The following is a 144,179-nucleotide window of genomic DNA, read 5'->3' on the forward strand; positions in this document are numbered from 1 at the left end:
GGAATGCCCAACTGCAAATGAGGAGGTGTGAGTGCTGCAGGGAGTACCTTTTTAATTATACCTGTTACAGGTAGTGCAGAGTTGCATGTTAATATCCTGTCAAATGTCACAGCAGTGCTCAGGGTAAGTATGGCTTTTCCACAGAGTTGCCACATTATCAAGCACCCAGAAAAGAGCTTTATTTTTGTATATGTACCATTTTCCAGCAGTGTCATAGACTGTACATAAATTGTTACCATACAAGCAAGTTATGTTGTACATTGCCAGTTGTTTAGGATCTATCCTATAATGATGTTTGCTATGTTAATATGCTAATAACCTACTGCAAGTACAACAGGTATGTTGGGAATTATTTGCTGGCCTACAACTTCAGGCCATTTAAGCTTTGACCTGTTATATGGAAGAATACAACTGCCCATATACTGCTGAGTATAAAGGGAGATAGGTATTAGACCTTAATGTATACAGCGTTAACAATTAGGTTGCATGTTTAATATTCTATGGGAGCACTATAGGGTTGACTACATTTATGTCCGTGGTTGCATACTTACTTGGACTTACACGTCACTCACCATGTTACAGTGCTGATGTAGTAATATTATGCTACTTGTGGGTTTGGTTCCTTCCTTGGTACACATTTCATTCTGCAAGTGTGGGACACATACCATTGATGTGTGCTTTATACTGCAAACTTTTCCTACACTGCTGATGTGGCTATGCATACAAATGCATTGCTTTCTTACAGGTGTTAAAGGCTGCGAGTTGCATATTGGAACGTGACTGACCAATTATATCGGAGCTGCAGTGTCCATGGCATTGCTGCATTTTTCACACATGTACTGTGTTAAAGAGCCTGGACTAATGACATTAATGCATTTTAAATGCAATCATCTGAAGGATTCCAAAGGTAGCTCAGCAGCTCCACACTTCCACTTATGTACTGGGTATGCTGATGGGCTCAGGTTCTATTCCCAACCTTTGCTCATTTCTCCAGCTATTGCAACCTAAACCCAATGGCTGTTTATGTGTCCTTTGCACTACAGTTGCTACAACACCATGTTGTACATATGAGAGTCAGCTGCATGTAGTCTCTTTCATTCTGTAAGTGTGTGACCTAAGCACCATGAGTGTATGTTTTCTTGACAGATTTTCCTGTTCTGCTGATATAACTCAGCATGACTTGCATGTATTGAAGGCTGTGGGTTTAAGTTCCCTTCTTGTTTGCATATTGGCATATTATTCTCAAATTAGGATAATGTACATGTAAAATTGTCAGGCTCAGGTTATGTTTTAACTTTGTTATTTCAGTCCCCCATTCACCAGTGTACTTTTCTCTCCCCCACTCATTTTCTCATTGTCCTTTCCATTATGTATATTTATTTTTAAAATTTTGTTTCTCTACAATCATTTTACATGTATATGCAGCAGTGTCCAGACCAGATCAGCCATCCAGAACTGCCTCCCCACCACCGGTGGCTACAAGCCCACTGCTACCAAAATCATAGCCATCAGAGTTCCCAGCTGCCTGTGTAACCTCCACACCCCTGTCAGCACCTGTAGCAAGAGCCCTACTGAAAGAATGTGGTGCTCTAGCACATGCAGGGTGCACTGAGAGTGAATATGATACGTATATCACCTGTCCGCAGCTGGAAAAAATGCTGGGAGATATTATTGATAGGCAGCTGGATGCTTAAATCAGCTGGCTAGAGAACCTATTCTGATGACTCAAGTATTTGTATCTATGCCTCACAAAGGCACCAACAACAGAGCCAGGGCTCAATGCTGAGGGAGCCAAGACTGGGGAATAAGGTCTCACTAGGTTGCTACTTGCATTGAGTGCAATTGCAAACCTCATCCTGCCTCCTATCCCAGTGTTCCCCTCCTTTTGCATTTACATCTGCCACTGTTTGTCATCCAGTCCTCACCATCACCACTGTCTTTCCCATGTGTGTCTGATGTGTCTTTCTCCATTATTTCCTCATCCCTGACAGTGTCAGTACCTCCCCTACCAGTTTTGATGGACTTCTGTGTTTGTCTGTGTGCCCCTGCTACCTACCCTAACCCTCTTTCCTTCTTCTTACTTCACTTACTACTGTCATCAACTTACCTTCTCTTCATCTATTTAACATGGGTACCTGATCCCCCATAAAAAACATCTCCAGCTCCTTCCTGCTCATTCATTCACAGCTCACCTTATGTTCTACCTACTACCTGCTTTACCCTTTTCACCACTTTCCCATCTTCCCATTCCCGACATTGGATTCATGGTCTTTTAATTTGCCACATAATTTCTCCTTCTTGCCCCTTCTGCGTGCACAGAACCTCACAGATCATCATGGTAGTGTGAGCACAACTAATGAGCACTGCTCCTGCATTAATTTCCCTGCAGCCACACTGTACTTCTACATCCTCTTCCCACAGTCCCTGCTGCAGTCCTTAAAGGGATAATTAATGAGCTGTTGCCTTTCCTCCATGTATTCATTCTTAATGAGCATCAGGACTCAGTACACACACACAGTAAAGTGTGGAGGGTTTGCTATGATGGTGCTTCCACCCTTTCTAAATCCCAGGGAATGTCTGGTAGTCTTTTTGAGCAGAGCCTATTTTTTATGGAGGCAAAGGAGATAAGCTTCACTTTACAAGACTTATTACAGTTAAAGCATTATAATTTTATCCAATAATGGAATACAAATAAATGATCAGAATAAAATAAATATGCAATCAATAAGGGAAAGGAAAAGCATTCGGTATATGTTCTTAATGTACTTATCAAATATTAATACAAGTAAGACATTAGAATAACGTAGATAAGACATCCAGTAATTAGAATAAAACTAATGAGTATTCCCCGATCCAATAAGCATGCAGTGACAAAATCAGAAAGATATTTTAATCAGTCTATTCATCTGTCTATGGGTTCATGGTAACTGACATGCAGAAGCAACAGCTCACTCCCAAGCATTGTCTGCATACTGAAAATCACAGTTACTGAAAATCAAGCACACCTCAAAACAAAAATTTCACAAAAGGAAAAAAACTTTCCCTTTATGATCTTATAAGAAAATCACCTTCATAACATTCAGATAAAATTTCTGTATAGTGATAGAATTATGGAAAGTTTTTCCTAAAGTAAAGTGCAGTGTTAGGGTTAAGGTTAACACCTACTCCTAACCCTAGCCTTGTACCTCACCTTAGAAAAACTCTGTAACACTACCACTTCATAAAGACAAGCTTAGGCATACACTGTTCCCACTGGCAGATTAGCACAACACTAACTTGGCGATTTGATAAACTCCATGTAGGCTTTGCACTAAGCCTACACTGAATTTATGTGTTTATGCAGTGAACAGCAGCGCTAATTGTATATGCACGCCACACACCAAGTTTAAACATAAACAAGCATGGTTGCATGACTGGCAAAACCATGTAAAGCAACACAAATACCTGCAGACATGTGCACCTCTTTACCTATGTGCAAACTTGGTCTGCAGGATTGTGCAGAAAGTCACAATGACTACCATAGTTATTAATACAGGAATATATGTAACTCCAACACATTACATGAAAGTGTATACAATGCAGAGTATTGTGGAAACCTGTTTTAGGCATACTGAATAAATGTTTTGTGCAAATGATTATTAAGGGTGCATAGACTGCATTATTAATAAATAGCCAGGGGAAGAGTGTGTATTGAAAAGGGACACACATATGAATTGTAGGAATGAATGCAAGGGAAGGGGACAAGTGAAACATGCTAACGTACAGTGGATGAGGGCATGTCAGTGAAGACACATGAACACTAATCACATATCAACATGATACAGTACAGACTGCACAGTCATTGTATATTGTGTGACCATTACACAAGGTGACATATCAGTGGAAAAGTTTCTTTGTGATACAAGCATCCTGACATGAACAATGGACAGGACATATATCAGGGATGGTGTATACAATAGGGGTTAGGTGCATATTGTGAAATTGTGGAAAATGAGTTCCCTGAATATAAATGTAATGTCAGCATAGGTCTCAACCAAGTGGGATACATAGTAACAGGCTCATGGACAACAGTTGACAGAAGCACGTACAATTATGGATAATATCAGAATAATGCCACCAGTAATCCTGTGTCTTTGACATAACATATGTGATTGTGAGTGATCATTGATGGTTCTGCAAAAAATCACTTCTACAACTATTATGATTTGTCAGCAATCTCTGAGGGGAATCAAGCACACATTCCTCCAAATTTAACATCTGCCGGAGGTGTTAGGAGGGACACTGTTACACCTGTGTTTGAAATCATGAGCAATCCTTGCTAGCTGACAGGTGTGCATGCCATATATATGTCACAATCCACATTTTCACGAATGTAACCCATGCCATCAATGTTGTCTATCATTTATGTATTTACTGTGTGCATCACAGCAGCATGTATCACACATACATCTTGTATAACACCTTGAAGGGATTTCTGTACAAAAAAGATTACTTAGGTATGGCCAAAATGATGTGTGGAGCTAACTCTGACAAAAGCGGTACACTTGAGTAACTTATCCCTGGAAGATGTGTTGGGAGGTACATGCAAAATGGTACATTGTACTCAATTATTGGTGCAATGAGGGCTTAGAACAATGGAATTATAATGGCCTTTGATGTGGATGTCCCACACGTAGTCAGGAGTTGTGCTGCATACGAGGGAGTAGTCACTACTGTGGGCACATGTTGGTGGATGTTCTGCATACTATCTACCTGAGTAGACAGTCACATACCGCTTGGTGTGTTCATATGTGTGATGTAAGTATGTGACAGTTGTACGACTGTGTGAATAGCAATAATATGTGGAATGTGACAAATGACTAAAGTATTTGGATGCCTTGCCCACATCAATTATTTTAATATCAATACAATGTTGTTAAGTTAATACTATCTAAGTGCGGATGCCACCAGATGAGATGCCACCAGACCAGAGACAAGCTTCTAGCTGTCTAGATTGTAATTATCTGGTTTATTTGCTTTCATAATGGAACTAATCCATCCATGATCTTTCTTCATCTACCATGTCCCCATGGCTGTAACAGCAATCATGTGTGTGTGTTGATACTGTATGCATTACACTAATATCACACTTGAATTCAATGATTGTCCACAATTTGCAGTCCTCCACAAAGTTGGTTGGAGAAAGGATTTGTAAGTCTGTTTCAATGTCTGAGACTTAAATAATGGACAGGAAAGTGCCTAGCACAGAGCACTAAGGTACAGACCTGGTCACTGAACTCTAGATAGAAGTGACGTTACACACTGCAACATATGTATCTGTCACATATGTGATCCAGTTGTCTATCCACTTGGTAATGTAGGTGTTTATGGCCCCTTGAGACAGTTTCTCTGGAATACCTGACTGTGGATTTGTGTCAAATGCCTTGGCCAGGTCAAGTTGCACAGGATGATAGTGTTGTCATCATGCATGCCCTTGGTAACCTTCTTGAAGACAGCAAACAGATGTATCAGACATGGTGTTGCCTTAACAAATCAATCATGGGTTTAGTACACAGTCAGGATATTACCTGTGTCCTTTTAGAGAAAGTCCATAATGACTCCTTGGCCTACCTCACAGATGAGGAGAGTCAGGATGGGTCTATAATTCCATGCATCAGGTGATGGTCCCGAACAGTCAGAAGGATGCATGTTGCTGTAAACCCTTCTATGGGAACATAGTCTGTCTGGAGGCTATGTTGGAGTATGGCTCAAACTGTGTCTGGCAGGTCAGGTTTTAAGTCATGCTATAGGCAACCTGTGAAGTTGTCAGGGTCCACTGATTCTGTGTTATTAGCCATAGAAAGTGCACAGATGAGCTTCCCTCCTGAGAATAAAAACTTAGTAATGTCTGCATGTATACGTTGATGGCCAATGGCGACAGGAGGGGGTGACATATGAGACAAACTGTCAGCTAGAAGCTTGTCTATTGCCTCCAGTTAGGTACATCTGGTGGCATCCGCACTTAGATCTGTGCTTAGTTGTACATTCCACTTAACATTTCATATGTATTGGAATAAATGCTTTGTGGAAAGGCATCCAAATACTTTAGTCATTTGTCACATTCCACATATTATTGCTATTCACACAGTCGTACAACTGTCACATACTTACATCACTTGCACAACATATGCCGATATGTGTTTCATGGGCAAGCGATATTTGAGCATCCTGATGTCATATCAGGACACATTACAGATCAGTTATTTGCAGCCCATGCAGAATATTTCCAAACACAAATGCTAATAGTCATACAGCTGTGCTGCTGACCACCTCAATAATCCTTGAGTATAGCAACACAACTGCACATACAATGAATTCCACAAGGTTGCAATTGCATCAAAACATGTGATACATTGGTTATGTATGTCACAGCATAACAACATGTGTACGAGACAAGACTTATGTGACCATGTAATCAATATGAATTAGTACTGTTTGTCACAGAACTTTTAATGATGGTGGACACATGCACATCTGTGCCTATACCACAAGAGTGACTGTGATGGCGGAATGTGAACTGTGTAGAAGGCTGATCTGTCCACTACAACAACACATGTTCTAATATATATCTAACAATATACATAACAATGTATCATACCATGTCAACAGTTCTCAAGGGGTATATTACTGCATCTGTTATATAAGGAGCATTTTCTGCAATAGCAGGACATCACAGATTATAAGACTTTCTTGTGGCCATACTGTACATCCATACGTTAATACAGCACATGTCAATGACAGCAATATTGACATGTATACCTCTTGACCTCTTAGAGCAAGGAATCTGGACAAAGCCCTAAATAAAAGTGGGACAAAGGCCCAAAAATACGGCAACTTTTTAAATATTGTTATTACAAATGTAAGAAGTTGATAGGATAAAAGGTTTTGCATTAGCATGAATTTTCTGAAGGGTTTGAAGTCTGAAACTCAAATGTCTGTCCTTATTTTCTAACTTCAATCTTTAATGATTTGCCACTAATTTGCCAGAAAAACACAATTTTATGAAACACTGACCAAAAACTATGAGACAAAAATCTAGACATTCTATGAAAACCTGTGCAGTTGAGAGGTATGTTGACATATCAACTGTTTATAGGTTTATAGGACATTACTAGGCTACTGGCCAACATCGCATGACATCCTAACCATTATTATACCATAATATGATGGAAGATAGGAGGACTAGTGTGTGTGCGTGTGTGTGTGTGTGTGTGTGTGTGTGTGTGTGTGTGTGTGTGTGTGTGTGTGTGTGTGTGTGTGTATGTGTGTGTGTGTGTGTGTGTGTGCATTTTTTAGATTGCATTACATCCTGCCACTGTCCATATGGGACATGTGCACCACACCATGACAAAATTAGCAATTACACATGCAGTGGTCTGGAAATGGCTTGCAGAGGCTCATGGAAAGACTCTGCTTCATGATATGTGAATGCATATTTTACATGAAGACATCATTCACTCCTCTGCAGGAAGGATGTTATGTGGCCAGAGGAAAAAGGAAGATTGTGGATGCATGATGCTATGCAAAAGGTTCCTTGAGTGGTAGTGAAATGAAGAGTGATACCAAACATCCTACAGTGCCCATAATATACCACCAAACACACACAGCAGTAGACTAGGTCTTATTTGAACCTTACACCTGTGTATGTATAGAAGATGAATGCCCTGTAATGTCACACTCGCAACACTACATATGTCTTGAGTGTAACACTGTCACATTTGTCTCAAAAGTGATAGGTGTATGTATAGCCATGCAAGTTGCCTGCTGTTAGATGAGAACCCCTATAGGCATAGATAAACCAGCTTGCAAAAACTGCAGTTAATGTTACTATCGCAGCATAGGCTTGTCTTGAATGCTGTTAGAGTGCATGTTATACAGGATGACATCATTATTGTATGCTACAATGAGATGTTCAGAGTAGGGTTTGACATAGCTGTGAACTAACATTTTGTTCTAAGATTATCACCATGCTGATTGTTGACTGCAGTGGGAATAGAACCCCTACCTATGTACTTACAAAGCATAGAAGTTAACATTAGTGCTACAGTACAAGCCTGGTATTTAGAATGTCGGACAAAACTTTTTCTAAGTGATGACATCAGCAGTGTCTGGTGAGGAGAGTACAGTAATAGCAGTGTCCCACATGCAGGTGTAAAATGGTCTCTTGAATGTCAACCAACTGTAGAGACACACACAAACGCCACTTGACTGCAATGAGATAAAAACCCCTGTTTAACTTAGTACACTGACTAGAGAACTCAGCATTTAGTACAAGCATCACAGCACAAGTATCACTTTTGCACTGCTACAGGACAATTTATAGTGGATGAATCATCATTGGATATTTGTGAGAAGATGTTAGGCTAGAATGAAATGGATGTTTAGTCACATACAACTGTCAACAATATTTGTCCTCCATGGGATTGTGCTGATGGTAGGATATACACTTATGCTCTTCTGAACAAACATAGCACCCACACACAAGCTGACCACAGTGAGATTAAAACCCACAGCTAAGTAGGTCCATCAGCTACAGAACTCACCACTTAACAAAAGCACCACAACTTCCAACAGGGCACACTGTTGATACATTTTAACACAAGCAAACCTCAAAAATACATTTTCAGCACAAACATCTGTACAAATCAGTTTGATGTACAAATGGCATATAATTATTTCCAAAATTCCAACTAGCTGTGCTGGCATATGTTACATATCCACTGCCCTACTTCTCCTGGCATGACTGGCAGCACCGCCTATTGTCACAAATGTGTATACATTTTGTGAGAATTTGTTTGAAAGCACTTATAATAATTGAGTGATGTGTTATTACTTGTTTGGTACAAACTGCCATCTGCTTATTTTTTGGGGGGAGGTGGAGGAGCCAAGTTCCATTTCTGTGTTGCAACAACCCAAATATTGTTTACAGAGATTTGATCTTGCTAGCCCTTGTTTTGGATCTAACCTTGGTTTGTGTGTGACTGTGATATGTTACAACCGCATAGCCTTTGTATTATATTTTAATAACTGAAGTTTTGTGTTCCTCCTGTGGATAATATTGAAAAACTAAAAATATGTGTTATATCTAAACAGTACTTTTATTTATGTGATATTTATGTGTAGTATTCTTTTGTGTTTATGTCATCTAGGACTGTGGCAACTAAAAGTCCCAATCCCCACAAACACCCTTTCAGCAACTCTGATAATGATGTCATTGTCCAAGCCTTTTGGCAACATGGTTCCTTTCTGCTTAAGAGAGGACATGGGGATATGTCTGTCAGAATGCAGATTTGAAACCAGATAGTGAATGATGTCAATGCAATTGGGGGGCGCAACAGGACATATGATTAGGTGCATCATAGGGCCACTAATATGATTTCATTCGCCTGGAGGAGAACAGTTGCAGTGGCATGTGGACAGCCGGCTACCAGGGGTGGTGCCTGCTGCACAACCAGCACTGACACAAAGTGAAGAGGTCCTGTCCACTGTCAGGAATCTAGAGGGCTAAGTGGAAAGTGTGCAATAGCATATGATTGATATCGGTACTGCTGTGTCAGGAAGGACAAGTATGTCTCAGGAGGAGTTGCCAGGTAAGCTTACATATGTCATTTTTTTATAATTTCTTGCACAGTAAAATATTGAAAACAATAATTAAAATGCTTTAATAATTTTGGGTAATCTATTTATAGATTGATACCATTAATAACACATTCTTGTTCATTACACAGGGGCTTTGGGTGGGCATGTCAACCAAATTTCAGTTAAAGGTATTGTTAATGGACATATACAGGCAATAAATTGTTCCCCATGTGTTATTTTTATTGTGATTATGGCATCCTCACATTTTACTTAACTTCTTCCAGAACTATTCTCCCTAGCAAATATGGAGTCATCTGCATATGGTAAGCCAAGCATTTTCATTTCAGTACTGATGAGCATTTGACAGAAATGTGCATTTATCTATACATGTGAGGTGGGTTTCAAGACTGTGTGCATTTTGCTGTACCATCTGTGATACTGTCACCAGTGTTAGTTTGTTAGCATATATTAAACTATAGTATAGGTATTCATTTCTTTACTGTGTTTGTTGCTTATTATTACAGGGGATCTTGACAATGGAAGTGTAGGACTCTTACCAGATGATGTCAGAGTATTGGCAAACTCTGATGATGATGGTGGCCAAACAGAGGCACTATCAGGGGATGCAGAGGTTGAATCTGACACTGAGGTTGACATTCAGCCATCTCTTGTATTTCCATCAGACACAGCCAGTAGGCTTATGCAAACCTATTCCAGTGAGCCCTCCAGTATTGGACAGGTGGAGGGTGAAACACTTGATCAGGGTAGTGTGGATACTGCAGCTTCAGTGCCTGTTGACTCTGACCATAGCCAAAGTGTGGGTGAGGTGTTATGCAGGAGGATTGTTAGGGGTGCTTGGAGGAGGCCTGCTGTCCATCCCACACCTGATCCTGCTGTGTCTTTCCGTGCCACTCGGTGTATGTTCAGGGCCATCATGGAGGTGCAGGCACATTCCAATAGGGCCTCCGAGAAAATGCTTAGTGTTGTAGATGTGGCACAGGCTGACATGCATGACTGCCTTTACCATGTTTCCGATTCAATGGATCAGATGAGATACACATTGAAACAGGTGATGTCTGTGACGGAATATCTGCTGGGAGGGGGACAGCATCCATTTAGATGTAAGTCAGCCATGTCATATGATGTTAGCCAATGTGGCTATGCCTGATCACACTCCCATAGTGGCACTACTTCTACTGTACTGTCATGAGGAGAGCTTTTCCAACAGACATCAGTCACTTTCAGGTAGAAGCAATGCATCTGACCATGGGCATGAACATGCCAGTGCAACTCCTGGCAAAGCCCATTCTCATGGTTGGGGACAACAACAACAACTATGAACTGTCACCTCTACCATGCATGGCTCACACCTGTCTGACATACCAGGGCATAGTGTTAGCACAAAGTTTGGCTGTATTCTTGCAGATACTTACACACATGTTTCACCTGGAGTGCACAAACAGACACACACACATAATAGTTACATGGGTCAGTCCTGAGGCTTACAGCTCATTCTGTCTCAGTGGCCATTTTATACTTTATCCAAATGTCTGCCTGTTTCTCTTTCTCACTCACACGCACTCACTACCTGTTGTGTCAGCCTAGGCCCCCCCCCACCACAAACACACACAACACCCTGTGCAAACAATGATAACTGTGCTATATCCTTGTTTTCTATCTTTTGAATTCAGGGATGCATAAGTCTTTTGTCTGATGCTCAAGCTGCATAGTTGACTTAATGTTTAGTATATCTGTGTTTGTAATGGTGTTTTGCAAATTGTACTACTTTCTTACAGGTTTTATAATGTGTACATCCCTCCCAACCTCTTAGACCAACAAAGTTGGACCAAGCCATAAATAAAAGTGGGACAAAGGCCCAGCAATAGGGAGACTTTTTAAATATTTTTGGTCTTACAAGTTTAGAGAGTTGATATAATAACAGGTTTTGCATTACTATTTTTATGATTTCCTGAAGGATATGAAACTGAAATGTGTGTTATTATTTTCTAACTTCACTCTTTAATGATTTTCCAGAATAAAACCATGACACCAAACTGTGGACATTCTGTGAAAATCTGTACTTTTGGGAGGTATGAATGTGTGAATCTTTGATGCATGAGGCCTATTAGTTGATAGAGGACACGTAATCACATAAGTCACTGCTGTCACTTCTTGATGTCATTGCTGTAAAAATCAGCCACCTTAGACTTACTTCCATTATAAAGTAACAGTATGCAGTGATATGCCATTCATTTGTATTCTGAGTTTAACACTTACCTTGGAAATCAGGCAGTTGCAAGAGTTGAAGTTCAGGCCTGACTCTGTCTAATGCTAGCAGTGCACAGCCATTACATGGGTATGTAAAGGTTATGATCATTGCCAGGCTTCAATGTTACTGTAGATATATATATATATATATATATATATATATATATATATATATATATATATATATATGTGTGTGTGTGTGTGTGTGTGTGTGTGTGTGTGTGTGTAGGAGTAAGGTTTTAGCCCCTTAGGTGATGACAGTTTGTGCTATCCATTGCCTCTTGTCCACTGTGAGGGCATATTGTGAATGCCTACATCTGCCCACATCTACAGCAGCTGCTTGTTCCCCCTCTGACTCCTCACTTGCATGTGGCTGTGCTGAAGTTGTTTTCTCAGGGTAATGTTATAAAATATGGCACAGACAGCGATTATTTCAGCACATGTACGAGGATCGTACTGTAGGGCTCCCCCAGATGTATCTAGGCACTGGAACCATAACTTCAGCAGCCCAAACACATGATCTATGATATCTCTTGTTTCAGCATGTGCCTCATTATAGCATTCTTCAATTGGTGTGTGTGTATTTCTGATGGGCATCATCAGACATAGTTCCAGTGCATATCCTGTATCCTCCAGTAAATGACCCTGTAGGATATACCCCCACAGAAAACATCTCATACAGTTGAGAGTTGTGCCAGATATGTGAGTCATAGTAACTGCCTGGGTTGCCAGCGTACACATTCAAGATGATTCTCTTAGCATTGCACATGACCTGGCAGTTAATGGAGTGGAAGCCATTTCTAGTTATGTACACCCTTCCCTGTTCCCCAGGTGGTGTATTGATTTCTACATGAGTGCAGTCTATGGCACTCAGGACTTCGGGGTAGTGTGCTACAGGGTAGCTCTCCTTTATAGTTGTGGCTCTGTCCTCAGGTGTACAGGGAAAATATATGTAGTCACTAGCATGCTGTAGCATACTGTTCAGGAATTGATCTAGGCTCCTGCATGCTGATGCCTGTGACACCCCAGCATGTCTCCTGTTGATCTCTGGAAGGTTCCTGTAGTTAATTTTTTAAGTGCTACATATACCTTAGTCTCCACTGGTATTGGTTCCCCTTGGTTTGCCCTTGCCCTCAGTTGAGAATCACAGATGTTGTAGAATTTCAGTAGTGGGTCTGTATCCACCCTGTAGCACTCTGCAATTTCCACCTCATGCAGATTTTGAAAAGTTAAATGGATTCTAAACACTCCTCTCCTTCTTGGCCATGGTCTATTAGCAGCAGCACAGACTTAGCCTGCTGCACAGACACATGAATAAGAGCAGCAGCGTCCCCTAACATTCATTCTGTGTAGACTAGTTTCCGTGGCTGTATTCCAATAGGTTTTGGAATTCGCAGGGAAAAGCAGCACTGAGTCTACACAGTTGTTGAATAGGTCCTCCATCTTGGATTGGTTGATTAGCATACAATTCAGCTGCTTATTCTATAATTAGCATGGCACAATGTTTACTGGGTTTGCGTGGCTCTACATGCTATGTTCAACTACTTACTGAATACGAAATGATGTGCACATGCTTTTAGCGAACCATGTAGGCTTTACTGGATCTGCCCCTAAATCTATCCCTTTACCCAACCCTTACCCTAACTTGCATATAATTGTTCACACACTCCTAAACAATAATGTACTGTATGTCAAAATGTTCTGTATACCCAGGAGTTTCAGCATTAACAAAATAAACCACACTTACCTGCTAAAACTGTCCTACTCCCTTCAGCAAAAACATAATTCAAAAGGCAAACACAATAATTGATCAACTTCATAGCCACAGTACAAATTTGACAAAATAGTAAGTTTACCACCTCACATTGATCCACATGTGTCTATTGTGACATAGATTCATAGATTTATAGGTGTATACTAAGCTATGGCTGCAAAGGCTGTTATACGTCTAGCCATGCAACCCAAAAGTGCACCACACAATTTTGTATCTTAGACATTTATATAAGGGGTATTATATTAGTTGAGACATGATTTATCGACTGCCTCGGTCCATAAAAGACATGGCACCAGACCAGGAGTGAATTTCTAATTTTCCATCCACTGGTCCAGATTACACTTGAATAGAGTTAGAGAGGGAATTTGTTTCACATAGATGAGGAGCCTATGCCAGAGGAGCAGAATTCTCTTTGATACAGTCCTATCTCTCCAATATATTCTATTTAAGTCAGAAGCTAAATTCAAGTCCTCAGATCTAGTAGTTTTGATCCTGTTCATTTTCCAGATATGCAAAAGATTCATCAGAACTGGATCTAAGTATGGCTTGTATTGCAGACATAGGTCACCTCTCAGTAGTCGGTAGGAAAAGGAGTAAAGAGACAGGGTATTGAGGTGATCCACATAGTACATTGTGTTTATGCCCTGAATTATTTTTGCAAGGAACCTTTGCAGACTTTCCAGTTGCTGCATGTGTCTTGTTATATACATACTGAAGGGGGCATTATACTCAATGATGGATCTGATGAGGGCCGAATACAGTGGCACATTGGCATCCCTAGAACTAGATGCCATGCCCTTACTTATAAATTGAGTGACATAGAATGATTTCCTTACTACCTACCTTGGACACATGTTGTTCAAAGGCTAGGTTACTACCTATATAAGTACCTAAATCCCTGGTTACTGGGTCAATTCTTAGGGTGTTTTGTCAATGATATAGTTTCCTGAGATGGCCAACTTCCCAAAAGGTACTATTATGCATTTCTTGTCGTTGAGTTTTAAGCTGTGCCTTTGCCACCACTCATTTGTCTCTGTTAGACCCTTTTCTAAAATGTTAGCATCTTAGGCAGGGGATTCTATGACTGCTCCTAACTTGCAATTGTCTGCAAACCTAGCCAGAGGACTTTGACATTAGCCTTGACTTCCAAGAAGTATTTGCCAAAGAAGAGCAGGCCTACCGCAGGGCCCTGAGGGATTTCACTGGTGACTGATTTCTTTATGGAGTGAGTTTCACCAGTCCTAACTTTCTGAGTCCTATCTATAAGCCAGCTGGCTATCCAGCATGTTATATAGTAGTTTATGCCCAATTCCTTAAGTTTGTTTACAATGCCTGAGTGTGGTATTGCATCAAATGTCTTATCCATGGCGAGGTAGGCAGTTGAGTCCACCAAGTTTAGTAGGCATAGGCATGACCTTTCTTTGACAAAACCAAACTGGGATGGGTCCAATATCTGAAGTTTTCCAATTTCTCTTTCAATCATTTCCATGATAATTTGTTCCATGGCTTTGCATATGGGACTACTCAGACTAACAGGCCTATAGTTTCCGGAGTCTGTTGATGGTCCACCCTTATGAAGTTGTGTGACCATTGCAGTTCTCCATTTTCAAGGCACATAGTCTGTTCTCAGACTGCAGTTAAAATAGTGACTCTGGTGACTTGATAGATCATATTTTAGGTTATTCAGGAGACATCCCAAGCTATCATTGGGTCCCATTGAGGCTGTGTTCTTGGCCTTAGCAAGTACAGTCAGGACCTGCTCCCTATTTACAGTTGTTGGGATTACATTTGAAGATATTTTCTGGGGAGTGGGGAGGTAGCTGGGGATGAATGAGCAGTAAAGTTGGAACTGTATCTGTCATCCAGAAAATCCACTATGTCACTTGGCTCAGGGAATATGCTGCAATTAACCACCAGTTCGGTACACTCGTGTGCTGCCTTTGAGGTTTCTGACATAGCTGAAGATGTCGTTATATGTTCATAGGTGTTTACTAGGCTAATGACCACAAGGGCCTTTTTAAGCCTAGCCTTGCATCCCAAATCTCTTGTCAGTTCTGATACCCTTGATAAGTGTCAACGGGAGCTTGGGAGATGAAACATTAACAAGCAGAATCTGGGAGATGAACAATTTACATGTTGCCTATGTCCATTAGAGACATAGGTGCCAAACCAGGGATAAATTTCTTGTTCCCCATCCATATGACCAATTTACATTTCAATTGGTTTACCGAGCAACTCTGTTTCACATGGATGGGGAGCCTGTTCCAGAGATGGGGTAGTCTCTGGGGTACATACCTGTCTCTCCAGCAGGTTCTATTTATATCACAGCAAGGTTCAAGTCTTTAGAACTGGTAATTCTGGTGCTGTTTGTTTTGTGGATATGCAGGAAGTCTATTAGAGTGGGATCTGACAATGCCAGTATGTCTCCTACAGACTCCACTCAAAAGCCTGTAGGAGACAGAATACAGTAATAGGGCCTTGAGGCTGTCTACATTTCTCCACTAAAAAGCCTGTAAGAGACAGAATACAGTGATAGGGCCATGAGATGGTGTACATTGTACACTTTACTTACTCCCTGCATTCTTTTAATAAGGAACCTCTGCAGACATTCCAATTCTTGGATATGCCTGGTTAGGTACATACCAAAGGGGGCATTGTACTCAATGATAGGTCTGATTAATGCCAAATGCAGTGGAACAATGACTTCCTTAGACTTAGATGCCATACCTTTGTTTATAAGTTGCGCAATATAGAATGATTATCTCACTACTGAAGATATGTGATGGTCAACGGATACCTTACCGTCTATTTGTGTCCTTAAGTCCCTGACTACTGGGTCAACTCTAAGGGGTGTGCTGCCAATATGGTAGTTACCAGGGGAGGATGACTTCCTGAAGGTTACTATTATGCATTTCTTGGCATTTAGTTTTAGTCCATGGCCCTAACACCAGTTGTTTGTTTGTGTCAACCCTTCCTGGAGAACATTTGAGTCAGTGTGAGATACAATGACAGGCTCCTAATTTGCAATCATCTGCAAATTTAGTCAGCCAGAGACCATTGACATTGGCTTTGACTTCAGAGAAGTAAATACAAAAATGGAGAGCTCCAAGGACTTATCCCTGAGAGACTCCACTTGTGACTGGCCTCTTTGTAGAGGCTGATTCCCCAATTCTAACTCCCAGGGTTCTGTCTGTTTGCCAGTTGGCTATCCACTAGGTGAAATATGAGTTTGTACCTAACCTCGTGAGTTTGTCAACAATACCTGAGTGGAGTATTGTGTCAAATGCCTTGGCCAGGTGAAGGTAGATGGTGTGAACCATTTTGCCCTCACACATTGGTTTGGTGACCTTCTCAAAGAAGTCTACCAGGTTGAATAGGCATGACCTGCCCTTGATGAAAGCAAACAGCGTTGGGTCCAGTGTCTGGGGGTTTGCTATATCACTATTGATCATTCATGACAATTCTTTCCATGGCTTTACATATAAGACTAGTGAGACTTATGGGTCTGTAGTTTCCAGGATCTGTAGATGCCCCACCTTTGTGCAAAGGGATGATTGTTGCTGTTCTCCATTCATGAGGTGTGAAGCATATTTGGAAGCTACAGTTAAATAGAAATTCCAGAGGACCTGATAGGTCATGTTTTATGCTATTTAGAAAGGATGCTGAAATATTGTCTTGGCCCATTGCAGCAGTGTTCTCGGCCTTAGATAGAGCATCAAGGACCTGTTCCCTTGTGATAGCAGGAGGAGCTATATTTGATGATATTTCCTAATGGAAGTTTGGGATGGAGAAAGGGGTAAACCTGAAGTTGAATTTATTGGCCAGTAGGTTTGCTGCATATTCTGGCTCAGTATAGCTGGCTCCATTTACAATGAGCTCTGTACATAACTGTGTATTGCCTTTGAGGTTATGGACACAGCTAAAGAATGCCTTGTGGTTGCCCTTGGCCTGGAAGGTCAAATTTACTTATTTTGACTTTAGTAGACTTTATTTGTTCTCTGAGCTGTTTGTTTAATTTGCTTTTATCCTGCTGGGTGCTGCACCTCCTAATTTTTGCCATGATTTTCTTCCTCCTGTTATACATCCTGTTGATTTTGTGATTCCACCAGGGTGGCTTGTTTTTAGAGTTAGTTCAGTACTTCTTCCTGGTGGGTACAGTTGCCTCTATGTAGCTATTAACATGCTTGTACAGGGTTTCTGTGAACAATTCTGCATAGGAAACAGTGTTCTCAGGGTTTAGGGGCTTGAAATTTTGCCGGTTTATCACTTAATAGCAGTAAGTTAGCCTTAGAGTAGTTGCTGAATATTCCAAGTTTAGCTTGGTGTCCAGGTTTTATTTTTACTTCAAAAGAGACCATTCTGTAGTTTGATCTTACCAGGGGAGACATTACAATAGGGGGTGTGTAGCACACTCCCATATTAGTGAGGACCAGATCCAGTATGGTTGCCCCCCTGGTTGGTGTATTGACAATCTGGTCCAGGAAGTTTGTTTACAAAATCCGGGATTCTCTGTGCCTGTAAGTTTGATGTCATATAGGATTCCCAGTTAACAGTGGGTTAATTAAATTCACAGATGAATATGGTATTGGCTTGGATGGTGAGTGTTTCCAATAAGTTTAAATACATGGTTTGGGTTTTCTGAGTCATACAGGGGAACCTATAGCTTACAAGGAAGTATTGGATTTTGCCTATGGTGATTTGAACATGGAGCAACTCAAAAGCATTGTCCTGTTTGACTAGCCTTGAGGTATATTTATTGTTCATGTAAACAGAGACATATCCGACCTTAGTCCCCTGTCGCTGGTCTAAATGTGTGGAAGGCATTATGACCTTGCACTGTTGGTGTGGTGTCTTTAAATCATGTCTCAGTGACCACACAGGTGTCAGCATTCTCTAGGGTAAAGAGAACTTCTAGGGAGTGGAGTTTTTTCAGACTCCTAGCATTTAGCAGTAATAGAATGTTTGAAAAGGAAGTGTTTGTTAGATTGTGCAACATTCTGTTATAGATAGCAGTTTGTATATGTGTGTGTATTTTATAACTATGTACTATTATATAGATACCTATCTCTTTATTTATGTCTGTCTTTTGCCAGCTTTCTTGGTCTTGATAAGCCCTCTTAGCTGTCTGTTTAGTTTGATGAGTAAGTTCTTATTTTTTGGGAGTTACACTTCCTGATTTTAGCCATGATTTTTTTTCCTTTGTTCCATAGTTAGCATATGAGACTACTCAGACTAATGGGCCTATAGTTTTTGGTAGTCTGTTGATGCTCCACCCTTATGAAGTGAGATGACCATTGCAGTCTTCCATTCTCAAGGCACATAGCCTGTTCTGAGACTGTTGTTAAATAGTGACTCCAGTGACCTTAGGATTCCACCAGAGTGGTTTGTTTTTAGAATTAGGTTTAGGCTTACTTCTGGTATATACAGCAGCCGCTATGCAATCAGTGATATGGTTGTACAGAGTTTTGGTGAACACTTCTGCATAGGTCGACGTGTTGTTTGGGTTTGGAAGGGGCTTGAGTTTTGGCAAACTCACTTGATTAAACGAGTTTGCTTTGGAATAGTTTTTAACTCTTACAGGGTTTACTGGGGCTGCCATATGAATTTATATTTCAAAGGAGACAACTTTATGATTAGACCTTACTAGAGAGAACTGACAAGGGGGGGGGGTGCAGCATTCTCCCATATTTGTGAGGACCAGGTGTAATATTTAAAAAACTCTAGTGATCATTTTACTACCTGTTCAAGGGTGTTTGACATTACAAAGTCCAGAAATCTTTGTGTCTGCAAATTAGAGACCATATAGGATTTCCTGTCTATAGAAAGGTAGTTAAAGTCATCCATGACTAGGGTGTTTGGTTAAACAGTGAGTGACTCTACTAAGTTTAAGTATGAGCTATGCATTTCATTGGACATAGAGGGTGAACTATAGCTTGCTAAGATCTGGTAAGGAACTTTTTCTATAGTAAATTGCACATGGAGGAACCTCAGTACATCATCCTGTTTAATCAACTTAGAGATTCATTTGTTGTTGATGTAGATTGAAACTTGTCTACCTATAGTCTCTGTCCGTGTGATTGCACATAGCATAGTTGTTTCACTAGAAAATCGCATTTGGTTGAATTCAAACTTTAAATGGTGTAGATTTATATGAGTGTGCAGGAAAAGGAATGCTTGACTGAAAAAGAAGTGCTTGCTAGATTGTGCAACATTCTGTCATAGATGTCAATTTGTATGCATGAGTATTTTATAATTATATATCGATTATATAGTTCTCTCTCTATCTTTCTAAATATATATATAAATATAGAAACAGAGATACCTATATCTATCTACATTTATATATATATATATATATATATATATATATATATATATATATATATATGTGTGTGTGTGTGTGTGTATATATATATATATATATATATATATATATATATATATATATATATATATATCTATGTTATGACAGCAAATGATCAAAAGATCGAACGCTGTTATATCAACCACAAAAAAACAAAAAGAAAAAAGATCGAGCAACTAGAACAGAGAATTTTTTCCCAGGGAAAAAATTTGCTGTTCCCCCCCCAAAAAAAAAATACACTAAACACTATTTTAAGTGGGGGGGGCGTCACCCCCCTACTTAAATATACCAACTCCGAGATCGCACTACAGTGCCGAAAATGGCAAAGTGAAGAAGCGGCCAAGCAACTTCTTTCCCAGGGAAAGAATTTGCTTAAAAGCCGCTTCATCATTTTGCTTTTTCGACATTTACAGTTCAACGAAGACGCATTTGACAGAATGCATCTTCGTTCTTCTGACGGGAACCCTATATATATATATATATATATATATATATATATATATATATATATATATATATATATATATATATATATATATATATATATATATATATATATATATATATATATATATATATATATATATATATATATATAAATATTTGAGCGTTATTCATTTTATAGAATTGTCAACAGACTGAATAATGCTGAAATCTGGTCCAGTATTCTGTTCCTTGAACATTGCAGATATTCTGATGAAGGGAACATTGGATTTATGCAAAGAAATGTTTAGACATTTTGGAAGTTTCAGCATTAGGGAGTATGAGCTAGGTGTAAGTGTAGCTGAGTTAGGGTTAGGGTAAGAGTTAAATACAGGAATAAAGTTAGTGTACTGTGTGTGTTTGTTGGTACATTATATGTGTCCAAGATGTCATATGAAGTGGTTGTGTTACAGAAAGAGTTTTTCTAAGGTAAGGTGAAGGATTAGGACTAGGGGTAGGTTACTGTTAAGATTAGCACATATTAATAAAGTGGTAAAAGGGGGTGAAGCACCTTAGCATAGAAAACAATTTCCATAATACTGCCACTATTCAGTCAAATTATGTCTGAATGTGTATTGGGGTTTGGAAGATCAAATCATAATAATAATAATAATAATAATAATAATAATAATAATAATAATAATTCCCTCTGTGATTTTTTTTGTTTTTGATTTTGTGATTTTTTTTTGTCATCTTGATTTTCTAAATGCTGGCATCAGTTACCTGGTGTTAATGCTTGTGCATTTTGCTAAGTCAGCATATATATATATATATATATATATATATATATATATATATATATATATATATATATATATATATACCGTATAGTGCGGAACCCAGGATTTGCCATTTTCCTCACTGTAATGCGATCGAGGAGTTGGTATATTTAAGTTGTGGGGGGTGGGGGGCACAGCCCCCCCACACATGTTGGGTGCAGGGGAGCTTGCCCCCCTGAAAAACGTACAGGTATGTTGTTTTGTGTTTTTATCACTTTTTTGGTAATTCACATCTTCGGCGATATGGTCTTGGCCATATCATTTTCGGAGATTTGAACTGTTGGCGTAGTGATAGTGATCCACATATATTTTTTATATATATATATATATATATATATATATATATATATATATATGTGTGTGTGTGTGTGTGTGTGTGTGTGTGTGTGTGTGTGTGTGTGTGTCTGTGTGTAGCACTAGCTGCATAGAAGGAGCAAATAGAATTCACAGAATATATATGCAACATCCAGCATGAAAAAAACAGCACTCACAAGTATCCGAGGACTTTATTTGCAACACAGTGGTAAGGTGTACCCTCACAATAGTGACCAAGTGCTGTTTTTTCAAGCTGAACATTGTTTGCATATATGTATATCTGTATGTGTATATAAGCTCATAAGGTTACATTAGGTTAACTTCCACCTTGTGTTTGGTAAGGTAACCACTTTAACCATTATACCAACCCCCGAACACATTTCTGCCACTTTTACTCTGCTTGAATCTGAAATCAGGTATTCCGGGGTAAGAAAGTTTGTCCTTCCTCCTCCTGTTGTGCAATGTCAATGGTGATATATTTAGGCAACAGGGAGTGTGAGGGACATAGAACCCAACACATGGGATGCAAGGGAGTTTGCCAAACTGGAAAAAATGCTATTTTGTATGTGTTTGTCTGTGTGTGTCTATATATGTGTGTGTGTGTGTGTGTGTGTGTGTGTGTGTGTGTGTGTGTGTGTGTGTGTGTGTGTGTGTGTGTGTGTCTTTGTTAGTTAAACAATCCTGATACACATTGAACAGCAAAAAAGAAAAACTTGTTACTGAAATCTACATTAATTGAGAATTACAAACTAACTTAACTAAAGTAAAATATAAACCTCCCCAATCCCACATAAAACTGATTGCAAAGAGGCAAATAGTCTTTTTATGATTAGTTATATACCAATACACACACACACACACACACACACACACACACACACACACACACACACACACACACACACACACACACACACACATACACACTAATTATAACATCTGCTTTAATTTGTCTGAATAGCATTAGGAAAAAAGTGTTACTGGTATTGTGTGTGTATCACTGCATGCAAATATACCTATCTGTAGTTAATATCCAAAAAATTTTGTTTTAAGACTGGTGGTACAGAAACTTTGTCATTGATTCCTGGAAACACTGTGGCATTAAAATCTGAGTTGCCACAGCAGTTGTCTTTCAAGTCTGCATTTCCAAGAACCACCCTTTCCAGTGTTATTCATTGTTAATGACAAAAATCACAAGCAATAGAGAAAACAGAGGAGTGACATCCCTGCCTCATTCCTTCCATCATGATAGTGGCACAGAAAAATATAAAGTTGCAAAGTTAATGTTTGGGTCGGAGACTAGCTAATAGTTACATTGTTCTGTGGGTCTTTAATAGGTTTAAAACAACATGGAAATGAGCACACATCTCCACAAGGAGGAGTATGATATTGATCACATTCAGAGCAGAAGTTGGATACCTGTAGCTAAATAACTCTTTTATGAGTACTTGGGTAACCTACACAGGTCTACTGGTGGGATATCTCACTCAAATGCCTCATCTTATACAAGTTGCTAGGTAACACTCTCTCTGTATATCTCCTCTTAGCATACTGGTGGTTTATGTATTTACTTATTTGATTGTTCACTTGTTTGCTTGTTAACCAAGTGGGTAGACTGGTCTAAATGAGATCAGTGCTCTACAAATTAAAAATAAATAAATACATTGGATTGTTTACAGGGTCAAGAATAAGGATGGCACTAAAACTGTTATGGTAATGTTTAGTGTCAGAGTCCATTATTACAGTTATTTTTAAAATGAATAACAAATTGTTTCAGTGAAGCTAATGTCAAAAAGTAGTAATGTCCATTTTCTGTAAAGCAGCTGGGGTTTTATCAGGTTTGAAGACAAACCAGTTATACAGAGTGTAGTGTTGATCTTAGATTAGTCTCTGATAAAGTCATTTATGAAGATAGACTCAGAGAGAGTGAGAGAGAGAAAGAGAAGGAATGATCTCAGGAGAGCAACCTGAGGAGCATCAGATAGGAAATCAGTATGTCTGAAAAAATATGTCCTTGAAATGTTCAGAAAATTAAACAATTCCAGAACTTTCAGCGCACTTAGCCCCTGAAACCCAGAGTTGGATTTATTAGTTTATCTAGTATGGCAGAAAGGAATGATTCACAGATCTGAATATAAAAAAAAAAAAAAAAAAAAAAAAAATAGCCCCAGCAAGCAAGCCATTATTAGATCTATACCATTATTTGTACCTGGAAATGTACCAAATCCTTTACGCCTAAATCATTGGGCACTGGCTAACTGTCTGTATTTGTTAAATTATCCAGTATTTTGTGAGTATATAACCTTTTCAAAAAACAAGTAATCTCCGTGGTATCACCAAAGTCTCAAAAACAACCCACTAAACAAGTGTAGTGGGTCCAAAAACAAAACAGTGTAAGAAACCTCTCTGTGTGGAAGATTTTCAGTCCATATATCTCTAGTTAATCACTGTATATTGATCAGACAATAGTAGTAGTAGAAGCGAACTTAAACTCGTCTTAAGTTAAAACAAAACAAAACAAAAAATAATAATAGAAAATATATTATTGTACAGAATTACTAAGTATTCGAAAGTAATCCAAGCAAGGCAGGCAGTCTGTTTCCAGTCAAAAATCCTTTATTAAGTACACAGACAAGCAATCGAAGTAAAACAAAAATAGAGTAATAATTTCCTCACAAGCTTTCTAAATATATATATACTTTTTATCAGGCAAGGGAGTGGTTTATTGTGCTGTAAAACAAAGTGTTATTGGTAGACATGTTAAGTTCACATCCTTTCCACCATCAGTGTGACATTCGAGCTGGTCCTGCGCTACTTAGTAGCTGTCATAATAATATAATCCTTATGTACTTTAAATAAAATTTATAATGATGTGGTACCTCTTTTTAAAAAACATCATGGAAAAGTCAGATGTTAAAAAACATCCTGGAACCCATTATAGAACTGAAAAGGACTGAAGCACCTTCACTCAACCTCTCCAGTAGAAGAATGTTAAGAAATTCCACAGAGAATAACAAATGCAAAAATAGCTGCATCCTGACATACACTTTGGATTATCACAGTATCACAAATGTTATTGAAGAAAACTGGGACATTGTCACAGGAAACCCTTTTCTGATTAACATCTTAGGTGAAGCCCCATCCTTTGTTTATAGGAAGGCCAGAAACATTACACATTTTGTTGAATTTAAACATAGACCATATGAGAGAAGCACTAAAAGACGTGAAACTAATTGTACATGCTGTATATTTATACAGCAAGGTAATACTTTTTATTGCCCTTATTTAAAGAAAATCATTAAAACTAGTGTAGGGGGTGACTGTAACATTACAAAAGTAATTTACAGGGCACAGTGCAATGAATGTGATGCATTCTATATGGGCAAGACTGTAAATAAACCCAAGCATAGGATTTCATGTCATCTGTCAGAAATCCGCTCTGGGTGTAAAAATAATGCACTAGCCAAACACTTTTCTCTTCATAAAAGACACACAGGTTTTAAGTTCCAGATCCTGGATTGCATAGACATGGGTGATTTTGAAGAAGACATCCCGAATATTCTGGAGAAACATGAACTCATGTGGCAATTAAAGCTGAACTCTTATAGGAAGCCTGGACTAAACTATTACTGTTCAATTAAAAGTGCACTGGAACTTAGAAAATTGCCACATTGTTTACATGACTAATTTTATTTTATTTTATTTTATGACTAATTTAATTTAATTTTATTTTATTCTACCAGTTGGTTTTAAATACCATTTTAAATCAGTTGTAATTTAAGTGTATATTTTGTTTCCATCATCATACATACATTTTTTCTTATTTTTATTTTTTCTTTTTCTGGTTCTTTTTTCCACTTTATTCAAAATGATGTGTAATAACAATACTAACTAATTATACAATTATATATATTTTTATAGATAGTTTTTAGGGTTCTTGTACACAGACCTGAAGAAGTCTAGAAGAACGAAAGCAATCTTTGTTAACAATAGGTTATAAAAATAGAAATTGATTTTTTCATGCAAGATGTATATGTATATATTTATATATATTTTTCGATTGCCAAACGGACTAATGTTGATATATTTCCAGCCATGTAGTATATTGTCTTGGATAAAATCACAGACTTAATAATCTACTTAATAATCCGGTTAAATAAGAGGTACCACATCATTATAACTTTTATTTAAAGTACATAAGGGTTATATTATTATGACAGCTACTAAGTAAGGCAGGACCAGCTCGAATGTCACACTGATGGGGGAAGGGATGTGAATTTAACGTGTACCAATAACACTTTGTTTTACATCACAATAAACCACTCCCTTGCCTGATAAAAAGTATATATATATATATATATATATTTAGAAAGCTTGTGAGGAACTTACTACTCTATTTTTGTTTTACTTGGATCGCTTGTCTGTGTACGTAATAAAGGATTTTCAACTGGAAACAGACTGCCTGCCTTGCTTTGATTACTTTAGAATACTTAGTAATGCTGTACAATTATATATTTTCTATTATTATTTTTTGTTTTGTTTTGTTCTGACTTAAGACGAGTTTAAGTTTGCTACTTCTACTACTATTGTCTGATCTGATTAATATACAGTGATTAACTAGAGATATATGGACTGAAAATCTTTCACACAGAGAAGTTTCTTACACTGTTTTATATAACTTTTTCAAAAACCTTTGTAATTACGCAGAATGTTACAATGGGGTGAAATTCATTGATATAGTTTAAGAAGTAGACAGACTAAGTGTACCAGTTTTCCTTAGCAAATCCCTTATTGTCTCTAGCAATATGACAGCAAGATGACTCATAATATTCCTAAAGTTTTTAAAATGACCTGACTGTATATCTAATGTAGTGTTTAACTATGTACAATTTGGAGCATTAAACAGAGCTAACTGTTGGGAAATGATTCTTTGCTTAACTTCCCTGACAAACATGTTAAAGCTCTTGACGGGTAGTAGAGTGAATGTCTCAATGTCTACAAATATACTGCAACCCAGGAATTTTTGAGCTCTACAGTACATGACCTTCATAAAACTCTAATTCTACCACTAACTAGTCTGTGGTTAACTGAGCTTTTGGTAATAGTTCCATAATAACCATATGTTTACATCCAACTCTTCCATAGTTCTTTAACCACATACTCAGTTTCATGTGAAATATTTAAGGGCATCCTACCTAAGATGTGAATTGGGAGAATTACTATTATGGGCTTGCCAAATCTTAACTATCTATTATTCGGTTTACCAAGATTATCCTTTAATCTGAGAATAGAAGGAAGACAGCCTTCAGACGCAAGCCAGAGGTGATTTAATATTGGTAAATATCTCCTGCAGAAGACTGATATAATCAACCAGGGTACATTAGGTAAACCTGGGCGAAAGGCACATATGTTCATTTTTAGTTGTGTTATTAAGAGTAGAAGAATGAGTGAAGGTCCTGTTTCTAGCTGCTAGTGAGATCCCCGGGTCTAAAGAGATCAACATGATAAAAATTTGTTATGGTATTTTGATATCGGATAACTTTAACATTTAATAAATCTAAACACAATCCTTGGAAACTCAGGTAAACACTGAATCATAGTAAAAAGAAAATAACTGTTGAACTATTTACTTGGTTCAACTTAATTTTCTTTAACAGTATTCCCTCTATTGAACATAGAATAGCAAAGTAACAAAACGTATATCTCACTCTTAGATTTTTTTTTTCTGTGCAGCTGTTCTATCACAATATCATAACCCATGGGAGAGAAAAGATATCATATATCATACATCATTGTCCATAACCTTTAACAATACAATTTGACAACCACGTGGCCAAAGTGGTTAGAAAAACATTTTATATAGCTCACCTAATCATGAAGGGATTCACATCTAGATCAGGGGATGTCATCGTGCCTCTTTACTCATCCCTCATCAGGCCCATAATTGAGTACAATGTCCCTTTTGGGATGTACCTTACCAGACACTTGCAGCAACTGGAAAGACCCCAAAAGTACCTCACCAAGAGGATCAAAGGGCTCAAACAGATGCCATATGCTGCCCGGTTAAAGAAACTCCAGCTCTACTCAGTGGCATACCGCCTGTTCAGAGGCGATCTGTGCCTGACGTATAAAGCCATGTCCAACCCGGAATTAATGGACATGCTACACCTCAGAAAATCCAAATCCCGTCAAGCTACGCACTCGAGAGACTTGAACCTCAGCACTGAAATAAATAGGACATGCTGGAGGGACAGATTCATAACCCAGAGGCTCCCTTCACTCTGGAATAAAATCCCAGTCCAGGTTAGGCAGAGTCCCTCATTGACTCTCTTCAAGAGGAATCTTGATGAGTGGATGGGAGATCGTAGGTTTACCTCAGGTATCACTTCTGTGTCACTGTTAGACAGAGGCACAGTATATTAACCTCGAAAAAGGGTATAGCAAAATAAATTTAAAATGGGTGGCGAAAGCCAAACACATTCTGGCTAGGCTTATAAATGCCCTAGGGCAGATAGCCTAGTATGAACCTATGAACCTATGAACCTATGAACCTATAAGGCCACTCCTGTGGCATAGAGGGATAAAGCCTTGACTGCAGCCCAGCCAACCCAGGCTTGATCATCAGATCAGGCAGCTGACAGAGCAGCAGGGAAGGAAGGATGGGTGTTACCATCCATGGGGGAGGACAATTCTATAGGTGTCCCTGGCTGTGAGCCCTTGTGAAGGCTGGGGAATGCCACTGTCTGGGACTGTCCAAAAGTGGAATAGAGTGGGGGACATGGCTGAGCTGCTGCAGAGGTATTGGAAAATGTTACACATCTCCATTGCATGCCTTCCCCCAGACATTACCACAGAAACTTCAAGCGAGGGTGAAGCAACAGGGTAAGTCATAAAAGAACTCCCCTGGTGGATGTTGACAGCCAATCTCCCATGACACCCTTAAGTTCTGGGCCAGCCCCCCCCCGACCCTAACAGATGGAGTCCAGGGTGATAGGAGGTAGCTGGTAGACCTGGTGATGGACTGGGTAGAGAGCCATAGGATGACGCCAAGGGTAGAAAAAGAGCCCCCACCAAAAAAAAAGACCCCATAAAAAATAGACTCCAAATATATAAAAGACTTTGTTCCACTCTACTGGGAGATTTTTAATTGAATCTGCTGTTTTAAATAGTATTAAAATCCAACCTTCCCTATATCCTGTTATATATTTTCTGGTTAGGAGCTCCACCTTAGCTAAATCTGTTTTTTCTCATTCTTTAGATATTATTAAATTAGTGAGACTTTTGCCAGACTTACTTCCCATACCTTCTTCATTTTCTTGTGTGCAAACCAATAAAACCTTTAAAACAGTATTTTATCTCTAAGCGAGTTGTAAATATCACAAATAGATACTATTACTTTTGATTAGAAAACTCACACACCCAAAACACTTACTTTTCATTAAAAAACTCACACATCCAAAACGTGTATTAATAATTTTTTTACCATCATAGAATAATCTTAATGGGATCAAATACCAATTAAAGACAAATCTTTTCTCATCTATGAGTCTGGGCCATGTTTTTAGCTTCTCTACATTATCCCACACAATCTCCCCTATTCATTTTTCAGAAAGACCCTCTGGAAGATCCAATACAGCCTATGTAGTATTTTTTTCATCATGTTTGCAGAGCTGCACAATTTGCACACAGCCACAGAAAAATTTAAATTTGGTAAGCACCGTGTAGAGGTGCTCATCCCCAGAAAAGAAGTGAAACACTGTTTAATGATAATTGCTGCATAAGCAGCTGGATAGTATGCTAATCAATGCAGGAAACATGGTGGAGCAATTCAACAATGAAGAAAGCAATTGTGTAGACTCCATGCTGGTGTTTCATCTGTATTCCAAAACGTTTGGAATACACCCACAGAAAGGAGTCTACGTGGATAGAAAAAAATGTAAAATGTGTGAGCATACCTTTCAACCTCTTAATGCAAAAAATCTGGACAAAGTTTGACAGAATGGGGGAACAAAGGCCCAAAAATATGAACAGATTTTAAATACTGCTCTTTTAAACTTAGAAAGTTGCTAGAATAAAAAGATTTGTCTTAGCATGCATTTTTCTGATGTGTATGAAGTCTGAAACACAAATATATATCATTATTTAGTGACTTCATTCCTCAGATCATCCCAGTAATTTGCCAGAAAATCATAAATTTTATGAGGGGCAGACCAAGAATATGAGGCAAAAATCTGGACATTCTGCAAAACTCTGGACAGTTGAGAGGTATATGTGTGAGATTTGTACAGAAATTACTCTAATAGGCTGTATGGAACAAAAGGAGAGTATCAAAAGCAACATAGCTCTGTGCCAGAACAGAAATGCAGCTTTGCTCCCCCACCCCTATAAGAAAGGTATATGTTGTCCAAGGGATTCAGTAAAGCCTACACAGTCATTTTTCACCATGTTCATGCCACTGAGTGATGTGCACATGGCTGTGAATATTTTTAGATTCAGTGAATACCGTGTAGTGGTGCCTACTCACATGTAAATAAGGTAAATGCCACAACATGCTAATTACAGCATAAGTAGCTGAACTGTATGCTAATCATGTAAGCTAACATGGTGGAGCTATTCAACAAGCTCTAAAGCAACTGTGTAGACTCTATGCTGGTGGTCCCCGTATATCTGAAAACTTTTCAAATACAGCCACAGAAAGTCTACACAGAGAGAAGAGCAAGTAAAAGTTGTTAGATTTGTATAGAACTAACCTTAACATGTGATAGCAGACACATCATTCCACTTCTATACAGGGTGAATGCAACAAAAGGATAGTAACAATAGCAACATATCTGTTTTAAGTGCCATGACATAAATGCAGCTTCACTCCCCCTCCCCAAATGAAGAATACACCTGTAACTAATGCAGACAGCTAAAAGTGTAAACCCCATGAAGCAGACTATTAAGTGTCATGTAAGCATATGCAGTAATAGCTGATGAAATACAGACATATTTTCTGAAAAACAGTACTCCTCTGTGCAGATATATGGCAAAGTAATACCTTCCCTTGTGTGATCAACATTCGGCCCCCCTTCAGTTTCTGTGGCTACACGGCTGCCAACCATGTAGATTCAAAGCTGTCAGTGTATTGAACATGCAAATGAGGTCTGAACTGATTAGAACTGCTGAATTCCAATAAACTGGAATCATGTAGGCATGTTTACATCATGCCGGCAATCCCTCAATGTTTGTTTTCAATGGATGGCAACAGTGAATGATGACATCATGGGGGTGTATCATGTTAGACTTACAGAGGTGTACATATAAGTCTGTGATGGGTGAAAGTGCACATAAGCAGTGCACAATTCACAAGTTCTGTTTCATTAAGATGCAACCTGTTGTTAATTTGTTGGCAAAATGTGTCATCTTTGTCCACTTTAAATACATTTTCATTATTCTGGTCATTGTTTGCACCATACAGTGCTTAGCACAATCACAGCAAGGGAGGAATGAATGGCAGGTTTCCTTGTGCTTGTCATAATACTATTCCCGTGGCAGCATGTGTTACGTGTAGAGATAGAGTATAGATGGTCCTGGGTTCTAGAACAGGGTGTGCAACCTTTCCTTCACTTTTTGTGCTCCATGTTTGCATGATTGACAGGAATGGAGGAAAGTAATACCAATTTTGCCTGTGCTTACCTTACTGATGTGGAGGTGGGTAAAAGTGAGTGGAGGTGTGCATAGAGCACTAATGAGCAAGAAGTAGGTGTGTTTAATAGATATTAATTACAGCATAAGCGGGTGAATTGCATGTTAATTAACCAATCTGATATGGTGGAGTTATTCAATAAGCTATAGCTATAGCATCTATGTAGACTCATAGGTTCATAGGTAGGTACTAGGCTATTAGACCTAGGGCCTATATAAGCCTAGCCAAAAAGGCACCCTGGCTTTCGCCACCCAAGAAAATTATTTTCCTGTGCCCCTGTCAAGCAGAGCCACAGAAGTGATCCCTGGGGTGAATTTCCTATTTCCCATCCAATCATCAAGATTTTTCTTGAAGAGTACTAATGAGGAGCTTTGTTTGACATAGATAGGTAGTTTGTTCCAGAGTATGGGAAGTCTCTGGGACAGGAATCTATCCCTCCAGCATGTTCTGTTTATTGTGGTGACAAGGTTTAGGTCCCTAGAGTGAGTAGCTTGAAGGGATTGGGATTTCTTTAAGTGGAGCAAGTCCAACAGCTCTGGGTTTGACATAGCTTTGTATGTTAGGCAGAGATCACCTCTGACTAGGTGATATGCGACAGAGTAAAGTTGGAGTTTTTTGAGATGGTCTGCGTAGGGCATCTGTTTGAGGCCAGTAATCCTCTTTGTGAGGTATTTCTGTGGCCTTTCCAGTTGTTGTAAATGTTTTGTGAGGTACATGCCAAAAGGGGCGTTGTACTCAATAATGGGTCTAATGAGTGATGAGTAGAGGGGAACAATTACCTATTTTTTCTGGATGAGAAACCTTTTGTGATGAGGTGTGCCATGTAGAAGGATTTCCTGACCATTGTGGCAATGTGATTATCAAAGGAGAGATTACTGTCCACCTGTGTCCCAAAATCTCTTATCACACTTTCAGTGTTAAGTAGACTACCACTTATGTGGTAGTTCATGGGTACAGAGTTTTTACCAAATGAGATGACAATACACTTTTTGGCATTGTGCTTCAGGCCATGACTTTGACACCAGGCATCTGTCTCAGTGAGGCCCTTTTGTAGTATGTCCACATCGAGTTTTGATTATGGCTCCTAGTTTGCAGTCATCTGCAAACTTTGTTAGCCAAAGACCTTCTGTGTTAGCCTGTACTTCACAGAAGTAGATACCAAACAGGAGAGAACCCAGGACTGAACCCTGTGGTACTACACTTGTCACTGGTCTGAAGTCAGAATTGGAGTCTGCTACTTTCACAGTGTGGGTTCTGTCCATGAGCCAATTGGCAACTTATCTTGTGACATAAGGATTTATACCTAGTTTAGTGAGCTTATCTATAATTCCAGAGTGGGGGATGGTGTCAAAAGCCTTGGCGAGATCTAGATAAGCTGTGTGAACCACCTTACCCTCATCTATGGCTTTGGTGACTGCTTCAAAGAAGTCAATCAGATTTAGGAGACATAAGCTGCCTTTTACAAACTTGAACTGGGTAGGGTCCAGAGTTTGGAGATTAGCAATGTCTTTGTTTATGACTTCCATGATGATACGTTCCATGGCCTTGTAGACCAGGCTCATCAGGCTAATGGGGCAGTAGTTCCTGGGGTCCGTAGTGGCTCCCCCTTTGTGGAGTGGGATAACCGTCATGGTGTGCCATTCAGTGGGCACAAAGCCTGAGGTGAGGCTATGATTGAACATGGTACTTAGGTAGGGTGCCAGTTCATTCTGTAGTTCATGTAGAACGCAGCCTGGGATATTGTCAGGTCCCATGGATGCTGTGTTCTTGGCTTTGGAGATTGTGTTTTTCACCTGTGCAGCCGTGATTACAGGAACTTTGCATTTTTCTGGTATAGAGATGGGCCCTCTAGGGGGTGAGAGGGGGGTAAAGTTAGCACTGAACCTATCTGCCAGGATGTTGGCAATATCAGTTGGTTCTGTATATTTAGTGCCATTGTGCTGTAACTCAGAGCATATATGAGTGTTGCCATTGAGACTCTTGACATAGCTATAGAATGCTTTGTGGTTGTCTTTAGAGTCAGTGGCAATTTTGTTTTCGTCACAAGCTTTGGAGGATTTTATGAGGGATCTCAGCTTCTTACTCAGGTTGACCAGGGAGTTCCTCCAGTCATGGGATTTTACTGTTTTTTGCAACAGTTTCTTTCTTCTGTTGTAGAGTTTGTTTATGGCAGAGGACCACCAGATTGGCTTCCTTTTTTTGGAGGATAGCATCTTAGTTCCATTAGGGATAGCATGATCCATGCACTTGTGTAAGTGCTTATAAAGTGCATTTGTGTAGGATTCAGCAGTTGTACCTCTATTGTCCGTCTGCATGGGTGACATGAAGTTTGCCACTTTTGTCTTAAGAAATGTGAAGTTGGCTTTGGAGTAGTTTTTTGCAGTGGTTTCCCTAATTGGGGGTGGAGGCAGGATGTGGATGTCTAAGGTGATTAGCTTGTGGTCGGATCTGACCAATGAGGAATTGACCTCTGGTGTGGAACACCGGTTGCCCATGTTGGTAATGACCAGGTCTAGGATATTGCTGCCCCTGGTGGGAGTGTGAATAAGTTGATCCAAGGCGTTGGAATTTATGAATTCCAGAAAACGTTGAGCAAAAGAGTTGGTACAGGAGTAGTTTTCCCAGTTAATGGTAGAGTAGTTGAAATCACCCATTATTAAGGTGTTGGGTTGCACCCTAATACTTTCCAGTGTATCAAGAAAGGAGGAGTGGGAATCCTGGGGCAAGGTGAGGGGTCTGTAGCAAGCTACAATTTGGATTTCAGTCTTGCCCAGAGTTAGTTGCACTTGGATAATCTTGGATGCATTATGCTCTGCAACTAGCCTGGAGGTGTGGATATCCTTAATGAATATGGACACGCCTCCACCTTTAGTGCTTCATTCCGGGTTAGGTGGCCGAAAGGTGTGGTATGAATTATAGCATGGTAATGCAGGGGTGCTCTCTGGAGCTTTGAACCAGGTCTTTGTCACTGCACAGATGTTGATGTTCTCCATTTTAAGGAGTGCCTCGAGTGAGTGCATTTTGAGGTTTAGACTTCTAGCATTGAGTAGCATTACCCTCAGATTTTGCCTGCTTGTACCTGTTACGGTGGTCAGTTTGTCATTTGAATCTCACCTAAAAAAGGCACTATATGGGGTGGCAAGAGCCTTTGCCAATATCTGGAATCCCAAGGGTGACAGGTGCAGGCCATCTCTGGCAAAGCATCGTGGTCTGTCGATCATGTCGTCCCAGGCAGACAAATACTGGATCCCCTTAGAATGACACCAGAAGCTTAGCCAATTGTTGAAGTCAATCATTTTGTCCATGTACTGTTGTATCATTCTGGGTGATGGCAGGATGCTACTCAGGGCTAGAGTCATACCTGCCTGGGCTACAAGATCAGAGAGCTCCTCCATGTCTCTTTTCATGTAGTCCAGCGAGGTACGTCTCAGATCATTCACACCAACATGGACAATGACAGTGTCATATTTGTACTTGTTGTGGAGTGACTTGAGTGCGTGCATTATGTGGCACCTGACAGAATGCTGACAGTAACTTTCTCCTTGTTTAGCCTGGTGAGTGGAACATCAGTGTGCCTGACTATAAAATCACCTCTGACTAGAGTATTGGGTACATTGTTATGCCTTATGGGCTGTGGTTAATTAGCACACTGAGTTTGTGGGCTGTGTGTCATTTGGTTTGTGCTGGGGGATAGTTTTTGTTTGCATTTCTGCTTTGGAGGTCCCTGATGCTTGGGCAGGTTTTTATTGAGAGCCTCCGCGAATGTAGGTGTGTGTTTTGTGCTTCTATGTGTGTATTTTGGTGGTGTAGGTTTTGAGGGATTATGTGATGAGTGTGGTGTGGTGTGGTGCAAGTGTTTACTTTCTCCTCTTGACTGTCTAGTCAAGTCTTGGGTGAAGAGAGCTTTGCTTCCAGTTTGGCTATATAAGTGCATCTCTCACAGGTTGTAGTGTTGGATGGTAGGAGGAGAGGGTTGTCTGTGTACATGAGACAATTGCTGCATTGCCCCAAGATGCCCAGATTCATCAGGTAGACAGGAGAAATCACCAGGAGCTGACCCTTAGACTCCATACTTCACAACCCTTCTCAAGGTCAAACAACAGGCAGGATGCAGAACAAGGAGAGTAACAAGAACATCATATCCTTGTTTGTGCCATAGCAGTAACTCACCTTTTCTCCCCCTTAAAAGAACAGGCTATGTTTGTTTGTGCCATAACAGTAACTGAGCTTCCCCCTCAAAAGAACAGTGTACACTTGTTTGTACTATAACATTAACTCACCTATGCTCCCCACAGAAGAACAGTATATGCTTGTTTGTGCCATCCAACCTGGCCTTCAGTTGCTGGCAACTGCATATCATATTACTCACAGTTGATATACTCACACATTTTAAGGCCAATTATATGGAATAGTTTACACACTGCATGTCTTATACTACTGGTCAGAAAAGTGATGAATTTCCAAGGAACACAGAAATATAAAACAAAGCTGTATATTTGCAAGCATAATCATAACAGGTTGTGTGATCACTAAGTGCACTACGTCCAAATGTAATAAAGATAATTAAATGTACAAATAAACAGCTGATGGCTTGATAGCAGTGTACATTCTGTTGCAGTTGGTTGTGTGAAGAATGACTTCAGTTCTTTGCTGCAAAGCTGTTTGTGTTGGCAAAGAGGAATAAGGCATCTGTCCTGTTTTCTGAAGCTGCATTGGTGTAAGAGTTCAAATTCTGAACTATATAGAAATATCTCATGTGTATTATCATTTTCTGCTGTGTATGTCATACATTGCTTTTCCTCATTTCACATACATCTCCCTTTTTTGTTTTCTTTTCTTGTTTTTAATTCCACTTTTTGCATGATTTACAATATAACACAAATGGTGGAATCTGAAAACAAATACTTTTCAGGCTTGGCTGTGCTTATCTCGTTTGTACAAAGTGCTGCATTGTGGAAATAGGAAAAAATGGACCACCTAGGAAGCATACAGACAAAAATAGGAACCGGATACATTCAATTAATGCTCTTGGCCATTGCAAAAACCTGGCCTGGAGTACAGATGGTACGGGTTACTAGTACAGAGTGTGCAACCTTTGTTTTACTGCTGTGACATTGCAGTTTACAGCAATGAAATGTGACATACACAACTGTTACTTCAACCTTCTTGTGGCAACAGGTGTAAGTGTAGGACTGTTCTAATGAAGCATATTCTATACACTATTTTACTGACTTAGTAATCTATGTATTATCACATTTATGATCAAATGTATGCCTGTGGGCATATTGTGTAATATCGTCCTGTAGATGCATTCCTGCTATCTGGACCAGCATGGCCTTCACATTTGCCAACAACACATACACAACTGCCGGTACATGCAATAACCCTGAAATTGCATTGCTTGCCACTGTTGTGCTCTGCTTACCATCACACAAATGCAGTGCTGATAACCAGCAGGTATATGTTAGATACTCAATACTGTCAAACGTTAGTAATGTGGCTCACATTTGTGCAGTGCTTACCTATGCGCAAACAGATGCATCTCACATGCATGTACACTTTGTTAACTATTGTGCAAATGTGCTGCTTGCTGCACTATGGAACTGTTTATACAATGCTTTATTATTGGTGTTTATTACCCATTTCCTTTGTATGACATAAAACTACATGTGGAAACATTGCAAATTAAGGGCCAGATCTAACTGTATATCATATATTTACAATTCATCCATGTGTTGCCCCCTACCAAGCACTGCAACCTTGGATATCTCAGTACTTTTTCCCTAATATATCAACCACACTACAAAGTGTAATATATAATGCTGTGTGCTTCCTCATGGACAGAGCCATTTGGTGGTGCTCACAACCTCGATCTGCTAAACTCAAACAAAGTACTTGTGTTGTTACACAGCTAGGCTTCTAAACAGCCTAGTTCTATTTGGCTAGTAGCCTCTTATGATACTATGAAGCTATGTGCCTATGTATGCTTCCCAAGCCATTGTTCCTCACATGATCTGCTGATGTCATCTACTTTAAGTGCACCTGCACCCTTGTATAAATCAGACTTGTGTCATGGCACATGTGTTAAGTACTGTGTTCTGTAATCTGTGCACTTAGATAGGTAGGGGTTATGTTCTCACTGCAGTCAACTGTGTGTGTCTAGTCAGCAGAGTAGATGTGGTATCCTACAGTCACTTCACCAATGGCATGGATTGCCATTATTTTGATACTTGTACAAACCTACACATCCATTTCATGCAGCCCTCCCAACCTGATGTCTCCCACATAGCCTGCTGTCATCTGCTATAAGTTCACTTGCAGTCCTGTCTAAATTAGACTTCTACTATGGTGCTTGTGTTAAGCACTGTGTCTGTACTTAGGTAGGAGTTCTATTCTCACTGCAGTCAAATGGGTGTGTGTATCTGTGAGCTATTGCTTGATGTTGCCGTGAGCATTTTACACCAGCATGTGGGACACTTATCCTGTCTTTAACAGACACTGCTGACATCATCAGCTATAAAGTGTTGTCTGACCCACTGTAAGTCAGAATTCAGTTATGGCGCTTGTGTAAAGTGTTGTATTCTGTACTCTGCAGACTTAGATAAATAGGGGGTTTATTCTTGCTGCAGTCACCTGTGTGTGTGCATGTGTGTGTGTCTGTGTGTGTGCGTGTGTGCGTGTGTGTGTGTGTGTGTGTGTGTGTGTGTCTGTGAGCTGTTTCTGGACATTACCAAGAGCATTTTACAACAGTATGTGGGATACTTATTCTGGATGCAACAAACTCTGTTGATGTCATCAGCTATATAATCGTTTTGGATATGCAGTAATCCCACCAGAGCATGGTCAGTCAGTGGGCTGGAGGCCAGGCAGATGTGACCTCAGCCTATTCCAGACAGAGTACAGTGACAAGAGGCTGTGTATTCTGAGCACATTTTTCAGGCCATTTTGGTTTAGCAACAGCCATTCTCCAATTCATTGAGAGTGTAGTATTGATGGTCATTGGCTGGTTAGGGTTGCCTAGTCTAGGGCTTGGAGTAAACACCTCATTGGTTCTTTTGAGATTTTTTATTTAAAAGTAGTTTCAGGTTTCAACCTTCTGTTACTTAAGAAGTTACCTTGTGAGTGTTTCTGCCATTTTACACAGAGCTAAATGGAGGCGGGGCACTGACCACAACTCTGATCTATGATATATAATAATAAGTATGATTTTTTTGCTAATTTTTGCTAGTTATTGCTTATTCTAGATATTTGTGGCACTTTTTATCTGCTGCATACTTTTTACTGTATTTTATTGCTATAAACTAATATGCATAGTTGTACTAAAACTGACTGTCTTACAGGCCTGATAAATAGAAAAAAAACAGCGTACTAAACTGATCCCAAAACCAAGCGGCGTCTGAAGGAACGCTGTAATGCTTGTGATCCGTGAAACTCTATGTCAAATTATCCTTAAATATCAGGCAGTCACGACTTCATAAAAAAGTTAAACTTTTATTACACATTTAAGGTTAAGCGCTTTCACCTACAAAACGTAGGCTTCATCAGAACACACAACTTCTAAAGTTAATTGTTTAAATACTTAAAGTTGGCCAACTTTAAGTATTTAAACAATTAACTTTAGAAGTTGTGTGTTCTGATGAAGCCTACGTTTTGTAGGTGAAAGCGCTTAACCTTAAATCTGTAATAAAAGTTTAACTTTTTTATGAAGTCGTGACTGCCTGATATTTAAGGATCATTTGACACCGAGTTTCACAGATCACAGGCGTTACAGCATTCCTTCAGACGCCGCTTGGTTTTGAGGCCTGATAAATAAGGTTTTTACTGTCACACTGTTTGTAAATCTTTTATAGCTAGTTTCATTGTGTGCAAGGTATTAGCTGGAAATTTTCTCCATTTGTTAAACATCTGTTTGTTTGTCATGATTTCCTGCCAAGGAGTGTATCATATAACTGATTTGTCTGCCATTAAAAGCATTCTCTAGAGTCTCCTTGCTCCTTTATCTGTTTAAACTTTCATTTAGTGGCTCACTGCTGTTTTTTTCTGCTGCAATAATCATTTCTGTCGTGTTTTCTGCCTAAAATAGTGTAGCTAGTACCTACAATAGTTTCCCACACTCCCTCCCTATTGGTGTCTTGTTCTTGTACTTGGTGACTTTGCAGTTGCCCACCCCTACTGTAAATTTGATCTGGAGCGCTCTTCCCAGTCTAGTGTCATTAGCTCATTCTACCTAATACAGAGAGAACATTTGAAAAGGCCAATCCACTTAGTTTCTTAACTTTGAATTATCTTCTGTTCCTCCTTTCTCCCTTTCCACTTTACTAAAAAAAACACTTTTCTAGAATCTACCATTGCTAGAATATCCTTGTGTTCTGACTGAGTGTGCTTCTCAAACTATCTGGAAATATAGAGCCGACATGTATATTTTTTGACACTTTTTAACTGTTCAGAGTTCTGCACTATCTTAATTTTTGCTTGACTGAATTATTTATATATTCCCTGGCATTATTTGATACTCTAAGTGCCTCCATCTTGATTTTTGTCCTAATTTATTGCTTTTTGCATTTCTTTTTAATGATTTTTCAATTAAATTGCATTTATATAAACTTGGCATTAAGTCTCAACTGCCACATAGTTTCTAGTAAGGCAACCCTATTGCTGATATCCTCTCCTTGTTCCAAAAATACCCTATCTATAAGAAAGATAAAAAAAAAAAAAAAAAATCCTGCACCATACTGTGAGTGTAAAGTGTGTGTGTTGTGTCCTCTTCTTAATTTTCTCTCACATGTTCACAATTCTTTCACGAGTCTAGTGGTGGTCATATATCATAAGAATGAAGTTGAGCATTGAGTTGAGCATAAGACCACGTAAAGAGTTCTTGCATTTATATAAACTGCATTTGCTTTAATATTGCTACACACTCAAGTGTGCTAGTTTGCAATGCATTTGAATTGTTTTTAGTGCTGTTTTAGCTGCTTTTCTATAAGAAAAAAGGTCTACGCTTGTTTCCTTCCTTTCCTGTAACTACTCTAGTCCAGATACAGATTTGCTGAATCCAAGACTATTTGTAAACTTCTGTGCCCCCAAGCCTTTCTGTGTTAGAGGGAAGCCTTCTAGCTTATCAGTGGGAGTGGTAAGCACTAGGTAGCCTATCTATCACAAGAGAAGTGGTTTCTATCCCAGAAATTGTAGTTTATTGGCTGTTTTGGGCAGTTCTTCCATCTCTTTCAACTTTCTGGTTAAAAGCCTGCATTTGCACTTATTTCCCACCTTTCCTGTAACTAGTCTAGTCCAGATACAGATTTGCTGTATCCAGGACTGTTTGTAAGCTTCTGAGCCCCCAAGCCTTTCTGTGTTGGACAGATGCCTTCTAGCTTATCAGTGGGAGTGGTAAGCACTAGGTAGCCTATCTACCACAAGAGGAGTGGTGTCTGGCCCAGAAATTGTAGTTTATTGGCTGTTCGGGCAGTTTTTTCCATATCTTTCAACTTTCCGCTTTAAAACCCCATGCTTGCACTTGTTTCCTGCCTTTTCTGTAGCTAGTCTAGTCCAGATACAGATTTACTGTATCCAGGACTGTTTGTAAGTTTTTGAGCCCCCCTAAACCTTTCTGTGTTGGAGGGAAGACTTCTAGCTTATCAGTGGGAGTGTTAAGTACTAGGTAGCCTATCTACCACAAGAGGAGTGGTTTCTGGCCCAGAAATTGCAGTTTATTGGCTGTTTGGGCAGCTTTTCCATATCTTTCAACTTTCTGGTTTAAAAGCCCATGTTTACACTTGTTTCCTGCCTTTCCTGTAGCTAGTCTAGTTCAGATAAAGATTTACTGTATCCAGGACTGTTTGTAAGCTTCTGAGCTCCTACGCCTTTCTGTGTTGTAGGGAAGCATTCTAGCTTATCAGTGAGAGTGGTAAGCAGAAGGTAGCCTATCTACCACAAGAAGAATGGTTTCTGGCCCAGAAATTGTAGTTTATTGGCCGTTTGGGTAGTTTTTCCATCTCTTTCAACTTTCCGATTTAAAATTCCACATTTGCGCTTGTTTTCGGCCTTTCCTGTAACTAGTCTCATCCAGATACAGATTTGCTGTATGCAGGACTGTTTGCAAGCTTCTGAACCCCCCCAAGCTTTTCTGTGTTGGAGGGAAGCCTTCTAGCTTATCAGTGGGAGTGGTAACTACTAGGTAGCCTATCTATCACAAGAGGAGTGGTTTCTGGCACAGAAATTGTAGTTTATTGGCTGTTTGGACAGTTTTTCCATCCGTTTCAACTTTCTGGTTTAAAAGCCCATATTTGTGTGTTTACACTTGTTTAAGTTCTGTGCAGTGGTGCTGAGCTGAGGTAAATTATTACTGGTGCCAGTAAGTCTGCTCTTCAGTTTTTCCCTTAGATTTTGCTAGTTCTTTCTGTCTTGCACTTCAAATAGCCTAATCGCTTTGCACTTAAACAGGTTTTTGTAGCTATAATTGTAACACAGCTAAGTGCCATCAGCACTAGTTCTTCATGGAAATAGCTCCAGTAATTAGTTATAGCCACCCCTCTTGGCATGATTAAAGGAAAGTTCCCTGTGCTTTCTCCTATAGAACGAGTGATTTGGGCATTCTGAGGCAGTGTAGCAACTGCCTCATGTACACAAACAACCCTCTCCTCTTACCTCCCAACACTCAGATGTGTGAGAGATGCACTTATATCACCAAATTGGAAGCTTTGCACTCTCCAGCCAAGACCGGACTAGTTGGTCAAGAAGAGAATGTCAACACCTGCACCACATCACATGGAACACACAGACCTCCAGAACACTGACTATCATAGCTCTCACATAAAAACACAAACCACACACCCACCTTAATGGAGGCTCTCAATAGAAATTTACCCAAACAGCAGAGACCTTCAAGACAGAAATGCACTCAACCACCACAACACAGCACAAAGCACAGGACACATATCTCACCTCTACAGTGTGCTCATCAACCTAAGCACCTAAAGCTAAACACCTTGCCCAGTACACTAATCATAGGTGACTCACACTCACTAGGTTGAATAAGGAGAAGGTAACAGTCAGTTGTCTTTCAGGTGCCAGAATCCGACACATAACACATGCACTCAGGTCACTTTACAACAAGTGAAAGTACAACTCTGCCATTGTCCATGTGGGTGTGAATGACCTGAGATGCACCTCACTGGACTACATGAAAAGAGACATGGTAGAGCTCTCAGATTATGTGGCCCAGGCAGGTATGACACTAGGCCTGAGCAGTATCCTATCATCACCCAGAATGATACCGCAGTACAATCAAAAATCATTGACTTCAACAATTGGCTAAGTTTCTCGTGTTATTTTAAGGAGATCCAGTATCTGTCTGCTTGGGATGACATGATTGACAGACCTCAATGCTTTGCCAGAGATGGCCTGCATCTGTCACCCCTGGGTTTCTGGGTACTTGCTAAGGCTCTTGCCACCCCTATAGTGCCTTTTTAGGTGATGTTCCAAAGACCAAATTACCACCGTAACAGCTATACATAAATACATGCAATCTGAGGGTCATACTGCTCAGTGCTAGAAGTCCAAATCTCAAGATGCACTCACTTGAAGAGCTCCTCAAAATGGAGAACATCGACATTTGTGCTGTAACGGCGACATGGTTTAAAACAGCAGAAAGCACCTCTGCACTACCAGGCTATAACTCATTCCACACCTTTCGGCCCTGAAACATGGACCAAAGCTCCAAAGGCAGTGGTGTCTCCATATTCATAAATGATATGCACACCTACAGACTAGTAGCCCAGCATAATGCATCTGAGATACTTCAAGTACAACTAACATTGGGTAAGGCGGCGATCCAGGTCATAGCCTACCGTAGGTCCCCAACCATGTCCCTAGACTCTCACTCCACATTCCTAAGCACCCTGAAATCTATCAAGGTCCAAACAGCACTTTCTTAATAGGAGACTTCAATTACCCCTCCATCAACTGGGAAAACTACTCAAGCACCAATATACTGGCACAACACTTCCTAGAATTCATCAGTTCCAATGCCCTGGACCAGCTCATTCTGACTCCCACTAAAGGAAGCAGCATCATTGACCTGGTTATTACTAACATGGGCAACCACTTCTCGACACCAATAGTCAATCCCTCCCTGGTCAGATCCGACCATAAATGAATCACCATGGAAATCCACATCTTAGCCACACACCCCCGCAAAGATAACCACCTTGATAAACTTCTCCAAAGCTGACTTTGTTCTCCTAAAAACAGAGTTGGCTAACTTCACAGCACCCATGACAATGGAAAATAGCTGCATGACTGCCGAATCATACACGAATGCACTGTACGAAAATGTACATAAATGCATGGAACTAGCCATACCCAACAGAACCAAGACACTCTCCTCCAAAAAAGGGAAGCCAGTCTGTTGGTCCCCTGCCATTAATAAACTCTACAACAGAAGGAAAAAACTGTTGCAGAAAAAGGTGAAGTCCCAATACTGGAAAAACTCTCATATTCGCCTCACAAAAAGTTGAGATCCCTCATCAAATCCTCTAAAGCCAGCTATAAAGGCAGAATTGCGGCAGACACCAAAAATAATCATAAAGCCTTCTATAGCTATATCAAGAACCTTTATGGCAATACCAAGATTTGCTCTGAGTTACTGCACAATGGTACCTCCTATACTGAGCCAACAGATATTGCCAACATACTGGCCAACAGATTCAGTGCCAACTTTACCCCTTTCTCCCCCCTAAAGGACCAATCACAATACCAGAAGAATGCCAGGCACCCAGCATTACTGCAGTGCAGGTTAAAGCTGCATTGTCTAAGGTCAAGAATACAGCTTCCATGGGACCCGGCAATATCTACATAAGCTACAAAATGAACTTGCATCACATCTGTGTGCCCTGTTCAGTCACAACCTCACCTCAGACTTTGTCCCTACCAAATGGCGCAGTGCTACAGTCATGCCTCTCCATAAAGGGGGAGTGACTGCAGACCCTGGGAATTATCACCACATTAGCCTGATGAGTTTGATATGTAATGCTATGGAGTGCATCATCATGGACCTGATTAACAAAGATATAGGAAATCCCCAAACTCTAGACTCCAAGCAATTTGGCTTTGTGAAAGAGAAATCATGCCTGCTCAACCTGGTTGGCTTCTTTGAGACAGTCACCAGGGCTGTACATGAAGGTAAGGCAGTGCATACAGCCTACCTTCATCTGGTCAAGGCCTTTGATACCATTCCTCATTCAGGAATTATAGATAAACTCACCAAACTAGGCATCAACCCCTATATCTCTAGGTGGGTTGCAAATTGGCTCACAGATAGAACACACAGTGTGAAAGCAGTGGACTCCAAGTCAGACTGCCAACCAGTCATGAGTGGAGTCCCACAGGGATTGGTCCTGGGTCCTCTCCTGTTCAGCATCTACTTTTCAGAAGTCCAGGCCAACACAAAGGGACTCTGGCTGACCAAGTTCACAGATGGCTGCAAACTGGGAGCCATTATTAACTCCCCAAATGATGCAGACATCCTACAGAAAGGCCTCACTGAGACCAATGACTGGTGTTGAAACCATGGCCTTAAGCTTAACATCAAAGCAATGCATCATCATCCCCTTTTGTAAAAACTCAGTTCCCACTAATTACCACTTTGATGGGAGCCCACCGAATACTGAAGGCGTTATAAGAGATCTGGGAACACAGGTTGACAGCAACCTCTCCTTCGACCATCACATTGCCACTGTGGTCAGAAAGTCCTTCTATGTGGCACATCTCATTATCAAAGGTTTTGCATCCAGGAAGAAAGAGGTCATCATTTCTTTCTACTCTTCCCTCATTAGATCAATCATCGAGTATAATGCCCCATTTGGCATGTACCTCACTAGACACCTGCAACAGCTGGAGAGGCCACAGAAGTACCTCATGAAGATGATCCCAGGAGTTAAACACATCCTACACAGACAGACTCAAAAGACTCCAACTATTCTCTATCTCAGGTCTATATTAGAACACCAAACATTTGAAATATCGAGTGTTCTAATATCGACCCGTTTTCAGCGAATGCTGAAAATATCAAAGAAACAGGACACCGAATTCTTTCCTAAGGAAAGAATTCGGTTGTCTGTTTCTGTTGCTTTGGTATTTTCAGCTCTCTGGTGGAAAGTTACGGGTTGGGTTCAGGTAAGTGTGCGATTGTGTGGACACGTGGGTTAGGGCGGGTTAGGTGAGTTAGGGTTAGGGCGCGGGTGAGGTGACTGTGCAATAGTGACAAACCTTAGGGTTAGGGTTTGGATTAAGGTAAGTGGATAATTAGTGGTGTATGTATAGTTTAGTGTAGGGTTAGGTGTAAGAGTTTAGGTGTATATGTGTGGATTGCTGTTTGTTTGGTGTGCTTGTGTTATGTGTATGTGTTTTGGAACAGCGATTTTTTTTTCCTAGGGAAAAAATTTGCTGTTCCGAATGTTCTACATTTTGTATTTTCAATTGCTAGGGTTCAATATTAGAACACTCAACATTTTGAATGTTCGATGTTTTAATATAGACCCTTCTATTTCATATTGTCTACTTAGAGGTGCTCTCTGCTTGACTTATAAAGTCATGTCTAACCCAGCTCTGTTAGAAATGCTATATCTAAAGGAATCCCAACTCATCCGCATCACATGCTTCAGAAACCTCAGCCTCATTACCACAGTCAATAGAACAGGGACACGTTTGTCACTCAGAGACTGCCCATTCTCTGGAATAGACTTCCAATACATGTCAAGCAGAGCACCTCGCTGCCCCTTTTCAAGAGAAATCTTGATGAGTGGATAGGTAGTAGAAAGTTCACTCCAGGGATCACTCTAGTGGCTGTACTTGATAGAGGTACTGGGAACTAACATCAGGTGGTACAATTCCAGGGCACTTCTATTGGCTAGGCTTGTAAAGGTTCCAGGGCCATTAGCCTAGTACAGTCCTATGAACCTATGAACATGGCTTTTAATCTGTCTGTATACATCATGGTATGGTTGTAGCCTCTGTGTTATGTTGATAAGAAAGGCCTGTGGTTTCTCCAGAGACATTTTTTAGAGCTAAACTGACACACCCAGTGGAAGTAAAGCAGCTTCCAGTCTTGTTGCGATTTCCTCCTCCCAAACAGTAATCACTCACAGCTGCAATCCATTAATAATCTACACCATATAAAAAGGCAACCCTGTAGCTACGAAAACTGATGTTGAGGAGAGTGCTATATATTTAGAACAGCGAGAGAAAGCATTTTCTTTAGGATATCTGTACAGAGGAGTACTGAATCTTAGAAGGTATGATTCCATTTTGTCACCAGCATACTGCATATGCTGGACTGTATTTAACTATAATGTGAATCACAGGCTTTTACACCATTATCTTTATGCATTACTTAGAAATGTACTGATGGCATGGCCATGTTTGTCAAGCCATTTCAGAGGTAGACACGATTGGTAAGTCATGAAAATGCATGGAAAGGAATGCTGTGTAAGAAATGTGTACAAATATTTCAGGGACAGGTTGTTTGACATCACTTTTAGCATTTCAAAGATGTTTTGTTAGCCCAGAGGTGCATTTGCCTGTTCTTTTGTGGTGGCAAGGACTAAGGTGAGTTACTTTTATGGCACTAACACAGATATGTTGCTCTTGTTACTCTCCGTGTTTTGCATCCTGCCTGTTGTTAGTATTTCACATCTCTAGACTGTTTTATGTTTCTCCAGTGGGTAATACTGACTGGCTACCTTTTACATTGTATCTGTGAGCACTTATTTTGTAGTTATGCATTACTTGTGTGTATTATATGCCTGTTTTCTTTTAGGGAACTTACAATAATGCCAGTGAGACAATTGAATTCATGTCAATGACCCTTTATACATGGCAAAAACCAAATAATCATCGAACATGGTGCCTTTCTCTTTCAAAGGGAAGGTGAGATATGGGTCATAGGCTGCTAATATGGCAGCAAATTGCCATGGGTGGTCATGGAAGAACATATGTTCAGGAAGCAGCACTGCATCTGACTGTAGGTGTGGACATACCAGTGCAACACCTGGCAGAGCCAGTTCTCATGGTCGGGGATGACAACAATGAAGTGCCACCTCTACCATGCATGACTGACATCTGTCTGGCAGACCAAGATGAAGAGCTAGCATGGAGCTTGGCTTTGTTCGTGCAGACACTCACACAGCAATTTCACCTGGAGGACCCCTATGGACAAAGACATACCAGTCACTCAGTTTGTGTCACTGGCCATTTGCTGTTTTATCTCAATGTCTGCCTTCTTCTTCCTACAGACACACACTCCCCAACCTTCTGTGTCAGCCTAGGCTTCTGCCCCCCCCCCCACACACACACACATGCACATAACACCCTGTGCAAGTGATAACTGTGCCATATCCCTGTTTTCTTTCTTTTGGATTCAGGGATACAAAAGCTGTCTGATGCTTAGGGTGCATAGCTAACTTAGTGCTTAGTTTATCTGCATTTGTGTTATTGAACTGGAAGTTGTACCTTTGAGTTATAGTGGCCTTGGAAAGTTAGACAGTTGATAGCATCAAAATTTCACAATGTTATAATGAAAGCTCTTGTAAGGGTGTTGATGTCGGGTCTATATCACATTATCGAAATTCCAAAATATCGAACACCATAAGCTCGACCTTGGAATCTCAAAATGTGATATACTTGAACGCTCAGAACAGCAAATTTTTTCCAATGGAAAAAATTCACTGTTCCGAGAAAATGCACACACAGCAAAGCACACCAAAATACATAATCCGCACATACCCGCTTCACAAAACCCTACACTAAACCATACATACACTACTAGCTATCCACTTACCCTAACCCTAAGGTCCCTAACCAATGTACACTCACCTTACCTGCTCCCTAACCCTAAGGTCCCTAACTAATGCACACTCACCTTACCCACTCCCTGACCCTAAGGTCCCTAACTATCACACACTCACCTTACCTCGGTCTGTTCGCACACTTACCGTAACCGGGTCCATCACCTTCGCACCACAGTCGAGGAAATAGCGAAGCCGCAGAAACGGCCTACCGAATACTTTCCCTAGGAAAATATTCAGTGTTCTGCAGCTTCGCTATTTCAAGCGTTTGCTGAATTGGGGTCGATATTAGAACATTTGATGTTTTAACACTTTGATGTTCTAATATAGACCCGTTGACATCAGAAATTGCAATGTGTATAATTACTTTATTGTCTCTTTAATGATCTTCCAGGACAAATATATGATGCATATCATAAGTCACATCATCATATTCAGATCTTAGGACTGTATGACAGCAGTGTAGTCAAACCTCTTCAGAGCAGTAATACAGTACAATGCTCTCTTTTGCATGTACCTCTACAGACACATGTAGCAGCTGGAAAGGCTCCAGGGCTTTCTCAGGAAGATAACACAGGTAACACAGGGCCTACAAACCACACCATGATGTATGTGGATAGATTAATAACCCATGTCACTGTCATCTGTCTGGTATAGGATGAGGTGACATCTGCCTGGCCTCTAGGACAATGTCTGACCATGCCCTGGTGGGATGACTGCTTATGCAAACAACTAATAAAGCTGATGACATCAGCAGTGTCCATTGTGAATATGGTAATAAGTGTCCCACATGCTGCAGTAAAAGGCTCTTTGTAATGTCAAGCAAGAGCGTGCACTCACACACACACACACACACACACACACACACACACACACACACACACACACACACACACACACACACACACACTCACACTTGACTGCAGTGAGATTAGATAATAGAAGCCCTACCTATCTAAGTATACAGACTACAGAACACAGTAAGTAATGCAGGCACCATGGCACAAATCTGAATTTTTCAAGACTTTAGCTAAACTTATAGTACATGACATCAGCAGCCCATGTGTGAGACAAGATGTTGGCAGGCCTACATAGGTTCATAGCATCATAAGTTCATAAGAGGCTACTACCATAATGGTCCTAGGTTCATAGGTTCATAAGAGGTTACTAGGCTAATGGCCCTAGGGCCTTGTCAAGCCTACCCAAGTTGGACCATTATTTCCTTTTAGACCAAGATATGTATTCCATATTTGAGAATCCATTATCTGCACTGACTGACTCTGTCTAACAGTTAAAGGTAAAACTCCCAGGGTAACTGTATGATTTCCCATTCACTTATCCCAGTTATGCTTAAATAAGGTCACTGAGGAGCTCAGTTTCACATGAATTGGCAGTTTGTTCAATAGCAGTGGCAGTCGCTGGGAAGGCATATGTTTCTCCAGCATGTCCTGTTGATGTTGCAGCCTAGGTAAGGGTCCATAAAGCAAGTGAGTCTTGTCGCATTTGATTTGCAGAGGTGCAGCATTTCCATTAAGACAGGGTTTGAGATTGTTCTGTAGGCCAGCCACAAGTCACATTTCAGCTGTCTATACAATACAGAGTACAATGACATGGCCTTCACTCTGTCCATGTAGGTAATTTATTGGAAGTCCCTGGATTTTCTTATTGAGAGACCTCTGAGGTCTCTCCAGCTGCTGCAGGTGTCTGATGTGGTACTATATTATTAGTTGGATGAGGGACAAGTACAGTTGTAGTTATAACATCTTTAGTCTCAGATGCTATGCCCTCACTTATGAGGCATGCAACATAAAGGGCCTTCATTACCACTGTGGACTCGGGTCTAGGACTATTCACTGAAAGCACATTTCACTGAAAGTCAAATGACACAATTTAATGAAACACATTTCACTGAAAGTTATATATGGCCTTTTCCCCACTGTAGTGCGACCCTGGGGTTAGTATATATAGTAAGGGGGGGTGTGGGGGATGTAGCCCCCCACATAGTTTGGCTATATACTATGTTCAGAAAAGAGTAATTTATTGGAATTGTAAGTATCCATGTATATAGTTCAAAATATTTAAAATAAGGGGGCTACGCTCCCCACACCCCTGATGTGAGGGCCGGTGCACACCCCCCCTTACTATATATGCTAACTCCAGGGTCGCAGTACAGTGGGGAAAAGGCCATATATAACTTTCAGTGAAATGTGTTTCAGTGAATTGTGTTTTCAGTGAATTGAACTTTCCGTGATTTGTGCACAGTCAAATGTGTTTCAATGAAATATGCTTTCAGTGAATAGTCCTAGACCTGTGGACACATGATGATCAAAGGTGAGGTTACCATTAACCTCCATTCCCAAATCTCTCATCATAGGGTTAGAACATAAGGGGGTATTATTAATATTGTAATTTGCAGGGACTTCTCCTTTGCCAAAAGGGATAATAGTGCTTTATTTTGGGCTAACTTTAAATTTGTGGCTTTGGCAGCAATGATTTATGTATGTAAGCACATTTCCTAGTATGTTGACATCGTTTGCAGGTTCAATGATTGTGCCTAGTTTGCAGTCATCAGTGAACTTATTGAGCCACAGGCCATCTTTTTTCACCTGATTTTCTGAGAAATACATTCCCAACAGGAGGGATCTCTGCATAGACCCTCGTGGGAAGCCACGGGTAACAGCTCTGCTGATAGAGGTGTAATCCCCACCTATGACTGTATGCATTCTGTTAGTGAGCCAGTTGGCTACACATCTAATGACATATGGGTTGATTCCCAGGTGGGAGAGTTCTGCAATGATGCCCGTGGCCAAGTTGAGATAGGCAGTACGTACTGATTTGCCTTCAACCAGGGCTTTGGTGACACACTTGAATAATTCCACTAGGTTTAACAGACATGATCTGCCCTTAACAAAGCCAAACTGTTTCGGGTAAAGTTTGAAGGTCACCAATGTCTTTGCTGATAAGGTTCAAGATGATTCTCTCCACAGCCTTACAGATGAGACTGGTCATGCTTATGGTGTATAGTTTCCCTGGTTGGTTGAGGAACCCCTTCTGTACAAAGGTATTACATTTGCAGTGTTCCCCTCTGCCGGGAGAAAGCCAGTACTTAGATTGTGGTTGAAGGGAGCACCCAGTGGTTCTGCTAACTCTTGCTTTAGACTGTTTAGTAAGCATCCTAAGATGTTATCTTGTCCCATAAAGGTTGTGTTTTTGGCATTGACCAGTGCTGTTATGACCTGTTATTTGGAGATAATAGGTAGAGAACTGTTGACTGGGGTATGATTGGTGGAGACAGGGGTGAGAAATTATTGCCAAACCTCTCTGCTAACAGATTGGCTATGTCCTCAGTTTCAGTATGAGTGGTACCGTCCACTCTGAATTTTTGGTGCAAAGCTGCACTTTCCCTTTTACATTGCAGACATAGCTGAAGAATGCCTTGTGATTATCCTTAGTTAATGATGCTAATTTAGTTTTCTTATTGGCTTTAGTGGACATTACAAGATGTCTAATTTTCTTTTTTCAAGTTATGGAGGGTTTTCTTCTACTAAGACTGTTCCTTCTTATTCCTGGGCATCAGTTTTTTTCTCTTGTTGCATAATCTATTTATGCTAGATGTCCACCAAGGCAGCTTGCATTTTCTGAGCAAGTTTTGATCTGTTCTGGTACAGCTAAGCCTATACTCTTGTAAAGGTGTTTATACAGGGCATTTGTGTACACCTCTGTGTATGGGTCTTTGCTCTTAGTGGTGACAAAAGGTTTGAAACTATATATGCCATTGCTTAGCAGTCTGTAGTTTGCTTTGCAGAGATTTTCCACCTGAGGGGGGTCAGGTGCAATAGTTACATTCAATGTGACTGATTTATGGTCAGACCTTACTAGGGTGGATCTCACACATGGGGTGGTGCAATGATCTCCCCTGTCAGTGAGTACTAGATGAGACATTTGCACCCCTTGTAGGGGTGCAGACTAACTGTTCCAGAGGATTCATGTTTACAAAGTGCAGAAACCTTAGGATGAGTGTATTTGACCTCATATATGTATCCCAGTTGATGGAAAAATAATTAAAGTTACCCATGCCTTAGGTGTTTGGCTGTATTATGAGTGACCCAAGTAGGTCCAGGAAGGTACTGTGTGGTTTTCATGGTTCATGTTGGTGGACCTGTAGTTAACAATGATGTGGAGGTTTTTTTTAGTTAGTTGGACTTGAAGTAACTCTAGGGAGTTGCACTGTTTAACCAGTCTTGAGGTGTACTTGTCTTTTATGAAGATAAATACACCTCCTCCTTTGGTTCTTTCATGTCCATTTTATGGTCTGAGTATGTGGAAGGCATTATAGTCTTTCATGGGTGGAGTACTCTCTGCGTCCCTAAACCATGTCTCTGTGACTGCACAAACATCAACATCTTCCCAAGTAAGAGGTGCCTCCATTGAGTGTAGTTTCTGATTTAGACTCCTAGCATTAAGCAGCATAATCTTGAGTTTGTCATTTGGGGATATTTTTACATCAGGAACTTTGTTCTTATGACATTGCCTAAAAGTCACTCTGGTGGAGGCAAGTTCCTTGGCCAGTAACCAAAGCAAGAGGTGACAGATGAAGACCATTGGTGGGAAAGCAGCATGGTCTGTTGACCATATCATTCCAGCTTGACAACTACTGGAGTGACCTAGAGTGACACCAGTAGCTAAGCCAATTTTTGAAGTCAACAGCTCATTTGTTTGTATTGAGGCATCATCCTGGGTGAAGGTAGAATGGTGCTTAGGGCTACGGACATACCTGTCTGTAACACATAATCTGAGAGGTCAGTCATATCTCTCTTCATATAGTCCAGTGAGGAATGTCTGAAGTAATTTTCTCCAGCATAGAATACAACAGAGGTATAACTGTGATTGTTGAGAGACTTGAGTGTGTGCATGACTTTGTGGACCCTGGCACCTGACAGGCAGCTGACCGTGACTTTCTCATTGTACAATCTGGTGAGGGGTACATCTGTGTACCTCATTATGGATTCGCCTGTGACCAAGACTTTGGTTTTGAGGTGTTTAGCCTTAAGGGCTTAATTGGGCAAGACACTGATGCATTTGTTTTTATGTGTAGTGGGTTCCATTTGGACTGTCATGTGTGCAGAAGGTTTGCATTTGCAAGGTCTCTGCTCTTTCAGTAAGTTTCTAATGAGCACCTCTGGGTATGTGGGTTTGTGTTGTGCACTTGGTTTCCTGAAGAAGTGAAGTGTGTGTGTGTGTGTGTGTGTGTGTGTGTGTGTGTGTGTGTGTGTGTGTGTGTGTGTGTGTGTGTGTGTGTGTGTGTGTGTGTGTGTGTGTGTGTGTGTGTGTGTGTGTGTGTGTGTGTGTGTGTGTGTTGACAACCTGTTTGATATCTGGTTTGTTGTTACCTGAGAGAGAGAGACCATTTATTCTAAATTCATTGTATATATCTGAACACCTTTAGTGCTAGAGGTGTTTGAATATATCTTAATAAACTTTACATTTGGATTTGGATCTACTGGCATTTTGCTGTTTTATCTAATTTTGTATTGAGTTGTGGATAATTTAGATTCATTGTATACTTGCATCTCTCACATATTGTTTTGGTAAGTTTTAGGAGTACATGGTTATCACTATACATGAGACAATAGAAACCTAGCTGTGTAAAAAAACAGAAATACCCTTATTAAGCATATTTAGATGGTCATTCTTAGTAGTGTGATTTTGTGAGCAACAACAACTGGACCTGTCTATAATGGACATAGGTGCCACCCCAGAGGTTGCAATAAGCTCCCACTGCATGTGAAGCAGTGCTCCACAATGACCCTGTTCAGTCACAACCTTGATTACTGGTTGGGTGGTTATACAGTCACCTCTGAGCTGGCACCAGTGTCCCTCATGGGCAGGCCCAGCGTGGTGCTACTTATAAACAAACTCTGCTAAAAACTGCCATCCAACAATGCTTATTAAGGGTACTTGTGTTTACACGCAGCTAGGCTTCTACACACCCTAGTGCTATTAGGCTAGTAGTAGCATATGTACCTATAAACCTATGTGCCTCTGCAGGCCTCACAACCTGTTGTCCCCCACTTGGCCTATTGGTGTGATCTACTATAAGTTCATCTACACTCCTGTGATACTTGTGTAAAGTACAGTGTTCGGTAGCTTGTGTATTTAGATAGATAGAGGTTCTATTCTCACTTTAGTCAACTGTGTGTGTGTGTGTGTGTGTGTGTGTGTGTGTGTGTGTGTGTGTGTGTGTGTGTGTGTGTGTGTGTGTGTGTGTGTGTGTGTGTGTGTGTTTGTGTGTGTGTGTGAGAGCTGTTGCTTGACATTACAGAGACCATTTTACACCAGCATGTGGGACACTGTTATCTTGTCCTCTATAGGTACTGCTGATGTCATCAGCTATATTACATTTTTGGATATGCAGTACTCCCACCAGGGCAGGGCCAGATAGATGTCACATCATCCTATACAATAAGGTTTACAGTGACATGGCATTTATTCTATCACAGTACATCATGGCATAGTGTGTAGGCCCTGTGTTATCTAGCTGAGAAAGCCCTGTAGTCTCTCCAGCTGCTACATGGTCTAGTGAGGTACATGTAAAAAATACTTAGTGCTGTAATGAGGCTTGACAACAGTGCTGTCATACAGTTCTAAGATGTCAATATGATGGTGTGACTTATTATGTGCACAATATAGGCTTTCAAAAGCACTGTGGACACTTGGCGGTCAAAATTCAGATTGCTATCTAAATGTGCTCCCAGTGCTTGCATCACTGGGTTTCTGCATAGCAGGATTGCTGTCATTGCTGTAATTGATATGGAACTTCATTTTTTAGATGGACAACATTACAAGCACATTTCTGCATTTATTTGTAGATCATGTGCCTTTGTCACAATTCACTTGTGTGTGTTACCTCCTGTACTATGTTATCACCATTGGTGGACTCAATGATTGCACACAATATGCAAGAATCATCAAACTTGGTAAACCAAAGGCCACATATTTTAGCCTGAACTATGGAAAAATACAGTTCAAACAGTGAAGGGCCAAGCACAGATCCCTAGGGTTTGCCAGTGGTACAGGCTGATTCACCAACTGTCACATGATGGGTTTTGTCAGTGAGCCAGTTGTTTACCCATCAACTGACGTAAGGATAAATCTCTAGCTTGGGGGTTTCCTAAATGATACCTGCATGTGTGATTGTGTCAGAACCCTAAACCAGATCACAATAGGTAATATACATTGTCTTGCCTTGCTACAGGCCTATCACACGGAATCAATGTGCTGTGACAAAATCACAGATCACCTATGGCATAACCTAAATGGATGGCACAGTGATGCAGCGGTAGCATCATCATCTCACAGCAAGAGGTTCTCCGATTTGATTCGCGGCTGGGGTGCCTTCTGTGCGAAGTCTGCATGTCCTCCCTGCATTCATATGGGTTTCCTCTGGGTACTCCGGTTTCCTCCCATGGTATAAAGACATGTGTCTGGAGTGTTTCTCCCCGGGCCTCTGCTGAAAATTGGCTTTGTTCCAAGTTGGACTTTCCTGGAAAATAAATGTTAAATTAAAAAAAAAAATGACCCAGCACATACACCTTCCTGATACTGTGAAATACACAGTTCAACACACCCTCCACATGGTCTGTTCCAGTACAAATGTGTACATCAACATGCATCCACCTGCGTCAAGGGGGCAGCACCTGATGCATGCATGCATGCATGCATGCATGCATGTATAGAAACATCCTGACTCTCCTCAACTGTGAGGTAGACCAACATGTCATCATGGACCTCTTCAACATCTATACTAGTAATATTCCAGGTGTATGCAACAGACCTGTGTGTGTGTTGTTACTGCTACATCAGGTCTGTTACATCTGATAGATGTCCTCAATGAGGTCATTGAGGGCATGCATGATGCCAACAGTATCATCTTGTGGAACTTAACAGGTGCAGGCATTTGACAAAAAGTCAGACTGTGGTATTCAATCAGCACTGTCACATGCGGCCATAAGCAGCTATATCACCAAATGGTTAGACTAGTGTACGACATGTGTGGCATCTCACTATGCTGAAATATGTGACGTGACATATCTCAGGTCCAGTGATCAGGTCAGTACATCAGAGGTGCCTGCTAGGCCTTAGCTGCCCTTTAGTTAAGTGATGCACATCACGGATGACATACACATGCTGTGTCCAAACAACTGCCTGAAGGACTACAGCTTGTGGGCAATCATTGACTCCAACTGTGATATTGGTATAATACACACAGTATCAACACATACCAGAGACTGCTGCCACAGTCATGGCAACACCTTAATTAACAAGATTTGTTGAATCAGGAAACAGACACATCACCCAGGTATAATATGGACATCACACCCTATAATCAGACCAATAGGTAAGTGACCTGTGTCATATACCCTTGTATGTAACACAAGTACTGGGTATGTTAAGGACATCCACAACAGAGGCCATAAGAAATTCATGGTTCCTAGCCTTCATCACACCAATAACTGTGTGCAATGCACCCTTCATGTATTTCCCTACACATCTTCCAGTGATGTGTAACTGAAATGTACCACCTTTGTCACAGTGTGCTCTCACACAGCTTATTGCCCATACCTAGGTATTCTTTTTGTGGAATATACATGACTGCCTGATGGTGATGAACACCAATCAAGTTGTTAGACCAGATGCATGTGTACTACCTGTTCAGCTTATGCACACACTGCATACGTAGGAGTTTGACAACATTAATGGCATGTATCTCATCGGTGACATTGTGGATTGTGCCATAAATGTATGTCATGCATACAAGGCAGCTAGCCTGTATTGCCCAAACTTTAGCATACAGGTATAGCAGTGTCCCTGTGGACAGTGTGCATGGTTACCCTCATAGAGTGAAGATGTATATAATAGTTGTCAACTGTATGCATGCAGGCTCATCTCTTATCATTCCACATTGCATATGGTATGTCAGAAGCATGGGATTAGTGATGGTATTATTCTGATATTGTCCAGGATTCTGGTTGGTTCTTGTAATGTTTCCCTTGATCCTTTATCTGTGCCCACTTTGCTGAAGACCTATGCTGAGAGTACACTCATATTCATGTATATCAGTTTGCACAGCTTCCTAGTATGCACCCTACCCCAGTTGTATGTCAGATCCCTGTTAGATGTCCTCTGCATTATTCATGTAAGAATGCTTATCACACACACATCCTCCCCACTGCCATGTCACCTTGTGTGACAGTCACAGGCAACACATTTTCACTATACAGTCCATACTGTGACATATAGATATGTGCTTGGTGTCGCTGCTACAAACATCTTCAATTGACATTCCCTCTTCTGCTGTACATGAGGGAGTTTCACCTGTACTCGTTTCCTGTGTTCATTCCTACAATTCATCTGTGTGTCCCTATTTAATATACACCCTTCCCCGGAGTGATCATTTTACATGGCAGTCCCATGTTCTGTTACAGATCATTAACACGGCTTCAGTACAGAATGCCAAGAATGGAATATCACAGTACTGTCCTGTACTGTATTTGGACCTTATAGTTCACATTCATACCTCTCAACTGTCCAGATATTCCCAGGATGTTCAAATGTTTTCCTTATCAAATATGCGTCTTTCTGTCATATCACTGGGTTGATCTCTGGACTGATGTGACTCAATATTACTTACATTTGAGTGCATACCTCTCAACTTTCCTGATCTGTGCAGAATGTCCAGTTTTGTCTCATATCTGTGTCCTTTTCCTCATAACATTTTTTTTCCTGGTAAATCATTGGCATGTCATTGCAGAGTGCAGTCAGAAACTGATGACTGACATTTGAATTTCAAACTTCATGCTCTTCCGAAAGTTCAGGTTAATGTACAACCTATATATTCTGTCTACTTCCTAAGTTTGGAAGTGCAATATTAAAAAGCTGTCCCTATTTCTGGCCCTTTGCCCCCCCCCCATTTTTATGGCTTTGTCCACATTTCTCCCTCTAGAAGGTTGAGATTGTTACATTCTAACACATTCCTACGTAGCATCTATGTCATATATGTCCCTATTACTGGTTATTTATTAGCATCTATGTCATATATGTCCCTATTACTGGTTATTTATCCTCTCATTAAGTTGGCCTCTGTGCAGATGTGATGCACTAACAGAATGACAGCTATTTGTAAAGCCTTCATGATCATTGAGGCATTCCACGCAAATCCATACATTGAAGGTGCTCTGCCTTACATGGAATTGCTATCCATGTTTGCTTACAAGGTTTCATGGCCAGCGACACTGTTGCAAACCACAAAACCTAGCTTGGGTGCACTGCACCTCATTAATATGCACTGTGGGTTGCCACCCACCGAGTACCGTCTTGCTAAAAGGTAAACTCCTTGTAGGCTCTGCGTGAAGCCTACACAGAGTTTATTGAATCCCAAGGTATATATTTTTGGGTTTTTTTATGGTATTATTGAATATTCACCCTGACCTTCTTTTGCTATGTGGATAAGCGTAGCCTTATGGCATCAAATTAAATCAAACATCATTTACATCTCTCTCTGTTACTGTAATTTATCCTGGTAACTCATATCCAGTTTTTCAAGTTCTTTATAAATCCAGCAATGCTCACTGGCCACTGTCTAAAGAGTTAGAGAATATCTCTTAGCAAGCTTTTTGGCTTGCTTCTCTGAGTTTACGTGATAAAGTCTTCAAGTACTGTCCATCCTTGTGTTTCCCAGCCAAAGATCTTCCTACCATTCTGTCATCTCCTCTACAACTTTGCTTCTCTCTCTCATTTATCTTTATTCATTTCCCTGCTGAATAATCCATTTTGTGAGTTATCTTTGTTGTGCAGCTTTTCTCTCTTGGTTACAGTCATAGCACTTTGATATGAACCTTCTTTGCTGATCTTTCCATGTCTGTGGCCCAGGCTCATAGTGATTTTTTTTTCTTTGCTTGGGGATCATGCCTACATAATTTTCTCTGTCATTTATTCCTGGATAACTGTCATTACAGTTCTTTTTCTTATAGTATTTCTTCCAGCATCCCCTGCAATGTTAGTATTAGCTGATCCCTCACTCTTTGCACAAAGTCTTCAGCTTCATCTGCTGTGTTCAGCATCACCATCTTCACATCTGTCTCAGTCAGTAGCTACACTGGCTACATCAGTGTAGCTATGTAGTCCATACTTTGCAGTGCCTTTTTTATGCTAAGCATTTTCTGGCACAATGTGAATAATCTAGGGGAGAATATGACTGTGAAAAGAGGGGTAGGCCTTCCCCATGGCATCCCTTTATGTTTTTACTGTTGTTAATAAGCCAGTCTCTACCTTGTGCTGAATGCATAGCTCTAAGCAAGTAGCACAGACTTGTACTATCTCTGGTTTGAGTTTTTTGCACACTTCCTACCCTATGAATTCTATAAATACCAAACACAGTTCAGTTGTGATATGCAATATTTTGTTCATTATTTTTGCTATAAGTCCCAGTTGTTTTTTGTCTGCAATGAATTCTGATAGCCCTTTAATTCTGACATTGATTATTCTGAAGAGATTTTCCATGTCTGTAGGGCTTTACATTTCCATCACTATCATCATCATAAACTCCCTTCTCACCATTTTCTATATGGGGTGGGAGTATCGTGTTAACTGTTGCCATCTCTCTCGGTTTTATGTCATACTCTTGTTTTCTTCAACACTCATGCCTGACTGCATCAGATCTTCTCTCACACAACACCTCTTTGCAGGATGCTCTTATTTCCTCTTACCTTCTTCCTGTCTGTCCCAAATCTTCTTCACCAGATTGTCTTCTACTTTTCTGCATGTGTCTGAACCACCATAATCTGCTATCCTTGATCTTTTCTGCAATTGGAGCTACTTTGGCTTCTGCTCTTATGTTATTTCTTTGTCTGTCCCACAGTGTGCATCCTACCACCATTTGCAGGCACTTCATTTCAATCATCTCTAGCATTCTCATCTGCTCTGCCTTTACTGCCTAGGTTTCATAGGTTCATAGTTTCATAGCTATTTACTAGGCTAACAACCACAAGGGTCTTTTTAAGTCTACCCATGCATCCTAAAACTCTGACAAGTTCTGATACCCTTGATAAATGTAAGCATGGACCTGGGAGATGAATCATGTACATGTTACCGCCCATTAGAGACATTGGTGCCAAACCAGGGATGAATTTCCGGTTTTCCATCCAATTGTCCAAGTTACATTTGAATTGGGTTAGGGAGGAATTCTGCTTCACATGGATGGGGAGCTAGTTCCATAGATGGGGTAGTCTCTGGGATACATACCTATCTCTCCAACAAGTCCTATTTATATCACAGGCAAGGTTTAAGTCTTTAGGGTGGGTAATTCTGATGCTTTTTGTTTTTGTGGATATGCAGGAGGTCTGTCAGATTGGGATCTGACATTGCCCTGTATGCCAGGCATAGATCTCCCTTCCAAAGCCTATAGGAGACAGAATACAGGAATAGGGCCTTGAGGCGGTCTGCACAGGACATTTTACTTAAGCCCTGTATTCTTCTATTGAGGAACCACTGTGGATGTTCCAGTTGTTGGATATGCCTGGTTAGGTACATACCAAAGGGGGCATTGTACTCAATGATAGGTCTGATGAATCCCAAATACAGTGGAACAATGACTTCTTTGGACTTAGATCCCATACCTTTGTTTATAAGTTGCGCAACATAGAATGATTTCCTCACCATTGTAGACGAGGGATGGTCAAAGCCTAGAGTACTATCTATGTGTCCCCCTAAGTCCCTGACTACTGGGTCAACTCTAAGGGGTGTTTTGTCAATATGATAGTTACCAGGGATGGATGACTTCCCAAAGGCTACTATTATGCATTTCTTGGCATTTAGTTTTAGTCCATGGCTCCGACACTAGTTGTTTGTCTGTGTCAGACTTTCCTAGAGAACATTTATGCCAGTATGAGATTCAATGACAGCTCCTAATTTGCAATCATCTGCAAATTTAGTCAGCCAAAGACCACTGACATTGGCCTTGACTTTTGAGAAGTAAATGCCAAAAAGGAGCAGTCCAAGTACTGATCCCTAAGGGACTCCACTTGTGATTGGCCTCTTTATAGAGGCGGACTCCCCAGTTCTAACTTCCTGGGTCCTGTCTGTGAGCCACTTGTCTATCCACTGCATGACATACAGGTTTGTACCTAACTTCTTGAGTTTGTCAACAATACCCAAGTGGGGTATTGTGTCAAATGCCTTGGGCAGGTCAAGGTAGGTAGTGTGGACCATTTTGTCCTCATCCATTGCTTTGGTGACCTTCTCAAAGAAGTCCACCAGGTTAAGTAGGCATGATCTACCCATAACAAAACCAAACTGGGCTGGGTCCAGTGTCTGGAGGTTTACTATATCTCTGTTGATCATCTCCATGATGATTCTTTCCATGGCTTTACATATAAGACTAGTGAGACTTATGGGTCTGTAGTTTCCATGTTCTGTAGATGGCCCACCTTTATGCAGAGGGATGACTGTTGCCTTTCCCCATTCATGAGGCACGGAGCCCATTTGGAACCTACAATTAAATAGTAATTCCAGAGGCCCTGACAGGTCATGTTTCATGCTATTTAGAAGGCATCCTGGGATATTGTCTGGGCCCACTGATGCAGTGTTATTGGTCAGCATTAAGGACCTGTTCTGTAGTGATAGTAGGGGGAGTTATATTTGATGATATTTCCTGAGGGAAGCTTGAGAGAGAGAGAGAGGGGTAAAGTTAGAGCTGAATTTATCAGCCAGGAGGTTTACTATATCTTTGGCTCAATATAGGTGGCTCCACTTACAATGAACTCTGCACACAATTGTGTATTGCCTTTGAGATTGTGGACACAGCTAAAGAATGCCTTGTGGTTGTCCTTGGCCTTGGAGGCCAAACTTACCTCAAAATTGGCTTTGGTAGACTTTATTTGTCCTCTGAGTTGTTTGTTTAGTTTGAGAGTGCTTTTATCCTGCTGGTGCTGCACCTCCTAATTTTTTGCCATGATTTTCTTATGCCTATTATACAGCCTATTGATTTTGTGATTCCACCAGGGTGGCTTGTTTTTTGAGTTAGTTCTGTATTTCTTCCTGGTGTGTACACCTGCCTCTATGCAACTATTAACATGCTTGTATAGGATTTCTGTGAATAGTTCTGCATAGACAGCAGTGTTCTCAGGGTTTATGGAGGCTTGACATTTTGCCAGGTTCTCCCTTAATAGCAGGAGTTTAGCCTTAGAATAGTTGCTGAATATTCCAGGTTTAGCTGAGGATCCGTGTTTCTGTGCCATATAGTAATAGTTGTTACACCCCTGTTCTGTACACCTTACTTTTCAGTTTCTTTGGCATTCTTCTGTTATACACTATACTTGACACTTTATTCCAGTTGGCTATAGCCCCTCTGATTCTAGCTTTGACCTCTTCATTCATACTTCCCTTCTCCTCAACCAATCCTCCCAGATACTTGAAGTTGTTTAACCTGTTCCACTATCTTCCCTTCTATCTCAGTTGTCAGGTTCTTCTGATTTCCCCAGTTTGCTACCATTGCCACTGTGCTGTCTGCACTTAGCATCATCCCATGTGCCTTCAGTTTTGCATTCCATTCCCCTATCCTTTGATGAAGTTCTTGCTCAGTCTGCCTGTAATGCCAATCATCTGCATACAGCATCTTTGTTGATCTGTCCCTTCTGACCTATTTGCTAATGGAGTCCATCATCAGTATAAACAGCAGTGGGCTCAGATCTGAACCTTGGTGCACGCCCATTCCCACTGGGAACCTTTCTGTGAGACAAGACACTGTTCATACTTGAGTCATTGGGTCCATGTTCATAGCCTGCACTAATTCTACCAATGTTTCTGGGACTTCAAACCACTGCAATACTGCCCAAATCAGCTTTCTTGAGACCGTGACATATGCTTTCTCCAAGTCTAGGAATGCCCATCTGGACTCTTTCCTCATCTCTAGCTTCTTCTCAAGTATCTGTCTCACTGCAAACATCAGGTCAGTTGAGCTGCATCCTGATCTGAATCTGAATTGCTCATTTCCTATCTTACTTTCTGCTGTTCTGCATATCTGTTTATCAGTCACCCTCTCCAGAACTTTCATGCAGTGCAACAGGAGTTTGAAACCTCTGTACTGCCTACAGTTGTGGATGTCCCCTTTGTTCTTGTAAACTAGCACAAGTATGCTTATTCTCCAGTCATCTGGGATATGTCTTTCTCTCCATACTGCTATGAGTAACCTCAGGAGCCAATTCTCCCCTATCTCTCCCAGCATCTTTATCATATCTGCTGTGACTTCATCTGAACCTGTTGCTTTCCCTGACTTTATTTTCTTTAGTGCTGTTCTTATGTCTTCTAAGGTGAGCTCCTCCTCTTCTCTTGTTGTAGGCTGTGTCTGGACAGTACAGTTTCTGTGGATTTTTTTTTCATTCAGAAGCTAATGGAAATACTCTTTCCATCTGCCTTTGATGATTGGTGAACAGGTTGTTGCTGGCATCCCTTATGAAGAGTGTCTGACTATCTTCTTTATCTTTCTGTCTTTGTCTTGCAGCCTGATATAGTTTCTTTGTGCCACCTATTGAGTCACTTTCCTGAAGCTGGTAGAATGCCTCTGATGCTCTGTTCTTTGCTATTGCAATTCCTTTCTTAGCTTCTTTGTTAGCCAACCAGTATTCCTTCCTAGCCTTATCTGTCTTTTCTGTCTCCAACTTTTTCCTGCACTCCTTTCTATTCATGATTTCCCGGACTTCAGCATTCCACCACCAGCTTTCCTTGTCTACCTTATTTCCATACCTGACTCAGCCACATATCTGTTCTGTAGTCCTCAAACATGCTGTTTTGATGTGCTGCCATTCTTCAGCTCTACCTATTCCCCCTTCTTGGGGTGCAAGAACCCTGAGTAATTCCTTGAACTGTTATGCTTTCTCTCCAGTCAACTTCCAGATCTTTAGCTCGGTCTTTAGTGACCTTAGAGCCTTCTCTGACCACTGTTTGAAGCTGATTGTGGCAACCAGTGATTTATGCTGTGGGCTGACTTTTTCACTGGAGATTGCTTTGCAGTCACTGACTCTACCCCAGTGCCCTTTCCTTACTAGGAGGAAGTCTACGTGAGTTGCATGTTGGACAATCTTGTATGTGATCTTGTGACTGTCTCTCTTTCTGAACCATGTGTTGATTACTATCAAGCCATTTGCCGAACAGAGGTCTAGCATGGCCTCTCCTTTTTTATTCCTGTGGCCTCACCAATGTGGACCCAGGCAGTCCTCATATCCTATTCTGTCTGTCCTAATATGTGCATTCAAGTCACCCATTATCAACACCATTTCATGTTGTCCTGTTTTATCTAGTAAGTCCTGCAACTACTGTATGAATGCATGTATTATCTCACTTTCACAACCCTGCAGTGTGGCATAGCCTGAGTTTATGAATACCGATTCTGACTGCTACAAATATGTCACTAATTCTGATGATATCCCTCACTGACTTCTGAAACTTCTCTTTCACCACAATTCCTGCAGCATTTCTAGCCTGTCCTCCTTCTGTGTAGTAGAATATGTATCTCAAGCCAAGAGTCTTTACTGCACTGCCCTTCTATCTTGACTCTTGGATACATAGGATGTCCATCTTCCTCCATACCATCATGTCATCCACTTTCAAGCTGCATCCTGTCTGTGAAAATACACTGAGTGTAGTAATTCTTAGTTCATGTTTAGCCAGTTGATTGGTGTTATGCCCAGCTTTCACTCAAGAGAGCTATCCCAGGTAACCCAGTCTGGGCAACTGCACACCAACCAGCCAGTAGCTTGTTGACCTAGAGTGCTGGGCTTTAGGGTGGGCACACATTGGCCAATAGGGGCACATATACCTCTCCTACCATTAGCATGGGTCCCTGGCATTGGTCGGAGTAGGCCAGTTCCACAACCCACTTATCACCAGCAAATACCCATGCCCATTTTGGTAACATTAGTCAACATGACCAAATGACCTAAAGTCATATTTTACACATATTCTCATGGCTAAGCCTGCCACGGGGCACAGATATGATGAAAGACTGTCAGCATAATGACTGAAATGATATCAGGGAATTAAATTTGGCCACTTTGGGTCAATTCTACATTTTGGATTAATTTATCCATCTTGGACCATTCCACCACTCCTATTGTGAGCAGTTGTGTGATTGGCTTCAACTTCAGCCACTTCTAGAGATAGTAATGTGAAGAGAATATAAATAAGTGCTCATCTAAAGGGGCATTTTTAAACTCCATTAACAGTCCCTTCTAGTTTATAGTGCTATCCTTAGCATGTCAAAATATGATTGCAGATTTCCAATTGATAGTTATAATATAAAAAGTTATATCTTGTTGCAGAGGAACTCTTGATTAAGTGTCCCTCCCTGTTGCTTAGACAAGCCATACCATTCCCAGTAATGGATATGGATAACTTATGATAATTCCCAGTACCTGAGCTTCCTTCCATGGTGATAGCACTAAATGTTCAATAATGTTAAAGTCCACTGTATAAAAGTCAGTGGCAGATGCCAAAAATGTCCTGTCTTGTCTAATATGTAAGTCAGAATGTAGGTATCGTAGTTTATTTTCAGAGTTTAACACTCAGTGGCTTTGTATTCCAACCTGTGTCTATCCATCCTGTTTAAATGTCTAATGAACTGGAAGTTATCAAGAAAGTTCTTTTCCACCGAGTCCCTTCTTTGAGATGATGATTTGATTGAAGTCTAACCCAATAAAAGTGCTAAATTAGTAGTTTTGTGTGAGGTGGGCTACAAATCCCCGACACCCCCATCCAGAGTGCTATAACCACCACCAAAGTCATATAAACTCTGGATAAGATGAGTCAGTGTTGAGGAAATGGTCCATTGTTGGAGGCAGACAAACAATAGACTAACAGCCAAAAGCTAACCCTCTAGGAATTAATTTAAAAGGAATGTTCTATTTTTAAGCTGAGCAGCAAACTAGCAGTTGAACTTGTGAAGCTTTCATCATATGGCTTCAGTTGAAAACATCTTAACAGCTCCAGCAAACAGCCACTTCCATCTTATGGGTATGCTCTGCAGCAGGGGGGCCAACCAAATGGAATTTTAATAGTGACTCAGTATGTTATCAAGATGTGTAATGTTTTCTTGATCACATACTTGGAGTCAAGAAAAAAGAGCAAAATCTGCAAGGAAAGGGTCAATACCGTGTAGTCAAAAGTATAAGGTCAATGTCTGCTGTTAGGAAATATAATCACGCTATAAATTAATCTAGATGTAGTTATTCAAAAACCATTAAAAACACTGACACAGTAATAGGTTGAATTAGTATTGTCATGTAGTAAGGTCCTATGTATAAAGGTTTTCAGTACAGCTGTAGGATAAGATTCTTGTATATTTTTAAAGACATGACAAGTTTAAAAAATGTGTCCATTTTATTTAAGTAAGCCAAGATGAAATTTGTTGAGTACTTTCTGTGCACCTTTGCTGTTAGTCCAATGGACTATCTATTATATATCTACTGACATACTGATATAAGTTGAAAAGGACCACAGTATGAGCATTGTCTAAACTGTCCAGGCTATTCAGAGTGTGACTCATGACAATAGTTAACTCTGTTTCTTTTTTTTTAATATGTCTGCTTGACTGACCCAGTGACCCTACTACCATTGCCCACCTGCCCCATTCATTTCTCCTCCTTAGCCCCTTTTAGCCTAGGTTGCACTATGTCACAAGGCAGGGTAAGGTTCCTACAATCCCAGTGCCACCTACCTTCCCCCCAGACTGTGTGAGCTGGTAACAGTTACTTATTCCCATCCTTCCTGGCCTGAACCCTCTGTGCTTCCTGTTCTCACTGGTTACTTTATTGTAGACTGTGTGAAAATGCCTCTTGTTATATAATTTATTGAACCAGGTAAATGAACTGACCTAAAGTGGACCATTTTCATACTCAAGTCATTATACAGAACAGACAAGGACATAATGTAGCAGCAAAAGTATAAAATTCACATACTTATGGACAGTAAATGTAAAATAAATCAGTGTTAGAAATGTCAATTTGAGTGGTCTTGAAACCAAGCCGCCTTTAGGATGACTGAGCACAGTAAACAAAATATGTCAGGATAAGTCAACTTTATGTAGCTATAACTACAAGATAGATTTGCAATATAATAAAAACAAAGAACCTACTACAACCAGTGCATATATGCCAACAAAAAGGGTTTGCAATACAGTCCATAGAAGATGTACAAAATAATAATGTTCTGGCAATTGACTTATCAACTGTTGCTTCCATAATACATCATAAAACAATGTAAATGCTGTGATATCAACAAAAAATATACTGAAGCTAATGCTGAAGGATTTATAATGGTAAAATAATCACTATATAACATAATTACTAAAGAAACTAAGTAAATAATGTACAACTTGCGTGAGCAACTAAAATCCTGTTCATATGGCACAAAATGAAAGCACTACAAACAAAAAAAGTACACAACTTCCATGGAAAAATGCTGAGGAAGTATGTTGAATGAAAAAAAAGTCATTAGAGCAGCACTGAGCGGATGTTAAGTCAGGGTGTGTTAACTTCGTATAATATTGTGAAAGAAGTAAAATAGTAAAGATATAGAAAGGAATATGACAAGAAGAGAGAAGGTTACAGGAAAGAAAAGAAATGAGAAAAACACAAAAGTGTTCCATTTTAGTCTATACTTATAAGAAACAACTTTTGTGTCATACAAAACAGTCAGTGGCTGTATAGGAAGTTGTACCGTACAGTAAAATTAATAGCAGATGAAATCAAACTAATTAGATGGAACAAGGCTGTGACTGGAAAACTAGAATGATGAAATAATGCCACCCATTCCATCTCCAATCTTTGCCAGAAACATTTGTTACTGGATAAGGACCTTCAATGCACTATCAGGGTCATCATACAGATGTGCCTTGTTATTCCTTAAGTAAAGCGGTACACTCTGATATGTTTACTTACACCAGCAGTAAAAGCTTGGTGTTGGGGCAGAAGTTTCATTGAAAAATCATTTCCATATTTAGCATTTCCATCCTGACACATGATTTCATTGAGAACCAACCAATCCTTAGTATGCTCTTTGTGTTGTTACACAAGGAAACAAACAGTTTATTGTTCCTTTGTGGTAAATCCAGAAGACTTAAGACACAAAGAACTAATGAGTGTTTTAACTTGTTGGCTCAGCAACTACAGCAACTTCTAATCATTTTTCAGTCAATTTAGCAAGAACTCAAACAGACTAATTGTCTCTTGATTACTGGAAAGGCCATAATTTGAGTTATTCCTTTGGAATTTATTCTCTTGGCCATCCAGATGGGATACAAGGAGAGCATTTTACACCAGGAAAAAGCAGATTTTTAATCCCCCTGCATCAAGTGACCTTATAAATCAATGGAAGTGGTCTGGGCATAGGTTTCTAGGGGTTCCATTTATAATTCCATTTATAATTTCGAAATACTGAAATACCAACTTTCAGTATTTTGAAATTATAATACTGAAGCCTTGAAATTCCGAAACACCAGAAGCGCGAAATTCAAAATACCCAAGTTCGGAGCTTCTGGTGTTGCAGTGTGTGAACGCATGGGTGTAAGTGTAGGTAAGTACGTATGAGTGTGTTGGTTAGGGGCTTTTGTGTATGTTAGTGTGTGTTTTGCCTGTGATGTGTGTGTGCAAGGGGCTGTGAAATGTGTGTGTGTGAGTTACCATTGTGTGTGTGACTGTGCAATCTCGGAGTTAGTATATATAAGTAGGGGAGTGGGGGGCACAGCTTGCCCCCTGCTTATCTGTAGTGTAGGATTGTTTGTTTGATTGTGGGGGGAGATTGTGTGTATGTGTGTGGTGTATTTGCATTTGCACTGTAAGTTCGCGATTGTATGGTTATGTGGTTTCGGTATTTAAAGGTTTCTGCTATAGAATTTCGAAATACTGAAATTCAGGATTTCAGTATTTCGGGATTCTATAGTGAACCTGTTTCTAGATGTTGTACTGTTTTGTTTAGTAATTTTGACATTATCTGGTGAAGTGTTTAATCTGTCACTTGAAGACCCTGTAAAGCTACTTGTTTGGCTTGTTTGAAAAAAAAGTCTTTCTAGGTAAGATTGGACGTTTTTTGCCCTTCCCAGACATCTAAATGGAACACTGCTGTTTCTCTTCAAGTAACATCCGGTGTTCTTTGGGTTTTCAGTGCTCCAGTTATGATATTTTGAATTCCAATTTTACAAAGCTTGTTGGATCATTATAGATCGCCAGTTAACTACTATTTGTCATGTAAAGGTTTGTAGAAGCATTCAGCAGCACACACAAGTGCAGTCTTGAATTGTTGGTCTTTCAGTATGTCACTTGTTCCTTTGTTACAGCTATATTTTCATACTGTCTCTCAGAGTTAATGAAGAATGTAAACATTTTACTTAGTTTTCCTTTTTTTCTGAGTTTGTGCAGCTTCTGAGTTAGTTTAGATTGGGGGACTGATATCCCATATTGTGGGTACAAGGGTATGCAGACTCCTACTTTACTGAAACATGTCTTATGAGTTTTATACAATGTGTTAAATTATGAAATGGATTGTTAAAGTTATTTTGAATTTTAATGGCCTGGTTACAATATTTTGAGTCCCAATTTTGTGACAATTATTGTTTTGTTATAGATATTGCTTTACACTGTGTAGTAATTTGCAGACGTTATTGACACTTTTTTCACTCTTTCAAAATATATACAAAAAGCAGCAGGAATGCCTATTAATGGTCACAACCAGTTAAGAGTATATGTACAGATTTCTTCTTATGATTTTATTTCCATGGTTCTGTGAGCACCTCAGCTAAAAAGTGACAGTCCCTCAGTCTTTGACAGCACATTAGCCATGAACTCATCAAGTCTTGCATAAAAAATGTTGCTTAGTCCACTTTTTTGTACTGTGCAGGAAAATATTGCACATTTTAGTCAGGAAAATATAAAACTTTTTCTGATGTCAGAAATAAATACAAATATTGAAAATCTTCTCTCTGACAGTCTGAGGACTAGTCTTGGACACAAGTAGTTTACTAATATATTCTGCAGCTTAGTACAAATGTTTGTTTCAAAGAAATACTGCTTGTTTCTTTCAATTACTTTTGAGTTGTTTTGTCATTGGCCGCAATCACATTGCAATACTGAGTTCTTTAAGTAACTAAATAATAACTGAAAAGAGCTTTACCTAGTGCATATTTGCTACAGAAGACCAACAAACACTGACAAAAACATTCTATTCAATACACGGTAGTATTTATATGCACCGATAAGCGAGTGACTGTTTAAATGCTACACAATCTAGATTTATATACAATTTCCTAGTTTAAGTTATGCAACTAACTTGTGCATTTTTTGCAAGCTCAAATGATATGAGGACGCAGTGTCATTTGACTTGAGTAGTCAATCCAGTGGCTGCATGACTTTAATATCCTGGTCCCTAATAATTTTATTTAACCAGGAAAGTCCAACTTGGAATTAAGCCAATTTTCAGCAGAGGCCTGGGGAGAAACAGTCCAGATGCATGTGTTTGTAATGTGGGAAGAAACTGGAGCACCCAGAAGAAACCCACACAAATGCAAGGAGAACATGCAGACTCCACACAGAAGGCACCCCAGCTGAGAATCAAACCGGAAAACCTCTTGTTGTGAGGTGACAACGTTACCGCACCACTGCACCATCCAGTAATAAAACCTACCCAGACTCTGACAGAGGCAGTGATTGTTGCATAGTACTCTATATTCTTCTCCCCTTCCTTTTCTTTTCCATGTTATAGTTTGCTGTGTAAATAGCTTGGAATTTGCTTTAAGGTTTGAGGTCAGGGTATGTTCATTGCCAATAAGTTTGCTCTTAAGAATGATGTGCTGGGATTGTCAAGAGTTGTTACTTTGATTAAAGAATATTCATACCATCACCTCACTTATCTACAGTGGTTCATGCACTGGTAGTGTCATGAGTGGATTATTGCCATATACTTAACCTTGGACTAATAGACATTAACTAAATGCAACTCCAGAAGTTACAAAATTGTGCAGGACAACTACTGACTAGGCACACAATTCCCCTTCATATTACTTCTATCTTACAACATTTGCAAAACTGTTGGCCACTGCCCAGTCACTTTATAAAGAACATTTTCTTACTTTTTGACTCCTGCACAGTATCATCCCACCTATCTGAAAGAGCTATTAGCCATAATTCCTTGCTGGTCCTCTTAGGGCGTCAGCTAAAGAGCTGTTTGTTTCTCCATAGGCCTGCTTGGTAACCTCTGGTAGGGTGCCCTTTATCTTTCTTTCTCCATATGTTCATAGGTGTTGACTAGTCTAATGATCACAAGGGCCTTTTTAAGCTTAGCCATGCATTCCAAATCTTTGACAAATTCTGATACCCTTAATAAGTGTAAGCAGAGGCTTGTGAAATAAAACATTTACAAGCTAGACCCTGGGGGATGAACCATTTACAAGTTGCTTGTGTCCATTGGAGACATAGGTGCCAAACCAGGGATAAATTTTCTGTTCCCCATCCAACTGTCCAGGTTGCACTTGAATTGGGTTGGGGAGGAACTCCACTTCACATGGATGCAGAGCCTGTTCCAGAGATGGGGTTGTCTCTGGGATACATACCTATCTTATCCAGCAGGTCCAATCTATATCACAGGCAATATTTAAGTCTTTAGAATAGGTAATTCTGGTGCTGTTTGTTTTCGGATATGCAGGAGGTCCAACAGAGTGGGGTCTGACAATGCCCTGTATGTCAGGCATAAATGTCCTCTTAAAAGCCTGTAGGAGACAGAATATGGGGATAGAGCCTTGAGGCCATAAGACATTTTACTTAAGCCCTGTATTTTTTAGTGAGGAACCTCTGTGGCCATTCCATTTGTTCCATATGTCTGGTTAGGTACATACCAAAGGAGGCATTGTACTCCGTGATTGGTGTGATGAATCCCACATACAGTGTAACAATGACTTCTTTGGACTTAGATGCCACACCTTTGTTTATAAATTGCACAACCTAGAATGATTTCCTTACTACTGTAGACATGTGATGGTCAAAGGCTAGATTACTATATATGTATGTCCCTAACTCCCTGACTTTTGGGTCAACTCTAAAGTGTGTGTTGTCAGTATGATAGTTACCACAGGTGGATGACTTCCCAAAGGATCATCATCTTCTTTCGGCTGTTCCCGTTAGGGGTCACCACAGTGGATCATCTGTTTCCATTTCTTCCTGTCCTCTGCATCTTGCTCTGTCACACCAACCACCTGCATGTCCTCTCTCACCACATCCATAAACCTTATCTTAGGCCTTCCTCTTTTCCTGTTACCTGGTAGCTTTATCCTTAGCTTCTTTTTCACAATATACTCAGCATCCTTCCTCAGCACATGTCCAAACCAATGTAATCTTGCCTCTCTGGCTTTGTCTCCAAACCTTCCAACCTGGGATGACCCTCTAATATACTTATTTCTAATCCTGTCCACCCTAGTCACACCCAGTGCAAATCTTAACATCTTTAACTCTGCCACATCCAGCTCTAACTCCTGCCTTTTTGTCAATGCCACTGTCTCCAGCCCATATAACATAGCTGGTCTCACTACCCTCTTGTAGACCTTCCCTTTCACTCTTACTGGTACTTGTCTGTCACAAATCACTCCTGACACTCTTCTCCACCCACTACATCCTGCCTGTACTCTCTTCTTCACCTCTTTCCACACTCACCATTACTCTGAACTATTGATCCCAAGTATTTAAACTCATCCACCTTCGCCACCTCTACTCATTGCATCCTCACCATTCCTCTATCCTCCCTCTCATTCACACACATATATTCTGACTGATATTATGACTTCCCAAAGGATACTGTTATGCATTTCTTGGCATTTAGTTTTAGTCCATGGCTCTGACTCCAGTTGTTTGTCTGTGTCAGACTTTCCTGGAGAATATTTGTGTCAGTGCCAGATTCAATGACAGGTCCTAATTTGCAAACATCTGCAAATTTAGTCAGCCAGAGACCACTGACATTGGCCTTGACTTCCGAGAAGTAAATGCCAAAAAGGAGCGGTCCAAGGACTGATCCCTGAGGGACTCCACTTGTGACTGCTCTCTTTGTAGAGGTGAACTCTCCAGTTCTAACTTCCTGGGTCCTGTATGTAAGCCAGTTGGCTATCCAGTGGGTGACATACAAGTTTGTACCTAACCTCTTGAGTTTGTCAACAATTCCCAAGTGGGGTATTGTGTCAAATGCCTTGGCCAGGTCAAGGTAGGCAGTGTGATCCATTTTGCTCTCATTCATTGCATTGGTGACCTTCTCAAAGAAGTCCACCAGGCTGAGTAGGCATGACCTGCCCTTGACGAAACCAAACTGGATTGGTTCCAGTGTCTGGAGGTTTACTTTTTCACTATTGATCATTTCCATGATAATTCTTTCCATGGCTTTACATATAAGACTTGTGAGACTTATGGGTCTATAGTTTCCAGGGTCTGTAGATGGCCCACCTTTGTGCAGACAGATGACTGTAGCTGTTTTCCATTCAGGAGGCATGAAGCCTGTTTGTAAGCTATAGTTAAATAGCAATTCCAGATGCCCTGATGGGTCATGTTTCTTGTTATTTAGAAGGCATCCTGAGATATTGTCTGGGCCCAGTGATGCAGTGTTCTTGGTCTTAGAGACAGCATTAAGGACCTGTTCCCTAGTGATTATAGGGGGTAGTTGTATTTGATGATATTTCCTGAGAGAAGGTTGAGGGGGAGAGAGGGGTAAAGTTGGAACTGAATTTATCACACAGGAGGTTTGCTATATCATCTAGATCACTATATGTGACTCCATTTACAATGAGCTCTGCACATAATTGTGTCTTGCCTTTGAGCTTGCAGATGTAACCAAATAATGATTTGTGGTTGAACTTGGCCTGCTAGGTCACATTCATCTCAAATTTGGCTTTGGTAGATTTTAATTGTCCTCGGAGATGTATGTTCAGCTTGATGAGAGTGATTTTATCCCACTGGGTGCTGCACCTCTTAATTTCTGCCATGATTTTCTTCCTTCTGTTATACAGCCTATTTATTTTATGATTCCACCAGGGTGGCTTGTTTTTTGAGTTAGTTCTGTACTTCTTCCTAGTGCATACAGCTGTCTCTATGCAGCTATTAACACTGTTGTACAGGGTTTCTGTGAACAGTTCTGCATAGGCAGCAGTGTTCTCAGGGTTTATGGGGGCCTGAAATTTTGCCAGGTTATCATTTAATAGCAGGAGGTTAGCCTTACAGTAGTTCCTGAATATTCCAGGCTTAGCTGGGGATCCAGGTTTAATTTTTACTTCAAAGAAAACCATTTTCTGGTCTGACCTTACCAGGGAAGGCATTACAGTAGGGGGTGTGAATCACTCTTCCATATTAGTGAGGACCAGATCCAGTATGGCTGCACCTCTGGTTGGTGTAGTAACTATCTGGTTTAGGGAGTTTGTGTTTACAAAATGCAGGAATCCCTGTGCCTGTATGCTTGTTGTTGTATAAGATTCCCAGTTAATAGTGGGGTAATTACAATTGCCCGTAAATATGGTATTGAGTTGGATAGTTAGTGTTTTTAAGAAGTTTAAATACATGGTATGGGTTTCCTGGGTCATAGCGGGGGACCTATAGGTGGCAAGGAAGTGATATTGGATTTTGCCTATGGTGATTTCAACATGGATCAGCTTAAGTGCATTGCCCTGTTTGACCAGCCTTGAGGTATTTATTTTTGATGTAATAGAGACACCGCCACCTTTAATCCCTGTATCAGTAGCAGCTGGTCTAAATATGTGAAGGACATTATAACCATGCACTTTTAGTGTGCTCCCCATGGCTTTAAACCATGTCTCAGTGACCACACAGACATCAGCATTCTATAGGGTGAAGAGAGCTTTCAGGGAATGGAGTTTTTTTTGTGTTTGTTTGTTTGTTTATGCTACTAGCATTGAACAGTAATACCTTTAAATGTTCTTGAGTTTGATTTGCTATGTCGCAAGGTCGCAAGTACTTTCAGTCTGGCATTGCCTAAAAAAGGCACTATGGGGGAAGACAATGTTTTAGCTAATATTCGAAAGTCTAGAGGGGAGAGGCACAGACCATCCCTGCCAAAGCAGTGTGATCTGGTGACCATGTCCTTCCAAGCTGATAATTATTTCACCCCCTTAAAATGACACCAGAAACTAAGCCAGTTATTAAAATCAATCATCTTTGGTTCGTATTGGGGCATCATCCTTGAAGAAGATAAAATGCTGCTCAATGCTAGACTCGTACCAGCCTGAGACACACATTTCAAGAGCTCCATGATGTCTCTCTTCATATAGTCTAAGGAGGTAAGTCTCATGTCATTTACTCCCACATGGACTATGACTGAGTCATACTGGTACCTGTGGTCCAGTGACTTGAGTGTGTGCATAATGTGGTAGATCTTAGCCCCCGATAAGCAACTGACCATGACTTTCTCCTTACTCAGCCTGGTGAGAGAAACATCAGTGTGTCTCATGATGGAGTCTCCAATGACCAGAATGTTAGATTATGTGGTGGCTTGCCTTATGAGCTTAGAGGTAGCAGCTCCATGAGATGTGTCTCTACGTGCTGATGTGGGTGTTGTTTTGAAAGAGTGCATTTGGAGCTGCCGAGGATATTTGTTATATGTATATTATCTAGGAGGCTTTTGTGGTTTAGGAAGGTTACATTTAAGTGCCTCAGCATATGTGGGTGTCTGTTTTGAATTGTGTGTGACGGGTGCAACATGTGTACTGCTGACAACCTTATTGACATTAGGAATACTTTTATGTGAGAGCTTTCTCTGCAGTGACATTGTGTAAATGCATCTCTCACATATCATATCAGTTTGTTTGAGAATTAACTGGTTGTCAGTAAACATGAGACAATTTCTACATTGCCTCAGGATGCCCATATCCACCAAGCTGGTAATGAACATAGTGGGAAAGTTCATATCCATGGCCACAGACCCTTTTTTATTGATAGATAGGAAAGCTGGAGTGAGAATATAAAGCAATGTCAGGAGTATTCGGTTTGCAACTCTGGGGACAGTGCTCGTCACTGCAAACTAGTTGTCCTGTGTGCCACCAGGTAATGGAGAAATTTCACTCGTGCATTTGCAAGAAAAATGTCACTCAAGGTGTCTGAGTTTGTACAGGTCATAGCCAAACAGTTTAGGGGAAACTAATACATAGACCTTGTAAATTTAAGGATGAAGTATTTAGGCAGATATTCTGAAGTTAGAAACAAATCAAGCAGTACTTGCTGAAAACAAATAATTAGCTTGTCAAGAATGATGAAAATAAGGAGTTGCATAACTGGCTACTGCTTGGCTACTACTAGTGCTGGTCTCACCACAGCTTCATGCTGCTGGCATACAATGATCCTTTGCTTCTTCTCTCACCAGAAGCAAAACGTTAGCACCAATCCCAAGATGAGAAGCAGGCCACAGCCTGTTTGGTGATCCAAAATATTGTCCCAGATGATGCAAGGGTCTGTAGGCTAGTTGTAGCCTTTTTCTGGTTGATGCCTTGAATAGCAACCAGACCAATCAGGAACATTAAGCACAGACACTCACTGTCCAACTAGAAAAAGTCAGGAATCAGTGCACTCTGCTCTTTCTCTCACCAAATGCAGACTATATGCACAAATTCTAAGCTATCACCTACAAAGGAGTTATTAGGCTTTCTGGTGATCAGCAATCTCCAGGAAATAATGTCCCTGTACTCCTTCTCTCACCTGGAGAAAACAGAAGCACTAATCCCAAGATGACTACTGAGAGGTAGAATGTGGGCTGTCCACTAATTGGTGATCTAACAATAGATGTTTAAAGGTAAGATAAAAAAATGGGTTAATATTATAAACACTGCAATGTGCACTAAGCAGTTAGATATGAAAAAGAAGGCAACTGAAGTTTCAGCTGTCTAAGTGGAGACCCATTAATTTGAAAAGAGCAAGACAGATTGAAAGAGATGGACATTTTTGTTTTCTGGATTTATGGAATACAGTGGGATGGTCAAAAAATGTAAATAGTTGAAGGGGAGTGATTTCACAAAATGATAATTTTGTGTTTACTCACAAGAGTCAGTGAAAGGGAAGAGGGAATGATATATGCGGTCAAATTAACATAAGGACAGGCAACAAGAATGACTGTTGTGTTTAAGAACACAACAGCAACAGGGTGACACGGTGGGAAAAATTCTGTGTGACTCACAAGAGACATAGCTGTGGTCTCTTTCCAAGCTTTAATGTGCAATTCAAAGTCGAATACAAGTAAAACAGTGTAAAGAAAACAAATCACAGTATACAAAATAGAAGGCGGCAATAAAGTAATACAAAATACTAGAAATCAAAAGCAAACTAACCTTTCCCCTCACAGCAAGTTGTGTCAGAGTCTTGGTGAGCTTTTCCAGTAAAGCCAATCCTTAGGGGTCAACCAACTCCCCACATCCAAACATGCAACAAAGTTGTCTCTTTCAGGAGATCCCTGAATATCTGAATTTGCATTTTTTTAGTTCATATGTCTTAGTCAAATCCCTCTCAGGGCAATTTTCCCTTTTTGTTCCTTCTTCTGATATTTTCATTTCAATTTGATGTTGTTTCCTGGTTGTGTTATCCTGTACTATATTTGGCAGATAAACATTTAAAAACTTAATAGCAACAGCAAAAATAATAAAATGTTTTGTCTGTTATGCCATTTTCTGACATTTGCAGGGCTAGATAATAACTTTTTGCTGACTTAGACAATTATTCATGATTATTGTTCCATAAAAGAATGCTGTATATTGGGTCAGTATACCTACTTTATGAATTTGTGTTCAATATTATGCTTTGAAAAATTGCATGTATACACACTCACACACACTCACACACACACACACACACACACACACACACACACACACACACACACACACACACACACACACACACACACACACACCTTCTCTCTCACTCACTCTGTTCTTTCTCTGAATTGCTCACTGTTTGGTTCATGCATTAATTTGAACACCTATTTCTTACATTCTGTATAATTTGTAAAAGTGTAGCTTATTAATATAGAAAAAAAAATGCCAGATACAGCGAGATATGTAGCATGACAACTGCGTGAAAGAAATTGACTGAGCTTAACATGCTCCTATAATGTTAGGATAATTTATAGTCAATGTCTCATAGAGCATTACTAGGCATGTAATCCAGGAGACCTTACAGAAGCCTACCCTAGTTTCCCAATTGCCTCAGAGCACTGTCTGGGAAAGTGACTAAAAGTTACACAGTAGGCAAATAAAAGCTGAAGGAATCAAACCGTGTGCCACAGGAAGCAGCTTATTAACAACTCATAATGTTAATCATCTGCAATAACTGCCAGATTTGTTTATTTATTTATGTCTGTATGCATTAATTAATTAATTGATCTGCTTATTTACATATTTAATATTTTGTTAACCAGATTGCCCAGTGGAGCCTGAGAACTCCAGTTTGATTAAGTGACTTATTCATATCCCTATAGTAAACAAAATACTAAGGGAATCAAACCCAGGACTATAGTATCAAGTTCATTAGTAGCTCATAGACCTGATTTGTACAGCCAGTGGCTAGAATTAGACATTTTAGGTAAACATCAGTAACTTCACAGCCCTTATCATAAATTAAAAAATGTGGAGCCAGATATCAAAACAGTTTATGCTTGTGGCAAGGCAGTGCCCCAACTTGTGATAGTTTTTTGCATCTGTGCAATTCTGAAATAGTCCAACCATGTACTGTAGCTAAGCCAGTATAATAAAGGAACCTGCATGATCACTTAAAAACACCACTAAAAATGATTTTTATGCACCTGATTGACAAGCACAAACTCAAGAATGAAACTTTTTTTTTCTTTAAAAGAAGTGTAACAGACTGCAAACTGAAATTCTTCTGCTCACAATAACTGTCAGACTGTTCCTCTCAGAATTAGACCATTTTCTGAAGGGACACTGGTGATTACAAGGAAATGGAACTTGTTACTTTCCTCTTCATGGTCTTCTGGTAAGTCCTGTCATATGAAACTGACTTCCTTAGGGATACGTATGAGTATTTACAAACATTGTATTCAGCAATGTACTATCATTCTGCCTATTTGTGCTTTTACACTGGCAGGACAGCAAAGCATCTTATAGAAGTGCATCACTTTACTGTCAGACCACACATTGCCAGACTTTATCACAGATATACTCTGTGTGCAAGTGTTGTTCTACAAGTAAGATTACCTAAGTTCATTTCTGTCAAAGTTGTCCTTTTGTTTAGTGAAATCTGGATAGTAACTTGGGCTTCATTAATAATCTATACATAGATCACAGTTCTTCATTTGTTTTGATAAATTCTGACATTATCCCCAGATTTTTCAGTCTTTCTGTCTGAGCTGGTTTCAAGAACAACTTAGCATGTTCATTCCTTTAAATTTTGATCCACTCCTATGTAGTATTGTTGGGTTTGCACGTTTACAGTTATTGCTTATTGTACTTATGCCATTACTGCTGGGGATATTCTTAATATATGTGAAACAAGTTACTACTGTTGTAAAGATTAAACACACCTGTACCTGTCCTTTGTACCTGAAGCATCATCACCTGTGCATGCAAACTTTGGATACACCTATATAACTGCTAAGCGCCTGTCACAGACATAAATGCATACGTAGTATTTATTGCTACTCTCCTTACTGTCCACAATTATGGAAAGTCAGTCCTGAAAAGCACAATTCATAGTCATTGCAGTGTCTACTGCCATGACTGTGGCCTTTGCTGATTTGCATATTATTAAAATTAAGAGTTCATCTGTTGTACTAATTCCCACTGGCTGGATCTTGATTGTGTCATTTAGTGTGTGGGACCACAGAGTGTGGCGGCCCTGATTGATTTGACACTTTAACCATTGACCCATTCCTTGACACCTCTATTTCAGCACTATCTATGTAAAGTGTTCTCTGGCTTCACGGAAGGTATACCACTGCTGATGTTGTTTAGCTATGCTTGGTATACTGCAATTTTTATTTTGCACGGCCAACAAGGAAGCCGCTAGTGTTCTTCTTCCATCTGGCATATGTTTCTTTTCCCATAAATTTAAGATAACCATTTGCAATGTAGTCCATGATGAGGTGTTTTTAAATTGTAGATGCTGGCTTGGATTTGCATCTGCTTACATATTGTGTACCTGGTACTTCCAGCTAAGCACTTGCATCATGTATATACTTCTGTCACAGTGTTCTGACACAGACATGAAATGTATAGGGCTCTAGTATAGAACTTTGGCTTTGAAACACCTGCAATGGAGCATGCAAGGATTTTATGAAATTTCTAGCAGTCTAAGAGGCACTTTTAAGCACATTCATAAGGTATTTAGTGCCCAAATAGCAGGAGGAAGTGCAGTTAGGACTAATCAGATGCAGCTTGTAGCTATGAGTTTAGCCCATTATGTGAAGTATTAAGAGGTTGGTAGGATGCTCAAGGGAATGTCCAGAAAGCAGCCAGATGACTTAATCAAAGGCAACCCTTGGGTGGATATATAACCTTTACTATTGCAAGGTTTGCATGCCATATGGTGTGGCTATGTACAGTATGCAACATAGGTTCCTCTGCTGGTTTCCTGTTCTGAGGGGGTTTCAAGTTAGCAAATATCATCAGGAGTGGGGGCTACCTGCCTCATAATCTAAGAGGAAAGTATTATTATTATTGGTATTATTATTATTATTATTATTAACCATCAAGTATTTCTCTGGTTGGACGGTTCTAAGATGGACCAGTTTAGGAAAAGATAGAAGGCTTTATTTGCTAAAAGTCAGTTTATCTTTGTTACACCCATTTAGACTGGCACAGGCACTAAAAGATAAAAAAAAGTGCTCAGGACCAAGATCATGCTGACATTAATCCAACCAGGTTTTTAACTCACTCATTCTGACTTGGGAGAGCAATAGATTTCACAATAGAAGAATCAAGTGATTAAATTAAGAAGTGGGTAAGAAGTGGGTAAGTGACATGCATCTGCCTATATGAAGAATATAAAAAGAGAAAAGATGAAACATGAAAAAAGGGGCATTTATATCCTAAAAGATTTATTAAAAACAAAAGGAAAGAAAAACAGGAAAGGATCTTGTGGTACAAGGAAGGACTAAGTAAACAGTCAATATGCTGACAAGTATTAATTTGGTTATTTTCTTTACAAGACAAAGACAGTGTAACTCATAGGCTATTTGCACTTATACTGGGCAGGGAAGAGCGCTTAATCAACAGTAGGTGGTAAACAACTTGGGTAACATTTGGGCAAGATTATTTTTTATGGTATGAAGATATAGCATCAAGCAGAGGCAATGGTTTCTGGTAGCAAAGCATGTATCCAAAGTAGCTCCAATGTCTGATTATATCCTGATACAGCTGGGAGGAACTTTATTTTGCAAAAACCACATGATTTCCTACAGTTAAAAGACATGCTCATCCTAGCTATGCTCATTTGCTCTAACCTAATCCAAAGATTGCTTGGGATGAATGTTATCAGGTGCAAATCTGCAGAAGCTGCAAAGAAGTAAATGAATAGGTCAATGTACAAGGAGCCTAGGCTGGGTGACTTATTTCTCTTAGGTATTATGATTTAGACAGTGGTGATCATTTATGGTTCAGACCATATAAGATGTTTCTCACAGGTTTGGGGTTATAGCTCTCTAATCTGTACAGCGGGTTGATCCTCCAAGATATTTTCAAGAAGCTCTATGAAAGGCTTTTGACCATTCATAATTCAAGGAAACTGAGCAGGATAAAAGGTGCACAGGAGAAGGTGTTCATAGCATACAGTATGTTAGGGTAGAAAGTTTTTCACTGGGAGATATCTTATGACTTGAAGGAATAGGCTACCATTCTTAAGAAAAAGCTGAACATTGACTGGTGGATGAAGTATAATTATCAGTAAGGATTGCTGAAGGGATCACCAGCCTTGCAAAGGTCTCCATCAGGTTGAAAAGGAGTAACTAATGGAAAGCAGCTGTGTAATAGACTCATTGATGTGACATCTGTGCAATAAAAGTTAGTGAATGGTTAGTGAACTAATTAAGGTACACCGTCTGGTAATTTAAAAATGAAAGAGGGATGCTACCACTGGTTCATTTTGTGGGTACAGCAAGGTGGATATTACCACAATGGAAGTTATTGTTGGATCAGGTAGCTAAGGATGCTCACAAATGGCTTGGTAGGGGTAATATTTAATGTTTGCATAAAAAAAGAAAACAAGGGGTGGATTAGGCAGTTGGGACATTCCCCAGCAGCTTTAAGTGGTATAATTGTGTCCCCAGTGAGTAAAGCAAATTGATGAAAATGTATCCATTAACTGCTTTGCAAGGACTGGCTATTTCATGATTTGGAGAACAGACGATTGTCTGACAAACTGATGGAGCTGGAGGAATGTGTTGTTATGATAAGGCCAGCACTAGGAGCCTTTTTCCCAGAAGACATAGCCATAAGCAGGATGGGAACTGTTTTCTGTTGCACTAAAAACTATAATGTAAGAAGTAAATGACTGTCAGACTCTAATTTAGCATTACCAAAGTTGTGAATGTATACAAAATAAAATAAATAACCAGTAATGAGAAGAAAGAGGTAGATGAAGATTTGGATCTATGTAAACTAAGACACAGTTAAAGTCTTTTATTTCAAGGCAGAATAATATCCTCAAAACAAAGTACAACATGAGACATACATGATCCCAAAGTACAACATTGGACATGCATGATCCCAGAGTACAACATGAGACATGTGTGATCCCAGAGACACTGAGTTACAGTTATGTGTGGCACAAAATTCACATATTCAGAAGTATAGTCTGTGAAAACTATAAAGCAGAAGGCAGAGTGCAGTGATGTGGAATGGCATAATGCAAACAAAAACTTGGGTTCAAATATTTAACATGACCTTTTGAGCAATATACTCATTTGTTTAGTGAACTAGACAAACTTCATGATATTCTCTGTCATACTAAATGTGACATAAATATCAAATGCTTAAAATATAGCACTGACACAATGGCAAGAGGAATAGCAAAAAGTTCCATTACCTGCTCAGGCCCACTACACTTTTTCTGATGACATTCACGTGTCACATGGACTGCTGTTTGAATTAGTAGAGTGACTGTGCCCAGTGAGCATATCTCTCAACCTATCCGTGCAAAAAATCTGGACAAAGCCATACATATAAGTGGGACAAAGGCCCAAAATAGGGACAATTTTTAAATATTGCTCTTACAAACTTTGTAAGTTAATAGAATAACATCTTTTGTATTAACATGAATTTTCTGAAAGGTATGAAGTCTGAAATTCAAATGTCTGTCATTATTTTCTAACTTCAGTCTTAAATGATTTGCTACTAATTTGCCAGAAAACCACAATTTTATTGAAAACAGACCAAATGTATAAGGCAAAAATCTGGATGTTCTGTGAAAATCTGTACAATTGGGAGGTATGCCAGTAACCTACGTAACCGAATGCTGGAATTAATCTATGAAGTGTACTCTGCCACTGTTAAGTATAAAGAAAGGTCAAGTGATGTTCTCTTTTGTCTTGGTATGTCTCATGAAATATCACTTATGGTAAAAAATGTCAAAAAAGCAAAATGCTTCACAAAAATAACATGAAAATGCTACAATGCGTAATGAAATTACAGATGTACCTGGAAGTAATATAGCATCTGATAATCAGTCTCTCGTCAATGCTGATTACTAGTCAAAGATTCCTGAAGTTATCAGAGTAAGAAATGCATCTGCACAATTATCACAATGAAATACATTTTTTGTAGCATCTCTGGGATTCATACCTTGATAATGGTCCATACTTCTCAGTCAAGAATTTCATGCATTTTCACAAAAATTGGAATTTCAGCGTATAATCTCTTCACTGGATACCATTTACCATTAGGGCAATATATAGAGTCATACAAGCTGTAAAACAATCAAAAATGTGTTTCCAGCTCCAAACAAGATGGTTACTACAACCAGTAGGACTGCAGCTTTTACAGCTGTTGATAGGAAGATGAAGAAAGGCAGAGTTACGTACCTCATCTGTTCTACCTCATCCCGTAAAAATGCCAACTCTGCAATATGCTTGGTAGAATGTTCAGCAGAAACAAATGTTGTATTACGACAGATCAGCAAACATGCTGTCTACCTGGAGACATATTGAGATAGACTTCATCCAGCTAATGCAGAGACAATCCTTATTACTGAGACTAAGGCTAGACATTTATTGAGGAGTGGAGTGTTCTTTTCTTAAAACAATGACATCTATGAAAAAATATCTGTAAGGTATGACTCTAGTCAAGAGATGTTGTTATTGCCAAACAATGAAAGTGTTCCTGAGCTGTTCACTTATCCTGACTGTGATACTGTGTGAAGTCAATAACTCATTTAAAGAAATGAAAGCCCTGTTTTACCCGACCATAACAATTCATCCCACGTAACTGCTGTACTTACCATGACCTTATATTTTACCACTGACTCAAAAGTATCTAGATTTGGTAGACTAATAAAAGCTATGCAAGTAGAATGACATTTAATGTTTTTTGACAGCAAATACTAAGTTATAGGTTCATAGGTTCATATCTGTTTACCAGGCTAATGACCACAATGGCCTTTTTAAGGCTAGCCATGCATCCCAAATCTCTGACAAGTGAGAAGGGGCTTGGAGATGAAACATTTACAAGCAAAGGCCTGGGAGATGAACCCTTTACAGGTTCCCTTTGGCCATTAAAGATACAGGTGCCAAACTAGGGATGGATTTCCTGTTCCCCATCCAATTGTCAAAGTTGCACTTGAATTGGGTTAAGGAGGAACCCTGCTTCTTGTGGATAGAGAGCCTGTTCTAGAGATGGGGTAGTCTCTGGGATACATACCTGTCACTCCAGCAAGTCCTACTTATATCACAGGCAAGATTTAAATCTTTTGAACAGGTAATTCTGGTGTTGTTTGTTTTGTGGATATGCAAGAGGGCCATCAGAGTGGGATCTGACAATGCCCTGTATGCCAGGCATAGATGTCCCCTCCAAAGCCTGTAGGAGATAGAATACAGGGATAGGGCCTTGAGGCAGTTTGCATAGTACATTTTACTTAGCCCCATATTCTTTTAGTGGGGAAGCTCTGTGGACATTCTAATTGATGGATATGCCTGATTAGATACATACCTAAAGGGGCATTGTACTCAATGAAAGGTCTGATGAATGCAGAATACAGTTGAACAATGACTTCCATAGACTTAGATGCTATACCTTTGTTTATAAGCTGCGCAACATAGAATGACTTCCTTACTACTGTGATGGTAAAAGGCTAGATTACTGTCTGTGTGTCAAGACGTGCCTTATTACTAGGTCATCTCTAAGGGGTGTGTAGTCAATATGATAGTTACCAGGAGTGGATGACTTCCTGAAGGATGCTATTATGCATTTTTTGGCATTTAGTTTTACTCCATGGCTCTGACATCAGTTGTTTGTCTGTGTCAGCCCTTCCTGGAGAACATTTGTGTCAGTGTGGGATACAATGACAGCTCCTAATTTGCAATCATCTGCAAATTTAGTCAGCCAGAGACCATTGACACTGGCCTTGACCTCAGAGAAGTAAATGCCAAGAAGGAGCAGTCCAAGGACAGATCCTTAAGGGACTCCACTTGTGACTGACTTCTTTGTAGAGGTGGACTCTCCAATTCTAACTTCCTGTGTCCTGACTGTGAACGATTTAGGTATCCACCAGGTGACATACGAATTTGTACCTAACCTCTTGAGTTTGTCAACAATGCCTGAGTGGGGCATTATGTCAAATGTCTTGGCCAGGTCAAGGTAGGCAGTGTGAACCATTTTGCCCTCATCCATTGCTTTGGTGACCTTCTCAAAGAAGTCCACCAGGTTGAGTAAGCATGACCTGCCCTTGACAAAACCAAACTGGGTTGAGTCCAGTGTCTGAAGGTTTACTATATCACTATTGATCATTTCCATGATAATTTTTTTCATGGCTTTACATATAAGACTAGTGATACTTATGTGTCTATAATTTCCAGGGTCTGTAGATGGCCCAACTTTGTGCAGAGGGATGACTGTAGCTTTTCTCCATTCATGAGGCATGAAACCTGTTTGGAGGTTACAGTTAAATAGCAATTCCAGAGGGTCTGATAGATCATGTCATTTCATATTTAGAAGGCATCCTAGGATACTGTATGGACTCATTGCTGCAGTGTTCTTGCCTTAGACAGAGCATTAAGGACCCATTCCCTAGTGATAGCAGTGGAAGTTATATTTGATGGTAGTTCCTGAGGAAAGGTTGATAGGGAGAGAGGGGTAAAGTTGGAGCTGAACTTATTGGCCAGTATGTATTGGTCAGTATGTTTGATATATATTCTGGCTCAGTATAGGTGGTTCTATTTACAGTGAGCTCTGCACTCAATTGTATATTGCCTTTGAGATTGCGGACATAGCTAAAGAATGCCTTGTGGTTGTCCTTGGCCTGGGAGGCCAAAGTTACCTCAAATTTGGCCATGGTAGACTTTATTTGTCCTCTAAGTCATTTGTTAAGTTTAATGATAGTGTTTTCTTTTATCTTGCTGGGTGCTGCACCTCCTAATTTTTGCCATGATTGTCTTCCTTCAGTTACATAGCCTTTTGATTTTGTGATTCCACCAGGGTGTCTTGTTTTTTGGTTAGTTCTGTACTTCGTCCTGGTGGGTACAGCTGCCTCTATGCAGCTATTAACATGCTTGTACAGGGTTTCCGTGAACAGATCTTTATAGGCAGCAGTGTCCTCAGGGTTTATGAGGGCTTGAAATCTTTGCCAGTTTATCACTTAATAGCAGAAGGTTAACCTTAGAGTAGTTCCTGAATATCCCAAGTTTAGCTGGGGGTCCAGGTTTTATTTTTACTTCAAAGGAGACCATTTTGTGGTCTGACCTTACCAGGGAAGACATTACAGTAGGGGATGTCGAACACTCTCCCATATTAATGAGGAAGGACCAGATCATGTATGGCTGCACCTCTGGTTGGTGTATTGACAATCTGGTCCAAGGAGTTTGTGTTTATAAAATTCAGGAATCTCTGTGCCGGTATGTTTGGTGTTGTGTATGATTCCCAGTTAATAGTGGGCTAATTAAAGTCAGCCATGAACATGGTATTAGGTTGGATGGTGAATGTTTCCAATAGGTTTACATACATGGTATAGGTTTCCTGAGTCATACAGGGGGACCTATGGCTTGCAAGGAAGTAGTATTGGATTTTGCCTATGGTGATTTGAACATGGAGCAGCTCAAGTACATTGTCCTGTTTGACAAAACTTGAGATATATTTATTTTTGATGTAAATAGAGACTGCTCCAACTTTATTCCCTGTCTGTGAAGTAGCTGGTTTAAATGTGTGGAAGGCATTATAACCTTGTACTGTTGGTTTGTTGTCCATAGCTTTAAACCATGCCTCAGTAATAGCACAGGCATCAGCATCCTCTAGAGTGAAGAGAGCTTCTAGGGAGTGGAGTTTTTTGTTTAGACTCCTAGCACTGAGCAGTAATACCTTTAGATTTTCTTGGTTTTTATTTGCTATGTTGGAAGCACTTTCAAGTTGATATTGCCTAAAAAAAAAAAAAAAAAAAAAAAAAAAATGGCACTATGGGGGAGTACAATGTTTTAGCCAATATTTGAAAGCCTAGAGAGGTGCAGACCATCCCTGGCAAAGCAGCGTAGTCTGTTAACCGTCCATGCTGACAAATATTGCACTCTTTTAGAATGACGACAGAAACTAAGCCAATTACTAAAGTCAGTCATCTTTTGTTTGTATTGTGGCATCACCCTTGAAGAAGGTAAAATGCTCAATGCTAGGCTCATACCATCCTGAGTCACATATTTTGAGAGCTCCATGATGTCTCTCTTCATATGTTCAGGGAGGTCCATCTCAGGTCATTTACTCCCACATGGACTATGACTGAGTAATACTGGTACTTATGGTCCAGTGACCTGAGTATGTGTGTAATGTGGCAGATCCTGGCCTCTGATAAGCAACTGACAGTGACTTTCTCCTTACTCAGCCTGGTGAGAGGGATATCAGTGTGTCTCATGATGGAGTCTCTAATGACCAGAATGTTAGACTGTGTGGTGGCTTGCCTTATGGGGTTAAAAGTAGAAGTTCCATGAGATGTGGCTGTAGGTGTTGATGTGGGTGTTGTTTTGAAAGAGTACATTCGGGGCTGCTGAGGATATTTATTATGTTTACTTTGTCTAGGAGGTCTTTGGGGTTTAGGAAGGATACATTTAAGTGCCCCGGCATATGCGGGTCTATGTGTCTGCTTTGAACTGAATGTGATAGGTGCAGCATGTGTACTACTGACAACCATATTGACATTGAGTACTTTTATGTGAGAGCTTTGCCTCCAGTGACATTATGTAAATACATCTTATCACATACCATATCAGTTTGTTTGAGAATTAAATGGTTGTCAGTAAATGTGAGGCAAAGTTCTACATTGCCTCAGGATGTCCAAATCCACCAAGTTGGTAACAGAAATAGTAGGAAAGTTCATATCCATGGCAACAGACATGTTTTGATTAGATAGTTGGAGTGAGAATATAAAGCAATATCAGGAGTATCTAGTTTGCAACTATGGGGACAGTGCTTATCTCTGCAAACTAGTTGTCCTGTATCCAAGTAGGTATTGGTGAAATTTCATTCATGCTTTTACAGGAAAAATGTCACTCAAGGTATCTGTGTCAGTAAAGGACACTGCAAAACACTTGAGGGAAAACGAATATATAGATCTTGAAAATTTAAGGATGAAGTATTTAGGCAGATATTCTGACGTTAGAAACAAATCAAGCAGTACTTACTGGAAACGAAGAATTAGCTTGTCAGGGATGATGAAAAAAGGGGAGTCATATGAACGGCTACTGCGTAGCTACTACTAGTGATTGGCTACTACTAGTGCTGGCCCCAGCACAGCTTTGCTATTCTGAGATACAATGCTCCTTTGCTTCTTCTATCACCAGAAGCAAAACTTTAGCACCAATCCCAAGATGAGAAGCAGACCACAGCCTGTTTGGTGATCCACAGTCTTGTATTGGATGATGCAAGGGTCTGTAGGCTTTTTGTAGCCTTTTCCTGGTAGATGCCTTAAATAGCAACCAGGCCAATCAGGAACATCAAGCACAGTCACTCACTGCCCAACCAGAAACAGTCAGGAAACAATGCACTCTGCTCCTTCTTTCACCAGGAGTAGAATATAAGCACAAATTCCAAGCTGTCACCTATAATGACGTTATTAGGCTTTCTATTGAACATCAGTCTCCAGGAAAAAATGTCCCTGTGCTCCTTCTCTCACCTGGAGAAAACAGATGCACTAATCCCAAGATGACTACTGAGAGGCAGAATGTTGGGTCTCCAATAACTGGTGGTCTTGCAATAGATGTTTAAAAGTAAGATGAAAAAAATTGGTTACTATCCAAGTACCACAGTGTGCACTAAGTCATTAGATATGAAAAAGGGGTAACTTAAGCTTTAGCTGTCTAAGTGGAGTGCCACCAATTTTAAAAGGGCAAGCTAGATTGAAAGGGGGTGGGCACTTTTTATTCTGGCCCAATGGAATACAGTGGCATGCCCAATAAATTTAAATAGTTGAAGGGGAGTGATTTCACAAAATGGTAATTTTGTGCTTACTCACAACAGCCAGTGAAAGGGGAGAGGAAAGGAGATATGTGGTCAAATTAACGTAAAGGGCAGGCAACTAGAAAGACGGCTGTGTTTAAGAACACAACAGCAACAGGGTGGAGGGGGTGGGGAAAAAATTAAAAATTCTGTATGACTCACAAGAGACATAGCTGTGGTCTCTATCCAAGTTTTAATATGCAATTAAATGCAGAATACAAGTAAAACACAGTGTAAAGAAAACAAATCACAGTATACAAAATAGAAGAAGACAATAAAGTAATACAAAATAAAAGAAAGCAAAAGCAGATCAACCTTTCCCTCACAGCAAGTTGTGGCATAGTCTGGGTGACCTTTTTCAGTAATTTAATTATAGCAGATTATAGCAGAGTCTTGTTGCATAACTATTTACTAGAATGTTGTTTCTATATGCATATCTATTTCATGTGATTTTATGTATGTCACATGACACTCCTAGCATACAATAGTATACTATAATGCAAAGTGATAAAAATTGTAACATTTAGCTTAAGAGAAAAGATGTAGGATGGTATTCACAGTTATTATTGCAAATGCATTATGGAATTTGGTGGTGAGTGCAGACAGGCACAGCTGAGCAGTGGCATACTCAAATGAAGTTCTGCAAATGAGCAGATAATGAGATGGTATTGAGAAGTGATGTAAATGATCTTATGCTAATTAAGGCTATTTTACACCATTTGAGATTCATGGTCAGTTTTTTCTGATTTCCTGCACATGTCACAGATGAGGCACAAAAAGGGAAGCCTTGCCAAATGTATCGGAGGCGCAGTTGGTGAAAATGCTATTTCTTCGGTGATCCTTGCTATTTCCATTTCAGAGTTGCTTGTCTTGGCCAGGCTAAAACTGCTTTCACCTAGTGGTGCTCTCCCACGAAGAAGGAAGAAATATAGGCAATGGATTTCTCATTATAAATTTGATAATCAAGAAATCTTTGATAGGTTTAGAGTGGACTGAGACATTAAGAGTCTTGGTGGACATGTTTGACCCCCATAGGGGCACTGGATAATGCATGTACGTCCTATTCCTGTGGACACCAAATTTGTATAGCTCTCACAATACTTTCTATGGGGATCTTACAGAGACTAGTTTGAAGAAACTCTGAAGATCTCACAGGCTTCTGCCTTGAGGATACTGAAGGAGTTCCTAAATGTACTCTTTGCACATGTGGATCAATGCATCTGTTTTTTAGTGTCACCTCAGGCCCAAGCTTGGACTATGCATGTTTTTTATGGAGGGGCACATTTTCCTGAAGCAATTGGTGTGATAGATTGTGCCCATATCACTATCAGGGCCCCTCCTGGCCACAGGGTGAGTGGTACTGCAATAAGAAGGGCTTCCATTCCTTCAATTGCCAGGTAGTGTGTGATGTATGGGGATGCATCACCAATGTCTCTGCCCAGCATCCTGGTGCAGCACATGATTCCCATATCTGGCACACTAGCTCACTCTACCACCTCTTCCTGCATGATAACATGCCCAGTGGTCATCTTATTGGTAAGTTCAGTACTTTTTTTAAAGTAAGAAGTTATTCATATTAAACGTAATTGCTGTATATTAATCTGTATTTTCTTATTTCTCTCTTCTTTTTTTCCATATGGGGATGCTGGATATCAGCTGGAGCCATGGCTCAAGACTCCAGTGAGAAATCTGTCTGGAGCTGCAGAGGAGAAATACAGCACATCCCTGTCCCAGACCCATGTTGCGATTGAGATGGTGTTTGGCCTCCTGAAGAGCCATTTCATGTGCCTGGATGAGTCTGGGGGTGCCATTCAGTATGACCCAGCTACTGCATGTGGGATGTTCACTGCCTATTTCATATATGATTATGCATCAGCCTGGTGGTGATGTGGCCCATGCTGTCACTGCAGCTCCCAGTTCTAGTACCACTGTAACTAATGATGATTAGCCAGCAGCAGTAGTAAGGGACCCCACGCAGCAGGCTCATGTATGGCATGCAGCTACACAGGTTAAGAAGTGGCATCTAGTCCAGAAGTATGGACCAGGACCTTCAGCTTAGTGTTTCCTTTAAAAAAAACACACAGAGCATATTTGATGCATGCAGTGATACCTGTACGCTATGCTGTATGGTGCATGGTCTACTGTCACTGACAGTCTCCCTCATCTTTTAAAATACTTTTTTTATTACTAGCTGTTTGCCTAAGTGCTTAGCAATTCCTGTACAGTGATGCTGAAAGGCATCAAATTAATAAATACATCAATAGTTGCACGTGCTGCATTTAATAACTGTTTTGTTTAATTATTTATTTGCTATGAAATAGAAATTTGCACTATCAGCAGTGAAAATGTAAGTTAGATTTGCAATTTCTGTGTAAAGAATTATGTTGCACTTCACATCATATTTCTTTCTTTCTGTCATTAAAAATATTTATGAGCTTAGAAACTCTCTTCATATGTGCAGTGGTGAGGTTGTACTGGAAGCAGTTAAGTGTATGTGGCAAAATGATTATTTCAATAAGTCATTTCTGTATGATTTAATGGACCTGGAAATGTTGGCTCACTGCTATTGCGATTTCTCATGTAACTGTAAGCATATGGAATGGTAATGCATGTATCATTGCTTTTTGGCCAATGCTAAGTTATGTACTTAACACGTGTACTGTACATAGACTACCCTCCTCCTCTCAATACAACTGCATTTAAATGGAAATTTGCAAGATTGCAGTTTCAGAATATGGTGACAGTAATAGCTGGAAAGGGAATAACTTCACACATATGGCCATCCCATCCCACCCTCCACTGCCAACTAAACCTTATTTTCAGTACACAGGCATATTTATCAACAAATGTAAGTCACAGTAACTCCAGATCAAATAAGTCATGCACATCTCCTATTGATAGGCCTGGTGATGGTGCAACTGATCTGGAGGATGGGCTACCATGAGACATTGGATAGGAAATAGGAAATTGGATGTGAAATAGGAAATTTACCCCGGGGATCACCTCTGTGGCTCTGCTCGACAGGAGCACAGGAAAATAATTTTTTTGGGTGGCAAAAGCCAGGGTACCTTTTTGGCTAGGCTTATATAGGCCCTAGGGCCAAAAGCCTTGCACCTACCTATAACTGTAAGGTGAATTAGAATGATGGTGTGATCTAGAGGAAGAAGGTGATTCTCCTGTCAGTGACCTGATAGTACTGCATGACCGTGACCTTGACCTGGAACGTTAGGTTCCCCTAGGTATTAATGACAATTGATGTGGCTTCTTCCAGTTTAATTTTACTAAGTCTTTTTGGTTTCTAACACCATGACAGGAATGAACCCCATTCCTAAGTCAAAGTACGAGTAAAGTTCATGAGATTAGCATTGTTTCAATCTTTGACATGGCCAGTGAGAAATGTGTTGTGATTGCTCACTTTGTGTGCTGACATTACTGTCTTCAGAGCCACTGTTAGTATCATGTGATCTCCCCTCACATGTCCAGTTTCCCACCCCCTTACCCTGGTAAAACTGAGTCCTGCTTGACTTTGGTATGTCTGAACCAGTGTACAAATGGAGGCTGCTACTGATGCTTGATGTACCACCATACCACCCATCATTGACACCATGGCATTATCACTGCTCTCTGCCAATTCAATGTACTGTTTGAAATCTTCACACATATCCTGTAAGACTCTAACAATTTATAGTTGGCTCCCTGTTGCACTGGTTTAAGCCCGAAATATGTCATGGCACATTTTCTTTTTTTTTTTTCAAAGTTTTTTTATTGATTTTTAAAACAATTGTTTAAACAACAAAATAGTAAACTATATACAAAATTTACAAAGGCCTCAAGCACTGTATGAAAAAATAAAGAAAAAAGGAAGAGAAACATAGGGAACAAGCAATATAAAATGTAAAGTAGCGTACAATGTTCATTCATTCATACTTTCAACATGATTAATTAGTTGAGGATGTATCTGAATTCAATGACTGAATAAGAGATAAAACTTTTGTCCAAGTATTACCAGTCCATTTTCTTGGGTATATTCTTGATTCTTTAACTTTTATTTCCATTGACGCTACTTCTACCAAAAGGATCATAAAATCTTCTAAGGTTGGAATGGAGGAAGATTTCCATCTTCTTGTAATACATTTTTTGGCTACTGCTAAAATTGTCCAAAGAAGATATTACTTTTGCTATTCAATACAATGGATTCATTTACATTCAGAAAAATTAAATGTGTTGATAATATAAAAGAATCAGTGAAGATGGCTTGGAGAAAATTTTCAATATCATTCCAAATTTCTTAATGTAAGAACGATGATAAAAAATGTGAGCCCAATCAGCCTTACACTTTAGAGGGCATCTCCAACATATCACCTGTCCAGAAGAGTTAAATTTAGCAATTTTATTAGGAGTGTAAAAACCTCTATGTAGAAATTTCCAGGAGAAAATCTTCCATACTTGTAGATTAGAAGTTAATTTAAGAGAGTATAAAATATTTGATTTATTCATAGAAGATAGGGACAATGTACAATCTCTAGTAACAAAATCCCAAAATGAAAATCATGGCACATTTTATATTGTACAGCTAATGCTTTACTTGTTTCCTGAGGTGTAGTTCAAAATACTTCCTGCTCATGACAGGGAGAAAATACTACTATGTGTTATCAGGTCACAGTAATAAATGAAAAGGTCAGTAATGAATATGAATATAATAATCCATAGAGGCAGCTCTGTAAATGTATTAGCAATGTTCAAATATTAGTAATGCTGGATGCATATGATAGAGTTATAAAGTAAAGCTTGCAGTTACAAATGTAAAGAATTGCGTAGCATTTCTTTGAAAAGCTTTTTCAAAGGCTTTTCTTTAATATTACAGTTTTTTGTGAGAGGTAACTAAATATAAGTAAAAATGTTGAATTTAACTGTGCATAAGTATTTCTTGCTGCACGTACAACATGGCTGAAATGACAATCACCACACCCTAGTCAGACTGACTGTTGAGGAGAGGTTGGGGGTTACGTTGCTAAAATAATGACCATCTTATAATTTTTCAGAGAACAAGCTGTTTTAGGTCAGTATTACTTAATGTACATTAGACAATGATCTGTAGAAAAGAAAACTCACATTTCTTTGAATTGTTACATTTTAGCATTTGCAGTTCAAGGTATTACACAGAGCATCACATACATTTTTTACAACAAAAACAGGACTCTATTCATATTTCTTTAGTACCATGCATAATTCAATAAAATATTTAACTATGTATTTTAATAATACACACTTATGCATTTAACAGTTATTTTCAGACAGAAAAAGTCAATTAAAAATGTTTACAGAGAATATAATACATATGTGTATATGTGGAATACATTCAAATACAGATAAACAAGATTATCCTTCTCTGTTTTACTTCTAGCTGAGGAAGAGATCCACTATAACACCCAACATTAGAAAAGAAGAATGAAGCAGCTGGGGGAATCTTCTGGTAAGAGAAATAGATGTCTATAATTTATTTACTACTTAACTAAGCATAGTACAAATTATTACACATAATTCAGGATAGCGTAATAAACAGTAGTACAGCAATGCTTTTCAAACTGATTTCCATGGTAATCCTCCAGACAACTGCTGTTATACCTTTGCATCTGAAAGAAATGCAACTGAAGACAGGAACAGATCCAGAAAATCGTATAATATTATAGCAATAACCCACGCCTGGGTGTGGGTAATGCGGGATTTACCCATGGATGGCGTGGTTTGGTCCCGAGGGCGAAGCCCGAGGGACCAAACAAAGACAACCGTGGGTAAATCCCGCATTACCTACACCCAGAAGTGGGTTATTGCTATTATACTATGACATTATTTAAGAAAAAAAATAATTACTTTTCTTAAATAATGGCATTGTATAATGCCTCTTTGCTGCCCTTAAGCAGCTGTCTGGTATCCGCGGCAGTTCTGATGTACTGCGCATGCCTACGCAGTACATCAGAGCTATGGACAAAAGCAATGGAGAAAGCAAGATCTCCATTGCTTTTTACTGTTTTGCTATGTTAAATGGGTTTAACTTAGCGAGACAGCTTTAAAATAAGCAACGGAGATGTTCGTTGCTTATTTTAAAACTGTCTCGCTATGTTAAACCCATTTAACATAGCGAAATAGCAACGGAGATCTTGCTTTCTCGTTGCTTTTAAAACCTGTCTCGCTATGTTAAATGGGTTTAACATAGCGAGACAGCTTTAAAATAAGCAACGGAGATCTCTGTTGTTTATTTTAAAGCTGTCTCGCTATGTTAAACCCATTTAACATAGCGAGACAGGTTTTAAAAAAAGCAACGGAGAAAGCAAGATCTCCGTTGCTTTTTACACACTGTGTCGCTATGTTAAACTCCTTTAACATAGCGAGACAGCTTTAAAAAAAGCAACGGAGATCTCCGTTGCTTTTTTTAAACCTGTGTCGCTATGTTAAACTCTTTTAACATAGCGAGACAGTGTTTTAAAAGAGACTTATACTAATGGAAAAAGTCCAGGCGACCGGACCTTTTTCCATTAGTATAAGTCAATTTACAACGTGCAAGCTGGCCAATCAGCGTGCACGTTTTGGAATATTAATGGGGGGGTCATGGTATAATGTGATTTTAACCATGATTTACTGCAGCACTTAGTGTTTTATTTCCTGTTTGATGTCTGTGTACTGTAAAATATGCTTGAAAAGTACAGAGTTGACAGAAAAAGCCTTCAGAAAGAAAAAAATCCCTTGTTATTTCAGTTCATTACAAGTATGCATAAGCACTACTCTTACACATTTGTCCCAGTTATGTGAGCACCTCCCCAGTCACTACCCCAACTGCATACATATGCACTTCTCATACACAGGTTTACTTCAATAAAGATATTTTCCTCATTGGTTCATTGAATTGCTACCTTGTGATAAAACAGTATTGTGTGAATTTATTGTGCTTTTTCTGTTTTGTCTGTCCCCACCCCCTTTTTGCTCTTTTTTTTCTTTATGTGTTTCTTTATCTTTGCTGTTTTGTTTCTCTCCCATTTCATTTTTCTTTTATACAGTTCAAATCCCACAGGAGCAGACTAGACATATACCTCCCAGACTAGGGAGAGATCACCCTGTTCCCATCCAGAGATGTCCTCACAGAGTCAGACCGGAGGCGCCGGTCCTGCCGGCACTCCAGCACATGGTAGCCTGACAAGCCTCACTGAAAAGGAGCTTTGAAGTTTAGCTAAGGATATACTGGTAGAGGTAATGAACAGGAGAATTTGGCCAGTCAAAGCCTGTCTTCAGCATGTAGAAGACAGGCTCTACCAAATGGTGCCGACCACTGTGCCAACATAGGCCTCTACCCACTTAACATTGGGGTCCTCCACTGCAACACCATCTGGCAGTGAATGTGCTTGAGGCTCTGTGAACTAAGTACACAGCTGGGACTTCCCTCAGCCCTTCTTCCCTTACTGTTTCTCCTTCACAATCGTCCTGATTTCCCACATGCACTAACCTCTTACAAAAAAAAATTGAAAACTACAGGGGTTTATCCCCTGACAAAAACATAGCACCCATCCCCTCCCACCTCCAGGTCTAACCCTCTTGATGTTTCCCTTGAGTATTCACCTCTGTTTTGTCCTCTCCCACCTCCAGGTCAAACCCTCTTGATGTTTCCCTTGAGTATTCACCTCTGTTTTGTCTCCCCTTTTTTCAAACTGTCCTATCACACTCTTTCTATTTTTTAATGAAACCATCAGGTTATCTACAAAAGGATACCTCTATATGAGCTTTGCTAGCATGCTTTCTGGGTGACAGTGCTCAGCCAAGCTTGACTGCAATATGTCAAGGCATTTACCATTTATGAATGCACGAAATACTTTGCATATATGAAAAGACAAACTTTGCACAACCTACACGTTTACAAAAAATGGTCATGGTTATAGAAATTGTTTCTGTTTTCCATATTCAACTCAACTATGCTACTCAGACCTTATTTGCCTATATGAATAATGCTGCTCTCCGCAAATGCACACTTGCACTGCCCCATACTATGAATATCACCTGTAATATATAATGCAGGCTGTCAATTGATTCCATCCTGTTCTGTGGTTCTGCTATAATAGTAAGGTGTAAGACAATGCACATAGTAGCATTTGGATCTGACCTGCAGGCATGTAAAGCTATAATGTGAAACTGAACCCTATAGCTTTAACAATGCAAATATGTGTCCAAAGTTCAAGACCAAGATTTGGATATTAACAAAATAAAATTGTATTTGTGTCTAGTTTGTTAGGTGAAATTTGACATAGTATTTTGATGCATTGGTCTACTATCATTTTAAATTTGGCAGTCAAACAAGCAGTTAACACACATCAAAGAGTTTCCATAGTAAAGGGAAAATTATTTCTAATGAGCATGCAGTTAAACATAAAAACTCCCTTCTGAAACATCCATAAAGAATGACAACAATATTCAAAACTGATACTTAAACAACAAAGTTATGAGAATACAACCAAATTACACTTTTTATCAAAACACAGAACTCCAACAGTGCGAAAGTATTATACGGTTCCCAGACTCATATGAAGAATTGACAGCAGACCCTTACACTTATGTCGTACAGCAAAAATAAATAAATAAATAAATCAGGATCCTATAATGAGTATCTCTCCCAACTTAAAAACTGAAACCAATGAAAAAAAATCAACAAACACACATCACTTTAATCCAGCATGCAGCAAACTTTCAATATCAAATACCTCTCCATGCACAAAAAACAAATATAAAGATGACAACTTCTGAGAAGAGTTGTTCCCAACAAGAATTGATTACTTTATAGAAACGTAAGCTTGAAATAAATTCATGAATAAGCATACTTAGGCAGCAATAGATAAAGGTCATTTATGTTAATGAGTGATGCATGCAAATTAGCTATAATGAGATGTAAATGAGAAATTGTTTAAAGTGGAGAGTGCTAATGAAGACTACTTGCAATTCATAGGATTATAGGATCATAGAATTATAGAATCATATGATCATAGGAAGTTACTAGGCTAATGGCTTTAGGGCCCTTACAAGCCTAACCAAATTCTACCCTTATTTCCATGATCGTTACCTATTGTTCCTGTCCAAGAGGGACACAGGTGGAACACCTGGGTGAATTTACAGTTATCCATCCACTCTTCCAGATTGCATTTAAAGAGGGCCAATGATGTACTCTGTTTGACATGAAGTGGGAATATGTTCCAAAGGTGTTGTAATCTCTGGGAGACAAATCTCTCCCCCCAGCAGATTCTATTAATGTCACATACCAGGTTAAGGTCTTTAGAGCGGGTAACTCATGTACAATTTGACTTACAGAGATGCAGAATTTCCAATAAGGCAGGATCAATGATTGCCTTGTATGTAAGGCAGATATCGCTTCTGAGTAGTCTGTATGAAACGGAATAAAGTGACAGTGATTTCAGATCATCTACATAGGACAGATGTTGAAGATCTAGAATTTTCCTTGTGAGGAACCTTTGTGGTCTCGCCAATTGCTGCAGGTGCTTGGAAAGGTACATACCAAAAGAGGTGTACTCAATTATTGGCTTGATGTGGGAAGAGTACATGGAGGTTATAACTTCTTTTTCTCTGGCGGGAGTACCCTTACTTATGAGCTGAACATTATAGAATGTCCTTCTTACCACTGTGGAGACATGGTGGTCAAAGGTAAGGTTGCTGTCAACCTGTGTGCCCAGGTCTATCACCACTGGGTGTGTACACCACTAGTTACAGGTCTGCTGTTGGAGGTGGATTCCCTATTTTGACTATATGGGTTCTATCAGTGAGCCAGTTAGTGACCCATCTAACAATATAAAGGTTGATACCTAGCTGGTTGAGTTTGTCAAAGATGCCTGAGTGGGGGATAGTGTCAAATGCCTTGGCTAAGTCTAGGTAGGCTCTATGCACAAATTTCCCACCATGCAGGGCCTTGGTGACTGCCATGAACAAGTCCACCAAGTTTAACAGGCGTGATCTTCCTTTGAAAAATCCAAACTGAGTAAGCTCAAGTGTTTGGAGATTACCTATATCTTTGTTGATAAGGTCCATGATGATTTGCTCCATGGCCTTGGAGATAAGGCTAGTCACTCTAATAGGTCTATAGTTCTCGGAGTCAGTGGAAGCACCACCTTTGTGCAAGGGAGTAACATTGGCCATTTTCCATTCTGGTGCTTAGACTATCCTTGAAAAGAGTACCCAGTGGTGATTCTTGTTGGAGCCCCATGTAGGACGCAGCCTGCAATGTTGCTAGGCCCCATAGATGCTGTGTTCCTGGCCTTAGTCAGGGTGTTAATGACCTTCTCTTTAGAGATACAAGATAGGTGGTAGGGATGCTATGGGGTACGTATGTTGGAGATAGAGGAGTGAAATTTTCACAGAATCTGTCAGCCAGCAGGTTAGCTATGTCCACAGGCTCAGTATATGTGGTATCATTAAGGACCAGTTCGGCACAAATCTGGGCTTTTCCTTTTAGGTTATGGATGTAACTAAAGAATGCCTTACAGCTACCTTTAGTTGAGGAAGCTAATTTGTATTCATAGTTTGCTTTGGAGGGCTTCACAAGAAGTCTGATTTACTTGTTTAAGCTGAGGATGGAGTATTTCTAGTTTAGGGCTGACTCCCTCTTTACTCTTAGATAGCAATTTCTTCCTCTTATTGTAAAGCCTGTTAATGGCAGTTGTCTACTGGGCATGTTTGCTCTTCTTTGAGGAGCTTTTTTTGGTCCTATCAGGTATGGCCAATTCAATGTAGTTATACAGATGTTTGTATAAAGCATTGGTGTAGAACTTGGCATAGTTTCCAGTTCCATCTGAGGGGGGAGATACAGTGAAGCTGTTTACACTGTCTTGTAAGAGGGTAAGAGGTTATGATCTGCTTTGGAGGCTTTTGTTTTAGTTCAGTTGCTGCTGGGGGAGGGGGTCAAGCATTATAGTTACTTCAGATGGGACTGATTTGTGGTCAGATCTCACCAGGGAAGACCTCACAGTGGGGGTGCTACAGTGGTCCCCCATATTGGTAAGTGTGATTTCCCACAACTGTTCCAGTAATCAAGGAGCCTCAATCCTCACAACTGGCATCAGTGGGGGATGTACACTGAGAGGATCACTAGGTACACACACAGTATTGACAGATACAGCTCTCTGCATTAAGTGCAATTTCCCTTAAGAGCTCACAGAGACCACAGTCAGTCATGGGTTGGTTACTCTCTCTTTCTCCAGATCCCAAGTAAGACTCCCCACTGGCACAGCTATGGAGTTCAGATCTCAGCTGAGTGGCCAAGCCAAGACCTCTAGCTCCCTCTCTGTCCAAACAGTGCATCATGTTCCTCCCAAGTAGCAAACACACTCTTTGAGCTTTGATTTATACACACACACACACACACACACACACACACACACACACACACACACACACACACACCTGGAAAGGCTAGCACATGTTTACTAGCTATACCCCCTTTTTGCCCACAATATAAGGTAGTTAGCACTGCCTCCAGCCATCTCCTTATCAGCTACTTTAAAGCCCTTAACAAAGAGTGGCCCATCTTACTGTATAATGTTAATATTAATACAAAAGATAGTTTGACCAAGAGCAAGGCTATTAGGAGTGGCCTACATAGTATCACCAAATACATATGCAAGTACTCTCAGAACTTAAATATCTCTACACATATCAGCCACAATGGAAGGGTTAAATATATTTAATAATAAATAATCAAAGAACAAGACAATACTAAATATATATTTACAGTGGCATCAGAGTTCAAAATCACAGGAAATATTTAAAACAACATTGCAGGACAGTCTCAAGTAAATAAATAAATAAAGATATTTAAACTAAGTGTTGCTATATTCCTGATTATATCTAAGAGAAGTACTATACCCTAGTTAACTTACTTATGAGCAAGGCAGATGTGGTGAATGGATCTTCCAGTTATTGTCAGGGCAAAGACAGAATACAGAGTGTTGTGTCTAAGAGACTTCTTAAATTAATATCACAAATATTACTGCTGGGATAGCTTGCAGAATTACATAATTTCTTGTCATCTGACTGTATCCCAGATGAAACTCCCACTGCTGGAAGCTAGCAGTATTTAGCATCTACCTGTGAAAATACATTCATCTCAGATCTTTGCAGATGCTGGAAGTCATAAAACAGTTAACATTCTTTCATACTCAAAACTAGTAATTATTTCATCTTAAAGACAATACAGAAAACTCCCTAGTTTTAGACATTGTGTCTCCTTAATGCATTGAAACTGAAAGATATCAACTTTTATTGTATAGCCGTAATTTAATTTCAGCTATTTTTCTGAAGTTTTACTGGACTGAAGTTAACCTCCTGTGTTCCAGTTCCCACTGTTAAAATATATACATTTAAACAGTTACAATAGTGTGAGTACATTTCTGTTCTATTCCAGTAGGGCACACTGTGGATACATTTAAATCACTTTGCATTACCTTTTTCAACACATATGCCTGTGCAATGATATACACAAGACATACAGTTCTAATACAATTGTAACACAAGTCCCTTGTATGAATCATGGTGATATTCACAAATGACATATAATTATTTACAAAATTCCAGATAGCTGTGCTGGCAGTATCTCCCTTTGTCACACTTCTATATAAATCATGTTGATATTCACAAATGATATATACTTTTTTTACAAAATTTCAGCTAGCTGGGCTGGCAGTATCCCCTTTCATCACAGTAAGCACCAGATACAGAATGTTGGCACCCCTTGTCGGGGTGTCCACCAGTTGTTCCAGGGCATTGGAGCTAACAAAGTTGAGGAGCCTTTGGGCAAGTGAGTTTGAACATGAGTAATTTACCCAGTCAATGGATGGGTAGTTAAAGTCACCCAAAACCATGGTTTTTGGATGCATCTTGATAGACTCAAGTAGATCCAAGTAGGCAGAGTGGGTATCCTGATGCATGGAGTGGGTCCTGTATAGTCTAATGTTTGTGTCACCCATAATTAATTTTTAAAAATGTAGCTGCATCTGTTATATTTATTTATGATCCATGAACTTGTCTCACTGTCAAAAAAATGTTTCACAACCCATAATTATATAAACATGCAGAGTCCTGCCAAGTGAAGAAAGCAGTCAAACACTTGCTATCTTCAGAAAGAAAAAGTTATATGACACATCTGTTACATACACAGCCACTTTCAAGGCACGTGTGATTGTGAGACTGAGATGTCATGAAATAGCTATCATCCTATGATTCTAGAATTGCAATGAATGCAAAGATGAGCTTTGCATGACTTTTGTTTACCTAGTCAATGAAATTTTCACTTGGGTCACTGCTTTGCAAAGCCAGTCAAAGTGGGTAAAACGTTTGAGTACCCACCAGTCATCTAGGTTCTGTTTGAAGAATGGAAGTGTATCACACTGTTTGGCAGGCATGGTTGGTTTGTTCCAGATTTTGGGGAGACATTTCATGATGAATCTGTCTCTCCAATGCGTTTTATTCCACCTATTGATGAAGATTCAGGTCCCTGGTTCTGGTGTCAGTGGAATTATTTGCCCTGTGGAGATACAGAATGTCCAGGACAACTGGGTCTCTGATGGCATGTTTGACTAGACATAGATCACCTGTCAAGGGTCTGTAAGGGTCTATCTTTATAGTTCAGGGTCTTAAAGCCAGTGATCTTCTTTGTTGGGAATATTTTGGTTCTTTCTGGTTGTTTTATATGTTTCTGGTTGGTTTATATGTCTACTAAGGCACATTCCAAAGGGGACATTGTACTCAGTAATTGGCCTTATCAATGATGAATACAAAGGTATTATATTTCCTTGGAAATTAGTAGAAGTATTTTTCTGACTGCTATTATCACATGACATGCACATAACACATTCATTTTAAAAACAGTAAAACATAATAGTGAAATCATTACAGAAGAGTCAGGTACCTTAATGATGTCAAGAGATTAGGGGCTTTCTCGACTGGTTATTGCTTCGCTATTAGGAGATCATGGCACAGATGCAGCAGCAAAGATAGTAAGTAAAAACTGTCTTCTAATAGCTCATTGATATCAAAGACATGCACACACCCTATAAAATGAACACAACATGTTAATTTAAAAGTGACAAAAGGCACAGTTCAATACAATTCATGGCTCCCTGTTAACTGGGAAGCCCTCATTATATGTTATGATTCCTTGCTCTCCATCACCAAATTCCTAATAATATTAGCTATGGCTACAAGACCAATAAATCAATTAAATAATTACATTCAGATAAAACAATATTGTATTTGGAACTAAGTGATATCTCACAGCAGTATGTATATAGCAAACTATGTCTAGTGCATTTGTGGAATGATTTACATTGACTATTCTAATCAACAACTAAAAACACATATTTAGGAGTTAACTACTGGAAATCTTCACAATGGTAATAAGAATCCTATTTCTCCACAGATGTATACTTGTCATGACGGGATAATTAATGTGTTTCATTGGACTGTACTTTTAAAAGTTAATTCCAAGAAGAAATGCAAAAAAATCAGAACTGTTAAAAATTACAGATACATCTAATGTTAAGCTACAGCACTTTAAGACTGTTTTGTCTAAATAAAAACATTGCCATAACTCACTTATAGCATACCATAATTTATTGTATGCCATATATGGGTTCATCAAAAATTCACTAATGCAATAAATACCAGTTAGTGATATTTTCTTTTGAATGGAACATTAGAAATTTGAAATGGTATATGTGTGTGTAAGTTATTTAGATGGTATTTGTACTTGTAAGGGTTTTTTACAGAGGTGCCAAACAATTTTCTGCTCTTTTCCCTACAATATTAGTCAGTTATGGAAGAGGTGTATGTTATTATTTTGTATGAAACTATAACTATGCAGTCTCTATTATGAGTGATATAGAAATTAGAACAAGTCACTTAAGGTTAATTACCTGTGAACCGGGGGGGGGGGGCAGGAACTAAACCTTGCATTTAAGGGGTAAAATAAAACATTTCAAGGCTTTACTGGAAAAACTCACTCATATTCTACCATACACTGGTGAGAAGGAAAGGTTAGTTTGCTTTTGCTTATATTGCCTTTTTGTAATTTATAGTGCTTTATTACTTTCTTCTATTTTGTATATTGTATACTTTCATTACACCATAGTTCTCAATGAATCAAGAGGAAATCTCAACAGAATTGGGACAAATTCAGTAATAATCAGGGACATTTGAACATTTGAAATATTGGTACTATTAACTTGAGATATAGACAGAGTGGGAAATTTTGAATTAAAACAAATTTTTGGAAGTAAAATATGTTTACGACAACAATTAATGTAATTCTTTATTTAGTGTAATTCACTAGCTTTTCTCCAAAACTCACCAGTTTTAGGAGGGATTAATAGGAACAGAGCTAAAATTTGAGTCAAAATCAGGGACATCCATGAAAATCAGTAGCAGTTGAGAGGTATGCATTATACTGTGCTTTAGTATTCTGCATTCTATTGCATACTGAAACTATATAAAAGACGAGAGCTGTCTCTCTTATGAGTCACACAGAAATTTGAACTGGTCACTTAAGACTAGTTACTTGTGAACTGAAGCAGGAGCTAGGAACTAAACCTTGTATTTAAGGGGTAAAATAAAACATTTCAATGCTTTACTGGAAAAGCTCATTCAGACTCTGTGATAGACCACTGTGAAGGGAAATGTTAGCTTGTTTTTGTCTATATTGCTTTCTTGTAATTTGTATTGGCTTCTTGGTGCAGCAGTTAACGTTGTCGCCTCACAGCAAGAGGCTCTCCCGTTCAATTCTCGGCTGGAGTTCATTGGTTCATAGATTAGTACTAAGCTAACTGCCCTTGCGAGCCATTTTAAGCCTAGCTAACTGTCCCTTGTGAGACTCAAACCCTGCAACTTGTGTTTACAAGGCAAACACCTTAACCATTAGGCCACCCTCCTGAGTGCCTTCTGTGTGGAGTCTGCATGTCCTCCCCATGGTCGAGTGACATTAAAGGCATGCAGGTAGGTGCGTGCATGAATGGGCGTGCCTTCTTTGAAGGTTGGGTGTTGGGCTGGCAATTTGGCACAGTAAAAATCCACTGCCAATCATTAGCAGATGGGAGTTCCGCTGTAACGACCCCTAACCGGGAAAAGCCGAAAGACTTTTTATTGTCTTCTATTTATATATCGTGGTGTATTTTCATTCCATAGTTTTAATTGTATTATGTATTCTACTGAATAGTCAAACTAGGAAACAAACCAGAGTTGTTGCTCTTGTGATTCACAAAGACATTAGAAGAAGTCATTTAAGGTTAATTACTTGTGAACTGAAAGAGTTGCTAGGATCTAAGCCTTGTATTTAAGTGATAAAATAAAGCAGAGAAATTAAAATTTCTACAGAAACTCACTAGCTGTCTAGTTGCCTGCCTCTTTTGTTAATTTAACCACATAACTCATTCCCTCTCCTCTTTCATTGGCTATTGTCAGTAAACAAAAAAAATATCATTTGGTAAAGTCACTCCCCCTTCAGCTATTTAGATTCATTGGCCCTCCCACTGTATTCCATACAGCCAGAACATTAAGTGCTCACTCCCATCCAATTGATCTTGTCCTTTTAAAATTAGCAGCTCTCCCCTTAAAGAGCTAAAGCTTGAGTTACCCCTTCTTTCATATATAACTGCTCAGTGTAAACTGTAAGTCTTAGGATATTAACCCATTTTTTCCCATCTTACCTTTAAAATCTATGACAAGTGGTCCAAGACCACTAATCATTAGAGAACACATGCTATGTCTCTCAGCAGTCATCCTGGAATAAGTTTTTATGTTTTATTTTTATTATTGTTTTTATTCCTGGTGAGTGACAGAGTATATGGACATTAGTTCATAGAGACTGCTTATCAACAGAAAGCCTGATAGCTGCTTCATATGTGCCAGCTTGGAATTTGTGCCACTGTTTTGCTCCTTGTGAGAGAAGGAGCAAACAGCATTGATTCCTGACTATCTCTAATTGAGCAGTGAGTACCTGTGTGGGACCTTTCTGATTGTTCCAGTTGCTATTCAATTTATCTGCCAGGAAAAGGCTACATCAAGCTTACAGACCCACAAATCATCTGATTCAGGACTGCTGATCACCAAAGAGCCTGTGGCCTGTTTCTTATCTTGGGATTAGTGCTACTGCTTTGCTTCTGGTGAGAGAAGAAGAAAGGAGCATTGTACCCCAGCAGAGTGAAACTGTGGTGAGACCAACACTAGTAGTAGCCAGATAGTAGCCAATTAGGCGAATCTCTGCTATTCATCATTCTTGACAAAGTTAATTATTTCTTTCTTTTCAGAAAGTGTGGCTTGATTAATTACTGTCCAACCTAATTTCAAAATATTTTGCTAAATACTTCATCCATAAATCATCAGAGTCTACTGTGGTAGCTTCTCTCAGGTGTTTGCCAGTGCCCTGTATTGATGAAGGCACCTTGAGTTGACATTTTTCTTGTAAAAACACTCGTGAAATCTCACCAATATCTAGTTGCACACAGGGCAACTAATCTGTGCAGTTACAAGCATTGTCCTCAGAGTTGTAAACCAGATACCCCTGTCTTTACTCTATATTCTCACTGCAACTATTTAATCAATACAAAATGGCCTGTTGTCATCGATATGGCCTTTTCTACTATCTCCATTACCACCTTGGTGGAAACAGGTATCCTTAGATATTGTAGAAGTTGCCTCATTTTGATGGCAACTAGCTAATTCTCAAACTGATAAGGTATATAAGAGGTGTATTTACAGAATGCCACTGGAGACAAAGCTCTCACTTGAAAGCACTCCTAATGTCAATCATGTTGTCAGTAGTACACATGCTGCACCCTTCACACACACAGGAGGCAAGCACATAGACCTACATACACTAACGTACTTAAATGTAACCTTCCTAAACCCTAAAGACCTTGTAGATGAAGCACACATAACAATTGATCCCAGTAGCCTCAAATGCACTTTTTCAAAACAACCCCCACATCAACACATATAACCACATCTCATGGGGTCTCTGCTTCCTAGATCATAAGGCAAACTACCACACAATCCAATGCTCGGGTTATTTAAGACAGCATTGTGAAAAATGCTAATGTCCCTCTCACCAGGCTGAGTAAGGAGAAAGTCACGGTTAATTTCTTATCAGGGCCATGACCCACCATATTATGTATGTACTCAGATCACTGGACCACAAGTACTGGTATGACTCAGTCATAGCCCATGTGGGAGCTACCTCCCTAGACTTTATGAAGAAAGACATCATGGAGCTCTTGGAATATCTGTCCCAGACTGCTATGAGTGTAGTATTGAATAGCATTCTACCTTCTCTATGAACGATGCCACAATACTAACAAAAGATGACTTACTTTAATAATTGGCTTAGTTTCTGGCATCATTCTAAGTGGGGTGCAATATTTGACAGAGATGGTAACAGACCACACTGCTTATCAAGGATGATCTGTACCTCTTTCTTCTAGTCTTTCAAATATTAGAAAAAACATTGTCCTCCCCCAGCAGTGCAAAGTTATAATGCCCTATATATATAAGCATGGCCAGGATTCACTAATCCTCCATGTAAGACTATATAAGTCTTACACGGAAACTGCAGCCTAAGAGGAAGACGTCAGCATGCTATGAATATTCATGAGGGCGCGCTGACTCAACTCTAAGGCTAACACGGAGCATGCACGAGTGCAGGGGGCGTGTCGGACTGCCGAGCCATCCAAAAATCCACGCCCTTGCAAGTCCCTTAATCTGCAAATGTCAACTGAAATGAATGAGTCCGCTCAAATGTGTACATACCCAACACTACAATTCCCCACATTCTAAATCCCTGTACAATTCTAAAATGTAAAACTTTCCTTTTTTTTTTTTATTCCCAATATAACTGCCCCTATTTGCGCGTGTTTGTGCGGGTTTGCCCATTGCTTAACTACAGTTAGCAATTTAGAGATCGAAGAGGATAATAAGAAACTTATATGCAAATTAAGCCAAATAGCAATAGCATGGTGGTAGAGCCTTCGCACAAAAAGAAGGCATTCCCTGTTCGAGTCCCACTACTCCCCTTTCTATTTTCTGTAGGAAATCTGTATAGAAAAACAATTCCTGACATTTATCTTTTAAATATTAGTAGAAAGCATTGAAATAGCCTATGTAGTAGAGAACAAAATTTTATATATATATATATATATATATATATATATATATATATATATATAAGAAGGTGAAATGGTTATGCATACTGATAAATTAATAAGTAACATATTTTAAGCAATGTGAAGCACTGCTAAGCAAATTTTACCAGTATTAAGCACATTTAAGTATAATTGCTCATAGCTTAGCACTGCCTTAACTAGCACAATGGCTTTGCACGGAGCTGTGCATTGTGCCAACTTGGGAAAACAAAACATGTCTGCGTGTAGCTGCGCACTGCTCTAACTAGTGCAGCGTCGGGCAACATAGAGCACCGTAGAGCAATGTAGAGCAACAATGGGCAAAGTTGAGCAAAGTCGGCTAAACACAGCCACACCTCCTAGCCGGTCTGGCCAGTAATAAAATAAAAAGCAATGACAGGCCTCAAACCCAGGATACTGTGCACCATAATCACAGTACTAAACCCCTAAGCCATAACAGCTTTTGATATACATGCACTTTCAACACACACATACATATCAATGGAAGTTTACCCATTGCTAAGCAGCTGTGCTTTCAGCTGAGATTTTTCAAAACTGGCCAATCACAAATATGTGCGGGAAATGAGGCATATTTAAGCCCCATATGCAGGAATACTTGCCATAACTGGTTGTAGCTCCCATCTGCAGGCAGCATGACTGGCGTTGGAGAGGGCTCTCGTTAGCGCGATTTAGCGCGGAGCTGCCACTGTTGCACACTAGGGCAGCGCCGGTTAGGCAGGTTTAAACTATTCGGGCTACCTAAAGTCCACTCTTCAAATTTTCCCTTAAAACTACCTTCCTCGAACTATACTACTGATCTAATCAGCGTATCCTATAACTAAAAAGATCATCTCCACTTGACTCCAAGTAGACTATTCTCTATCTGTTAAACCTAGCACTTGCTCCTACAGTACTTATTACCTTGATACGGCACTCTTGTCATAGATAGTACCCCAAAAAGGTAACCCCCCATTTCTCGGTCACCCACGTCCCCTGAATCTTTTTTAAAGTTTTTGTCTATCCTTCTAGCATGTCAAGGGATCAGTTGCTAGTGTCCTCTCCTGCTCAGCTGGTGAACCTGGGAATACTGAGGCAATGTTACAATTGCCTCATGTACACAGACAACCCTCTCCTCCTCCCACAAAACACAAATACATGCGAGAGATGCAACTATACGGCCAAACTGGAGGCTGAGCTCTCTCAACACAGGACTGGCAAGACCAATCAGGAGGAGAAGGTTACCACACACACTATAGACCCAGTCTCACATAGCACCATTACAACCTCAAATCATACACATAAACACACAAAGACATACTCGGAGGCTCTGATCAAAAATCTACCAAAACAGCAGAGGCCACCAAAGCAGACACCCAAACAACCACCACCTCAGAACACAACACCTGCAACACATAGACCTCACAGTCAGAGTGTCAAACAGTCACAGCCCTTAAGGCCAAACACAATGCCAGACACACTAGTCATTGGTGACTCCATAGTCAGACACACTGACGTCCCGCTCACCAGACTGAGTAAGGAGAAGGTCACAGTAAGCTGCCTGTCGGCGCTAGAATCCGCCACATAACGCAAGCACTCAGGTCTCTCAACAGCAAGTACAAATATGACTCAGTCATTGTCCACGCTGGTGTAAACGACCTGAGATGTACCTCCTTGGACTACATGAAAAGAGACATCGAGGAGCTCTCTGATTATGTAGCCCAGGCAGGTATGACCCTGACCTTGAGCAGTATCCTACCTTCACCAAGAGTGATGCCGCAATACAGAGATAAGATGATCAGCTTTAACAATTGGCTTAAACACTGGTGTCATTCAAAGGGGATCCAGTATCTGTCTGCCTGGGATGACATGCTGGACAAGCCACGCTGCTTCGCAAGGGACGGCTTGCACCTGTCACCCTGGGATTCGGATATTGGCAAAGGCTCTTGCCACCCCATAGTGCCTTTTTAGGCAAGGCTCAAATTCTAAACCTGCCACCCTAGAACACAAAAAGGAAAAAACTAAGGGTAATGCTGCTCAATGCCAGAAGTCTAAATCTCAAAATGCACGCACTCGAGGCCCTTCTCAGTATGGAGAACATCGATGTCTGTGCTGTGACAGAAACCTGGTTCAAGGCTCCTGAGAGCACCCCAGCTATCAGGTTTTACCTCATATCATGCGTTCCGCCCCAAAATCCGGACAATACCAAGAAAGGAGGGGGTATCCATATTCATCAAGGACACCCACACCTCAAGACTGGTGGCAACGCACGATGCATCGGAGACCATCCAGGTGCAATTAACCATAGGCAAGACTGCTCTGCAAATTGTAGCATGTTACAGGCCACCCTCACAAACTCAGGAACCTCACATGGCCTTCCTGAAAACACTAGAGGGATAAATGTATCACCAAACACCATCATACTAGGTGACTTCAATTACCCAAATATAGACTGGGAACACTACTCAAGCCCAAACACCCTAGCCCAAAAGTTTCTGGAATTCATAAACTCAAATGCCATGGAACAACTAGTCACCATCCCCACAAGAGGAGATAACATACTTGATCTCATCATCACGAACATGGGAGCACAATGTTCAACACCGAAGTATACCCCTCACTGGTGAGATCAGATCACAAACTAATCTCGCTGGAGGTCCTCATCCCACCCCACCTGAAATAAAAAGACCACAGTAAAGAACTTCTCAAAAGCCGACTTCACACTTCTAAAGACTAGTGTGGTCTCCTTTAAGGCCCCGAGCCGTGGAAAACAGTACTCAAGCCGCTGAATCACTTACAAACACCTTCTGCCAGCACCTGCAGGACTGCATGGATAAGGCAATCCCAAACAAAACAAAGACTCTTAGTACCAAAGGCAAGCGTCCAGTCTGGTGGACCCCAGCCATAAACAAACTCTACAATAAAAGGAGGAAGCTACTACAAGATAGAGCAAAATCCTTAAAAGGTAAGACACCCTTGATCACTATAAGTAAAAACTAAGAGCTCTCATAAAATCATCCAAAGCAAATTTCGAGAGAAAAATAGCTAAAGACTCAAAAGACAATCATAAGGCCTTCTTTAGCTATGTTAGAAACCTAGGAGGAAACTCCCAGATATGCTCAGAACTAGTTCAAAATGATGTGAAGATTACTGATCCTACAGACATTGCCAACATACTGGCTGACAGGTTCAGTGCAAACTTCTCCCCTCCCCAAAAGGAGAGATATCTATACCAAACGATTGCAGCCCCCAAACATCTCCAGCGCCCAAGTGAGAACTGCTCTCTCCAAAGCAAAAACACAGCATCCATGGGACCTGATGGTGTCCCCGGCTGTGTGCTCCATGAACTCAATGAGGAATTAAACCCACAGCTAGGACAGCTGTTTAATCAAAGTCTTACCTCTGGATATGTACCCAGGAGTGGTGCACTGCAACTGTGGTCCCACTTCACAAAGGCGGTGCCTCCACCGACCCTGGAAATTACCGGCCCATTAGCTTGACAAGCCTTATCTGCAAAGCCATGGAGAGGATCATAATGAACCTCATAAATAAAGACATAGGGAATTTGCAGACTTTGGATCCAACCCAGTTTGGCTTTGTCAAAGGCAGATCATGCCTTTTAAACTTGGTTGACTTCGAAACAGTCACCAAAGCCATTGACGAGGGAAAGGCAGTCCATACAGCCTACCTCGATCTGGCTAAGGCCTTCGATACAATACCCCACTCGGGTATCATTGAAACACTCATCAGCTTAAATGTTAACCCATACATCACAAGATGGGTTGCAAACTGGCTGAGTGACAGAACCCACAGGGTCAGAATTGCTGGCGCCATGTCAGACTCAAAGCCTGTCACAAGTGGTGTCCCACAGGGCTCAGTCCTGGGCCCACTCTTGTTTGGCATCTACTTTTCTGAAGTACAAGCAAACACAGGAGGGTTATGGCTGACAAAGTTTGCAGATGACTGCAAACTGGGCGCCATAGTAGAAAACACATCTGACACAGATATCCTTCAGAAGGGTCTCACAGAAATGGATAACTGGTGCCAGAGCCACGGCCTGAAGTTAAATGCCAAAAAATGCATAGTCATACCCTTTGGGAAAAACAAGGTTACCCCTAGCTACCAAATAGGTGGCAATCCACTGAGTGCAGAAGAAGTTATCAGGGACTTGGGGACCCAGGTTGATAGTAGTCTGTCATTCGACACCCATGTAGCTAAAGTAGTTAGGAAGACCTTCTACATTGCCCACCTTATCATGAAGGGATTCTCATCTAGATCAAGGGAGGTCATAGTCTCCCTTTACTCATCACTCATCAGACCAATGATTGAGTACAATGCCCCATTCGGGATGTATCTGACCCGACACTTGCAGCAGCTGGAGAGGCCACAAAGTTCCTCACCAAAAGGATAAAGGGTCTCAAAAATCTGTCCTATGCTGCCCGACTGAAAGAACTCCAGCTCTATTCAGTCGCAGCTTGCTCAGAGGTGACCTTTGCCTAACATACAAGGCCATGTCAAACCCAGATTTGATGAATATGCTTCACCTCAAAAATCTAGATCCATCAGAGCCACAAGGGCGGAGACTTAAACCTCGACATGGCTATTAATAGGACGTGCTGGAGGGATAGATTCATCACCCAAAGACTCCCTATGCTGTGGAACAAAATCCCGGTACATGTGAGGCAGAGCACCTCGCTGGCCTTGTTCAAGAGAAATCTTGACCAATGGATGGGAGATCGCAGATATACCCCAGGGATTACCTCAGTGTCACTGCTCGACAGAGGCACAGCAAAATAATGGGTATAGTTCCCCATACTAAAGGGGTGGCGTAAGCCACAAAATGATGGGCTAGGCTTGTAAATGCCCTCGGGCAGATAGCCTAGTATGAACCTATGAACCTATGAACTTTCGAGCACAACAGTGGGGCATTGAGGAGTCAAAAGTGATGGCTTGGCTCCTCGTCCGTAATCATGATGACAGACTCCTGCAGGGCCAGTTCCAGGGCATTGAATACAAAGCGGAAGCCTGGAACTGTCTAGCACATGATCTCACCAGTGCCATAGGCGTCCCTCGGACTGGTGAGCAGGTCAGACACCACAACTCAGACCTGAAGAGACGGAAGCAGGACCAACTGAACCAGTGGATACAGGAGGCCCGTGGGATGGAAAATGCCCCACTACTGAGTAGGTAGCCATGGAATGAGGTATGTAAGAATTGCTATTGTAGTCTATATTATGGGTAGGTATATGTCCCAATATCACTTCATTTACCTCACAGCTGCAGGTGTCCGTGCTGCGAATCAGCAAGCCTATGCAGATAGGCTGCTAAGTCTGTGCCACCAGGCAGGTTATTAATTATTCTGCATGTATTGTTATATAAAATAAGTGAGAGAGCATGAAAAAGAGAGTTGTAAGCCATTAATAAAGGTATAATACATCTTGAATAAGTCTTCTGCATGCACTGTAATATCAAATAAATGAGATTGCCTCTATTAAAGTGTGTAATGTAATTAATAAAGGTATAATTCCTGGAGTGTGTCCGTGTCACTTTCTTCGATATGTTGTTGTACCCTTGCATTATAGAAATATTACTGTTGTATCAAGCGCTGTCAACCCACACTTGGTTAGGCCCATATAAAGTGGAAGAAGGGAGTACCAGTAGCTGTTAAGCATATATACAGTCCTCAACAGTTGGTTAATGTCCGGCATGTATAGGTTAATCTGGCACATGAGTAGCATGTTATTGTGTTCCCCAGAAATGTCAGTGTGCTGCTAGAAATGTAGGGGGCTATTAAAATATAATTGATAATGTCAGCTGAACACATCCAGATATGTAGATATATAAATATAAATAAATATATAAATACGTAGCAGTAACATCTGCATACTGGACAGTCTGTATGTCAGATACAGGTCAGGTATATAAAGAACTAGCAAAACCCATTTTACAATTTAATGGACATTGCCAAGTGTAATAATACATGTAGGGGATATATACCTGCAGTCAATAGGAATGTAGTGTAAATTATAAGTACATATAAGTTGTTAATGGATGTATCTTTTTACACCCTACTGTATGTGCATAAACAATTCAATTCCACACGTCAATGGGTATGTCTAATCTCAAAACATTTGTTGGGACATATGTCCTATTGGTTCAAAAATATCTGCATTTACTTTGATGCATGTGCCCTGTTCACATACCACAATCTTGGTGGCCTGCTGCCACCAATCAATCCTGCATGCTGTTGAAATGTCCACTGTTGTTCTATATATGCATGTGTTATGCTTGCTGTTCAACTGTTGGAACTCTGGTGTGTTGGGTTAATGGGAATAGTACTGCATGCTGTTACAACTAATTTTGAATTCTGTTGGCTGTTAACAACCCATATTGTCATTAAATCCTCCTAAACCTAGAACGTATGGGAAGGCCGGTCACAGCAGACCCACCTGTCCCACCTCAGCTGGTGATGGCACCTGGCACCAGCAGGTCCGGTGCACAGCCCGGGACCTCCTCCACCATTGGTCCTGTGCCACCTTCAGGTGGAAGCACTGCAGGGGATGGGGCTCATCCCACCCATGCAAGTGTGGCCGGAGGAGGGCCACCTATCACCCTCCGAATGGTCCAGGCTGTGGTGCGTAGGTAGATCGAGCGTTCAGTCGCTGATCCTCTACGCCAGCTTGAGGCACGTGTGGCGTGACTCACAGGTGAGCCTGCCCCTCCTACGCAGCCCCCACCCTCTGGGCTGTGAAGGTGAAGTGGTGACTGCCCATAGATGGGGATGTCAGTTCCACTGTTGCCATCTGTGGGCTCATGGGCTTGCGATTTCCAAACATCCTTCCCCGTCAATGGTGTTCACCCACCACCTGTGTCATATTCTGTCCCTGTATGCATCTTGTTTGTCTTGTCTGTTTACCGCCCCAACCTACTCCCCCATACATACCCACTTCCTCTACCACACATTCCACTCTCACCTGAAAAAAAAAAAAAAGGGCAATCTGCTCCCAAAAAAAATTACACCCCATACATAGCTGCCCATTTTGCACACATGTCCGCTGGACACATAAACTGATATTTAATTGGCAGTACAACATACTTTGTTGTTCTCACCCCTCTCTCAGGGGTGGAAGGTCTCATATTTCCCCTCCAAATTTCTAGCATATGCACAGCTGTTGCTGTTAAAGAAATGGGCAGCTATGAACCTTCCCTAAACCCATCCTGCACATCCCAATTTGTTTTCCCTACTGTCTTTCCCTCTTTGTGCCCCTTTTTCACCACTTTCCTATCTCTCCATTTTCTTTTCTTTCAAAGAAATGAGAGCGGAGGTTAGTGGGAGTAAGCACTTTTAATCAGTAGTTAAGCGGGTTTGTGTGAGTGTGTGCTTGTGTGCACTTAGCTAAGTATTGCTAAGCTTCACGCAAACCCGCACAAACCCGCTTACAACTGCTTAAAAGTGCCTTAGCCACCCTGCATGTGAGAGCCCTTGTTCTGCTCAGCAGCAAAATAAAACATCTCTGTCAGTCTCGAACCCCGAACCTTAGACACACTAGACTGCATGAAGTACCACTAAGCCACAACAGATATACAGCAGGTTGTTGCTGAAATAGATATATCATGCCTCTGAATGACTGAATGTAAAGGAAAGATAGGAATGCCATAACACAAAACCTGTTCTGTGGAACTTTACCAGCAGTTGTTGTGGAATTGCATTACATGACTGTGATAACAGAACCAGCCATTCTAGCAGTAAATAATGTTACAGCAGCACTTTACAAATCCGCACAGTATCATAGCAGGACAATCCCCACCCAAATGTACAAAATACCTGTGTGTTCAGGGTTCACCAAGGATGTAGGTAGGCATACTTAGTACTGGAATTGTCTAGTTTTCTTGAGCATCCTGTGCTAATGTCAACAATAAAAAAGCACAAACTGTGCAGAAGTGAGTACATTAATATTCACAGTATAGCAGTTCACAAATAGTACATGTCCCAAATGAATAAATCTCAATAACGACTTATGTATCGCAGCTAATTGTATAAGTAGAAAAGAAACTACATACTCCCATGTATATTGTGTTAGCATTTGTAGGGGTGAGTACAATTCTACACTGACAACTGTGTTACTGGAAGTGGCAGCATTCAGGTCTGAGTACAACATTCAAATCACTGGCTACACCCCTAGTTTCAGATATAAGAAGTATACCAACCTTCTGACTTATACAACGGTGTCCACAGCAGCCAAGCATGGTCCCCACTTTGGAAAGCTGAAAGGGCTACGCCTACCTGACTTGGCAATTTATAGCATTGGGTTGCTATGACAGTGAGTACTGCAATCACCACACAGCAGGCTGCATGCAATTACCAAATGGTGGCCACCAATTGGTACAGAGGCCATCACATGCACATGTGCAGATACCTATAAAACAGGCTGTACTTGCTGTCCACACATGCAATCATTCCATTGCTCGTACGGAGAGAGAGAGAGACAGACAGACAGACACCGACATCCACATCAACAGCAACAGAAAAAAAAAAATAAACAAAAAAAAAAATTATAATTAAACCAATATATATATATATATATATATATATATATATATATATATATAAAATTAAACCAAAACCGAAAAAAAAAAGACACACGGATATTTACAAACACATACAAAGGAAAGGTATGTAACAGATATGTATTTACTGGCATGTTGTAGATGTTTTTGAAGAGTACTCTACATACTTTGAATCATATAACTGTGACATATATAGCTCAGCATTAAATGTCAAACATCTGATCCATGTTATCTGTGTTCTGTACAGTAGTGTGTACAATGGCTGTTTGGGAGAGTAATGCATACAGCTATATAAACATGGATGTGATAGAGTAACAAATGCATGATAGTCATATTAACGTGTAGCTTAGCATTGGCAACTGCTGTACCAGGCTAGTATGCTAATCTAGTATTTGCAGCTATATATACACCCTCTAATATTACTGTATGCTCACATGTGACACCTGTTCATGTTGCAGTAAGGCTCAACAGGTCAGCCATGAGGTCCACTGACTTACAACAGTGTGGACCTTGTGTGTGTATGACACACACATATGGAGAGATCTTTCTGTGTCACATATATTAGCATCTGTACATGTGCATAGAGCAAGGGACATACTGCAACTGTTTGTGAAGGGTGGACATATATATGTTGTTGAAGGTTGCTATGTGCATATTTCTATGTAGGTTGTAGTGTGTGGCAAACAAGACAGCATACAGTGCTGGTATATGACATGTGGTCGTTAAACACTGTGGGTATGATTTGTCAGGTTTGCAGTGTTGCAGCCAGTGAGGCCTACTAAAGCTACATGGACTGAGAACACCTTCAATGCATTCCGCACAAGACTGCGCAATATTATTACATAACTGTATACCTCACAACCTTCGCATAATTGATATTCCAACCATGAAAGGTGGGCTGTATATGTGCCCATATGTATATCTATATGTACACCAATGTATGTTAATATGTATGTATATATCTATATATATATATATATATATATATATATATATATATATATATATATATATGTGTGTGTGTGTGTGTGTGTGTGTATATATAGAGAGAGAGAGAGACAGGGTCATAGTTACTGCGACAGATGCCTGGTGACGCAGCCATGGACACAAGCTCAATGTTGAAACTGCATTGGCATCCCTTCTGGCAAAAACTCTGTACCCATGAACTACCACATAGGTGGTAGTGTACCTAACACTGAAAGTGTGATAAAAGACCATGGGACACAGGTGGACAGTAGTCTCCCCTGTGATAATCACAGTGCCACACTAGTCATGTAATCTGTCTACGTGGCACACCTCATCACATAAGGTGTGTCATCCAGGGAAATATAGGTCAGTGTTCCCCTCTACTCATCACTCATAAAACCCATTATAGAGTACAATGCCCCATTTGGTATGTACCTCACAAGACATCTACTGCAACTGGAAAGGCCACAGACATACCACACAAAGAGTAAAACCAGCCTCAAACAGATGCCCTATGCAGACCATCCCACAAAACCATGGCTAGACTGTGTTTCATACCGCCTACCCAGAGGTGACCTCTGCCTAACATACAAAGCTATGTCATACCCAGAGCTGTTGGACATGCTCCACGTAAACAGATCACAATCCCTACGAGCTACACGGTCTAGGGACCTAACCTTGTCACCTCAATAAACAGAACATGCTGGAGGGATAGATTCCTATCTCAGAGACATCCCATACTCTGGAACAAACCACTTATCAATAGCAAACAAAGCTCCTCATTAGCTGTCATCATGAATAATCCTGATGATTGGATGGGAGATAGGAAATACACCCCGGGAATCACCTCTGTGGCTCTGCCTGACAGGGCCACATGAAATGAAATTACCTGTGTGTCAAAGGCCAGGGTAGCGAATGGCTAGGCTTCTATAGGCCCTAGGGCCAATAGCCTATTACCTACCTATGAACTGATACACTCCCACATGTACTTGTTGCAATAATTGCTATGTGAGGTTGACTGAGTGTGATGGTGAATTTGTTGTTGAATGTGTCTGTATATGTGTGATAGCGTAGTGGGAAACTGTTTCTGTCATGGTATTTTGTGTCCTAGCTCTGATCCCAGCAAAATATGTGTATGCTATTGCTAGGCAGAAAAAGCTGTATGGCATACAGTCTGACGTAGTCCCTTGGAGTCAACTGGGGTGTGCCATTGTAGGCTAAAGCAGTACATGTATGCTTATTGATTGGTACTGCTGGTGAATCCAAATCCTGTATGAACTGTAGTACTACCTGAAGCTGTAGGCCTAAACAGCACAGTATGGTGTATGTCCATATTGCTTGTAACCACTGTTTTGTGTGTTCCCTGTAGTTCTCACAGATTACATACCTCAGGCATAAGGTTTTGTAAGTACTGACACACAGTACTGTATGGTACACAGGTAAAGCTCATCTGGGTTGCCATACCTTTGTGTCTTGTATGTATGTCTGATGTATGTGTGGGTATGCCTGTAACATGCCCTCGGTCATATGTGTGTCACAGGATATAAGTGTGTATCTAGCAACATGTATAGTCTAGTACAGCAGTATGCCACCTATATTAATGAACGTGCACATATGTTAGGCAGGGTTTGCCATCAACAACTAATGTGGTATACTGGTAATACTGTAACTGGACTTTACAATCATTGCAATGGATGACATATTTCTTTATGCATTAGCTTGATATATACCTCCTGTGTCTAGGTGGTGCGTTGTGTCGCATACAGTGTGCCATGTACTGTTGTATAGTCTTACATACTGGTTTCTCTTTGTTGCTGTGCAAAACATCGTTTGATATATAGAGCATGCCAGGCACTGTCAGGCAGTTGTTGGTTGAGCACTGATATGTGGTATTGAAAGTGTGTATCCTCTGACAGCCAATAGGTTGCTATATATATATATGTCAGTTCAGTGATATCTGTACTTTAGAATGTTGTGTGCCACATGACTTGCTCACACATATTGTTTCATTGTCTCCCAGGGTCATGGCTTACCATCACAACCCTACCTATAGCCAGACAGAGGATGAAGTGATAACCACCAGCCTGGTTCAGCACTACACCCTGGTGTTCTCAAGAACCAGCCAGGACCAGCATGGGTGAATTGCACTCTGGCAAGATGTTGTCCGTAGGGTAAAAGACATAGGCATGCATAACCGGACCTGTGAGCAGGTACGCCATCACTGCTGTGATTTACTTAGACATGTCCGGCAGCATGCGTCTGATGTCCATAGAGAACAGCTTGCCACAGGTGGTGGGGTAGCCATCCATCTCCCCCTCACCAGAGTGGAGGAGCTGCTCCTGAGCCTGGTGGCTCCTGGCCAACAACAACAGCAAACATGTATCATCATGGAGGCTGGAGCCACCCAGCGAGTTGACACGGAGCGTGCAGGTAACATGGCATATCTGTAGACTACTGTCACCTCTATTGGTAGATCATGCATATCTGAGATGTGTACTGTGTAGTTAGAAGATGTGGAGCCTGGTGTTGTGCAATACTGATAATTTGTAACATAATCTGTAGGCCTGTGACTGTCAACCATTGTACTACTGTAAGATTGCAAACCCACAGTAGCAATGCCACAGTTGTTGCCAATGACAAACTGTCTCATATCCTTGTAAGTCCCTCTGGTGTGACAGCAAGGCAGCAGACCCATGCTGGTGAGTGTGTTCTACATTTAATATTGCAAATTAAATGTGCATGTCATAGGTGAGGTGTAGGCCATGTACATGTAACACACCTATGCATAATGCATGCTGTGCATGTTTGCTGTGAGACTATGCACATCTCAGTAATGTCAGTAGCTGCCTGAAACACATACAATACACAGAGCATCCCACACAATTGTGGCAACACTGTAGTGGACATTGGATAGGCAGATTTGATACACATGCACACAACATACACAACTTTGTCATACGCAGTACACGTTAATATGCTACACATGGCGTATTCAGGCACCCGCTGTAAAGTCACACTCCAGTAACCCAAATGTCATCCACACAACACACATAATATACTTGAGGGGTAGAGGCCTATCATGGGGCTGTGCGACACTCTTCAACACATAACACATTCATGTTAGGCAATGTTCCCTACTGGGCATCTTACAAACCCATGTAACAACTGGCTGTGAAATGGTGAATGTAGCCATGGTACTGCAGTTCAGGTACAGCATGCTAGGTGCTGGCCTGGCACACATTAGTAGCCTTGAGTGACCGCATGATGCTGCATGATGATGGCTTATGGTACTACACCCCACCCAGTTACAGTAACTGCAGTACTACACATAGCATTCATTGCTATGCACCTCATTTTGTGTGTGTGTGCAAACATATGCACCTATACACAATATGCATAGCAATCACCATTTGTACAAAGTGACACATATATGTCTTGTAATGCTATTGAGTGTATAGGTCACATGACACACAATGGGTATGTGTGATGTTTAATGTTGCAGTTGTGTTGTAGCATGCCATGTCATGGCTGGCAATGGCATGTCCACAATATGTCCTACACTTACCATGACCACTGTACAATGGCTATGTTGAGAAATGGTATTCCATCAGGTATACATGCACCACTCATCCTGTGTGTATACATAGCATGCATGTGCTAAACCTGTGTCCACAATTATCTGCTAAAGACACAGATGCTCTAATCAGACATGGATATCTATGCGACACACAGATACACATCCAGCCATGGTATGTATACCTGTGAGTGATGGTGCACAGGACATTGCAGAGCTTTTAATACTTGCACAGCAATGTTGTGTCCATGTACACATTGTGTTCCTGGGTGAGGCCAATCACTGAACAACAACACACATGCATCAAAGCCATGTATACTGTTATTAGCAAGGGCTATATATACACTCACACTGCATGCTGTTGAGTAACACACGTCCTGCATGCTGACACGTGTGATATGACTGTTTGGCTTGTGATACTGTACCCCACCATTAACCGCTATTGAGTATGTTTTGGATTGCTGGTGGTGTGTGTGTGTATGTGTGTGTGTGTGTGTGTGTGTGTGTGTGTGTGTGTGTGTGTGTGTGTGTGTGTGTCTGCTTTAATGAGGAGTGTATTTGTGTGCATGTGTGCATGTGTGCATGTGTTCATGTGTGTATGTGTTCATGTGTTCATGTGTGCATGTGTGTATGTGTTCCGACATCATGTACAGGTCGTAAAGTGTGTTTCCTGTCTTCCTCTCCCAGTTGCTGAGGTTGGGCTGGTTTACTGCAGCAGGGAACCCGAAGTCACTGAGCCAAATAGTGATAATGAGGATAGGTGTGTTGAGGCACAGGCATGTTTGCTATGGTCTGTCATTGGGCAACCAATCAACAGTACACAATTGTTCACCCCATCCATGCACACAGTCATACTGCCAATACATCCATCACCAATACCCTTAGCTGAGGGACAGTGTACAGTCAGCATTGGCCAAGACAGTGTAGCATCTATGGCACATGCATCCCAACACAGCAGCCATACCCAGATGTCTGGAAGGGTACCACATAGGCAGATGTCCAGGGGTTCTCGTAGGAGCACTGCTGCTCATCATGCCTCTGGCAGACGTGCCACAGGTCTTACAACCTCATGCATGTTCCAGGCTGTCATGGAGGCACAGGCACATATGGAACGGTACACCAGACAGGGACTAAGGGCACAGAGGGCACATAACACTGCTGTAATTGACAGTATCCATGACCTAGCAGGTGCCATCCATAATTACACTGAGGTCACTGATAGACGTTGGGGTCAGACATTAGATGTCCTCCGCAATGTCATGTCCATGTGTCAGGACAGTGCGGGATGGTTGAGACGTCGACATGGATGTATGCCAGCAACATCAGCAGCTGGCAGTCGCCGCGGACGTCCCTTAAAAAACAGCCACTCTTGTAGTGCCAGTACTAGCCCCAGCAATGGTGGGGGTGGGCTGTCCATAGACCGTCCTAGAAGACCACATGCACGTGGCTCTGGACAGTCCCAGCAGGGACCTGGGTCCAATGTACATCTGTCCACCACTGAGGATAGTACCCAGTCTGGCTTAGTACCTGATACTGTCAGTAGCACACATGCCAGGCACAGGTACCATATCCATGGCCAGAGACGGTGATCTGTAAAGCCTGGCAGGTACAGTCTGTGGCTGTCCCACAAATCCATGTATATGGCAGCCACATGGTGGAACTGTGTGCATGCAGACACACACACACAGAAACCAGACACCTAGGGCTAACACATACCCACACACATTACATCAACATTGGCCCATAGCAGTACTCTTGGCCCTCACACACACGCACACACACACACACACACACACACACACACACACACACACACACACACACACACACACACACACACACACACATACATGTCAATTGTATGGCTCAATGTAGGGCTCTGGCAAACCAAAAACACACCCTGTGCATGTGATGAAACCTGTGCCATCTCCTGTCATCTGCAACATTGATGCAGGAACAGGCTGCCATGGTGCTGATGCACAGGGTGACTTTATATCAGTAAAGCAATGTTAGCATGTTGTCAGCAGTAAAGTGTAATGATATCCTTGAAGGTGTAGCTGAGCAGGCATAATGCATTAAAGCTATGATTGTCAATGTAGTATTGTTTACACCAGTGTTAGTTCCAATAGTGTATTGTTCGCCCATGTGCCACTTGGCCGATGTGTGTAGTATTGGCAGCATGTATTAGAGAGTAAACAGTACGTGTGGGATGTGTGTAGCACAGATTTGCAGGTGTACATTTGTGAATATGGTGGAGGTGCACTGTCTGCATGTACGTGCATAGCGGACACATGGGCAGGGTGACATGCCCTGTATTACACAGTAACACTCCATAGTTCCTATTGGTGGCCAGTATGCATTGTACTACACATATTGTGGAACTTGAGTACACATGTGTGTATGACATGATTTGACACTGTGCTGTGGGTGATACTGTTACTATCTGTCAATGTTTTGCATTCTGGTAGTATACATAACCTCAACAGCCTGACCATACACAATTGTTAGATGATGTCTTGACAACTGACACACAGATGTAGGACACACAGTAACATTTGGATCCTTCAGATACTATACTATGCCAGTAATCAGTGGTATTCACCTGCACCCATTCCTGAGACCACTCCCGTTTGGCATATAGCTCTCTTAGGTACAAGCAATCACAGTAGGGATATGTCCGTCCACGTCTGGAAATGCATACTGTGGCCTATAATGCATTCTCCAGATGACACAAACATCCTCCACAAGGGTATCATACAGACAGATACCTGTTGTCAAACTCATGCTGTAAAGCTATAAGCCAACTAAAGCATAGTCATCCACCTTTACAAAACATAGTATCCCCACAGTACCACATACGTAGTAGCCACCAACATGTTGAACAGGTACCGATGTGTACATGCAGCCAAGTGTTATGTCATCTCTCCTTTGGTAATCACAGTTCCAAAGGTATTTTGAAATCCCTTGGTGGATCACATAAGCAATAAGGGATCTGCATGCATATCCACAAAGGTTGTTCTACACCTATAATGAATAGCCATCATTGACAGACTTTGCTGCATTTGAACAGGTCTGAAATATACCTCAGCCATAAACCCTCACTCACACTATGCAATAGAAACCGTAATGAGTGTGTGTGACATGGATGACCTAGGCCAGGGATCACTGCAGTGGCTGGGCTTGTCACAAGCATACAGATGTGACCTAAGGTCTGGAAAGTGGCAGCACACTCTGGCAAAGATGACAGATGTGTTCATGGAGAAAGCAGGGTTCCCACCTATGAAATAATTGAGGTCACGTGCGTATATGTATTTGCTACACAGCTACCTGACATGTGCAATGCACATACTGTTGTCATACTGATATGTCATACAGTAGTAAAAGCAAAACCCACAACACATTGACCAACAGTGTGATACACATACAGCACACACAAACTAGCCAAGTACAGGATTCAAACCCCTACCTAAGTGCTTTATGATAATAGAGCAGTATACATTACCACGGCGTGCTATACATGTTGCTGGAAGTTTTCTTTTCCACAGGTATATTTGTAGGATGGTGACATCATCGGACTTGACAAAGATAAGTATACCAGTTTTAAGGTGTTTTACTACTCTCCAAAAAGGTTGCTCCTCTCCAATGAGTCCACACACAAACACAGTTGTCAAATCCCTACCTAACTACTTTATGATACTAGAAGAGTACGCATTAACATGACGCGCTATACACATTACTGGGAACTCTCTTTTCCACAGGTATATTTGTAGGATGGTGACATCATCAGACATGACAAAGATAAGTATCCCACTTTTAAGGTGTTTTACTACTATCCAAAAAGGTTGCTCCTTTCCAAGGAGATCACACACAAACACAGTTGTTAAATGCAGGATTCAAACCCCTACCTAATTAATTTATGATACTAAAGGAGTATGCATTAACACAATGTGCTCCGCACATTACTGGGTGCTCTCTTTCCCAAAGGTATATTTGTAGGATGGTGACATCATCAGACTTGACAAAGATAAGTATACCACTTTTAAGGTGTTTTACTACTCTCCAAAAAGGTTGCTCCTCTAAAAGGAGATCACACACAAACTTGTCAAGTGCAGGATTCAAACCACTACTTAACTACTTTATGATACTAGAGAAGTACACATTAACATGACACACTATACACATTTCTGGAGGTTTTCTTTTACACAGGTATATTTGTAGGATGGTGACATCATCAGACTGGACAAAGATGAGTATACCACTTTTAAGGTGTTTTAGTAGTCTACAAAAAGGTTGCTCCTCTCAAAGGAGATCACACACAAACACACAGTTGTCAAATGCAAGATTCAAACCCCTAGCTAACTACTTTATGATACTAGAGAAGTACGCATTTAGACAATGCGCTATACACATTACTGCGAGTTCTCCTTTCCACAGGTATATTTGTAGGATGGTGACATCATCAGACTAGACAAAGTGGGCTACTTTAGGTGACATTAGGTGGGCTACATAGAAGGAATTTCTAAACACTTTGACCAGGTGATCATCAAAGGAGAGTTTACTATCTACCTGGGTCCCCAGGGCCATAATTACTTTCTCCGTACATACTGGATTACCACCTATGTGGTAAATTGTGTGCACTTTGTTTTATCCAAAGGGGATGACTATGCATTCTGTGGCATTCTGCTTGAGGACATTGTTTTGACACCAGGTATCTGTCTCTGTAAGACCCTTCTGGAGGATGTCTGTGTCAGCCATAGAGTCGATTATGGACCACAGTTAGCAGTCATCTGCAAACCTGTTCAGCCATACTCCTCTCATGCTTGCCTGTACCTCTGAGAAGTATCTATTGAACAGGTGGTGTCCCAGGACCAAGACCTGTGGGATGCCATTTGTGACTGGTTTATAGTCGGACATGGCACCCGCAACTCTGAACATGTGTGTTTGATCTGTGAGTCAGTTGCCCACCCATCCTGTGACATAGCTGTTAATGTTCAAGCTGGTATGCTTGTCCATAATGACAGAGTGGGGAATGGTGTTGAAAGTCCTTAGTGAGGTCCAGGTGGGCTGTGTGGACTACTTTCACCTATATCTTTGTCCTCGGTAACTGTTTCAAATGATAAAACAAAAAACACTGCTGTAGATTAGATCCACTCACGAACACTTTATATAATTATACATTAAAAAGATTGAGCGCTTTCTTCCCTTTCCATAGGGATTTCATCAGAATCAATTTGGTTTCCCATCTTCCCTCTTTTTATCCTCTGTTTCAGTGATGGCATCATTAATTGATTAATTTGAACATTTAAAAAATATGTAAATGTTTAAATTACACCATTTAAAATGTCACATACATTTTTAAAATTATAAAATGCAAAAATACATAAAACTTGAGATTTAATAAGCATTCTCATAATTTAAAACATATAAAATCAAGAATGAAAAACATTGTATTTATAGTTCATTTTCCACATTCCATCCTCTTATGTAAAATGGGTTTTATTGAAATTACTTCATTTAACCCTGGGGTCTGACTTGCTTGCAATATTATTTGCCACCTTGCTTCTCTTTCCTCTATGTGGCTTCTATAGTCACCCCCCCCTAGGGTTTTGTAACACTTTTTCTAAAATAGCAAATCTGAACTCTCTAAAAATCTGGAAACTAATAGAATTCTTATATAAGGCGTTGTTCATATTTTTTGTGGACATGTGGTATGTGTGTTCGTATATCCTGTCCCTCAATCTTCTCTCAGTCTTGCCTACATAGAAGGAGGGACAGGATTTACACATAGCCAAATAAATTACTCCTGTGGTCTGACAATTTCCTTTCTCAAATCGAACCACAGTTTGTAAAATATTATTAGTTGTTACATTCTCATCAGTGAGAATGTATTTGCATTGCTTACAATGTCCACATTTTGTAGTATCATTTCTGCCCTTATTTTTTGTAACCATCTCAAGGGTCTTTTTTAAATTAGGGCCCACTTTATATACAAAATTTGGTTTACAACCACCAATATTCCACAATCTCTGGTTGTTCCTAAGTATGGCCCAATTTCTTTTAACAATTTTTTCTACCTCATATGCATTCCTTCCATATGGGACAATCATGGCTTTCTCAAATCTATTATTCTTGTTTTCTTTTATACTTTTACCTTCTTTAATAGTCTCAAAATTACCTAATAATGGCTTATATTTATTTCCCCATTCATTTCTAACATATTCCACATACTCATTTAAGATTTTCATTGGGTAACCCCTTTCTTGGAATAATTTGGCCACCACGTTTAACTCTTCATCTATATCTTCTTCTTTAGAGATCATTTTGGCTATTCTTATTAGTTGTCCTTTTATTATACTATTCTTTTGTCTTGTTGGATGGTCACTGGAGTATTGTAAATAGGAATTACCGAAAGATGGTTTCCTATAAACCTTTGATTTGAAACCATTATTATCCTTCTCTATAAATGTATCCAAATAATTTAGTCCTTTTTTTGTCGTATACATATATAAATTTTAAAAATCCTGTACTCTCATTTAAATATTGAATCAACTCCTTTACTAGGTTCTCTGGAGCCTTCCATAAAATAAATATGTCATCCAGGAATCTCACATATAGATTCATATACTTAAAGAAGTCACTTTGAAAAACTTGGTTTTGTTCCCATTCCAGCAACACAAGGTTGGCAAATATAGGGGCACAAGAGGCCCCCATAGCTACCTCTTTGTGTTGCCTATAGGTTCATAGGTTCATACTAGGCTATCTGTCCTAGGGCATTTATAAGCCTAGCCAGAGTGTGTTTGGCTTTTGCCACCTATTTTAAATGAATTTTGATATGCCCTTTTTCGAGGTTAGTATACTGTGCCTCTGTCTAACAGTGACACAGAAGTGATACCCGGGGTAAACCTACAATCTCCCATCCACTCATCAAGATTCCTCTTGAAGAGAGTCAATGAGGGACTCTGCCTAACCTGGACTGGGATTTTATTCCAGAGTGAAGGGAGCCTCTGGGTTATGAATCTGTCCCTCCAGCATGTCCTATTTATTTCAGTGCTGAGGTTCAAGTCTCTCGAGTGGGTAGCTCGATGGGATTTGGATTTTCTGAGGTGCAGCATGTCCATTAATTCCGGGTTGGACATAGCTTTATACGTCAGGCACAGATCGCCTCTGAGCAGGCGGTATGCCACTGAGTAGAGCTGGAGTTTCTTTAACCGGGCAGCATATGGCATCTGTTTGAGCCCTTTGATCCTCTTGGTGAGGTACTTTTGAGGTCTTTCCAGTTGCTGCAGGTGTCTGGTAAGGTATATCCCAAAAGGGGCATTGTACTCAATTATGGGCCTGATGAGGGATGAGTAAAGAGGCACGATGACCTCCCCTGATCTAGATGTGAATCCCTTTTATTATACTAGTATTATAGAGAATACTATATTATACTATAGTATTCTCCTTCAAACATTATGTAGTTATGATCTAAAACTATATCCATAAATTCCATAATTAACTCTTTTTTTGTCATTTTCTACCAAAGTGTTATTATGAAGACTATCCAGAAATAATTCTAGACCTTCTTTTTAAGGGATGGATATGAATAAGTCAACCACATCTATAGTTAAAAAAATCAATTCTTGATCCCAGAGCTCCTTCCGTATCCTACCTAAAAAATACCAGGAATCCTTAAGTATATGCCCACCGTTCACTACCTGCTGTTTTAACCATCTAGCTATAACTACCCCTAAGGGGTAGGTTTTTGACCCACGTCCATCCACAATGGATCTGAATGTCAAATTATCCAAGCCTTTATGTGTTTTTGGTATTCCAAATATAGTTGCTACTTTTGGCTTTGTGACTTTTAAGCAGTTGTACAATTCTCTTGAAATTCTTTGTTCTAGAAGGTAATCTTCTAGATAAAAGTCAATCCTTCTATGACTAATGTTAATTTCATTCATTGAAGATGGTTGATATGTATCTGTATCATTAAGAATCTCAAAATTTTTCTGGGAGTATTCTAGAGTATCATAAAAGACCATTCCTCCCCCCTTATCTGGTCGCATTACTCTAATTGTCTTGTCTCCTCTAAGTGTTTGTAAAATTTCATTTTTCTTTTTACTAAGGTTGTTATTCATAGATACATATTGTTCTTTATTTTTCAACTTATAAATGTCTTCCATGATGGCTTTTTATAATATATTGAGTGTCTGATCTAAAGGTGGGTTAAATGTACTCTTGTTCCTAGGTTCTATGTTATTATTTCTCCTTTCAATACTTGTCTGATCCTGAAACATATAGGCCAAATTTAATTTCCTTATATACATCTTAAGCTCTATTATTGTTTCAGTGTAATCAAATCGTTTAGTAGGTACAAATTTCAAGCCTTTCATACATAAATAAAAATGTTCCTTTGTTAGTTCTAAACCTGCATAATTGTATATGTGGTATCCTTTCATTGTGAACTTTAATGCATCCTGTGCTATGGTGTCTACCATCTCTGCCTTTTGTTCCTGTTTGTTTTGTTCCATCCACTTTCCCACTGACCTCTTTCTTCTTCTAGTCCCACATCCCATTCTTGCTGGCAATGAAAATGTTGGGGCTCATTATTGTCTCTATAGTCCCATTCATTAGGATGAGATTTCTCCTTTGTTCCATGTCTATATTGCCCTTTGTATTCATGCCTGTTTGTCCCTTTTATGTCTCTATTTTCCTTTTCTTTTTTTTCCGATTTTAAAATATATGCTCTATTATTCTTATATTTGTTCAGATCTCTCTGCATTTTTTTACATTTTATATTGAATACTCTGTTACATTTAAAATCAATGTTTTCCATTTTTCTATAATATAATTCTTCATATTCTGTGAATAAAAGATCATTTTTAATTTTTCTATCTAACAATTCTGCTTGTTCTATGAGTATACTTATTTTCTTGTCATTATTTTTTATAATTTTCTCCATCAATTCCATCCCATGCCTATTAAACATCTCTACAAAATCAGCTATTACATTGTCGCCATAGTCTAACTCAAAGGGAAATTTATAAATTCTTAATCCCTAGGTACAACTTTTTTCAATACACACTCTGATAAAGAGCCATTTTCCAACTGCAATTTTTTTATTAAAACAATTTTGATTCAAATTTAAATATCTTGCCTCTCACATTTCCTTCGAGGAAATCATTTTTACTTTGTGAGTCCTTATGTGTTTTATCCATAAAGACCTTGTCCGAAAACACATATTGTTTAGATAAAAGGTAATCAGATCCTTTATCATTTCTAGTATCTTTTCTTTGTAATACAGTACCTTGAAGATTACTCACTTGTCTCTGTGGTGTCTTTGTGTGTTCCGGTATGTTACACACACTCCGTTCCTCTCTATAACTGTATTTACTTCCATTACAGTTTTGTCCATAGTTTCCACCCTGGCCGGATGTTTCTTTCGGTCTCGCCCCCATTTTAATAGTGTCATTTCCAATGTCATTATATTTCCCTGAGCCTCTTTCCTGTGGAGGTCTCCTAGATCCATTTTTATTTCCACTGTCTAGGGTGTTCGCCTCTCGATAGCCTTCATCTCCCGCCAGCCATTCACCTCACATCTCACTTAGCGTGTCGTCATCTAAGGGCGACTAATGACACTTCCTTTTGGTATTCACACTTCCACTTCATTCACCAGGTTGTGTGAGGAGCTCAACTAGACGAGTGAGCTCTCCCTTCACTATCGCAAGTTCGGATTGAACTTGATGTAATTCTTCTCTTCGAATTGGGGAAAAAATAGTTGGTATATCGGCTAGTGAATCCATCCTCGAAGGGCTCTCAATCTACTGATAAAGCTGAAAATGAGCCCTGCAGTGTGAAAATCCACAAAGTTAAAACAAAAAACACTGCTGTAGATTAGATCCACTCACGAACACTTTATTTAATTATACATTAAAAAGACTGAGCGCTTTCTTCCCTTTCCAAAGGGATTTCATCAGAATCAATTTGGTTTCCCATCTTCCCTCTTTTTATCCTCTATTTCAGTGATGACATCATTAATTGATTAATTTGAACATTTAAAAAAATATGTAAATGTTTAAATTACACCATTTAAAAAGTCACATACATTTTTAAAATTATAAAATGCAAAAATACATAAAACTTGAGATTTAATAAGCATACTCATAATTTAAAACATAAAAAATCAAGAATGAAAAACATTGTATTTATAATTCATTTTCCACATTCCATCCTCTTATGTAAAATGGGTTTTATTGAAATTACTTCATTTAACCCTGGGGTCTGACTTGCTTGCAATTTTATTTGCCACCTTGCTTCTCTTTCCTCTATGTGGCTTCTATAGTCACCCCCCTAGGGTTTTGTAACACTTTTTCTAAAATAGCAAATCTGAACTCTCTAAAAAATCTGGCAACTAATAGAATGCTTATATAAGGCGTTGTTCATATTTTTTGTGGCAATGTGGTATGTGTGTTCGTATATCCTGTCCCTCAATCTTCTCTCAGTCTTGCCTACATAGAAGGAGGGACAGGATTTACACATAGCCAAATAAATTACTCCTGTGGTCTGACAATTTCCTTTCTCAAATCTAACCACAGTTTGTAAAATATTGTTAATTGCTACATTCTCATCAGTGCAAATGTATTTGCATTGCTTACAATGTTCACATTTTGTAGTACCATTTTTGCCCTTATTTTTTGTAACCATCTCAAGGGTCTTTTTTAAATTAGGGGCCCACTTTATATACAAAATTTGGTTTACAACCACCAATATTCCACAATCTCTGGTTGTTCCTAAGTATGGCCCAATTTCTTTTAACAATTTTTTCTACCTCATATGCATTCCTTCCATATGGGACAATCATGGCTTTCTCAAATCTATTATTCTTGTCTTCTTTTATACTTTTACCTTCTTTAATAGTTTCAAAAGTACCTAATAATGGCTTATATTTATTTCCCCTTTCATTTCTAACATATTCCACATACTCATTTAAGATTATCATTGGGTAACCCCTCTCTTGGAATAATTTGGCCACCACGTTTAACTCTTCATCTATATCTTCTTCTTTAGAGGTTTTAAATGTTTCAAATGAGTCAACTAAGTTTAGGAGGCAGGATCTGCCTTTAACAAAGCCAAGTTGGGTAGAGTCCAGTGTCTACAGGTCCTCAATGTTTCTGTTTATGGGTTCCATTATAATTTGCTCCATAGCCTTGCAGACCAGGCTGAGTAGACCTATAGGACAATGGTTTCCAGGTTTTGTTGTGGCACCCCCTTTGTGGAGCTGGATGACTGTTGGTGTATGCCATTCTTTGGGTACATAGCCTGTGATAAGGTTGAGTCTGGACAGTGAATGTAGGTAAGGGTGTAGTTCCTTTTGGGGCTGGTGTAAGATGCAGCCTGGAACACCATCCTGTCCCACTGATGCTGTGTTCTTAGCTTTGGAGAGGGCTGTCTTTACCTGCATGTCCATGAAGTCTGGGGCTCTGCATTCTTCTGGGATGGACACAGGCCCTTTTGGGGGTGATGGCGGTGGAGTTTGCACTGAACCTGTTCCCCAGGATGTGGCCAATGTAAGTTGGTTCAGTGTATTTCTTGCCATTTGTCAGTAGCTGACAGCATATTTGGAAGTTGCCACCTAAATGTTTGGAATAGCTAACGAAGGATTTGTGGTTGTTATTCTTACATTCTTTGGCAATTTGTGTTTAGAAACTGGCCTTGGATTCTTTTATGAGCAATCATTGTGTCTTCCTAATAATGATCATTGATGCCTTTACTTTTGTGAAGTTTGCTCTATCGTGTGTTTGTTTCCTCCTTTTGTTGTATAGCTTTTTTATGGGTGACGACCACCAGATTGATTTCTTGTTTTTGGAGGAGTGCATCTTGGTTTTATTTGGCATGTCTTGATCCCTGCATCCCTGTAGATGCTCATAGAATGCACTTGTAAATGATTTGGCAGATTGTATAGCATTATCCTATAGCAAGTGAGCTTTGGAACTTTCCACTTTGGTCTTGGGAAGTGTGCAGTTTGCTTTTGAAAATGTCTTCACAATGGTTTCCTGGACTGGGGGGGGGGGGTGTGGATGTTCAGTGTGATCACTTTATGATCTGATATTACCAGCGAGGGGTACATATCTGCCGTGGAACACTGGTACCCCATGTTGGTGATGATCAGGTCTAGTATGTTGTCACCTCTAGTGGGCATGGTGACCAGCTGTTCCAGGGCATTTGGGTTTTAAACTCTAGGAAACATTGGGCAAAGGAAGTTGTACACAAGTAATTCTCCCACTCAATGTTTGGCTAGTTGCATTCTCCTCATATAATGATGTTTGATAGAACCTTTATATTTTCCACTGTTCTCAGGAATACTGAGTGAGGTTCCTGAGACAAGGTAGGTGATCTGTAGCAGGCTACAATCTGATAAGCAGCTTTGCGCAATGTTGGTTGCACTTGCATGGTCTCCAAGGCCTCATGCTGTGCCACTAACCTGATGGTGTGGGTATCCATAAGGTAAATTGATACACCCCTTCCTTTTGTATTTCACTCGTGGTTTGGGGTCCGAAGATCAGAGGATTTGTGAGTGTTTTACGTGGATCATGTCCAACAGCTCTGTGTTTGACATAGCTTTGCATGTTAGGCAGAGATCACTTCTGAGTAGGCGATATGTGAGAGAGTACAGCTGGAGCATTTTGAGATGGACTGTGTATGGCATGTATTTCAGGCCACTAATGCTCTTTGTGAGGTATTGCTGCAGGCTTTCCAGTTGTTGTACATGTCGTGTGAGGTACATAGCAAAAGGGGCGTTGTACTCCATTATGGATCTAGTGAGTGATGAGTACAGGGGAGCAATGTCCTCTTCTATTCTGCATGAGAAACCTTTTGTGATGAGGTGTGCCACATAGAAGGATTTCCTGACTACTGTGGGGATGCGATTATCACAGGTGTGTCCACTGTTCACCTGTGACCCAAGGTCTTTTATCACACTTTCAGTGTTAAGTATACTACCGCCTATGTTATAGTTCATGGCTACAGATTTTTTACCAAAGGGGATGACAATGCATGTTTTGGCATTGAGCTTGAGCCCATGGCTTTGACACCAGCCATCTGTCTCAGAGTCCCTTTAGTAGGATGTCCACATCTTTAGTATTTACAATTATGGCTCCTAGTTTGCAGTCATCTGGAAACTTCATTAGCTACAGACCTTCCATGTTAAAGTTTACTTCAGGGAAGTAGATACAAAACAGGACAGGAACCAGGACTAGGCCCTGTGGTACTGCACTCATCACTGGTCCAAAGTCATACTTGGAGTCTGCTACTTTCACAGTGTGTGTTCTGTCAGTAAGCCAGTTGGCACCCCATCAAGTGACATAGCAATTTATACCTAGTTTAGTGGGTTTATCTATAATTCCAGAGTGTGGGATGGTGTTGAAAGCCATGGCAGGATCTACATAGGCTGTGCAAAACACCTTACCCTTGTCTACGGTTCTGGTGACTGCTTCAATGTCATCTATCAGGTGTAGGAGACATGATCTGCATTTTACAGACCCAAAATGGTTGTGGTCCAGAGTTTGGGGATTGCCAATGTCTTTTTTTATAAGTTGTATGATGATACATTCCATGGCCTTGCAGAGCAGGCTCATCAGGCTACTGGGGTGCTAGTTCCTGGGGTCTGTGGTGTCTCCACCCTTGTGTAGTGGGATAACCATCACTGTGCACCATTCAGCAGGCACAGAGCCTGAGGTGAGGCTATGACTGAACATGGTACATCGGTGTGGTGTCTGTTCGTTCTGTAGTTTGTGTAGAACACAGCCTGGAAAGCTATCTGGTCCCATGGATGCTGTGATACTGGCTTTGGAGAGTGTTTTTTACCTGTGCAGCCATGATGACAGCAACTTTGCAGTCTTCCATTATAGAGGTGTTACTCTTTCATGGGTGAGAGGGGGTAAGGTTAACACTGATCCTATCTGCCAGGATGTTGGCAATATCAGTTGGGTCTGTATATTTAGTACCATTGAGCTGTAATTCAGAGCAGATTGGAGTGTTGCCATGACATGGACCTGTCTGTTGGGCAGAGATCTCCTGAGTAGACAGTATGCAATGGAGTACAGATTGAGTTAAATTCAGTCTTGTTGCATGGGGCAACTGTTTGAGGCCAGTAATCCTTCTGTTGTGGTACTTCATTGGTCTTTCCAGCTGCTGAAGGTGCCTAGTCAGATTCATCGCAGGTGTGTTGTGGTAATCTCTGATGGGTCTGATGACTGATGGGTAGAGGGAACCTCCTTTGACCCACATGCAAAGACCTTGGCAGTTTGTGGGAACACATGGCATGATTTTCTGACCACTTTGTGATTGTGTTTCTTGAAATACAGATGACTATCCACATTTGTCCATAGATCCCTTATTATCACCTCCATATTTAGGGTGTTGGCACCTATGTGGTATTTGTATGACTGTAGCTCGAGGACATACTTTTGACACCACATCTGTCTGACTGAGACCCTTATTAAGGATGTCTCTGTTGTCCCAAACATCGATTATGACAACGTTTTGGCAGTCATCCACAAACTTTGCTAAACATAGCCCTCATGTGTTTGACTGTATTTCTGAAAAGTATACACCAGACAGGAGGGGTCTCAGGATTGAGCCATGGGGGACAGCTGTTGTTACCAGCTTGTACAGGAGACCATGATTCTTACCTTGTGTGATCTATCTGTGCCCCATTTGGCAATCCATCAGATGACTGACGTATTTATGTACATGTTGTTGATTTTGTGGATACGACATGTGTCCGGGATGTTGGAAAAGGGGTTTTCAAGGTCTATGTGGGACATGTGTAGCTCATTTCATTGATGTATGTCCTGGGTGACTGCCTTGTAAACAGTCTAGCAGGTTTGGAAACCATGATTTGCCCATGACCAAACCAAAATTGGTAGGGTTGGGTGTTTGTAGGCTCCCAATAGCTTTGTTTATGAGTTCCATCATGATGAACTCCATGGCCTTGCAGATCAGGCTTAGTAGGCTTATAAGTCAATAGTTCCCATGTTCTATTGTGCACCAACACTTGTGGAGTGTGTCAAACGTTGCTGTAACACATTCAACAGTTTCATATCCTGTACAGAGGGTGAGTCTCAACAGACTATTCAGGTGCAGGCTCTGTTTGTTCTGGAGTTCACTTATGACACAGCTAGGGAAACAATGTAATCCCATAGATGCCATGTTTTCAGGTTTGGAAGGAGCTTTTTAACCATTCTATATGCAATATCTGTGCTTTCATAATCTCCAAGTATGAATATAAGGCATTTTGTCAGTGAGAGGGTGGTATGTATGTATGGGCCTGTCTGACAGGATGTTGGCAATGTAAGTCATTTACAGTTTGCACTGACTCAGGACATATATGAGTGTACATTGCTATTTATGACATAGCGGAAGGAAGCGTAATGGTTCTCTATGGATTCCGTCACAGATTCTTTTGCCAGAACATGGATTGGAGTGCACATTATTTGTTGATGATACTGATTGCAGGTGTATTGATCTTCTTTGCTTTTTCACTTTCTGTGAACAACTTAAGTACTTGTGGTACATAGTTTGATTATGACAGGGTTCCAATATATTATATGTGTCTGTTTTCATATAAGTGTGTGCAAAAGTCAGGATTGGTAAATAGTGATAGGTTCCTGGGGTGAAACATGCAACTGCCAGATATGTGTGGCCCACTGCTGTACTCAGACATTGCCTAAGTGTGTGAGCGTGCCCAGTATGACCTTTCAGTATGTTATTGCCTAACATTTGCTTCATTTATTGAAGTGTGTGAGCATGCCCAGTATGATCTGTCTGCATAGACCTGTGGGGGAGGTTACCCATATGCCTTTTTAGGGTCATGATACAGCATTTCTTTGTGTTTGCATTAGTGTACAATTGTCCTGCTGTGTCTGTGCCAGTGTAATACTGTCATGGCTTAGTGGTTCAGTACTGTGACTATAGTGCACAGTAGCCTGGGTTCGAGCCCTATCACTGCTTTTTATTTTCATGCTGGGCAGACCAGACTGTTTAAGGAATAGTAAAGCAAATATGAGCACATTTACCTGACTTTGTTCAACTTTACCCGACTTTGCCCGACCTTGCCCAACTTTGCTCAACATTACGCTAGTTAGCACGGGCAATTTTGTTTACATATACTAAATAGTGGTAAAAGCTGCTTAGCACTGCTTTATATTGTTTAAACATGGCAATCATGCCTCAGGTGGTGCTGCCGGGCTGCATATGTCAGATGCACATAGTACACTCCCTATACATGTTTGAAAACAGGTAGTGTCAAGTTAGGCATCCCTTTTATTTTATGTGCGAGTCAGAGATAGGTATAATTTCCAAGGTTCCTACTGAGCCAGTGTATGTGCTATGCGTTGCCTCTTTGGCAAGGCCAAGGCATACTGGGCATGCCTCCTTCTGCCTACTGTGGCAGGCTCAGGTCGTTCCTCCAAGTCACGCTGTGCCTGTGCAGGCCTTGGCAATAGTGGAGAGCTATTTGGCCCTGCCCCATGATGTTCCTGCTGCAGCTGTTTTTGCAGGATCATATTGTGTAGCATGGCACATACCATGACAATTTGGGTACATGTAGTTGGTGAGTACTGCAAGGCTCCACCAGATGTGTCCAGGCACTGGAACTGTGACTTGAGCATCCCAAATACATGCTTGATTACATTTCGTGTTTGTGCGTGTGCCTCATTATGGAATTCTTGTTCAGGTGTGTGTGCATTTCTGATGGGTGTCATCAGCCATGGCTCCAGTGCATATCCAGCATCCCCCACTAGGTGACCGTCAGGGATGTCCCCATTGGCAAATGTCTTGTACAGCTGTATCAGATGCCAGATATGGGAATCGTGGTAGCTTCCAGGGCAGCAAGTACACACATTCAATATTATGCCCTGGGCATCGCACATGACTTGGCAGTTGATGGAGTGGAAGCCCTTGCGGTTGATGTAGGTCCTATCCCGCTCACTGGCTGGTACTTTGATGTGTATGTGCGTGCAGTCAATTGCACCCACTACCTCAGGGTATTCTGCTATTTGCTGGGAGAGATGCATATTGCTGGCCAATGCCTCACTGGAATTGGGGAAATATATGTGATCACCGACATGTGCTGACATGGCATTCAGGAACTAGTGCAGTACCCTGGATGCTGATGCCTGTGAAATCCCCATCATATCACCAGTTGGTCTCTGGAAGGTACCTGTTGCTAGTATTCTTAGGCCAACACATACCTTGGTTTCCACTGGGATGGGTTCCCCTCTGCTGGTTCTGTGTGTGAGGCGTGGCCAGCACAGTTCAACAATTTGCTGCAGGAGGTCTCTGTCCACTCTATAGTGCTCCACTATCTCCAGCTCATGTATCCCCTGGTAGGTTACCCTGGGTCTGTACACTCTTTTCCGTCTCCTCACTGTGTGTTGCTCAGCAGCATTCACAATGGCACCACCCTCAGCATCTTGCACATGTTGCCTTATAATAGCAATGGCAGCCCCTAACACTTTTTGTCTCAGTTAAGCTTTTTAAGTTTCCACTTCTATTTGTATACTGCAGTGTTACAGTGCTTCTGAGTAAAACATGGGGGAATGTTGTTTGCAGAGTTTTAAGTGCTGGGCTGGGCTGGGCTAGTGTACTGCCTGTGTAATTGGCTGATTTTGATTTCACCTGGCAGCTCTGCTAGTTCTCCTTGGTTAACTTCCTACTACTACTTTTTCTTCCTTTTCCCTTCCTGTTTCCACAGGGAGCAGCGCTGCGTAAACAAGCGCAAACACGCACACATGCGCGCACACAGGCTTACACAGGCTTACACAGGTGTAGGCGGGTGCATATCCGCGTACACAGGCTTAGCCAGCCTTACACAGGCTTACATGGGTGCACACACGTGCACACAGACTTAGACGGGTTTACAGGCACACACACACGCGCACACAGTGTAAGCATCTTTGCAAGAAACTTTAGTGATATCCACGGCATACACCTTCAGTTTCTGGGTTTCAGTTTAGACAACTGTAGACACGCCTCTTCCAGTCCTGAGTAACTCACAGCTCACACATGCCACTCTGCTCCAATAAGCTTACAGTCTTTCATACATACCCCCTCATGATGTCACCTATCTTCTATTCTACTACTCTCCTAATCTTACACTTACACCCTAGGGACATGGCTCACATGGCAGGGAAAATTGGGATTCACTAACCTTATCCTCATTTGCATAGGATTGCCTAGTAATGCTGGGTTACATCTCTCAAACTGAGCTTCCCCCCTTAGTAACCACTACTCAGTAGCCATGTTGTCTTCAGCCTGCCATTCACCTGCATGGCAGAAGAATATTTTTAATAAAATGCCTATTTCTGCCTTTTTTTTTAATTATTTTTCTGGTTTTTATAGCATTGCCCGTTTGCGCGGCACTGCACTACGCTTAAACATTGGAGATCGGGGAAAAAAATAATTTCATTTTTGTTATTTTGCAACAGGTATAAATGTCAATGGCCTTATATTTGTCCATTGGCATGCTTCCTCAACTGGATTCATTCTTTATTTGGAGCTGTCATAGCTCCGTTTTGCTATTTGCAGAACGGTACTCCGTTACCAATGGAGTACATTTCTGCAAATAACTCTACTCTTCCACGGACAGGTTAGTGTTTCTTGGATCACAAAATTACCTCATTTGCATAGCTTTCAGCAGCAAATGAGGCAATTTGCATAACATGATGCTGTCCGTGCAAGAGTAGTTTTAGGAGCTCTCATGCACGCCCCTGCCGGCTGTTGCTGGATCGCTCGGCAGACATATTGGCTGTCTGCCGACTTACTCTGCTCTTAGACTCCGTGCAAAACTTCTTGAATCTGGCCCCATATATAATATGTTGACCAGGAGCACAAACATACTGAATCTGGTCCTCGCTAATATGGAAGAGTGCTGCAGACCCCACACTGTAATATCCTCTCTAGTGAGGTCAGACCACAAAAGCAATCTCTTTTCAAGTAAAAATAAAACCTGAAACTTCAGCTTTCAGTGGAATGTTTAGGGACTGCTCTAAGGCTAACTTCCTACTATTAAGAGAAAACCTGGCAACATTTCAGCTTTCCCTAAACCTTGTGAACACTGCTGCCTATGCAAAACTGTTCACAAAAACCCTATATAAGCATGTTAATAGATGCATAGAGACAGCTATACCACCCAGAAATAAGTACAGAATTAATTCAAAAAACAAGCCACCCTGGTGTAATCACAACACCGATAGGGTATATAACAGAAGGAAGAAAATCATGGCAAAAATTAGGAGATGTAGCACCCAGCATGATAAAAGCTCTCTCATAAAAACAAACAACTCAGAGGACAAATAAAGTCTACCAAAGCCAAATCTGAGGAAAATTTGGCCTTCCAGGCCAAGGACAATCACAAAGCATTATATAGCTATGTTGGCAACCTCAAAGGCAGTACACAATTGTATGTAGAGCTCACTGTTAATGAATAATGAATGCTATGCTGAGCAAGAAGATGGAGTAAAACAACTAGTACACAATTCAGCTCTAACTTTACTTCTCTGTCCCCTGCAGCACAGCCTCAGGAAATATCATCAAATATAACTTCTCCTACTATCACTAGGAAACAGGTACTCAATGCTCTCTGTAAGGCCAAGAGCACTGCATTGATGGGCCATAACAATATCCCAGGTTGCCTTCTAAATAGCACAAAACATGACCTATCATGTCCTCTGGAATCATTATTTGACTGTAGCCTTCAAACAGTCTGTGTATCTCAAGAATGGAGAATGGCAACCATCATATCTCTGCACAAGGGTGGGCCATTTGCAGTCCCTGGAAACTACAGACCCATAAATCACACTAGTCTCATGTGCAAAACCACAAAAATACTTTATTTATTTATTTATTTATTCGCAATTTGTTTACTGGGGAAAAGAGCCCTTTTTCAGTGGAGGCCCAGGGAGAAAAGCTCCACTTTACAAAATTTAAATACAGAATAAACAAAACATAAGGTACAAATGGAATAATTACAGTTACAGCAATACTTGTAAGAGGAAGACAATACACTACAGTAAAACAGTTATAGTAAGGAATGTGAGAAGCAAGTAATACAATACATTATTTTAATGTACAAAAAATCTTATAGTACGGTCTTAATGATATAGTGAAAAGGCATTCTAGTTCTGTCATTTAGTGTAGAGATGCAAAGAGAGACGGTTAAGGAGAAAGAGATTGTTTTGTGCTTTTGATTGGGTAAGTGTTGAGTACTTTAAAAAAGAGAAAAGAAAGGGGTAAAGTATAATCAGATAATGTGATTAAGCTGTTAGAGAGAGAAAGGGGTGATATAAGAGGTTAGGAGGCAAAAGGATACATAGTTTGAGCAGGGAGGGAAGATATAGTATTAAAATTGTATGAGCTGTAAAGATGTGTTCATAGGAGAAATGCTAGATCAGTAAGGAGGAGGAGACAGAAGAGCACAGAAATATATATATATATATATAGAGAGAGAGAGAGAGACGGGTTGGGAGTAAAAGAGTGGAGAGAGCTAACAAGGGGAGACTGAGTACAGAGAGTACAAACATAGTCACTTTCATCCTGGCTGGGAACAGGAACATATCCATGATTTGCTTAAGTATTCCTTTAGTAAGGATTTGAAGAAAGAAAGATTAGTTGCTCTTCTGATATTAAGAGGTAGAGAGTTCCAAGCTTTAACAAAAGAGTAGGAGTAAAGACTTTGGCCAAAAGAAGTGGAAGGTTTGGAGACAATGAGGAGCTGTTTGTCTCTGGACCTGATATTTCTGTTTTGGATGTGTGGGTCAAGTAAATCACTGATGGCTGGATAGTATAGAAGGTTGTGAATAATATTATGTGTGGTTGTTACTTGGATGTAGGAGAGAAGGTTGAGAAGTTCAAGTCTGCTGATAGACTGTAGTGTATTGCAGTGGTGGGCTGAGTGTTTAGCATTCAATGTGAACTTTGCAATTTTGTTATAGCAGCTTTCTATCTTGGTTTTAGGGAGGTTTGTAGGTTGTTCGGAATTTAGAGTAATAAAGTAGAGAGGGTAGGAGGTACGATTTGACTAGTGTGATTTTAGCAGGAGTAATCAGAAATGCCTATTCTTATATAATAAGCCAAGTTTCTAATGCATTTTCTTGATGCTACTTTGAACATATCAGTCAAACTTTACTTTCTTATCAATAGTCACACCTAGTAATTTGGTTTGGGGAACTATTTCAATTTTAGTTTTATTTAAAGAAAATATTTTGAATGATGATTTGTCAGGTGTGAGTGATTTGGGAGTAAAAAGGAGGAGCTTAGTTTTGTTTGGGATGAGTATGAGTTGAGACATAGTGAGTCATGTTTCGACTGAGGTAAACGCATGCTGTGTTTTAGTTGTGTTAGAGTGGAAGAGATGCAGATGATAGTGGAGTCATCTGTGCATTGAATAAGAGTACCTTGTCCAGAGGCTGTATGCAGGTCATTGATAAATATATTAAAGAGTAGATGCCCAAGAATAGATCCTTGTGGGACATCTATTGTGTTGGAACGTAATGGTGAGGTAGCCCCTTGCCATTTTACTGACTGCTGTCTGTTAGTGAGGTAGCTATGAAACTATTTAATAGCAGAGGATGAAATGCCAAGACTGGGGAGTTTAGAAAGAAGCCCAGAGTGAGGGACCATATCAAGAGCTTTAGAAAGGTCAAGAAATAAAGCTGATGCCAGTTTGCTTGAGTCTCTTGCTTTATTTAAAATATCAGTGAAAGATATTTATTTATTTGCAGTTTGTTAACTGGGAAAGTCCATTGGGCCAAAAATTAGCCCGTTTTCAATGGAGGCCTGGGGAGAAAAGCTCCATATACACATATTACAAAGCTAACATCAACAAAGTTAACAAGTACAATACAATTTTCAAAAACTACTAAAACACAGTAACATATAAGGCAGAATAATAACATTTGAGCAAGATGTTGTAACAAAGCATTGAATGAAATTAAAACACAATTAGTTTGGAGTACATAAGTATAATTTGTAGTGCCGGCATACATGCAC

The sequence above is a fragment of the Protopterus annectens genome, chromosome 2.part2, assembly GCF_019279795.1.
Source record: "Protopterus annectens isolate FY-2018-M chromosome 2.part2, PAN1.0, whole genome shotgun sequence".
Taxonomy (NCBI): Eukaryota; Metazoa; Chordata; order Ceratodontiformes; family Protopteridae; genus Protopterus; species Protopterus annectens.